This window comes from Platalea leucorodia, assembly GCF_965183815.1.
Source record: "Platalea leucorodia genome assembly, chromosome: 2".
Taxonomy (NCBI): domain Eukaryota; kingdom Metazoa; phylum Chordata; class Aves; order Pelecaniformes; family Threskiornithidae; genus Platalea; species Platalea leucorodia.
Genome location: NC_138824.1, coordinates 19,701,539 through 19,845,717, shown reverse-complemented (window position 1 = coordinate 19,845,717; position 144,179 = coordinate 19,701,539). Strand labels below are relative to the sequence as shown.

General features: G+C 40.1%; 2 protein-coding genes across 2 annotated transcripts; one reads left to right on the top strand and one right to left on the bottom strand.

Annotated features, from left to right (window-relative positions):
- Positions 1-6,799: 6,799 nt before the first annotated feature.
- Positions 6,800-57,978, bottom strand: IFT88 (intraflagellar transport 88). The gene is made up of 26 exons (XM_082330704.1): positions 57,742-57,978; positions 57,035-57,128; positions 55,980-56,042; positions 55,191-55,247; positions 53,419-53,472; positions 51,841-51,904; positions 51,695-51,764; positions 50,589-50,679; positions 45,543-45,647; positions 44,615-44,721; positions 43,839-43,949; positions 43,508-43,739; positions 41,783-41,853; positions 41,229-41,315; positions 38,451-38,550; positions 33,842-33,928; positions 32,998-33,184; positions 32,303-32,411; positions 30,659-30,809; positions 29,373-29,488; positions 26,415-26,467; positions 24,454-24,519; positions 22,518-22,624; positions 16,743-16,803; positions 7,656-7,751; positions 6,800-6,970 (listed from the first exon to the last, which is right to left on the bottom strand). Exons 2-26 carry the CDS (start codon positions 57,122-57,124, stop codon positions 6,849-6,851), a joined length of 2,457 nt encoding a protein of 818 aa, XP_082186830.1. The 5' UTR covers positions 57,125-57,128; positions 57,742-57,978; the 3' UTR covers positions 6,800-6,848.
- An 8,714-nt stretch (positions 57,979-66,692) lies between these two features.
- Positions 66,693-130,658, top strand: CRYL1 (crystallin lambda 1). The gene is made up of 8 exons (XM_082334339.1): positions 66,693-66,801; positions 69,392-69,499; positions 82,147-82,273; positions 95,347-95,508; positions 99,654-99,848; positions 109,664-109,769; positions 126,327-126,433; positions 128,504-130,658. The coding sequence occupies exons 1-8, from the start codon at positions 66,770-66,772 to the stop codon at positions 128,648-128,650; spliced, it is 984 nt and encodes a 327-aa protein (XP_082190465.1). The 5' UTR covers positions 66,693-66,769; the 3' UTR covers positions 128,651-130,658.
- The last annotated feature ends 13,521 nt before the right edge of the window (positions 130,659-144,179 follow it).

The following is a 144,179-nucleotide window of genomic DNA, read 5'->3' as shown; positions in this document are numbered from 1 at the left end:
GGAAGCATGGCCGACATGGAGAGCCCGCTGTCACCCCTGTCTGTGTGGGGACAGCCTCTTGCCCAGGGCTGTGGTCACCTCACCACCCCGTCCCATCCCACCCCACCTCCCCTTGGCCACCTCCTCGCTGTCAGGACCAGATGGAAGGAGGTAGAGCTCAGCATGAGGGTGCAGACAAATAAATGTGGTGTCTAAACACCAGGGAGCAATTCAGGTGTTTAACATACTGACCTAGTGCCCCTTTGGCTGTCTTAAAGCCTAATATCCTGTGAGCATGCAGGAAACTGGCAGATAGGACACTGACTTGGGATCAGCCATGTGGGATACACTAGGGCATCTCAAATTGCACTAAATCACAATGCCTAGAAGTCCACTGGCTCCATCGATGGACAGTTGGCTCACACCTGGCTGCACAGGGCAGGATTCAGTCGCCTGGGAACAGGCTTGCAGTGTCACTTTGAGTAGCGTGAGGAGCCTCACCTGGCCCGGAGCTGCTACACCAGGACAGGGCAGGGCTGGCGTGAATGCAGCACCGTGCTGGTCTGCTCTGCCTGGGGCGGGTCTCAGGCACTCCACAACCTCCCAAATGCCACTGCATATTTGTCTGTTAGGAACTGAACACTCTCTGCACAGAATAATTCAAGTGCTTGAAGTTGGGTCTCAAGTACATTTCAGATACCCTACCTAGGGTATCTGGCCTGATCCCCAGAGGCCACTTCAGAGACCCCCCCATAGATCCTGTGTCATATGTGGCAGCTCTACATGCATGTCTTGGGGAGTCTGAGATATGGCTCTACATAAATATGTTTTAGGCATTTAAAATGTATTCCTACATTTAGACTTCTAAATTTGGTTGTAAACAATGTGTTGCTGACAGATACCATGAGAGACTTGATTCAGTGCTCTGGTGGTTGTGATCATCTGAACTGTTTCAGAACTGTTTCAGAATGGGATGAACCCACTCCTAGAAATGCTGGTTTTCTTGTGTGCTTTACCACTAAAGATGACACTTTTTATTTTGCTAAATAGAGCATTCATCTTACAGGTTATAATTATGTGAATGTGTGTTGAATTGCTTATTGCAGAATTTCTGTCTTTTAGTAAATCCTGAAAACATAATGACCGCAGAAATATGTGGCACAGCACTGTAGCAACAACATAACTTGATGTGGTATCTCCTAGGAAGGAAATACTAATTTATGTTAAAACACAACTGATTTCAGCCCCTAACACTCACACTTTCATACATACGAACACCAAGATGCATGTAGATAGTCCACCAAGCAGTCAGGCACTGCCACCTGTATCCAGGGGGTCTGTCCAGGGTTGCCTGCAATGACATGGAGGACAAGAGGCACTGATTTTCAAGCCTATTCCCTGCACTTACTGCATCCTTCTTAGGAGGGTGCCGGTTTTGGATGCGTTTCTTACGTTGTTACTAACAGTTGGAGAAAACATATGTCGTAGCAGGAGAAACAATCCTGTTCAAATACTTTATCATCAGACCATTAAGAGAACTTGGAAAGTTGTTTCAGAACCATTAGAATGATCATGAAAACCTGCCAGTAGGTGTAAGAATGGAGCCCTTCCCAGACACATCAAATCACCACGGAGCAACCTCATCAGGAGTTTTTCTTGGTTGGGATTGTTGTCTTCCATAGCCACCCTGGCATGACAGCCAGTTCCAGGTACTTTGGTTCACACATAAATAAAGCACGTTATTGTAACAAGCATTATTAACGATGCCACAGTAATCTACTTGTCACAACAATGATACAATTGCCCTAAACTGGCATATTCCACATGCACATCCCCATCCAGCTACAGCAGCGTGTACATTAATGAGATCCCATCTCTAGCTCAAATAATGACGTGAAAAACATTTTAAAAAATCATCATACAGATCTTCCAGTTGAACAACTCATATTGTTGTATGGAACAAACATTCAGCTGGCATCACCAGCAGGTATAAATCTTCAGACAGAGAATTAAATTACTCCCCAAAGATGTCCTTCTCCCTCACATTCTGTTTGCAGGTAACCTGTCGCCCAGACTGCTGATTCTCTTCCCATTCCCTCTTCCCTGCATTTGTAAGCATTATAACACCACTTTGCGGCTTCCATGGCATCGCATCTTCTATAGCAGGATCTCAGCATACTTTACAGTTGTTAGGCAATTTAGCTTTGCAAAACTGAATTCCTGCAAAGTGGCGAATCCTTAACGGCCTTCATTTTGCAAAGGTGGGAACTGAGGTGCAAACAGGTTAACCGTAGCCTTTCTATTGAAAAGCTGAGCATCTGTGCCTTTGAAATCAAGAGCAATCAAAGCTTAGCAAATTAGATTAGTTTCTTACGGTCTCATACTACACTTGCAAAGGAACCAAGAAGAGAAACAGCCCTTCTTCATAAGAGTTGCAGAACTATTTATCCTTTTTTCTGTACAGTATTCATTGCCCATGTTACTCTAGAATAACTTTGTTTTAAAAGTAATGAGTTACACAGTCTGTAGTGAAGGATATTCAGGGTGAAACATGAAATAAGTGAATAAGAATGTTTTGATATTGTGGAGTTAGGCTTGTTTAGAAACAAATAAAGAAAATACTGCCCAAGTCATCATTTATATTTGGCTATTTATGCTGCCAAGATACTCACCACCAAGGTAACCAACTGGAGTGTCCACAGCCTATGCTCCGAGAGGCTATTCTCAAAGGATTTTTTCCCCATCCACTTCTGAAGCAGTAATTCACATAGAAGACTCTAGAGAGAATCAAGATGATGAATGTCTTTTTCAGGGGATGGAATTGCTGCGATTACTTTCAACCTTTATCCAAGGAAACTGAATTTCTGTATATGTTTTGTAAAATGACAGTGACTCATAGGGTCATTACCAGAGAGCCTACTGTACAGAGAGACATTTTTCATACATGTAAAGAGAAAGGTGACTTTGTACCTAACTGAATGCAGCACATCCTGAAGAACACTTAAAGAATATCTCAGGTCTGAGAGGTCAACTGAGGATTGTTTAATATTGTGACCAATACATTTTTCATGAGAATACAAGCTAAGATAGCTCATGAGTCAGTTCCTCAAGAGGATTAGCATTTTCCTAAGTTTAATACTGCTGCCTTACTAAGATTAAAAAAAAACCCAACTAATATAATAGCAGTCCTATTGCATTTACCAAAACTTTATTCAGCAATTTTAAGTGATCTGCTAATTCCAAAATGATAAACACAAAATCAGGGCTTAAATGGTGCTGGAAGCACATACCTGCAGCATGGCTTCTGGAGATGGAGTCCGTTTTGCACAACCAAACCTGACTAAATGTTTCTGCTTGATTTCTGGGATCAAAGTAGAATTATTTAGCTCATGCAGTGTTTCCACTCCTGTGGTTTCTGAGACCTGCCTCCGGAGTGAGGGCATCCTGCATGGCAGCAGGGAACACAACTTGCATTGCACCTGAGCTAAATGCCCACCAGGATGGCTCCAGGACAGGGGCAGGGTCATCACATCACCATAGCACAATAATCACGTATCACCCAGGTAATTATTTTAGACAGCACCCTGCTAGCATGGCTGTGCTTCCTTCAAGACCTGAGCTGCCTGAATGTTGCAGGTATGTTCATCTACCAGTGGCTTGAGGCCTTCCAACAACATGCTGACATAGCTCTTTGGACACGTGCATGACTGCTTTCTCCTGAACGCGTTCCAGTTATATGAGTCCCCCCCAGGGATCACCCTCCAGCCTTGAGTCCAGGTGGGATGCCACATCTTGTGCTCCCTCGCACAGAATGTCTCACACAGCAGGAGGAGGAGGCTGCACCTAAGCTGCTTACGAAGAATGGTTCCTGGCCCAGGCTAACCTTTGGGTCATGCAAGGGGATTGTCTGGGAGATTGCTAATAGTCACGGGCCAAAACTGTACCGGGGAGCGTGCTACTGGTCTTACAGTACGAATGGTTACACAAATGGTTACACCGCCTCCTGCTCTGGGCCTGCCCTGGCAATACTGCAATTCTAGTAGAGACGTAGCCATAGTTAACATCATTTTGAAGGAGCTGAACCTGGGCTAAATCATTTTGACTGTGAGCAGGACTTATTATTCCATGGATCACATGGCTTTCTGTCAGTTCAGAACAAGCTCAGCTGTGCTTGCAAAATAACGTGCAAATACATCGTAACCCAGAGCATTATATAATCAGATCCTCCTGCTATAGGAAACAACATATTCCAGAAGTTCCTGGGAGTTTGTGCAGGAGTGGAACAAAAGCGCAACTCTTCATAAAACACAGACTTTTATATAATGTACAGTTAGGCATCTGGGCAAACCGAACCAAGAAACTGTTGATCAAAATCTCTCTGATGTCCCTAGGAGTGTTTCTACAGGCTAAGTCTGCCTGTAAACCATATTCCAAATTATTAGTGATTCATGCCACTTTATCATGGACATGTCTAATGCGATTGCAGTGTTTGATTAGATGCTCTACTCAAATGGTTTTGTGTTAGAAGACCATGACAGTATCTTGCCTGTCTTCTCCTTTGCCCTGTTTCACAGCTTTATTCTCCCTGCCATGGTCCCAAATACTTTCTCCCACTGTGATTAGTCAGATAGATACCTCATTCCACTGCAGTCTGTAGCTGAAAATGCTCCCTCCTGCCTGGCACGTTGCATCCTGGAGATCCACGTCTTCCAAGACTGTAAGCCTGACAGGAAAGAACTACCATGATATCCAAGAATATGTCATCCCATGACCAGAGCAGTAGATACCGCAGCACTGAATAACGGGCAAGAGAAAGCTGGGTCCCAAGCGTGACAGTAAGGTTAAGTCATCTGCCTGAGCCCTTCTCCAAGAATTGTTCAGCTCAATTGCCTTTCCGTCTCCCCTCCTTTGTCTTTCTGACTGACACTTCACTGACAATATTAAAAACATACGCTGTTGTATTGGGTGTCAGCGCCAAGGTTTTGGCAGTGGTGGGGCTGCAGGGGTAGCCTCCGTGAAGAGAGGTCAGGGCTGCCCAGTGCCAGAGACGCCAAGTTCCTGCCACGCTACAACGGACCCAGGGTACACCCAGCTGACAACCGTACGGACTCTGCGTTCACAGGTGTGCACCGCCTTTGGGCTACTGCTAAGGAGTGGCAAAAAGTAAAATGGTAAAGAGACAGAGACAAAAGAGGCAACATATTTCTGTATTTCTCATTCTAAAAGACACAGAAGGTTTCCTCAGCTGAGCTGAACAGTCAAAAAGCCAGACTGCTCTGGCGTGGCATGTTAGTGCTGCAGTGTGGTATCCAAGCTCTTTAGCCACATAAGCCATCCCTTCTTTCCTGTTCTGTCCCCACCTGCAGCAAAGGTCATCTTTTTTTCTTTTCTGTCCTGCTGCTAAGAGAGAACTGCAGCACAGGAGAGACTTGCAGAAATAATATGGGTGGCATCTACTTCCTTCTCACGCTCTTCCACCCTCTAGAAGGATCAGGCCCCAGAGCTTACCGTGTCTTTCTTCTTTGGGGAGTTCCTCAGGGTGTGCCATAGACCACACTGAATGGGCTCTGCTTATGCCACCAAGCGGAAGCTGTTGCAGCCCTAGACCGAGTGCTGCACCAGTGTCATGGGAAACACATTACGTGTAAAGCAGTTCATTAACTGTACCATAAACCCCACATTCCTGCAACTGTGTCATTAAAGAAGTATTTCTGACCACTTGCAGAGGCATCTTATGAGACCGGGCAGATGTTTTTAAAACCTAAAAAGAACACTTCATGAAGATACGAAGAGAACTTTCCAGTGCCACTAGTCAGGAAACAGTCTAAGCACCAACACTGAGAATGAGCACTGCAAATTTTAGAAGACTGAATCCTTGCATTTCAAAGTGTAATAACCGAAGTCTAACTATTAAACCAAACTCACACCAATGTTTTAAAAACAAGTCCCTGCCACCCCAGTGTACTGGTTGTGCAAGTATTTATTAGGAAATTCTGAACACCTGACTAATATTTGTGTCTCTGAAAAGTCATATAAATCAGGAACCCCATGTTCCGACTTAACATGTCTCAATGACTTCAGATCAAACTTGCTCAGTTCATAAGAAAATGATTTCTGTAACTAGCATCTTTGCACGTACTCAGCCTCGTCTGTAGAAAGCTACCTCTGCGTAGCCAGTGCCACAATCCCCAAGATAAGACTCAAAAGCTGAAATCTAATTAGCAATTCTGAACAAAGTAGATTGGAATCCTGCCCACTGACCATTCCAAATAAAAAAAGCCCTCATCTTTGTAATTGCAAAAATACCTAGGAGATTGCCTAGAGACTGAAAAATCACCCTAGCTCAGCTAAGCATAGACTAAAATTAAGATGCTTTCTTCAGCATCAGTATTAAGTGCTTTGCTGAACTGGGGCCTTAAAGATGACCAAGGTCATATCCAACATTTTTAGAAAGTCAATTCACAGGCCTTAACTAAGTTCTGGCTTTGGACGAAGGACATGGGACTTTCAACCTTATAAAATTGCTTTGAGGTATTTTGCACTGAAAGGTGAAATTTTGGAGACTGCTGCGCTTCCTATTATCATCAGACGTATCTCTGAAGGCAAAAGCTTTATGCACGTGATATAGTTTGCAATGAGTTTGAATAGCTGTGCAGTTTTTATGCATGAGTAAAATAACCTCAGCATTATTTTTTAAAAATCAATTGTAGAAGACACTGCAACTTCAAATCCACGTTTTTAATATAAGATACCATATATGCAAAGTATTTCACAAATATTTTATCAAAATCCACTACAAAAATCATCATGGATGAATGTTTTTCTGCTAAAACTTTTAAAAAGAGAAAAAGTTATGAGCGGACCATATGCTATTCTGGAAGCAAATCCTCTCCTAGTTCTTCATCAGCAAAGTCATCTTCCTCAGTTCTTTTTCTTGCTGCAGTTTTTGGTCTTTCTGCTTGTGGGCCAAGTGGATCTACATAGGAGGCATCTAGGGTTTAAATAAATACATTGAGAACAGTTACCTGCAAGTAATTTTAGCTTTGTTTCAAACATATACAATCAAACACAAGAGTGGGTTTTTGCACTACACATCTGCAAGGTATCTTTCAAATGCAGACCAGAAAGAGCATGTGAACCCTGGAGGAGAACAAGATACCACATTCGGGAAGCGAGGCATGGCGCAAGAGCAAAGTACCTGAGTGCTAGTAATAGCAGCTTTTTTTTTTTTCCTTCTTTTTTTTAAAATAAATTTCTCTTTATTTTATTACAGTCATTAAGTGAGAAAAAGACTTTGGAAAAGTGCATGGAACAGGAAGACTGATGAGTTGGTTAAAGGAAGTACCACATTGCACATGGATTTGGGATTTTAAACCCCTTTGGAAATTCAATCTTAGTGAGAACTTATGACTGCAGAACCACAAGAACTGAGTAAAGGATGGAGCAGACAGATATTGAAAGTAATAAATATTTACATGGGCCACATCTCTTAATATTTACAATTACTTTATAGTGAGCTCTGAACAATGAAGCTAAAGCCATTCTTCACATTTATTTAATGGGGAAAATGTTTTCTTAATTGCCTAATTATATATGCTCTTCCAAGAACTTATTTTTTCCCATCTCCTCTCTCTTTGAGGGCGAGGAAAGCAAGAAGGTATAAGATGCCCACTTGCCTATTTCTTTGCTGCCGCTACTTTCATAGGGTTCACTTGCTCCAGGCAAAGCTTTTAGTTTGGCACTCAGTCTTTCCCCTTTGGTACCACCAGTATCTGGGGAGAAAAAAAAAGAAAAAGTTGAAAACAAACAACATGCTGCTATGTTCTGTGAAATCATGTTAAGAGAACAACATAAATTCAGCTACTATCTGTCAAACAAGATTTGGATGAAACCATCTTTTCATGATGGATACAGTACTCATTTGTAATAGTGGTCATTAAAACACAATGGACACTGTGTCCACACGTGTGTGTGTTAATTTATTTTTAAAAAATATATACAGCCTTATTTACTTTTGAGTAAACACATTAAAATATTTCTGCTTCAAATGCTGACATTTCAGTTGCTTATAAATTACAGTCACATTTTGGAGTTAAAATAAGCATGATAAATATAAACACTGTCACAACATATAGGGACATTTCATATGTCTGTGTGCTTACTAATATATTAGTGTGATCCACCTGTTGAACGCTCTCAAGGTTAAATACAACACTAACTTTGCTTTTAATTAGAAGAGTATATTTGGCATGTGCTGCCTGCATGGCAGGCAGGCACAGTTCACGTATGCTATACAGACCATCCTGGCCCTGCATCTTGCTGTAAACACTGTGCTGGCAGCTCAGTTTGCAGCGGGGCCCCAAGGAATGTGTCAGCTCCGAGGGCTGCCTCGTGCCCAGACAACGTCAGATTAACATTCTCTTGCCACAGCAGTATTCCAGACACTTTAAATATTCTGTTCACCTCTGAATCTCTTTTTCACATTCATGGCAAGCTTTCAATCTCGTCTGCTACAACAAATTTTTATGCATTTTTTTTTTCTCCTAGGAGAAAACGTTTCATGTTTGGCTTGGTATATTTACAAGGCAGGACATGCCATGCTGCCAAATACAAACACACTCGTTTACAACACTAAGCAATGCTGTTATTAAAAGTCCTCCATCTGTAAGGACGAAAAATGCGTTTCATTCAGCAAACATTCATTACAAAGTCTGGACTTGGCGACACATTTCCATTGTCTTATTTACTATAAATGTTCTTTTTTATAAATATTGTTACTATTAAAAAAAAGAAATCTTCCACAAAGACGACAAACCTTTATTTCTTTATAAATACTACTGCAGAGCCCAGTTTACTCAGCCCTGAATTGGAAGACAATGTCTCTGCTCCAAGAAAGATCTAATACATACAGTCACATGTCAAACAGTTAATATATTTACAAGACACAGATTACCGCTGAAACTTCAAAGCAAGGAAAATTTATTTTAATGTACATTGACCTCCCTTGGATCAATTCTCATTGACAGGTTCCATGGAAGAAACGAATGCTTAACGAAGGATTTGAAGAAACTGAAAGAAATCAATGTGATTGATTGGGGGTGCTCAACCAAAGGGCTGTGAAATTACCAAAGGGTCGCCTCTGGATTTCAGTGGGCTTTGGGCAGGCCTGCGCAACAAGGAGGTGAGTGCTGAGCTTCAAAAATGGTGTGGATGAAAACATTTTGAGGACAGTTTAGAGGAGAACACGAAATGTTTAACAGGGAGAGAAAGAGTAGGATAGGAGTAGTCTTGTGCAATGGAAAACAAGTAATTTATAAAATAACGAATAAAATTGGAACAAGCAGTAAGGCGATGCAAAGGCAGGAACGATACAGCAGAAACTACACTAGGGGAAAACTGAACTAGTCAAAGAAACTCCATAGGTTTAATTGGTTGGTTCCAGAAAGGAAGAACTGGGTGCAATGAAAATAAAAGAGGAAGATGGCATATCAAAGGTTTTCAACTGCAAAGGAGGAAAACACATGGGTTTTAGTGATACTACCAGAGGAAGGTAAAAGATCTTATATTAACTAAAAGAAGAAAAAAAAGGATGGTATACAACCCAAAACGGGCAGGATAAACATAATGTCCACAAGTTACCTGTACATCTTACTGCCCTAAATCAAACAATTGAAAACAGAAGCTTTCTTGGACATCCTAGGACCCTTAAGTTTTATTAGGACTACATCCAAGAAGGGAATGAAGCAGTAAGCCCAAAATTTGAAGCCAAATTTTCCCCCCTTTTCTCTCCCTATCTAGTGGACGTCCAACCCTTGAAGTATCTAAACCTCACCAACTGCCCCCCTCCCCGCACAGCTTTGAAGTTCCTTAGCCACTTATTGCTATGACTGAGTTGCCCGAGATGGCCATCCTGAGCAGCAGGATGCCTGCAGGATGTTCAGCGTGCAACCCTGCTGCCTAAGCTCCCCTTTCTGTTTATGAACCAATACAGTAAATGGAACTGTGAGTGGTCACAGTGAGCAAATGTAGCTGTTCAGGCAAATGTAGCTTTTTAGGCTTCAGACTTGACTCAGTTGCCCAAACACATTATTTATTGCGTTTAATGAACTGAACCAACTCACCAAAGAGTCAGATTAATGCTAGATGTAGTGCAAGGGAAGCAGCAAGAACATATGACCAGGAATGGGAAAGAAAAGAAGTGCTGAGGGGGGCTGGACCGTTCTTTCCAGAAGCAGCAAGTTAATTGATCAGTACATCCCACCTTGACTAAACACACCCTGGAAAAAAACTATAAAGAGTAAGTGTCTATAGGCACAGTGTCCTCTTAACAGGTAAGCAGTAAGAACATATAGATGCGTTACTAGATTAGATTAAAGATCTATCTAAACTGGCTTATTGTCCATACAAAAGAACAACAAGATGCTTACGGAAGAGCATCATAAGAAGAGCAAGCATATACAGTAGCTCTCCAAGAATAATTTCCTAGCCTCCAAGAATTTGTAAATCAAGCATGTGTTTGGCGGAAAGGGGTGGCTCTTCATATTTAGTAATGGATTGATTGATTTATTCTCCAGTAACTTGTTCAGTCTTCCCTGGAGCCCCTGTGAAATTTTTGCATCCGTATCAACCTGAGGTAAGGAGTTCCACCTTTCATTTACTCTGAACCTACCAATCTAGCCCCACCTCGCCACAGAACGGAGCAGCCTGCCCTTCCTGCCGTGCATCGCATCCCCCTCCACATGCCATTACGTGGTAGCAGGCTGTGCTGGAGCAGGTTACTGATACGTTTAAAGCTAACCTAATGAAAACTTTTTCTCAAGTGGATCAGCAAAGTAATGCAGCTCACCTTACCTCTACATGACCATTATATCTACAGCAAGAGTGAAGGGAAGGTTAACATCTCTTCTGATAGCAGCCCACAGTTAGTTCAACTTAAGCTAATACACAAAACCACATCAAGTCTCCATGGACTCCACTATGCTCTGAGCATACCTAAAAATGTGGAAGAAGAGCATCTTTCATTTTAATGTACATCTGGAAGAGAATAAGAGGTGGTTGACACCATCTACCTTACATGGAGATGTCAGACAGCAGCTCAGGAAGCAAGAAGTCTGTGGCTTCAATGCCTTCCTTCACCTGAGGGAGTTCAAACCCACAGCTCCATCTTTCCGGAGGAATGTCCTAGTTGTTGAGCCATTTGGGGTAAGGCTTTTCTTGACACTCTGCCATGGGATACAGGATTTGGCTGCCAATATGGCAGCTATTAAAAATTCTGCTGACCATATAACATGATCTGCCAGAAGCTTAAATCTCAAATTGAAATTACCTTTTGTAGTTCTATTTGCAGGTAAATCATCTATATGTTTTTATTCAGTATACATACATATTTTGGCCAAAGATTTTATACACATTCCAGCTTTTGGATTATGGGAATGAAACTAACTTTCACTAAAGTAATACACAGGAATAAAAATGAAGGTAACATTGGGACAAAGGATAGTAATAAAAACTCTGGATGAAAGGCTTTTTTGTAGAGTTTTTCTCTACTAATAGTACAGCTTTGAGTATTAATATCTGTCTGATTACACTTGCAATCAAAGGACTACAAGCAGACATTTCTCAAACTGCAAATGAGTTATATCTGCATTACTCTCAACTTCCATACAAAAACTAATTTGAACTAATTCCTCCACATACAATTTAAAAAAAGAATCAAAGTATAAAACTTATTTTTTAAAAAATTGTTAACTTTATATGGCAGAATAATGAATAAAGCAACATTCTGCAAAATTAATCCTATTTTGGAATAATCCTGTTTTAAGCAGTGATATCTAGCAAAAAGATTCTAAATGTTTGTAAGTGTTTCTGTACTTCCTACTTAGCAAGATACCTGTGTGTATATCACTTCAACCCATAGAATCCATGATTTTGTATTTATTTTTAAAGGACTCTCACTAGTTGCAATTACAGTGATGAGACTACTGCATCAGAATTTCCTTCAGTATCACAAAGGACGTAAAACAGAATTTTTAGTACCATTTTACTCATCAGGAAAAGATATCAAAGGGTAAGGTTGTTTGGTAATCTACCTCCTCTGTAAAATGTTTACGTAACGAAGTGCATAGTGAGCTAATGCTTTTAAAGACTACAGATGCTTCACTAAATCCAGAATGTGTTTAAATGCGGCTCTGTATATCTTTCATATTTGGGATGAAGACACCATTATTGGAGAAGAGAGGGCTTTGGTTTGGTTTGACCAAAGAGAACAGTAAATTCAGCGTAGCAGGCAGAATATTATATTGAAATTGAGAAATGGCATGGGAACCAGATGCAATTTTTAACTCCACTGCAGTTAATTTTAATTTGAAATTCTGTAGAATGAAAATTGTTTATGGTGTGTCAGTTCAGCTAACTCCTTAGGTGAGTTCAGATGCAGAAAACAGATTAAGATGTTCTCTTCACTCGGGTATTTTCCCTGTCTGCTTATAAAAAAAAATTTTATTTTTTTTTTCACACATAGCCCATGGAACCATCCCACGATGATTTCTAATTAATAAGGCATCAACAGGCAAAATATAAGTGAAAATATAGTGATTATGAAGTCCTGGCTGCAGGGTAACATGAGAATCTCTTGCTTCTATCACAGTCAAGATTATTTGGGATGCTTATAGCCCTAACATCTATAATGTACTTCCATATTATATGAGGAGATTCCTATGGGCTGGTAAAGGATGTTTGGTTATGGGATGTTTGTTTGGGATGGACAAAACCATTTCTCCACTGACAGTGTCACAGGTGAAATGAAAAAGGGAAAAGACACCTAAATTATTCTCACGTGGTTTCCTTCCCAAATTTATCTGGACAGGCTTAGGTAACAAGGAGAATGAAAAGTGCTCAGCCTTTCATCTTCTGAATTCAACACTGCTTCTTTGGGCTCCTGTCCGAGACTGCATGGCTCCTCTCATCCAGTACAAAACTCCCCTCTCATCCAGTACAAAACTCCCCTCTCATCCAGTACAAAACTCCCCATTCAGAGAGCAGGGCAACTGCAGAGACCAAGCAAACACTGCAGTGGTAATCTATTCCTTAAAGTCATACTTTCCCTTATCTATGAAAGGCCTTATGCTATTGAACAGTAAAAATCTCTTAGGGTAGTCAAAACCACCGTGTCCTAACTTCCAAATTCTAGATGTTACTATCACATCTCTGCAAAACACAAAAAAAGTGAGTATGAAAACATGAAAAGACTATTGGAAAGGAAATTTGAGAACTGCCTAAACTCAGATGTACTCTGAGTTTAGTTTAGCTCCCTTCAGTTTTTTTTGTTTGGTTGGTTGGTTTTTTTTCCTCCCTTTTAAATTAAAAAAAAAACTTAAGGGAGTGTACCAATGTCATCTGCTTCCAACATGAATCAAAAAGATTGACAATCATAAATCTGATATTTGTGGGGAGAAGAAGATTTCACATTTTATAATAAGAGTGAACAAATGTGTTCAATTTTGGGTAGGCATTTTAGATTTAATGCTTATTCTTCTCACAAGACAAGAGCAGACTTTAACTGACACCGATATAGATGTCAGTTTTCTTGGTCTCCTTTTTTCCATTCTGTCTACCATTCATGCATACACTAATCATATTCTTCAAATTATGCTTTGGTGCATCTCATGCACCTTCTGTTTTAATTTATATTAGCAAAGTAGTAGGTGTCCTATTAAGTACAAACCCTGCTGACTTAGTTCTCTTTCCTCTTAGCTTCCTCTTTAAAAGCAATTTTATATCACATTTCCTAAAACAAGAAGGCCTGAATTATTAGTACTGCTAATATAAATAACTATATAGGGACAAAATACTTGGGGGAAAAAAAAAAGAACCTGTTAGGAATGCCAGCAAGTATGGGGACAGTAAGCTGGTAAGAGGAAAGAAATAAAACATGCATCATACCTAAAATATTTGGAATGCATACACACTTCATTTAGCTAGTAAGTACTTTAATTTAGCTAGTAAGTACTAAACTAAGGAGGATTCCATGCTTCACTGGGTTCAGTAATGATGGCAAATCCTTCATACAGTGTAGGAAAATGATCGCTTTTGGTCTTGGCAACACCACTGGAAAAGATTAATCTTAAAATATATAAAAATGTTTCTTTTTTTTAATTTTGAAGCCATTAATTTATCAAAAGTGTACTAAGATTCTGAAATAAAATAACCCATGTTTATATTTCATATGTGTCTTCACACAGGCCATGTACAGAAATTTCCTACACTGCAAAATACAGACTCATAACTCAGGTGAACAATGCCAAACATTGGACAAAATAATGTTTGGGTCTTCAGGTTTCTCTCAGTCATCCTCAGTAAAAGGCAGACAAACTACAACACAGTTCTTACCTGTTGCTGTGAGCGTGCAGCTTCTTCACTGATAAGGTTCCCCCAGAGTCAACATTACTAGTTAAAAAATGCGTAATGCCTTTGACTCCTTCTAAAAATATATATAAGTAGTACATCTCACCACAACTTTTAATTAGGAATCCCAGCAGAAAGTTAACTTCAAGCTCAAAACAGGACCTTCTTTGTACCTCTGCTTGTTTGCTGAGTCATTTCCAGAAAGGTTGGATCTTTGGCACTGAATTTGTATAATGGAGACTTCTCAAACATGCTCTTCTACAGACTTGTTCCCAAACTCTGTTTTTTTTCCATCCTTTCATGAATTTGACATAGTATCTTGAGCAACAATCTAAGAATTATTGATAGGACAAATTCTAGGTCAATTCTGACCCTGCTTACCCTCTCATTCTCTTCATGTTAGCATCCCAAATGTTTGCATTTGCTCTTCTCTTATTACTCTGGTTATGGGGGAAAGAGTAATGCCTTGGAATTACTAGAGCTTGCAGTCAAAGTTCCTCATGTGTTCCAACTTTGGAGGGGAGGGGAAGGGATTTTTTTTTATTTTAAAATTTTTAAAAAGAGACAACTTTGCATAGATATTTCTGTCTGTAAAAGAAGTACTGACAAACTGGTAGTTTGGGGGATTAATGTTGTCTTAGCATCTTTCCAACTTGGTCATTATTTATATCCTCTTTTGCTAAATTACTGACTCTCTCTCTCCCGATAACATCCCCCTTTTTCACTAATGAGGGTAGGGATAATTACAAAATATAGCTCTAAGAAAAGAGACCCTCTGTGCCATTTGGCTGTATGCCTGATGCAATGTTTTGCACAGCTGTAAATACCCTTGCCTGCTACCAATGCTGCTCTTCATTTCTATTTATTATAAGCCAAAGCGGATCTCCACTTCATGACAGAAAACAGGTCCGCACGCTGTCTCAGGCTGCTGTTTTGCTGGCACCTCTAGCTGGCTGCCTGATCGTAGGGCTTATGTAACAAAGGAGAGTCCAGAAACGTTTCCATCCCTCTCTGTTACCAAAATAAGGAATTTCACCCCAAGAATTACTTTGGCCTGAGGCCCAGAACAGGTAAAATTCAATCCTAGGTGAATGGTGTTTTTTCTACATATCAAGAAATGATTTAAAAGCTTCCCTAGTGAAACTACTGAGCTGAAAAAGGAATGAGATCTCTCTGAAGCATCCAACGCTCGTTCTTAACCCTTAGAGAACCCCGGAGAGCATTCTTCTTGTAACAGCATTCTAAGGTCATCTTAAGATTACACTAGTAATATCCATGGCTTTTCATGACCCTACAGAATTGGATAAATGTAGTAAAGCATCTGCTATGTAGGTGGAGAAATAAAATTACCAAATAAGAAAAAAAAAAATCCATAAATTATTTCTCTGTAAAAGGAAGGGAAGAGAGGCAAGAATTTATAGGGGATATCTTTTTATGAGACCCACTAATATTAAGATAAACCAAACACAGAATACAAAGAAACCATTTCCTATTTGGGTCAAAATGGATTTTTTTCCAGGTGGCTGAAGTAGCCTGAAGTCTGCTAGTTTCCTTAGAGCAGCAGTGGGGAACAGTTAGGTTTAACATTACTAACATTTCATGGATTTAATAATGGGAGGGAAAAATCATTAGCTCTGTAATATGTAGACTACCTAGTGCAGAAAAGACAAAGCAGGCCAGTTTCCAGACTTATATTGCTAGAGTTTTACATTTATGAAAGTCAGCATTGTAAATCTATAGGAGCAGAGAGACTTATTTTTCAGAGAGCAAGCTTTCCTCTATGGAAGACTCTAGTACTTCAACTCTGCTATAATAGGAAAAGGGGAAGAAGCAGCTCAAAGATAGTACGGGTGTCCTCTTATTACAGAGGTGGTTGCACAAAATAGCCTCTTGAACTTGTAATGAACACATAATGTAACAGGCTAGACGGTGGGCACAAAATTCCCTTTTTTCCATGTTAAATAAAGACACAATGAATTCCCGTCTTTCATGGCTTACACTTTCTGTTTCGTTATAATACATGATTCCTTATAGTGCATATTTTAAAGTTAATGGGATAAAAATGTTCAAGTCCACAGTATTGAAAACCAGTAGAAATTTAGCTTTAGGAATACACTGAGATCTGTATATAAAGCACAAATCTTAGACCAAATCCATGCTACTATACCGGTTGAGGTTTCATACAGCTATGAGATAATCAAAAAGTATGGAATGAAATTTGTGAAGTACTTGCATATTACTCAATGTGTATTTGTGTGCATTTCAGAATGTTAAGGAGGTTTTACAAACACTTTAAGAGAAACTATTTTCTTTAGGATCCTGACAAATGTGATATTTAAGCAGAGGCACTAAGTACTTACCGCCACCAGCATTTCCTTCTCTGCGGGTACGTGCACTGCCATCTCTGCCAGATTTAATGCGCTGGAGAACAGTGAAAAAGGTTTGAAAAGAACAGAACAAAAACCGCATTTAGTAATATACATTAGAGATAATTATTGAAAACAGCTTATTAATAAAACAGTAAAAGAACATTAAACTAGGCTTACTATACTGAAACTAATAAACCTTGTTTTTTCAATGCACAAAATTGTCCTTAAAATCAGTGTTAAATCCAATGTTTACATAAAACAAGAGTTCTATGAAATTCAAACAAACTATCTAAATAAATTATTTTTCTTCAGATAAAATTTATACAAGGAATATGCATAAAAATAGTTCAGATGTACCTTTGTAAAGTACAGCTGAAAAAACACGCAACATAGCCCTCCTTGCACGAGTTCAAAGTAGCCTCTGCCTATTAACGTCTTGTAAATCCCACAAGCGTTTTATTATTGTAAAGATTCAAGGGGGGGAAGTAGGGAAATCTATAAAAAGAACTATTCACTCCATAGATCTTAAATTTTGAATACTTGGCACAGCACTGTAGTTTACAGCAAAATTTAATTTGCTGTTGAGTGTTAAATGCAAGATAAAGGTGAAGGTAAATACTTTAAAAGCTGTGTTTAAAAAGTCAGCTCTCTTGCACTGAGGAAGGTACCATAAACATCTTCCAGCTGTGTTTTTTTTTTTAGTGTTATTTGAAAACTTTAACAGTTTATCAAAGCAATACCTCTATATCACATGGCAGACTTGGCTTCTCCTGGCAAAACATCAAATTTCTCATGCATATATCTTGTCAATTACAAGAAGGTACATCTCAGTGAGGGACTTTTTGATGGGTAGGTACAAAAACTTGGTGTCCAAAGCACTCTGCTGTTAATAAAGTAACCTCTGCATCTTATTTCAAAATATGAATTCAGGATCTGATTAAAACACATGTGCACACTACCTAACCATGTATTCAGGTCAATTACTGTAGCTTCTTCATTCATATTTCACCAGAAAAACATCACAGAGACTGGCAAAGTTGGAATACACAGAAGAAGTGAAAGAACTTTGAAGATTCGTGCCAACAGAAAAAGGAAGAACCCTTAAATCAAAACTCACAGGAGTCAGACAGGAAAGCAGTGAGCCTAGCGTGAAACCAAAAATGGTCTTGGAGCGATCCAGTGTGGGACCAGAATTTCTCATACTTTTTATTTATTTTGGGAAATCCTCAAGTCTTAAATATATTCTCTGAATTCTGGATTAAATATCCAATTCACAGTCCAGTGAAGTAGCATACATCAGTCCTCCAGGAAGCATGTTCAGACTCTCCAAATGTTGAATGACCGACAAGTCTGCCAGTGGAAGCTCAGCTTCTGTCTGCCAGAGGAAAGTGGTCCCTATACGATAGTGCCCTCATGGCATTTCCATCCTAGGACTTTACTCCTAAAATACTATAGAAGTACTATAGTTTAAGCATATGACTAATTCCTGTAAAGTTCCAAGCGAGTAGTTTATAAGTCATCCCATACTAAAAGCAGACATTTAAAATAAGTCCAATGATTTCCACCCTAAAAATGCCTATTTCTCTCCCATGACTGCAAAAGAAATTTAAGATGATTAGTCCAGATGTAGATGCCTGAAGGTAAAAGCAGTAAGTCCCCCCAGTGTTTGCACCTATCATCACGGCTTCACACCACACCCAATCAGTCCCTCATTTTCAGTCATTAAGCTCGCTTAACAGAAATAAGTAGTAATGTGTGTATACATCAGTGCCAAGAAGGTTGTGTGAACTTTTACACTATTACCTGTCTTTTTTAAACTGAAACATGAAAAAGGAAGATTAATGCAGTAAAAAAAAAAAACAAAAAACAAAAAACCCAAAAACCAAAACAAAAACCAAAACATATGAAGGTTACAGTAAAAATCCAATCCTGTGAGATGAAGGGAGAAAAATTTCTACAGGGAATGAACCCCACAGATGCTCCCAGATTCTTGGCTGGAAGTATTTAACAACTTGTCTATATTTGAGAACCGAGTGAAATAAGTACTCCAGAATGTTTATTTTGGTATAAACTCCATGTGGATATACTTATTCTGGAAAAACAATGCCAGAATAGCAAATTTTGACAAATTTCTACAGGAAGACAAAGTCTGTGCGCAGACTTTGAAATGTGGGTATATTACACTAGCATTTAAGCATTTATCTATTTTCTCTTTACTGAGTGCAATCGAGAAATCATGGGTTAGTCTGAAATTGGTAGCAGGAATTGAACTATATCTGGCATTGCTAACTGAAACCAGTGTTCCTATTGGAAACTGAGGTGGCGAAACATTAAAATTTTATAATTTTAGAACTTGAAAGTATAGTTTATGACTACACGCTCATGGATGACAGAAGGAATTTCTTAGGACAAAAATACCTAGTAATTTCCAAAGCCAGATGGTAGACATAAGACTAAAAAACCACACACACACACACACACACAAACCAACCAAGCAAACAAAAAAATCCCCCAAGCCAGGGGATGGGAACCCAGATGCAATACCAATAGCAAAAAGGAACTGCAGGGCTATTGTTTGCAAGACAGCATTGATGTGGAGATTCTGTCACAGAAAGATACTCAACTTCTAATACAGGATGGCAGCATACTAAATCGCAGTGTGTTCTGTAACATCTTTTTTTTTCTTAGTGTCTTTGTCCCTTTACATCTACAACGGTGTTGATTTTTAAGAAAACTGGGTTGGTGGGTTCCTTGGTGGGCAGAAAGAGTTGCTCCTTTCCTTGCGGAGACACTGAGCTTGGGAGACTTCAGAGCGTGGCAGACAAGAGAGCCAGAAGAGATGGGAGATGGGAGCATGTTCCCCCACAACGAGGAGCTGCAAGATGGAGCAGAAAGCAACCGACTGGGCTTCAGAGGTTCTGAAGAGAATGTACTAGGAACCACGGGGGAAGGATTCTGCTGCCATTCAGAAGCTCACTGAGCTTACTCAAACAGGCTGGAAGCATGGGCCTGCCTGCAGGGATGAAGCTGACAGAGCTGACTAGAAACCTGGTTTATTTCTATTGGTGGTGGTTTGGGGGGGCAGGGGGCATTGTTTTGTTTTGGGTTTCTTTGGGTTTTTTAAACCTACTGCATTTCAGTTTTCTCTGCTCGAAAGAAAATGGGTTTAGTTTAAATTATAATAGAATCAGGCTTATTTTTATTTAAAAACCTGTCTTCTTTTCTAGGCAACATGCTATATAGGAAAGTATTTAGGCAGATCTACCTTAAAGCTTTGACTAATTAGAAGTGCCATCATAGATACCTTATTCTCCCCTCTACTCCACTCTCATGAGACCCCACCTGGAGTACTGCATCCAGATCTGGGGCCCCCAACACAAGACAGACATGGACCTGTCGGAGCGGGTCCAGAGGAGGGCCACAAAATTGATCCCAGGGCTGGAACACCTCTCCTATGAGGACAGGCTGACAGAGCTGGGGTTGTTCAGCCTGGAGAAGAGAAGGCTCCGGGGAGACCTTATTGCAGCCTTTCAATACTTAAAGGAGGCTTACAAGAGAGATGGGGACAGACTTTTTACCAGGGCCAGTAGTGACAGGACAAGGGGAAATGGTTTGAAACTGAAAGAGGGTAGACTTAGATTGGACATAAGAAAGACATTTTTTACAATGAGGGTGGTGACACTGGAACAGGTTACCCAGAGAAGCTGTGGATGCCCCATCATTAGAAGTGTTCAAGGTCAGGCTGGACGGGGCTTTCAGCAACCGGATCCAGTGAGAGATGTCCCTGCCCATGGCAGGGGGGCGGACTAGATGATCTTCAAAGGTCCCTTCCAACCCAAACCATTCTATGATTCTGCTTTGTAAGGTTATTTTTGCGACAGGATAGAGTCATCAGACTCTTAAACAGGAATACTTAAAATACACAGAGTGAGCTTTCCATGTCATGGCTGAATCATGATCACTATTTAAGTCTGAACAGTCTAAAACAACCATACAATAACTTGTGCTACCATGCATCTGTACTGGATTCCATTGATATCTCTGTCATTCAGGTACTACTTAATGAAGTCCCTTAACACAATGTAGTCAGAATGAAATAAAAAGAAAAAAACACAACGTAATTTAAACAATTTCTGTGTTACTAAAATCTTAAATAACTTAGACGATTTCATCTTTTAAATATTTTACTGGTAACCTTTTCCCCACCAGAAAGTACAGAAATGTGTTTAGGAAAGCTCAGGCTTCCAACATTCCAAACAAGAATAGATGTGACAATTATTTTTTTTTTTTTAACATACGCAAACATTAATTTTCTTAAAGGAAAAACATGTTTTCCTTAGAGTCCTCCAAATTTGCAGATCTGTGGTACATAATTAACACCTTCAGTGTAAAACATGCTGGAATTATATGCAAGGAAATAGATAACCTCTCCATCTCCAGGGACCTCTCTCTTACCAACTGTAAAATAATCCAGTTTTAACTGGTTTAATCTCTGAGCTTTCCTGAGTAAAGCACTGAGGTATTGGAAGTTATTGTAAAGAACTATGTATATCACTGACATTGAACTGATACTCCCTAGAAACTAAGCAAAGCCTGTTTAACCTACTTCAGACAGATCTCTTAATTATGAGTTTTGCAGAATAGGAACATTATATCTGGTCATCCGTTTTGCTTACTGATACCATTATGGGGGAGACATGGAGGAATATCAGCTCCACTACATTTGTGGACTGCTTTCTTTTGTCCATTTTCCCAAGTGCTATAAATTTTACATTTACTGAAAATCCAAACCAATATACTTCAACTAGCCTCCCAAAGTAAGATTGTAGCATAACTTTGATCAGTGTTTCCCTTTGTGAGTTTCGTTTTTAAAATGTCCCAATGTACATGTGCACACTCAGACTCGCTGGAATTGAAGTAAAAGTGAAGTAACTCAGGATGCATTTACACATTATCTGAAACCAAAAGGGAGCCAGTACGTGTTACTAGGAGCAGAGTAAATTAGGTAAGACTTAACGTGTCCTAAAATGTGACTATGTAGCTTTGAGGCAGTTCACTGGATAGGGAGACCAAGCTTGAACACTTTGCAGCTCAACAGCATGGATAATGCTTTCCAAACAAGAAGCTGATTTGAATTTTAAAACCTTACTTTAATCACAGGAATAGCAAGAAAACGATGCACACACGTGCACACGCACACACGCTCACTCGTCTGAATAGAACACAAGTTATGATCTTATAACTTTCACAGCCTGTAGCTTTTCCATGGAATTTTTTTTTCAGTTTAAAAATTGGCACTAACATGAATAATTTACTTCTACCTATGTAATCTGTCAATGTTGCAGCTTTGTATACAGCAAAAAGGAGTTCTAGTACATGGACAAATTCTTAGGCTCCCCTTCTCTCCCTACAGTTGCATTATTACTTGGCTCATAAATACACTTCATACAGTCTGGCAAGTAAGTAGGAAAGACAACATTCCAGAGACATTGAATTATGCGGGTGGCTCCAGCATTCCCATCACATCCACATAACCCATCTTTCACTAGTATTTAAAAATCACAGAAAATCCAGCGCTCAAAAACCATTCAGACAGATATAAGGCTGATCAGTAATTTAAAACTAAAAACCAAAAAAACCACAAAACACAAGCCTCTCTAAACCAGGAAGTTAATATATATTTTATCTTGAAGTATGATAAACTCTATTTTAGCTTCATCTATGTACACAGTGATACTGTATAATCACAGAAAGAAACAAGCTTACCTGCTCTCTTATTTCTTTTAATTTTTCCACTTTCTTGAGCTTTGTCATATATTCCTGGACTTCTTTCAGCCCCATATCTGTGCAGAGACGAACTAAAAATCGGAGGCCTAATTGAAAAGCAAAACATTGTTAAGAAAAGGTTTACAAGCAGGTCAAACTGCAAGTACACCCTAACAGAACTGGACATACAGAATGGCAAACAATGCAAATAACTGGAAATACAAGGTGGCTCTAGTTCAGTATCACTATGCAAGTTGTGATATTTCACAAATAATTCAACATTTTCTGTGATGCAGTGTTTATATCCATGAACAGTACAAATACCATTTATATATGTGGAAGGCATAAGACACTAACTCATCTGGCTCAGAACTCTTGACATTTGCAAAATATTTTGGAAACTGGAAAGCATAATAATGATACTAAATTATTACCAAGGAGCCACCATCAATAGCATTTTGTTGAAAACAATTTTACAAATTCCAAGTGAATCAGAATGGTTTGGTTTTTTCTGTTGCTGTGGTTGATTTTTTAAAGGTTCGTAGTTATAGAATTAAAAAAAAACAAAACAAAAAACCAACAAACCAGACGTGAAGATTGGCTATAACTGTATGATGGAACCAAAAGAACCCCTAAAAACAGTCTCCTGAGACACTATACCAAACTCTGAAAACATTGTTGCTATTCCTATGTTTGTCAACATCCCTTTGAAAGAACTGCCTCTGAAGCAGAAACAAGCATGACATGATCCATTACCCTCCTGACTGCTTTCACAAATATGTTATTTTCTTTTTGTGCTAAGTTAGTTTTCTGCTGGTTTAGGGAGCTGAACTTGTTCACTGAGGGATCATATAAGCATCAGAACGAGCATAAGTAAGATGGTTGGGAGCACGTGGCCAGGGAGGGATGAGTGAAGAACCATTGTTTCAGCAGCAGTAAACTTTTAAATCAGTTCAATTGTCTTGTCTAACTCCTGCCTCTGTTTCATAATTTACAGAAACTACATTCAGAAAAATATTAGCATTCTAAAAAGTTTACTAAATACTCTACCCCTCTGAAACGTGTGACCAATATCAACATGATATTTTGCTTATAACTTTGAGGAGCCATAGTATTGAATTCCTCTTGTACAACAGAGCTGTATGATTTCTCTTGTACAACAGATCTGTATGAGTCCTCTTTAAAAAAGCAGTATGTTTGTTAAAGCAGAACAATACAATTTTATTTTAAAATACAGTGAATGTTCTTCCCACATAGCATTTAAAAGCGTAGGCTTGTTGGCAACAACCTCGTATTTTGGAATTAGAGAGGCAGAGTGTGGGATGTAAGAGGATGTTTGCACAACCAGTGACAACCCCTATTTTCTACAGGGCTTTTTCATTTAGAGTACAGGTGTGACTGATTCTGCAAAATGTCTTCCTCTTCAAAGTTATGTTTCCTGTAGTTTAGTTTGAAATTCTCTATGGATTTTCTAGAGACTGGTTGACCAACTATACTTAAAAACCCAGCAACAACATCTCACCCTCTACATTCTTTTGGAAGGCCTGGCTTTGGTAAAACTTAACAATAATATTTTCTCGTATCTAGAAATTTACAACAGGAGTTTCAACTAGCAGGGACTAGAAGTAAAAATACATAACACTTTATCATAAGAAAGATTAAATAAGTAACATAGTTATAAAATTTAGAAAGTATGTATGAGAAAGAACGCAACCAATCCGCTACAGTTAAAGTTTATTTTCATCTCTCTTCTTCAGCATTACCCTAATATTTCCTAAATCGCGCTTTAGTGTTGTCAAGAAACCATGCATTAGCATGAGTAGTTCATTAACGTATTTTCATAAGAAAAATACTTACATTATACAATTACTAACACACATATTCAATGTAACAAAGTTTCCTTGGATAGTTGTACCACTCAATGAAAAAAACTTACATTCAACATTCTCTGGGAATTTTCTGTGAATTACTTTGTATTTCTCTAGAGCTTTCTGGTAGTTACCTGCAAACAAAACAAACATCTCCTATCCACATATCCAAACATAAAAAAGAATATCTTATGAGAAATTGATACAGTTTAACATCACTTCATCTTTTTAGTTTGAGTACATGATTTAATATAAGATCAAATTTGATAAAACCAAACTTAACATTCTTTAATTACAGACAGTAAAAATTAAGAGCATCTGAAAACAGTACAAATTACTCTGCAAATAACAGAATTAAGAGGAGCTTCCTGATTTTTGCCCTTTTTTGACCTGCATCTAGGACCCCATTGTTCTATGACACATCTACCAGACAAGCTGTATCAAGCATACCAGGGCTTATCTGAGGCTGCAAATGTATGGACGGCTCAAACAGAAATGTGTAAGAGCTGAGCTCTGCCTACCCTTCCTTCCATCAGAATACTGTGTGTCTCTCCTTTGCCCAGATCTGGTAGCAAAGTAATTATTCTTTAAGACTTTTGCCTTCAATTTTGGCTCAGCTTGATTATTACGGAAAGGACCGATAGACCCTGTGAATCTAAAACCTCATATCCATAATATATCTTAAAAAAAAGTTTGTTGAGATCACTATTTTTATTTTCCTAGTGTTAGGTAGAGATCTAACTGACCTGCTATGTGTTAACATGATAAGCTGTGAATTTTGCTAATGAATCATAAATGATCTATAAAGCAGTCAAAACCATTTTGTTTCTTTGCTGGGAAAACAGTTAAATCTGTCTAGTTTTGGGTGGTGCTGACTGTTCTTAATTCACTGACTTTCCTAGGTCCTGTTCCTTTTCTCACTGTTGTATTAAATAACTGAGCAGAGTGAGAAAATGCGCTTATTTATAATGGAAGGCTGTTCTGCAAAATTCTAAAGAAACATGAAGGAAAGTGACAAAATGGGACAGCAAGAAAGAAGAGTATCATTTACATCATCAAGTGCCTTGAATTTTAGGTGATAAAAAACCCAGAAAGATTAGTCCTGTCCATCTTGCTTATTGGCATATTATATTCCCAGTAAGAAAATACAGCACATTAAGACTCTCTTGTTTGTGTAATGCAAATACTATTTTAATATCAAAAAATTATACCTGCTGTAGAAAAGGAATGGGAATTAAGCAACTTTAAAATCTAATTACTTATGTTAGATCAGATGGTAGTATAATTACATAAAAACCCCCTTCTATTAGATCATTTATGCTGTAGTATCATCTTTATTTTACTTATTTAACAGCATAAGGAGTGTTTCATGCATAAGTCAGTGCAGGCACACTTCCTGGACTTAAAAGAAAAGTCATGTTTTATTATATATACACACAGAAAATTCATAACAAAATAATATGTAACTGAATTTTCAAGAAAACTTGACGAGTTTCAAGGTTTGGGTTTTTTTTTTCAAGTGAACTTTCAGTTCAAGCGAACTAGGACGAGTATTCACATGAGGTAGAAAAGATCAAAAGAAAAAAAATCAAAACACCAATCAAAATAAAACAAATCATAGAATGGTTTGGGTTGGAAGGGACCTTTAAAGATCATCTAGTCCGCCCCCCTGCCATGGGCAGGGACATCTCTCACTGGATCCGGTTGCTGAAAGCCCCGTCCAGCCTGACCTTGAACACTTCTAATGATGGGGCATCCACAGCTTCTCTGGACAACCTGTTCCAGTGTCACCACCCTCATTGTAAAAAATGTCTTTCTTATGTCCAATCCAAGTCTACCCTCTTTCAGTTTCAAACCATTTCCCCTTGTCCTGTCACTACTGGCCCTGGTAAAAAGTCTGTCCCCATCTTTCTTATAAGCCCCCTTTATATACTCTCCAGGCTTCTCTTCTCCAGGCTGAACAACCCCAACTAGTTACAAAAAACGTTACAAACCTCCAACCAATTACAAAAAAAGTTACAGAACTTACCGCTTCTCCTGTAGCAACTGGCAACCATCAGCTGCCACTTCACTTGTGTCGGTCTGCATATAAATAAAGTAAAATTATGCACACTGCCAAACAATGAATAAGCAAAATAATCTGCATAGCATTGGTAAGCACCTACTATTAAACTACTCTTAAAATTTTTCACCTGGCGTATTGCCTTCCTAGGAAGAATTTAGCCTGTTCAGTTCACACACAGTTTACCCCTGCGTCATGCTCCTGTGTTCAGGCCTTGATGTCACTCACTTGTAGTCCTATATTATAGTCTTTCTCCTGCTCGTGATTCCGTGCACCAGACACAATTGGTAGACCTGACATGTGAACCACTAATCTTTGTCTGAGGTACAGAACCACGCAATGGGGGAGAACAAAATGCTAAACTGTATTCCAAGGAAGTCCCACCAGCAGGGTCCCACGCGTGCCAAGGGATCCCTGCCAGGAGGCACACTCCCCGCTTACAGCTTCAAACTCTAGCTTCTCCTCTGTGTCATCACCTCGATGCCCTAGCTGCTACCTGTCCTTCTCTTTTTACCACATAATGGTGATAGATATGGTCAGGGAAAATATTTGAGATGTTTGAGCATGTACAACAAACCTCTTGGACTCTTTCCTCATTCTTATCAAGATAGTGTGGAAATCAGGAAATTTTCATGGCAACAGCGTATGGATGCTCTATAAGCCAAAGCACTTTTCACATGTGGCTTACAATTCAACAGTAGCATATCCCAAAGGCACTGTATGCTAACATTTTCAGAATAGTTTTGTACTTATTCCTCTTCAGTTTTTCCCTCCAGTCACAGCACAGGCCATTTTTAACTCTAAATAATCTGTTTGCCTGGTAGTTGCCAAACAAGCTTATGAAAGACAGCTGCTTCACCTTTTTTAGTTTCAGCTGAACACATCTCCTGCAAACAATAAAGGTAGCCAAGCAGACACCATAATAAAGTTTATTACGCAGTTCAGTATGAAAATTCTAGAGAGAATAAATTGTCAGCAGCCAGCATTAGCTGCACAACTCCTTTTATTAATGATATATTTGTGCATGCTAGTAAAATGTAAAATAATGAAAAACTGTTTCTCAATTCACTGTCTAAACATGTTATCTTAGAATGCAATTTAAAACGTAATTATTGTGATTAAAACACTGAATACACTAAACAATGTTCAACTAAAAAATGCTGATCACAGTTAAAATAAAGCTATAACTTTAAAATGTAACTTTATTTACAATTAGTAGCAATATATAACCCAACATTCATATTAATTAATTAGCATATCTAGACTCTATTTTCAATACTAAATAAACACCAAAACATGTATGTTCTGTTATCTACTATTAACAATTTCATCCCACAGAAATAGTTTCTCTGTATTACAGATAGATTACAATTGCAAATAATACTGAATAATTTCATATGCCAATTATTGAAAAGTACTTTACAATCCACGTACTTCATGTTTTATGCATGGACTGAGTGCAACATGAAGCATAAAATATTTAGATTTTTGCCAAAACAAGATTATGAAATAATTCTTTTTAGTTTCAGCTGTTTCTTTCCAAGTTTCTAAGAAGGCCGTGAGTGCCAGCACATGCGATCTCATAGCTTGACTAAAATACAATTTTTTAAGGTGGCCAGTATTTATATTGAAAAGAATACTGGAAAACCTGTGAACTGTGATTTATGTGAACTGTCTCCTGTGTATTTTCATCTAATCTACATCTCTATTTCTTTATGATTATACCACAATTTGGGTGAAGTCTAAGTTTTTTTTTATTTATTTTGTTTCAATCTTTAATCCTTATTTAAACCTCTGATTTTCTCTTCTATAATTAACGTCTCCTCTAACTCAAGCCCTTTCAAAAACAGTTAGTATTTTTTACTGAACTTCTAACAACCTATTCACAGTATAATCTTTCCTTGAATAATATTGTACAAAATTTTGTTCACATGCTGTCTTGTTCATGCACATCATTCAGATTCACAGAACAAAAAGAATGTCAAATTTTAATCATCACAAGACAAGCAATAACTGAGTTTTGCTTAGCCTGATTTTTGATAGGTTTCCCCAAACACAAAATAGAGAAATTCACGCTGGTTGGTGTGAATTTTAGTTGGTCTATTAACACAAAATTCTTCATGAACATATAAACAAATATTTGTTTCGAAATAAAAAGACCAGATGCATGTTTTTTTAGAATTCTGTTTGAACTCTGGAATACAGATTTAAATTTTACCAAATTTTTGTTTATTAACCATTTGTCTGGTAAGCTCCCTTTCTGATCTAAAATAAAATATATGGCCTATATACTTTAAGTGCATCATATTCTGCTAAAGGACAATTTCAGCAATTAAGTTGCTGAACTAAACTCAATATATTTCAAATATCTCTATCAGGATCAATTTGATCTGTCAACTTATTTTCACTAACCATTGGTAATTCTGCACTGCATGTTTTTGCTTACTTCTACATTTTATTTGTAATAGACTTTTTATGGGAGTTGAAGTTATGTGAGAAGTGGAAATGCAGCAAGAACTGATAAAAGATGCATTTATGTAAACCATCAAATCCACACCGCATGAAAATATAACAGAAATGATGTATTTCACATAAAGCCATAGAGAAAGAGGTCTTGGTGGCTTAGGAGAGCTGTTCCCCGCTTCACAGCTCTGTTTAATACCAGAGGACAGAGAAAAGAGATTCTAATACCTAATACTATCTTAGGCCCAATGGAGGATCTTACTTAACACTGAAATTGCACAGTACGAGCAAAAACACACTGTAAACAAACAGAAAGTTGATAAAATTAAATAATACCCCAAATATTAACAACTCTTATATTTGCTTATAGTATTAAAGTCATCCAACTAATTTATCTCTAGGTATACTTATGGATGTCCAATCACAAAATATTTGAGTAGGCATAAAATAATAATTACTTACAGGATAAGTGCTGCTCTTTCAAAGTACTCAATGGCTTTTTCACAAAACTGAGTGTCAATGTAATAGGCTCCAAGCCATTCAATGACCTCAATGTTTGAAGGGAAATACCGGTATGACTGACAAAACAGGAAAGGTGACAGAAACACAATTTTAGTGATAAACAACATCTTTATGTTACTTCTGGAATATCTTACTCAAGTGTTTAATTCTCCAGATGCCAAAAACGTGTAATATATGAATGGAGGTAGTGTGCTATACCAAGTAATCCTGAGGGGGGAAAAAAAAAAAAAAAAAGGCATGCCAAGTTTTCTAATTACAGAATGCTTTTTAGAAGTTCCCCGAGATGAGTCTGTCACATTTTCCACCTAGCCTTATTCAAAATATTATTTTAAATAGTTTGCAACAGCAAAAATGTTTACTTAGATCATGTCCACATGTGAATAAGGTACCTAAAACGTTAAACAATGCTAACTAATACATGTACAACTCCACACTCAAATCAGTCTGCTGGAAAACTCACCTAAAAGCATTCTTTTCTATGAAATACATATGTACATAAATAAAATTTTTGGCTTTTTAGAAATTCCCACTGAAATAGGCAGCACAATTATCATCCAGCACAGCTCCGCTAGTATTCAGATTGCAACACAGCCTTTGATCATCCTCGCTTTACACAGAGAAAAAAAACTCTCAGATTGCAGCAAAGCAACTTCCTGTCTTATTCCTGTTTCTAAAACAGAGGAATCTCTACAAACCACAGGCAGTACTATACCTGGTTTGAAATGAGAGGATGCCTATCTTTAGACAACTGTGTATACATAATGTGTAGCTGTATCATTAAAATACATATATAAACTTAAATAAACGCAAACACATTATATATATTTGTCCATATCCATTATACAGATATAGCTTCCAATCAATGCAGTCATGTTACACATCTTTAAAATTACATTTATTATATCCATTTTTTATTTCATCTCAGACTATACTTTAAATTAAAATTGTTAGGGGTCAATGTAAACGACGACCATATGAAAAATGAAAGTCTGAGGTCAAATACCCTGTGGAAAGACAGGCTATGTGTTTCCTTTGGATCTGACTAAAAAAAAAAAAAAAAAACAAAAAAACAGATTTTGTCAACTCTCTCTCCCCCCAATTTTTTTTTTTTTTTTTACTTCTTAAAAAGTTTAAGTGAATCAATTGTTAATTTGATATAGGAACCTATGACAAAATTTTCTTTAATTATGACAAAGTGCATTGGAAAAGCAATAAAGAGCAAGTACCTCATAGTAATAATGAAAAGCCTGGGATTTATCACCTTCATTATCATATAATTTCCCTAGCTTTGAAAGTACATGTGGATCAGTGGGTACTACACTGATCAACTGCAGGAGCCACTCTATGGCTTGATTGGGATCTTCCATGATCTCATATCTGCATTTTCTTCAGTCAAGGACTGACGCTGATGATATTTTGATTTCCTCAGAATTCCTACTATATTACATAATGTAATCCATATGCTGGACAGATATGCCAGTCACTGCAGTGCGGAGATACACTGGGATTTTTTACACATTGTTTTCATAATTTCATTTAGTATCAGAAAGTATTTTTGTTAAGCTGAAGAATGAGAAATATTCAGAGGCTTTGGCTGCTCATTTACCATAAAAACACTTTGGGCTCAACAGAACTTTGGGCTCGCTTCTCCTCTCTCTCTGTCACTTATTTTACTTTGACTTCCTCATTTATAGGAATGAAATGTTAGAACCAGGCGATTTATTTGTAGCCTTTACAACTTGGTTAGTTTTTTGTAATACATCATTTTGTGCTAAAGTAAGTAAGTAAGTAAAACTGCTATCCTCAAGAACAGACTTTTGCTTGCAGTGAGATTTTCTGCTGAATGTCTAAGAAGCGCAGCACAGACAGCATATGATTATGGTCCAGAGACCAGAGGCAGCTTTAGCTGTAATTAGGCCTGTAGTGTGCTCTCCCCTCCCCAGTCACCCCCTGAGCAGCACAACAGCTCAGACCTCTGCAGCAATGTGAGCTGAAGCTACTGCCCAACATGTTTTTTCAGTTTCTGCTGCACCCTACCCTTCATGGAAAAAGCTTGTGAGTGTTGGTGGCAAGCAGTATTACATAGCAGTGGAGCAGAGAAATTCTCCCCCAAATGAGAACTGGGAGTTGTAGGGCCATTTATGCTGTTGTAAAGAGGCTACGCAAGGAATAGAGATCACAGCCCTTTTGTATTTTTGGAGGTTACTTATTTTACTGACTAAAATATATTTTTATTACCTTCACTATTCTTAAAAGTCTAGTACAGCAACTGGAATCTGTTCTGCCTTGGGGAGGATTTTACTACAGTTTGCACATCCTCAGAAGCATTGTTAAAGAAATCCTAGTGTAGAACATCACTGGTGATGTGCAAAGCCAACCCTTCCCCTCCTCAGCTTTTCAATCTCTTGAGTTTTTGCAGGGCTGGGAGACAATTATTTTCTTACACACACACACACTAACTTATCTGAAAACAGCTTTCAGAACACAACTTCCTTTTCATTAGCTATATTATTTTTTTCTTAAAGGTTTTACTCAATTGTGCTTACATCTGCCACACTATTTTCATAATAAAATCAGCAGCATTTTAAATATTCCAGGACACACTTCAATACTGAGTGTAAATGTATTCCCTGCAACATGAACAGTCTTAATGTATTTCTTCATTTGCTTCACTGGAAATGTCCAAGAAGGTTGTAAGTTCTGTTCTCGTTTTTAAAAATGTCAGAGAATGAATCTATGCATGACCATCCTAATTATAATGGACACTACAGTAAACTTCTAAGTCATCATGTCATGACTGAAACACATCTTTCAGATTAAATGAGTTTACTAAAAGCACCATCCCTTATCATAATCCAGAAAAAAGATACATGTTTGCTATCTGGTGAAGGACTTGGGCACTATTTCGAAGGATTGCATGGAGTTTCAGAAAACAATCCAAAGCTTCATCTATTCTGTTTAACTTCTTGTATGTTAAACCTAAAAAATAAAGGTTACAGTATTAATGCAATGAGAAAAAGATGACTTCAGCATATTAACTGACAGAATAACCAAGAAAAATGAAATAGGAACACGGTACTCAGAGCAGTGTAATTGCCTTGACATTGAGGGACTCTATTCTTGAGAGCCATGGTTATAATTCTTAGCAGCTAGTATGACTTACCAAACTGATAAACACAAGGAACATGAACATAATCAAAGACCAAGAACATATGTAATCTCACTTTTTGAACAAGATGAATGAGGGAAAGGGAGGGCTTTTAGAGGGGAATGACTCTGATGGTTTAATAATGCTAAATCTGGTGTATTTTTAGTAGATAGTAGAAATTTTTATCTTCAAAGTGACTTAATCATCTGCAATTACTAGTTGATGTTGTTAACACTGATTTTTTTTGCAGAACAGATAGGACATACAAATTAATACCTTGCTATAACATAAATTACTGAATAAAGTAATAATAATTAGTATATATTTCTATACAAGAAACCTTTGAAAGCTGGATTCTCAGAAACACTAGTGTTACCTTTAGACAAAAGCTAAATCACAAAAGCACCTTTGGCTTACCAAGATTATAAAGTGCTTCAGTGCATGAGGAATCATTCCTGAGAGCTTCCTTATAAAACTCAGCTGCTTTTTCATAGTCTCCATTTGCAAAAACAGTATTTCCTTTGTTAGTTAGAGCTGCTGGATTGTACCTATCAGAATTTACAGCTAAATCTGCATAATTAGTTGCTTGTGTCAATTCATTCTCCTACAGGAACAAAACAAACATTGTATTAGTCATTTGTCAGTCAATTTTCTTGCAACTGTGGCTTCTTACAGTTGATATAGTGGAATTTTGAAAGATTGAGGATGAAAAAAAATAACACATTCTTTAGTCCTAAAATATTCATTATGTATTTGCATAAGACAGATCATCTCTTTCAAGTTTCAGAGAACTTAACACTTGAGACGTCTTTTGCCACTCTGTCCCGTTCAGTCTGGAAGTTTTCTGTGTTGCAACAAAGCAGTATTTCTTTAAAAAACAAAAATAAATCCCCGTACCCTACAAACTTCATGCACAAACACACCTGCCTAAGCTGCATACTTCACATGTTCCTGAAGTTCAGCCAGGGTCTTCAGGACCTGAGTTTTAAATGCAGCTGCTGAGCTTCTGCACAGATCACACTGCAGGCATACTTCTGTGGCTGGGGCTCAATCTCACTCTTCCTCCCAGCAACAGGATACAAAGGACACGCTCCAAACTTCAACTACAGCCAAGAATGCGTGTTCCAGATTAACTCCTCTAACGCGCAGTTTCTTGTTGTTTACAGAGATTATTTAGACAGACACAAAAACTGCTACAAAGACGCAGAAGTTGCTACATAAACTGAAGTTCTTAACTGGTTTTGTTGAAGCAAACACTTACCAAATAATAAAGGAATGAAAGGTTTGTTGCAGCTGCACTCTTTACTCTGCTATCCTTTTTTTCAAACATTTTTAAAGTCTCCAGTGCCTAGAAGTAATTTGGAAACAACTTATTTCCCACGGAAACAAACTTATACCAAACTTCTTTCAGAAAGCATTGATAAACTTCACAGTAACAAACAGCCAAAATTATCAACTCATATACATGATAATTACTAGAGCGTGTAACACACACTTGTAAGCATGTACACAGAGAAATAGATCTATATTATATATAATATTAATCTTGGTCATGAAATTTCAATAGTATTGGCTATTTATTACTTCTCCAAAATTTAGATGAGATATGGCTACCTTGAAGTACACAGGTATCTGATAATTCTATCCATACAAAACACAAGTTTATATTATTTGTTTTTAATCTAGTCAACTAATTAAAATTCTCATACCTATTTTTCCAGTTCTTTAAGTGAACACAAAAGGACTGACATGAAAACTTTTATTAAAAAGCTAAAAAAGTACACACTATATTAAAAAATATGCAAGACAGTGTAGGATTGGATTTCAACTTGCAGTTGTTTTGTGTAATAAGAAGATGACACCTGTCTAAGTTTAGGAAGTACTCAAGAGTGAAGACTGAGGCTAGAAGATTTTTTCTTTTAATCTTTTACATAAAAACTAAATTTCATAAACTTCAAAATAAGGAAGTTCATGGACAAAAAGTAAACAAGTTTATAGCTAATAAACTATCAAAGAAACTTTGAAATAAAAGGCAGGTTTTTTTTTTTCCATTGACTATATGATAACATTTGTAACTGCAGACTAAATTATTAAGAAAATCTGGCTTCTTTACACTAAATATTTATATTAACTACACAAACTGTTAGAGTATCACAGTGAGCCCAGTTCCATCATCTATTACAAGAGAGATCTGGCAACCTCAATTTAGCCATCAACATTAGCAATTCAAAAGTTTCCTTCTTCCTTTACGTGAAACCTACAAGCTGCTGTTTACGTATCAAAGTGAATGCATGATACTGTATGTGGAATGCCAAAACAAACAAAAAGGAAACAAGTTTTAATTGACTGTCATACATACTGTTTTTACAGTTACTTTACACAAAAAAACATAACTGTACTAATGATGCATAAATGACAAAGTATGTACAGCTAGATGTAGTACACTGATTTAGTCAACTACATTCCACCCAAGAACTATCAACTACTAAAGACTGTAATATTCTCCTAATAATAGAAAATTCTCTAAAGAAATACACCAATTTCGATCAAGAAAAGCACTTTAAAGGTCAGGATTTAGATTTTGTGGTCTCTGACATGTAAGACTTCAACTATGATAATTTTAAACTTTTACATATATTTGTGATTTTCTCCAAAAATGGAATGGTCCCAAATATTATATATAGAGATATATATATAGATAGATATATATATAGATGTAACACTACTATATCTGAGGTAATCTACTCTTAAGCAAAGACTTGCTTCTTCAAGTAAAAGCTGTGCATTACTTACAATGGAACTAATTTTTAGTGAACTTAAAGCTGTATAGTTCAAAGTCACTTTGTGAAAAGCCATTTTCCATTGTAGCTGATTTGTTTACCTTTGCTTTTACTGCCAAATGGTACTTTTGACGATAAAAATTAGAGTCGAAGTAATCTCTTTTTCATGTATCATGAAAAGTTCATATGACTCAACTCTATGAATTTACTGGCAAATTATGTTGCAAGTCTCTTGAACCATTTCAGCCATTATGAGCCCTAGGATGAAAATGCATAGCAATGCTCCTTTTGTCCTTGCAAAGTAGAAATGCTCTCACTGTATCATCAGCTAAATTTATATATTTCTAAATAACTTCTAACTTTTTAATCCCAACACTAATGATTACTTAAATTCAACAGTCAAAACACAGATTGTCCAAATTATTCTTTGTGACATGTTTCCAATGTGCCCAAATTATTTGCTTACAGAAGTTAAACTTCAAAGCAGCTTGCCTGACCCAAACAGGGTCTGCCAGAGATGTTAAGGAGCTGTATGGCTAATCTGCAGAATTTTCTTTTTAAATTAATTTTTCAAAGTTTTTCTTTGAAATTAAGAAAACATTCAAAATATGTAATACACAAAACCCCTTACTAAGAAAATACAGTCTAAACACATTATGGTAATTTCCACCCTGAATTTATAATTTTTTTTTTTTCCTAGGACTGTTTTTAAATAACATATTCATTATCATGAGTACATAGTTAAGCCCATTATAGTTACAGCAGAAATCTATTTCAGTTCTTTTTTGAAACACAATAAAACTTGCAGCCTTGAAACTGAATATTTCAAAAAGTTTCCATTCTTGTCCTTCAGCCAAAGGTGTGTTGAGCAGGTGGTGAGTTAGTAAGTATATGACGAACAGACAGACAGGATGAATATAAGTGGCAGCTGCAGTTTTATTAGGAAAAAAAAAAAAAAAAAAAAAAAGACTCTGCAATCACCATTCTGCAGTCCCACTCTACTAAAGTAGTTCCAGTGCAGGTTAAAGGTCTGCTATCACATAATCAAAATAAAAAGAGCATCTTCTCCACTTACTCCTAACGTCCAACACCCTCCCTCTCCCTCCACTGGAGTACTCCACAGAAACATCACCTGTATCTCATTTTACCTCTGAGAACGGACTTTTTTTTTTTTTAACATACACTGAATACTAACTGGAAATGCAAAAAATTACCATCAAAATAGTAAATTCTTGAGATCATATGACTGTTTACCTACCTGTAAGACTTTCACCCTCCAAAAGCTATAATCAATAAATCTACTAGATTTGCCCAAAATTTTCCAAACTCTCAAACTGTTTCCTGACCTCAGAAAGGCTATCAGTCAGACATGCAGTATAATAAAGGATAACTCTCCTGCTGTATCTACAGGGAAGAAGAGGACAGGACAGACAGGAGGAGCAAGAGCTGCTCAGGAAACCAGAGAAGCTTAAATATGAGAATGAAAAGTGGGCTAGAGTTAAGCACATGGCCCTGTGTGCATCCCCCCAAGCTATGGGAAGGTGAAGGACCTTGGAAGATCACAGAGGTATTCAGCTTCAGCTGTAATTTTGCTGTATATGATCTCTCATACTTCTTGCCACTCATGCAAACCCAGGGGTTGCTATATTCCTTCTTATTTATTCAGCATTCCTATCATTGAATGTACTGAATAGTGCATGTTAGAAGGAAATTAAGCAAATCCTGTCAGATAGCCGAGTTTCTTTTTGTTCAGATGAAGCTGTTTTCCAACTGCTCACATTTCAAACCAAGCCTTTTTTCACAGGCAAGGAAAAGATCACATGACAATTTTGACAAAAAAATGGTATATTGTCCCATGATGTATAAAAAATTAATTAAGACAAAAAAAAATGCATTTGTCTTAAAATAAAACATTATTAAAAAGCTGCACATTCACTTAGATAATACCAAAAACTTAAACATGGTAAGTTGTGGTATTAATTTATACACCTACATTGGCAATTTATATGCATAGAAAAGGAAAGCTACAATTAACAGCCTGCTGTACTTATTAGCAAGAGATTGGTGACGATTTTTACCATGAAGGCAATTCAGCATAAAATTCATTGGCAGAAATTTGTCTAACTAGAGATTGGACAGCCAGTTGCAAAAAGAGATCTTACCTACATAAACACACATAAATAATTTCAACATAGTCAAAAGTTACTTCACATGTATATTTAAAAATGTAACAGAACAATGAAAAAGGAACATGTAATAATATGCATGATAAAAACCTGTAAAATCACAAAGATTTTGGTAGTTCTATATTCTGAAATTCTGCCAGTTAATGACTTTTGAGCAACAAGCTATACTTTTACTTGGAAGTACCAATACTGTATCTTGTCTACGACCTTTCTCATTTGCTAATATACTCTGTGGCTTAAACTGCTATAATATCTTTTCCGTAACGGTGATTCACCCTAGCCCTCTGTGCCCTCCAGGCGGGCAATCTTTTGTAAGAGATGCAGAACTGTCCAAGCTCCCGAGCAGATGCTTAATTTAATTCCAGTTTGTATTTCAATGGAAGGATAGGAGGGCTAACTAAAGTTCAAGGTCAGATTATAGTATTTCAGGGAATGCTGTAGTGCATAGGGAACAGCGAGAATACCATAACATAAACAACAATGATACATATGCAGTGCATCTGCATATTTTGGTACTATCATCAACCTAACTGAGAGAAAGATTCAGCTCATACTAATGAAAACACCTCCACGTTGATTAGCAACATGGTTTCTAGGCTCTATTGACTGTACTGACTACAGTTCCATTAACTGTAATGACAGTTTGGACACCCAGTGAAGATAACTAAATTTAGGTAAATTTTGAAATGAACTGCATTCACTGTAACTTCTGTGGCAGAAATTTCATTTAGATAAGAATCATCTCTTATTAGTGTTTTTATAAAGTTATTTTACAGAGCAGCATCAATATAATTATAATGTTTGCATAAATCATTCTTTCCCTTGCTGAAAAACATGCTGTGGCTAAGAAAGAGATCTTTGCCAATACAGTATTAAAAAGCAATAATGTGAAAAGTTACTATACCTGGTTAAATTCCTGCTGCCTCAAATAAGTAGTGGCTTTATTTATTTCCAGGTCATTGGCTAACTCTACATAGTGCGAAGCTTTTACTACTTCAACACACCTGCAACAGAAAGCAAGCCATAAAGATAAACAAAATGCATCTGTGCAAATGCCACTAAGTTATATACTTTTGTGGCCAATTCGCTTTCCTAAATGAGTTGTTCTTTCTTTACAAAGGCAAAGAGCACTTTGATTAAAAATATTTGAAAAAACATTTTATTCCCATAACCTAGCTTAATAATACTATCTCTGCTGCCTTTTTTTTTTTTTTTTTTTTTTTTTTTTTTTTGAGTCAGCTGCCTAAATATCACATTATTTTCCATCACTGAGTGGTACTTGATGTCAAATATTGACTAAGATAATTTTTCAAACCATTTTCTTTGGATACATTCTATCAGCTGATTTTTCAAACCTGATCTCCTGTTGCATATACTACCAAACCCATAAACCAGCTTAGTGAACAAAGCCAGAGGTTGCAGATTGTGTCACTGAGCTACATAATAAAGTCATAATAATAAACCTCTTTCTGATCGTCCCCCAGTTACTTTTGGCTTAGGGTCTTCTGCAAAATGAGGGCAGAACAGAACACAGCAGACAGTTCAGATGTTCATTACAGACACCATCTTCCAGGGTTTGATGTGATGTACTTTAAAATTGCCTAATCATTTGAAGCAAGACCTTTATTTACTGCATGCATATACTGTTCTCTCAAACTGTTTGGAATTCAGCACATTAAATGAACAACTTTGTGGGATACTTCCACTTTTTTTTTTTTTTATCTGGTGGGAAGCCTTTTTCTTTTCTTCTAATACTTAGCTAATTTCCCCAAAAAAGTTTAATTTAACAAACTGACTGCTGCTATAATTGCGTTGGTATATGGACAGTCTCTATACAAAGTATACAGATGCCTTTTCATGTGGGAGCAAAAATTATATTGGAAAAAAAAGCAATTTCTGCAAAGACATCTGTAATAAAAGAAGGGTCAAAAACCCGTTTTCAACTGCTACTGTTAACATCTTTTAACCATAAAATGCAATGAGATCTAAGTATCCAACTGTTCCTTATGGAATATGACAGAATAGTCCCAAGATGATGTCACATTTTAAGTAAGAAGTTATGAAATCTGAAGATTATTTGTCCTCACTTTATTTCTGTAAATAAAATTAATCTCCTTAAAAGCACATTTAATACTCAAAGGACTCGTAACAAAGTGTAGTATTTGGAAAACCAGGCTCAAACTGCTGGTTAAACTTCTTCACTGGGCTTGAATACCTCAGCCTAGAAGAACAGAGAGTAAATCTGTCCTGATATACACAAAACAATCCCACACATCTCACCAGAAGTTGTTTAATTAGCCAGAACAGATATGAAGGAGTGTTTTACTTCATGGCAAGTATTTTGTGGATAGCACTAAGGCAACTGAATATCTCACAACCTTTTCCGGTTTTCTTGAACAAAACCACAAGACACAGAGCAAACAAATCTGACTTACTCAAGCTAACAATTTATAAAGCAGCAAGCTAATTTTCATAAGACATACTGTTTAAGTTCTAATAAGTCAGAATGGCAAAAGTAGGGAAATTATAAGATTATAATGATTATTAAACCATCAAACACCACCTTGTGGACTCTAGCAGACTAAACATGTCTGTGTGAGAGATTATTTCATGTCAGTACAAACAGCTTTATTAGTAAATTATAATATAGGACCTCCAAAACTTGAAAATAATCCTAACTGGCAAAAAAACCAAAAACCAAACCAAAACAAAAAACCCAAAAAAAACAGATAAAGGAAAGTTCTCTTTTCCCATCAAACTTCCTTTACTTTCCAAACACTGAACATATCAGTTAGTAATGTTGCTGCTGCAGATATGCAACCTTCATTTGCGTACATGTTATTTTCCAATAACATTATTAAAAATTCTAAAAATATCAAAGTCCTTATAATAGAAAACTGAGAACTAGTTAAAAATGCATCTTGAAAAGTTATACTAATAATTTTTAAACTGTCCTTAAAGGAAGTGTGTCTATTTTATTTTGTTCTAAAGAGAAGAGTGTTCTGCTGTAGAAAATACCACAGAAAGCAAAAACTAAGCTGTAAATTGAAAAATAAAGTGGATACAAAAATCAAAATGGTAAACTGTATCAGCAGCCTATCACTGTATACACTTGTATAAATGTTTAAGAAACAGTAAATTAAGTTTACATTTATAAACACTAAGTTTATAAATGAAATGCATATAAACCTTTCTAATAATATTTAGATTCCAGTGTTTTATATAATGATGCTATGGAGTAATGAAAGCTTCTCAGGCACCCCAATTCTTCATTACGCTACCTTCAAACTTACAGTAAAGAGTAGTGATCATTGCCTTCTGTATAGCATTTCTCTATCAAGACTTTTAAACCTTCTTGAATTTTCAAATTGAATTTTCAAATTCAGTTAAACTTTAAGAAACTGTGTTTGTGCTAATGCAGAACAGTTCAAAATGTGTAATTTGACAGCTGAGTTTCAATGATACAATGAAATCGATTTTTAACACAGAATAGACTCTAATGCTTTCTTTTGTTCTTCTCCAGAGCATTACAGAGGCAAACTGAAAATAGTCTGGATGCTATGTTTGAGATGTGCAACAAACTCTGTTTCCCAGGCTGTTTATATTCGCGAATCTGGTTTCATAACTAGCACAAGAGATTGGCATATAGTTCAGACAAAAAGAAGCCCTGCTTGACTCTTACCAGTCATAGCCCACTGCAAAAGATGTCTCAATTACTGGTGCAATGAGTTTAGCAGCTGTCATGATGTATTCCTCTGCCATAGATTTCCTAATAAACAACAAAAAAAACAACAGAAAAAACAACACACAAGCATGTCACCATTTCAAAAACATGTATACAAAAAATAACCAAATCTTGTTCTTGCTTCCTCCTGCACTCAGGACAATCTTAGAAGTCAATCTAACCAGTCCCCTGCTACTGCTACTGCCCGGTATCTTGATAAAGCTCTCAATTTTTTCTGTTTTCCTTTCCCTGCGCACTGTAGTTGTATTTTTTAAAAAACCCAATGCTGCAAATTTTAAGCAGTGTAACCTATAGCATTTGGGGTAGATATTCTACTTCAGTGCAGTACACTAAACTGAGTGATCCAACTGGTTCTTCCAAGCGTATTCTTTCCTAAGAATTATGAGGACACTTTTATAACAAGAGCTGCGGACACGTGAGAAGACTGATAAAACTTTCAGGAGCTAGAATCCATGGCACCACGGTCAAGAAAGAATAGACTCCACCATTACCTCTCACGTTCTATTTGTCTTAAGCTGTCATTTTTAATGGCTTCAATCAGTAGATTTGTATGTGGATCATCCTGGAGGGGGACAAAACAGCTACAAATTATGCCAGTATACATGCATTTTAATTATTTTATAGACAATATGACTGTAAACATAAATGGATGCAAATTACGTAGTCTATAATGTCAGTTATTTATTTTTCTCATTTTAAAAATCTAGCTTCAGTTTAAAGTAGTTTTCTAACCACAAAATCTGACATTTGGCATTACAACTACTTTAATCCTGTTTTTCTGCTCACGTATGTGGTCATAGCTCACATTAGGATTGTTAATAGGCGTAGTTAATGTCACATGTATCAGACTGGGAAGGCTGCAAATCACAGTGAGAATACTCACATGCTTAAAAATAAGAACATGCTTAAGCATTTGCTGAACTGCAGTGGTATTCAGCAGATGAGGACTCGTGCTACCTTCTCATTACAATAACTCACACGATCATCTTGTGCTTCCTATCACAGCTCTCTCTTAGTTCTAAAAGAACTAATGCAGGTATGCTGGGTAGCCACCCCTTCCTCATTTATTGGGGCTAGATCACAGATTTATACAAAATAAAGACCAGAAGGAAACTTTGTGATCTTTTCTCTGACCTCCTCATAACAAAATACAGAGCTTGGAATGTCAGTTAAAACTGTAGCTTGCCTCTGCTTAGAAAGAACTTCTACAGTTTAAAGCTTTTCTTCCAATGAATGATCTTACATAGTCTTCAATTAATTCAAGTGCTAAATGACCATTATGGTTACATAATTTCTAATATGAGAAATTATATATATATATATAATATATATATATATATAATTTTGTATAAAAGATACATAAGAAATTATATATATATGTATATATATGTATATATACATATATATGTATTTATCAATAAATATAAATATATATGCTTCATATATTAAATTTTATTTGCTTACGCTAGGATAATAGGAAGCAACAGCTACTCTTAAGCTGCAAATAGTTTGAAAACTAATTATATCGATCTTTAGGACTGAAAATGGAAGCTTTGCATCACTGAAAAAAGGACTGCTAAGAGAATATAAAGGGCTTGCCTTGATCTCTCTATAGAGGACCTTTCTAAGAGGGACCCTAAGCCTATCAATCACTTTTTCCTGTCTTTAACATCATGAGCTGCTGGTTTCATTGTACAAAGGAAGTCCAGTTTCCAACAAAGTCTAATAAACTAAAATAAGCATCTGTAAACTTTACTAAAATTTTCTTCTGTAAAATAACACTACAGTATTACAAGTTTTATTAGCACTCATTTGAGATAACTTGCACTAAGTCACTTATTGCTTTGCTCCCTTTCTTTTAGCTTATAAATATTTTATTAAAATTTTATATAAATAAAGGAGGCAAAGCAGTAAGTGAGCTATGTAAGTCAGCCCAGATGAATTTCAACAAAATTGTTATGAAGACAATCATGTGGTGTGGATTTTATGTACATTGTATTGTTTGAGGAAAAAAAAATTTTGAATGTTCTCGACATTATTTTATACTTCTGAGCAGTACTGCTACACTAAGTTAATGCTGGTAAAAAAAAAAAAGTTATTTTAGATACGTAAATACACATGGATTTACATATTCAGTATAGTCCAAGCATTCAATGTCTCTCCCCCTTTCTCCTGATTTACCATAAAAAGATACAGTTTATCTTGTTCAAACTTACATTTGGTGAAATGTATTTGTCATCATAATCCATTTCCAAGGGAACTGCAATCAGTTTTTGGAAGGCTTTTTTCATTTGCTCACTGTTTCCAATAGCAAAATAACATAGGATCAAGTTGAAGCCTGCCTTCAGGTTTGGAGATGTCCTCATTATATGTTCAAATGAAGAAATGGCATCAACGTATTGGCCAGTTTTAATAAATGCAATTCCGATATTTTGCATTATTTTAATCCTAAATAAAGAAATCAGGATTAGGTTATATTTTTAACTGTCAAATCATGCTGTATCCAAAACTTCAATTTCAGAACCATGCCTACTAGCAGAAACTCACCTCATCTCTTCGTGGACACTAGGAATCTGGTCTAGAGCCATACGGTAGAATTTGATAGCTTTGGAATAGTTCCGTTGTTTTAAATATATATTTCCCATATTCACCTTCAGTCTACCTATCAAAAGAAGTCAATGAGCCTTTTAAAGCATAGTTATAGCATTTTACAATTGTTTCAAAGTGACAGAGTAGAACAACTTCTTAATAAATTTGTCTTCATTATAGGGTACCAGCAGCCCTTTAAAGAAGCACTGCACAAAACAGCCTTCTGTGAATTTTCACTCAGAAAGAGATGAAGTAGTAATGAAACCTAGAAAAGAACTATCAATGTAAGATGTATTCTGATTTTGATTGTGAATTAAGGGATGAGGTAGAGATTATTTATAGTCCTCTCCAGGAAGACAGCTGCAAATAAGCATCTCTGATAAAAGTGCACTGTAGGAGTCTCAAAGATGTACAAAATACTAAAAGAAGCCTTCAGAAGGGGAAAGCTGAGTCAAAAGAAAAAAAAAATAGTATTAGAGCAGACAATATAGTGTGTGCTGCATGAGAAAATTATATATTTGGCTTTGTGTTTAGCTTAGCCTATGGAAAGAAAAGACTTCATGAGTTGGAGAGCCAAACCATATTAAGTTATACCAAGTCGGAGATTATGAGTATCTGCCATCCACTCTGACTGGCAGACATGAAGGCTGAGATCTCTGTCAGTCAACACCATGCAGATGAAGTCCTTATTTTGAAAGCCTGACTACCAATTTTAATCCACTTTGGAATGTAACCTACCTCCATTGCTGAACATCTTATTCTTCACTATAACTTGGTAAGTATTCAGTGCTTCAGCATACATTTCGTTAGCAGCATACTGACTGGCCAGATTAAAAAGGACCTATAGAAAAATGGAATTATAGGTACAAGAAAGCAACGTTGTTCTCTCAACAGTAATAAACTTGAATTCATGATAGATAATTTCTAATTAATTTACCTTGGAAGCATTGTTTTTACCAGTTTTAAGCTTCCCATCTTTAATGGGAATCTTTAATCTTTGTTCTTGTACACTGATATAGGGAAAACAAGTTTCAAATCTACTTGTTCTAGGTAATTCTTTTATTTTTGTACTTAAATAACTACCATTAAAAGTCATGCTAAGTGGGCCTTAAACCTAAGTAAACACAATGTTATAATTCAAGAGTATTAACAAACATTCATACAAGATAATTCTCAGAAACTGTGCATAATTTATGACTCCCAACATGTGGAAAATGGTCCTACTATCCGTGGTCACTCAGTTTATGAAGAGAAAATTTTCCAAACTGCTCTTTCAAAACAGGAGTTCTGTTGGTGTCAGGTAAAATACCTCCACATTTTCCCCCCAGCTTTACTCTGACCTTCACTGTAAAGTAAATTACTAGGTCTGCTTAACTCAATGTATTCATTGTTAATAACTTTCTCTACAGCACTACCAGGAGTACAACTTTAAATTCCCCCTAAGTATTATTACATATGTTGCATCCTTTTTTTTTTTTAAAAAAAAAAAAAAAGTCTACTATTAATTTGAAAAGCAGAATGTAAATCTAGATACCTACCATATCTGATCTGGTACACTGCTAGGAACATTACAACACACACACACTCAGCAAACACTGAAACATCTCTTTAGGAGGTTTGCTACCAACACCTTTCACTCACTGAAGATTTCTAAGCACTTACTGAGTAAGTGAGGTCTAAGTTGATGTTTTCTGGAGTAGCAATTTGTTCACGTTGTCTCACCAATACTCTCTCCTTTCTTCCAGCCTCTTTTGCTTTTTCCAGAGCCTTAAATAAATTACTAGAATTTAGCAATGCCTTGAATCTTACTAACCCAAGATGGCAAAAATACATTCAAAACAAGTATGAAAAGAATAGACTCATGTCCATTTTCTTCAGATGCACACTGTACCCAATGCCTGAAAAGCAGCAATATAACCCACAGAATGGTGTTAGTTAGCAAGAAGCAGACATACAGTTAGTCTAAGTCTGCTTAGCTGTATAATTTTAGAGAAGTATAGTCACACACATATATACACCATAATCACTTAAAATCCTAGAAGATTATTCCACTTGTATTAATCACAGAAAGTGCACATAAATGTTTAAAAAAAAAGAAAAAAGAGGGAGTGTTTAGGCTTGGCACGTTTCCTTAGTTGCAGAATCCCAGTGCAGGAATAACATGAAGGCAGGAAGTAAACGCACACGTTACACAAATGTATACTGTACATACACCTTGACTAATTCTGGATGCTGGTAAATTGCTTCCCTTTTTTATCTATCCACAAGCGGTATTTCACATGTATGTTTGCAATTAGAGTAACTCCAAAATTATTATTTTATCCGGTGATAATCTTCTGCAGATTGGTGTCAAGACCCTTCGTGCAAGTAATGCTACAGGTCTACAAGTGCCGCTAACGGTCCTGTGTGCCTCTGCAAGGGTGCAATGGTTAAAAAAGTAATGGCTAGCACTCAAGGTAGCTATTTGGCAGCTAGCAGTGAAGGAAGTACTTCTCAAGACATAGCTTGATTCTTAGTCCTTATGATAGAAGGCAAATCCCACTTGGCTGTTTTATAGATAATGAATTGGCAACTCTGATGATTTCTGCGGGAAAATGGATAATTCTGCTGGACTCGTCAGAAACTAATACGAACATCCTGAAGGACCCTCAGAATGGTCTGGTATAATCTACATAAGAAACAACCCTTTGACATCAAGAAACAAAGAACGTTCTTGGCCATACATACAAGAGGCTCAAGAAAAATTAACAAAACAGGTTGGCTTATCTCCTAGTGAAGGTGAAATTCAGACATTGTATCAGAAATAAATTAGCATAGGTCTGTAAGGATACCTAACCTAATAAATGGATAAACTTCTTTCATACTTTCTGATCAGAAGTTAGCAGCAGCAGAAAAGAAAATGTTTTATTACAAAAGTGTAACATAAGAGGATCTTTGTCAGCTTGAAGGGTGGACGCATCCAGTCTAAACACCAGACTTAAGTCCCAAGGACTTAGAGTTTCACTGTTAGAAGCCTTCTTGTTAACTCCCCAAGGAAGTAAAGTCCCTACAGTGTGGACTGCTAGGTGAAGATATGCTAAGTGAAATCCTTCTCTCCAAAGGAGCTATCAGGCTATTAGCTCAACAAATAATCCAAAAATCATTGGAAAGGAGTATGACTGAGGTAGACCAGGATTCCGGATGATTGTCCTAGTAGGTGCAAGCATAAAGGCAGTCCTCACACAGTACAGTATCATCCTGATATCAGAACTATCTAGGCTGACCTACAACAATCAAGGCAATCAATGTTCGATCTTGTCTTAATTTGATCAGGACCACTGGAATTGCTGCAAAAACTGAAGAAAGGCATATACCAGGCCTTTTGACCAGACAAACAAGAATGCATTCAGAGAGCTGGGACACCTTTTTTTCTCAAAAGCGATACATACAATGCTTCCTTGGAGTAGGCAAAAATATGTAAGACGTTACCCATCCTGAAAGACAGTCCTCAAGACAACTGAAATCTTCCAGTCATAGTCTAATAGGGTAAATGTCCTATTCTGTATTTGAAAATATTCACACTACAGGAGACATAAAATCATTGACAAAAGTACATTCTTGCTGTACTAGTTCCAAAGGTAAACTGCTGTCTTAAAGAGAGCAGAAAAACCTCAAACGAAGTATGCTTCTTAATGAAACACTGGACATTTCTCTACAAACAAAGGGCAGATCCCGCCACTGTAACATGGAATATCTCACCTACAGGAGGCCTAAAACATGCAAATAACGGACTACTACTTAAAAATATTGCCAAATATAGATAAGATTGTAAGGATAACATATGTAGTCTGATAAGAAGCATCACATAGGCACACAATATCACCTTTCATAAAAGGGCTAAGGAGGTCTTCACTGTGTGTGGAGAGCACTGGACAATATAAAGTCCCTTCAAGATAAGAAAGCCCTCACTGTCACTGGGTCCAGTGTGACTCCCAAGAGCAGAATCAATTCTAGACCTCAAAGCAAAGACAAAGACTTCTGAACAAAGAAGATCTATCAAAAGGTGGACTGCATGCTTTTTAACAGATCCAAACTGCAGCTAAGACTGCCCCTGCATTAAGACAGCTGAAGTAAGATCAAATGATGCTGTACCCACCATGTTTCACAAGACATAAAGAGATATTTGAAATTGTCTGAATCAGAGTGCGGACAGAAAAATATTCCTTTGTGTCAGACAAAAAGACAACATTTATGAAAAGTACTAACTTGTCCAAACAGCTTGAACTCACTAATTACATCTATACTAGGTGTAAATCAAATGGGCTAGAGCCTGTTATTTAACCACTACTAACTGACACGACATTGCTCCAGTACCCTCTACAACAGATCAAATACATTCAACCTGCCAACTGGAAATAGTTCCTTATCCATAGTAAACTTCAATCATGTCTAGGAACTGTTTAGAAAAATGCTAGTTAGTCTGGGACAAAACTCTGCCAGTAACCATGCTAACAATTTACAAACCTATTGATTGACTCACAAATATAGACATTGTGTACAGTGGACAAACAATGCCATTTTCCACATTTGTAGCAAGGCTCAGACCATTACAGACCATTTGCAATCTTTGTAATGAATTCTGGAGCTCTTAGTCTCCAAAACATGAGAATTTGATCAAACCAAAGGCCATGTAGCCTAGGATCTGTATCGGACAGTATTAAGCAGCTCAGGAAAGATGCTTTACCCATTCTTGTATTCTAACAATACCTCCTCAGAATACACTCCTAGATTAAAAATTCTGCAGCTCAGATGACTGAGCAAGAAACATCCTCTCTCATAGCTCTAGTTAATTTTTTTCCCTTATGGATCAGATGCCATCAACTTGAGAGAGCAACAGATGAGCACAAAGGAAGTCTACATTCCTAAGAACCCCATGTATCTCATTAATTCTAACAGTTGAGCCTGCTCTGCCTCCAGTAGTTTAGGAGCTGGAGCTAGCCAGTCCAAAGCATATGGAACAGAACACAAGCCTGGTCCTAAGAAGGAAGAGTTAGAGGCTATTTTGATACACTGGAACCCAAGGCTAATGTGTTTTATTGCCACTGTGCTATGAATCATAGAATCGTTAAGGTTGGAAAAGACCCTTAAGATCATCAAGTCCCATCTTTAACCTATCACTGCCAAGTCCACCACTAAACCATGTCCTCAAGCACCACATCTACCCTTCTTTTAAATACCTCCAGGGACTGAGACTCAACCACTTCCCTGGGCAGCCTGGTCCAACGCCTGATTACCCTTTCGGTGAAGAAGTTTTTCCTAATATCCAACCTAAACCTCCCCTGGCGCAGCTTGAGGCCGTTTCCTCTCGTCCTATCCCTTGTTACTAGGGAGAAGAGACCGACCCCCACCTCACTACAACCTCCTTTCAGGTAGCTGTAAAGAGCAATAAGGTCTCCCCTCAGCCTCCTCTTCTCCAGGCTAAACAACCCCAGCTCCCTCAGCCACTCCTCATAACACTTGTGCTCCAGACCCTTCACCAGCTTCATTGCCCTTCTCTGGACACGCTCCAGCACCTCGATGTCCTTCTTGTAGTGAGGGGCCCAAAACTGAACACAGCACTCGAGGTGTGTCCTCACCAATGCCCAGTACAGGGGCACTATCACCTCCCTGGTCCTGCTGGCCACACTATTCCTGATAAAAGCCAGAATGCCATTGGCCTTCTTGGCCACCTGAGCACACTGCTGGCTCATGTTCAGACGGCTGTCAGCCAACACCCCCAGGTCCTTTTCCACCAAGCAGCTCTCCAGCCACTCCTCCCCAAGCCTGTAGCGTTGCATGGGGTTGTTGTGACCCAAGTGCAGGACCCGGCACTGAGCCTTGTTGAACCTCATACAGTTGGCCCTGGCCCATCGATCCAGCCTGTCCAGGTCCCTCTGTAGGGCCTTCCTACCCTCCAACAGATGGACACTTCCACCCAACTTGGTGTCATCTGCAAACTTATTGAGGGTGCACTCAATGCCCTCATCCAGATCATCAATGAAGGATACTGGTGTTTGCACTTTTGGGTTTGCTTAGCTTGGAAGGTCCCCTTGTCAGAAGGTCTGAAAGAAGATGAAATAGTTCATCTTGATGCTGACCCCTTATGGTGCAACAAAAGCAATATCGTGTCTACCATATGCTATAGGACCAAACAGCCCCTGACATGGAAGGGTGCTGTGGAGGTGGCTTAAGTGAGATTGATCCTGGTGCTGAGCACCAGACCTGGATGAAAATTACATTAACCAAAAAGCCCAAGCAACATCAAGGAAACGGAATGTCACTCGTACAAGATCCTTACACATCTGAGGATCAAATGCTGCAAAGATGCCAGTTACAAGCCTGGTATTGAAGAAGGGTCACCCACTTCCATAGAGTCCATAGCTTAGACTGGGCAAATCAGTGCCAGTGTGACTAATTGATCAGACCCGTTTGAAGAGGCCAATGGAGATATGGGGAAGGGATTTTTTGTAACACTGAAATCTTAACAAATATATACACAAGAAATACAGCTTCTACTTTTTTTTTTTTTGGCAATACAAGGTATCACTGGATTAGAAGAGTCATAACAAAGTTAGAATTAAGATGATTTTAATAATTTGAAATGTTTGAACCCAAGGCAGTCTGAAACATCTATCTATACAAATTGTTCTTCACATAAAAGCAAAAGTGAAGTGAAATCCATAAAATTACCAATTTCAAGTCTCCACAGCTGTTGGCAATGCAGCTTTCTTCAACCAGTTCATTCACTTTTTTTTCCAACTGCCTAATCTTCTCTTCTGAACTAAAATAAACAACAAAAGGATTAACACTAGTAACATAGCTGCAACCACTAAGCTTTTATACAGGATATTTTCAATAAAACAACACAGCGATGCATCACATGTCACAACTAAATGGTTTTCCCATCGAAGAAAATATAATGTAAAACTATGCCCAGAGAAGGTCCTCCAAAGATAACATATTCACACTTCTAATTTGAGAACAGAGACCTAAGAAAACGTAAATCCTCTTCCAAGAACAAGACAGACATGCAAATTTCATGGGCTCAATTTGTTCAGGAGAAGTAATGACAGAACAGATGGGCTGCTAAAACTTTCAAATCAAACACCTAGTGAAATGAAATATTGTATTAAGAGCAATTAATTGAACCTTTATTTGCATAGATAACTTCAAAGTATAGCTTGCAAATGCAGATTTTAATAAAAAGTTGTTATCCATCTAGATTTTTTCCTCAGTTAAATAATCAAATGTTTCAGTAGGATTCCCTATTCCTACATAGCTATATTTGAGGAATACAACTTTTGTATTGAAAAGCTCAATGACTTGTTCTGAGTGAACTCCCCAACATTCACACGAGCCTGCAAAACTTTCACAACCTCAGTTTTACCTCAAATGCTAAGGTCAGAGTGAACAGGGAGAAACAGCAGGCAAATTCCCTCAAGTTCTTCCCAGAGAGCTGCATGAATCATGGTGTTCCTTGCCTGTCACACACTCTTCCATAATCCTCCACAATTCTATGTAAGTATCACAGCATTTGTGTGGCAACAACTACGTCCAGGCTGCTGAGCTACAGTCAGAACCAGAAATCACTGAAAGCAGACGTTCCTGGAAGTCAGTGCAACTGCTCTGGAGAATCAGCTAACCATATGCATAAATGTTTGTGGCATTATTCCACAAAGTTAAGAGTTTGGTCCCTCAAGGTTTTGTAACTGCCTCGTTGCTTTTAAACTCTACCCACAGTTGTTCTTTTGTTGCTGTTAATGCTTTGAAATAATTTAATACAAAACTGAACAAACCTGTCTGAATTTTTTATTTCCAGAGGTGGAGCAGGACCTCTTGCTTGGCCAAGAGGATCAAATGAAGAACCTGCAAAATTAACAGAGTTCTGAAAATTGTAAAATAACATCTCCCTCTGGCAGCTGGTGATTTCTACAAACTGTACCTCTCATAGCTGCCTTAGTGTAACCTGCAGCATGCACTGCTGTCATTGGTCGAGCAATCCCATCCTTAAATAAAAAAGAAGACATATTAAAATAATGTTCCTAAAAATAAGACTGTGGACAGTATGGACATCAGTTACACATTACAAAACCTTTAAATACAAAAATCAGTTGTTACCACCTCAGTAAACTGAATATTTTTTAAAAAGTTTTTATTTCTCAAATACTATACATCATAACTGTCTACAGAGTAGAGGAGCAAACACTATTGGGAAACTGTAACTGACACAAAGGAACACTTACTACTTTGTGTAAATTTTCTATGTATTCAGAATACTTAATTTCAAAAATCTTTTATTTTTAGAAAATTCTCAATAATTATTTCTCTTGAGATCTGTAACATACTCGAGCTTACTGTCACACTGTTTCAGAACTCAGTTGCTTTTTTAATTTTTCTTGACAATAAAGAGAATCCTATGGGATTATGGATCAGAATATTTTGCTTGATCTAAACCAAGAGAGGCACAAACAAACTACAACTCTTTTGTATTTGTAACTTACTACCAGATGATGCCTCCCAACACAAGAATGTCTTGACCCCAGCCAGCTTATTAAACTTTCCTGTCAGGACACTAAGTGCCCTAATAAACCTTAATGGACCTGACCAGACTCACCTGGGGTCTGCAGCCACACACCCTACCCATGGACCCAGGAGCTTTACTGAAGCTCAACCCTGGTCCCTCAGCCCCTGCCTGAGCTTTGTTGGAGGACTACTGGTTTCCACGTCAGACACAGCTATGCCTTCCCACAAAGTCTCTTGATCCGGATTTCGACCTGTGGACTGACCTCCTGGATTGCTCTTAGCCTTGCCTTGTCACTATGGTCCTGGCCAGTGATCACTGGTCCTAACCCTGGCTTATGCATTGACTTTTTGGCTTGACCTTGGACCTGCCTCATTGCCACGATATTGTTCTGGACTTTTAGTTGGACATGGCCACCATTTCTGCGTGGATCCTACTTGCCTCGCTCAGGTGTTGTGGGACTGGGTCCCGTCTGGTGAGGCCCCTGCACTGCTGGCCATGCAATTTCCCTCTAGAGTCCTGGCTTGCCTTCCCTTAGGGAGTAGCCCTACTCTTGATGCTCCCTGATAATTCCTGTTTCCCACCTGGCCTGATGCAAAAGAATATAGTGGCTATAGATACATTTAACATTAAGTCAATATACTTAAGGGTGGCAGTGGGAAAGTGGAAAATTGCAGCAGATTCTTATTAGAGTATAAGTACATAAGAAAAACATGAAAACCAGAATCTACCTTTCTCCTATTTCAATGAAAAATTATTCATTGCACGTCAGTAAGTGTTAAAAAGCATTACACTGGTATTGCTTCCAACCCTATGCTCAAACAAAATACTCATCACAATCCTCAGGCTTTCTGACAGTAGTCTTTTCAAAAAAGGACAAATTAAAACAGTAATAATTTGTATTATTTCAATGAACTTTTAAATACTTGTATCAAAACCAAACACCAGAAAACTTCAGTGTTCCAAATCAATATCAAATGTAAATATTGAAACTTTTACCTGTATAGCTCCTGTCATTGGTCTTCCCATAGATGAAGTTAAAGTTGCCTTTGACTACAAAAATAAGTAAATTGTTTGAAACTAGCATCCACAAAGCATTAGAAGCCTGTAAAGGCTATGTAGTCTCCTCAACACTGAGTTTTAAGAGTCGATGTAACTCTCACATAAGGTCATAGCAAAATTCCCATTTATGTTATTCATATGTAATATACTGCCAGTGCCTGGCAGACTTAAAGATGTTGAACACTTCAGTTAGCAGAAATTCACAATATTGTTTTTTATGTATTTGGATATTTCTGTCAGACCTTTTAAAAAAAAATGTATAGAAATTCATCTGAGGCAGCAGTACTTTCCATTATTAAATAACTGAAATTACTACCTTTAAATTGAACAAGTAATTTACAAAAAATACTTCACTAAGATTCTGAGTACAGCTGATAAGAGATTAATATAGGGGCAGATTTTCAGTCATACTTTCTTCAAGATTTATTTTATAATAAATACAGATATACTTTGAAACTGCCAATGGATATCTTTTCCATTAGCTGACATGCCGCATACTGTCCTTCTGTAGTAGTGTTAAAAATGTAAAGAAATAAATGTGAAATAGTCAGTAGTAAGTGCTAAAGGTTGCTACAAATATACAATACAAACAGGCAAAAATAAAGGGCTTCAGGCCATGAAAAAGTGTTCCCCTAATTCCCACTCAGAGGCCTCTGTTTTACTATTTTACCCACTATCCATCACATATCATGACTGGTTTTTGTTTTTTCTGCTAAGGCTGCATCTACATTAACAAGGACTGTAGTGTAGGAGAAGCAAATCTGCAGAGTGAAACAGGTAGTACTGTGGGCTGGACAATGCTTTGATGGCTTCTAGCTCTACTAATGCAGGTACACACCTCAGCCTTTATTATCCTTAAGAAGTGCTTTTTTGTGCACTCCTTTAACAAGATAGCTTTTCCCGTCACAGCGTGGTACTACATTAAACATCTGCAAATACAACGCAGTCTGAAAAGGAATATATCCAGGGCAGGGAACAGAAGGTTCAGAGTAAAGTTGTATTTCAATGACTTATAATAGAATTTAGGTGTTCTTGAAATTGTTACCCAGCTAACTTGCATAAGAGATCTAAAGCAATGTGATCTCCCTTCTTTATTTGTCATAAAATTTACAGTAATTTTATATCTAAAAGCACTGTCTTTTCAAATTTGACTGAGACAGCCTAACAAGTTGAAAATTTATTGGGATAAGGGGACAGTGGATATATCACTAGTGCGTAACTTCTGTTTCCATAGCAAAACAGCTTAAAGTGTTAGTTATTTAAGAGTTACAATGGGTTAAGTATACCAAAGAATATAACCAACTTTTTCTGATTAAACTAGAGGCCATTCAAAAGCCCATATTTTTTTAAGACTTTTAAGACCTTAACTTTCAGAAAACTTTCCCAAGCCCAAATAACAACCCATCCAGTTCCCCCTGCAAGAAAATCAGGTTAATACCTTGGAATCTACTGCCTTGTGCAGTACAGACGTCAATTTGCAGTATGGTTTGGGAGAAAAATTTAAAAAAAAAAAAAAAAAAAAAAAATCAGTAACCATGCCTTGACCAAGTGCGGAGTTGTGAATTAATTAAAATTAACGAATAGATGTAGTTCACTGGAAGGAAATACTTAGATATAAAGAGATCACTCTGTGCAAGGCATTAAATGGTAAATTTATTTTTTGGTAAATACCTCATTTTCATTAAGAATACAACAGAACAAAAACCTACCCCAAATCCAGTAGCTAAAGGTCTTGAAGCTGATGTACCAGGAATTTTGTCTGCCACCTGGGTGGAAAAACAAAAAAAACCACCACCCCACCAATTAACAACCATACGTGTTAATTATTAGTCTTTCCATATAGTTTCTATAGTGAATTCATAGAAATAATGCTTCAGTTGTTATAGAAAGAATTCTCATTGTAGAACCAAATTATTCTGGCAAAGAAATAGCATTAATCAGACAGTTCCAGCTCTTCTTTAGACATACAGTACGTACTTCTAAAGTGCAGGTGCCAACTTTATATTTAATTTTGAAAGCTGATATAAGTCACAGCTAAATGAAAGTAAGAAAATTAATGTAAATTACATGAACATGGAGAAAAAAATGATCAGAACAATAACACATGGTTTTCTAAATCCCACTGTCTAGTATGCATCTCAACCTTGTAACTGTATGTCAGAGCCAGTAATTCCATGAATAGAATATTAAACTAAGTCCTTTCAGAATGTATCATTTTTCTCTTATCAAGGTTTTATTTCATTTTATCAAACAAGAATACACATTTCCAACTGAAGTTCGTTGTTTCCTCTAGCTTGGCTCCAGAACTTAAGGGAGCTCATGCTCTGCTAATTTTTTACTTATTTTTCATATAAATAACTGAAGTCTGTATCTTCATGTTAGTAGTACACAAAAAAAAGATAAGAGATTCCCAAGATAAGTTTGTACCAGTGCCAAAATTACAGCTAGGGCTCTAGAGAAGGTCTACACTATTGCAATGTATTTTAAAAGGTACTTACAGTGGGTCTTCTACCATGACTTGTTCTTGCTGCCTGTTGAAAAGCTACATCATTTTCTAAATCCTAGAAAAGATAAAATAAAAATATCAACCCTTTTAAAACCATAACACCCAAAGCCACAATTTCAGAACCTTATGACTACTGAAAGCAGATAGGTGGAAAAACAATTCTTCTTCCAAAAATACTTGACTTGAAGATAACTGAATGGCAGGTTTTACTGACAATTAATTATTATATTATTTGGTCTATCTTTTTTGGCATTTTAGATTAGGAAATGTAAAAAGTCATTATTCTCTGAAAAATAAAAACACACTGAGGAAGCAGAGTGATAAAATAATACGTGACATTTTATTTCCCTCCAAAAGCTTACTACTAGCACTGTTTCTAAATTTTAACATTAATGCCTGTCATGCTACTACATTAAGATATCTCATGTCTCTCAGGTCACACTGCAACTCCCATGAATTTGGCATTGGAATTTCACACAAGATGCCAAGGTAGTGGATTTGGACCAAATAACCACCCTGTTGTTCCAATTCCACTACACCAGCAGCTACCAGAAAGTGGTCTGCAGGGTTACTGTAAGTCATCCCAGACACTCTACCTATTGCACAGAGACCTGCAGGACTCCACTCTACTGTTATCTCCTTCAGCTGCAGCATAGCAACAGATCAATGACCTATTGACCAATAAGCAGCCTCTTTCGTCAGAAAGCTTGCTGCTGCACACTGTCTGGGAAACAACACATTGAATGTGCCTGAATGTGAATTACGGCCTTCAAATAACTATGATTTTATACTTCATAAATTCTAACCATTAAGGCATATTAGATCTGCTGTGAGATGCACACAAGTATTTTGTTGGAATAGAAAACTATCAAAAAAATAACTATTCAAAAAGATCCTGGCGAAACTTTATGTATTTCTTGCTAAATAAAGAAAATTTCACTTCAAAGCAGTAGTACACTTGTGCATTACTGTACCCACGTTCTCATCTTGTACTTAGAAGTTAAAAACCTACGCATGGGAAAGGTGGGAAACAGCAAATATTTTTACCTCTGTGTCAAATGTGGGATTATAATCATTGTAGCCAGAATAAAGATCATCTTCATCAGCCTCAGGAGCCAGATGCACATTTTGCATCATTTTTCTGTGAAACATTTAACATGCCAAATATTAACTCTGTGGTTTTATATGTATCTTTAAAAATGTAAAATATAAACAGTAATAAGGTTTATAAGTTCAAAAGAGCTCCAATTTAATTTTAGTTTTTAATTGCTGCCTTTGAAATTAAAAATAAGCTATGACCAGTCATAAAAACTAGGGTTCACCTATAAACAAAATGCACCATTTCATAGAATTAGATTTTGTTAGGTATTTATACCACTGTCATGAAAACTGTTTTAAAGATATTTATCATTAAAACTAAATGATCATAATAAGTAACTGTATTACCTTTAGAATGGTAGCTTTATATTCTCAGATAATTCAGTTTTAAGATAATTCTCTCATATTCTAAAGTTTGCCTTTTTTATTAGGCCAAACCATAGTAATCAGTCTACTCAGACATCTCTTCTAGCTTCAAATCTTTTGTTCACCTGCGTCCTAATATCAACATAGACACAGCTATTCTCTATATGCAACATTCTTCATATAATTTTGCCATTCCAATTCAAGCAGTTTTTAAAAACTAGAAATAAAGAAGAAGGGGTTCAAATGTTTTTCTTCACAAATACTTTAGTCTCTAATACGGCTGCATTCACCTTGTGGTCTTTCCGTCACTGAGGACACTAAGGAGGTCTCTCTGCCTGGCTACCTATTTTCATAAAAACCTTAAGGAAGACAGCCTCTGATTTCAGCTGTAATAGGAAACGCATGCACTTCAGCAAGTCATCCTCAGCCAGGACGAAGCGCCGCACGCCCCACCGAGGGCCGGTTCCCCTCCGGCGGGAGGACGACCCCGCCGCCTCCCGCTGGGCCGGGGCCTCCTCTGAGCCGTTCGCGGTGCCACCGCGGCCCGAAGCCGAGTCGCTCCTTTTTGCGGGTTTCCTCAGCCGGCGCCCGAAGCGGGGCGGGGGAGGGGGGCGGCGGCGATGCGCCCCGCGGCGCCTCCGCCTTCTCGAGGACGGCGGGAAGGCTCCCGGGCAGGTCGGCGGCAGGCTCAGGGAACCACCGCGGCGGTGCCAAGCCCGCCGACACGGCGCCCAGGGCCGGCGCTCCGGTCGCCCACGGCCCGCTCCCCCTGCCCGGAGCGCGGCGGAGGCCGGCGGGCCGGCCCCGGGCCGCGTTGCTAAGGGGGAGGCGGGCGGACGCGCTCCCCTGATGCCCCGCGCCCGGCGGGTGACAGGCGCGAGCGGAGCAGGGCGCAGGCCCGGCGCGTGCGCAGAGCCGCTGCCGAGGCCTGCGCGCCGCTGTGGGCGCCGCCTGCCGCGAGGAGGCCGCCCCGCGGCAAATGGCGGCCCGGAGCGGCGGGGCGGCCGGGGTAACGCAGCCCCGGGGGCTCGCAAAATCCATCCCCTCGGCTGTCCCAGCTGCCGGCTGGCCCGCCGCCCCTCCCGACCCCCTCCGATTCCTGCCAGGATCGGCTTGGGCGTGCTTAGTCTCGGGGTTAAAAAAAGAAAGCGGACCCTCATCTCGTTTCTGCAAATTAAACAGCGAGAAAATTCTGTCCTCCAAAATGCGTAACTGCAGCGAGGAACCCACACAAATCCAAAAATTTCCATGACCAGCTTTTACATGGGAAACTACTGCTCTGAACTCTTCTGGACAGATTTCTCAAGTGGATTAGTGTTGATCACTAAGCTAGAGCTAAATACAAACTAAATTTTACTTTTTGCTTGTTCTAGGACTTACTCTGAATTGATGCTGCAAACATTTAAATATACACTGAATTTCCCCAGTTAGGTTATGCATATTTCCAAGATGAGAGCCTGTGTGCTAAGGAATAAAGGTGGTGTCATATGATGGACGTAGAAACAAATTTTGTTTCCCCGTATGCTGTCGCTCATCTTCTGGAAGAGGAACACAGAACGACTGTGAAGAACGGCAGACTCATCAGACTGCCTACCATGGGATAAGGAAAACATAAATGGATACAAGACCTGTTGTCTGCCAGACATTGCTTTGCTATGTGCAAATAAAAGTCTGCAACGTGGATAATATTTACTGACTTTAAAGGGAAAATTATTAGGATATATGAGTTAGTGTTTCCAAAACACTGAAATTCAGAATGGGGGAAAAATTCTAGACTTCTCCGTAACAGTGAATTTAGGATTACAGGATCACAGAATAATTCAGGCTGGAAGGGACCTCGGGACATCTCTCCCATCCTTATACCTAGTTTAAATTTCTATGTGTCTCTTCCCAAGAGTAAAGCCAACCTGCTGTCATTTTATGGTGCAAATCGGTATTTTATGCTATAGATTTACTATCGTGAGAGAAAAATGGCTTCTTCCATAGGTGTCACACCTTGCGCTCGAGCATGTGTCCCACACCTGAGAGTACCTCATCACAGTGCATGCCTTCAGCATGTTTCTCAAGCTCCAGACTATTGCTGGCCCATGCCCTCCGGACGCGGCAGGGCTCCGCTGGCAGGCACGGCTCTCGGGCAGCAGCCGGCACCTCTGGGGAGAGACCTCATCACAGTCACCGCTCACTCTCAGGGCGCTCAGCCGCACCATTTCTTCCAGTGAGCTGAGAAATCTGCCCTCAAAAGTGAAAGGCTCAATAAAAAAGTCAGTAAAGCTTCCCATCTGCCATAGTCTCTGAAACTAAATAAAAAATTAAAGGCCTGAATGTCTTAGAAAAAGACGATGCCTACTACCATTTTTACTACTTTCTTTTAGTTGATATTTTTGAAACCATCACAAGTGTCAGCTGATTTGCCCACAGCAAATCATTGCATTGAGGAAAGTTTTGCATGCCTAAACAGGAAACAGAATAGAGCAGGAATCTCTGAACATGCCTACAGTATTTTTGAGAGAGAAAATATTTCACGAGGCGAATGGCAACTTCCCCCTACTGCCTTATGCTAATGGCATAAGAACGCTGCAGAGACAATATACAGCGCAGAGTCAGTCAGAACACCCTTTTTACGGTCAGGGTTTGTGAGCATTAGGGAATGTCAGGGCTTTCTGCTGCTCACCTTCTTTCAGCCTCAAAGTCCTTTCTGAAGAGATAAGGCACGGAGGATATGAGTGAAAGGTCTTTCTATTCAGGCTCCCAACAGGAGAAACAAAGATAACATAAAGAAGTATTAAAACATTATCACTTCTTGCATTAGCCTGTTCACGTTCCATGCATGAACCACTTTCACACAGAAACTTCAGACTTGAGACCTTTGGACATAAGAATCTTTACACCTGAAGTTTCTGGAATACAAGTATTTTGCAGAATAACAGACTTAAGGTGGGAAAAACTTTCAGGTGAGTTACTTGCCACAAATTATGAACTTCAGCATAAGAAATATATATACATTTCCAGCCACCCTTTTCTGCCTGTGACTCCTCATATGTAATTGAGCATGTGGTTTTTAGATTTTTCTGATTGTCCCCAGACACATTCATAGGCACCTGAGCAGCAGGTACATTCTGTGGCAAGAGCCCTAGCTCTGCTACCCAGCTTGTCCGTATCGGAGACCTGGGCATACTGGTGCCCAGCATATTCTGATGTTTCAGCCCAGTTATCTAGGGCAGTGGAAAAAAGGCATCATGATAAGGAGGCAATGCATCTATCTTGTAAATGAAATGGTGCCGAAGCACCACTGGAATCTGACCATGTTCATATCATCAAACTTTCTTACCCTCCAAAATTGGGTGTATACATTCAAACCAGCTATTGGAAGTGATCCCTGACCTGTACGGTCCCTGACCATACTGGGAATTGTTTGGGAGAATGATAACTAGCTAACACTGTAATGGGCTATTTTAACCCCAAAGACAGTCAACTCCAGCACCTGGTCCAGCCCCTGGCAATGCTGCAGGTTGCCCACGCTGCCGGATCGTGCACCCGCGGCCAGGAGCTTGGGAACACTCCCTGGCCCAGGTCATTAGGCCTCTCAGTCCAGCCTCTCTTCTGATGCCCTCACAACAACATGAGAGTCTCAACAGACTTTATTTATTTATGTTTCTAAAAGCTGTGTCAATCTACAATTATTTTTTATGAAGTATAAATAGACCTTAATGCATGAAGATTTAACACAAACCCCCAAAATCTCAGGATCCTCTGCAGCAACACGAGGACATGGTTTAGTGGTGGACTTGGCAGTGATAGGTTAACAGTTGGACTCGATGATCTTAAGGGTCTTTTCCAACCTTAACGATTCTATGATTCTAACATGAGACCTTACTCATGGGTTGTGATTATAAAATACCTTCTAACAAGATCATGCTACAGGGAGAAACCCATATGATGTAATTGTCCTTACTGGTTTTGGCTAAATCCAGACGGCAACCTGCAATGTGAAGCTGCCAAAAAAACTGTAGTAAATTTAGTATACAGCCCAAGCGACGTTGTATGCTTTGAATTCCTAGGTTGGATTAAGCCAGCACTGTCACTAAATGAAGTTGTCCCATTCTTTTCCCACCTTCTGATTTTCATTCCTGCCCTGGATCAGTCCTCTAACTGGCATCGAGTTAGATGCTTGTGCACCTGAAGCAAACGGCAGATCTGATCAGGTTTTTGTTTCAGTTACGTTTCAAGACATCAAGTACCTGATCCAGTAAATTCAGTGAAAACTTACGGCAGATTAAGGAGATCGTGAAGCTATATACTCTTAAACAGTATGAATTTCTTTGCCTTGCAATGCATGGTGTATCTGTCTTTTTGCAGTGGTAACATTGCAAATAAGGACTCTGACAAACTGTTCCAGACCTGCTAACTTGGGTTCAGGGGTTACTGGCCATCGTCTGCCTGTTACAGTCACTGTTAGTGTGTACCTTATCCTTGCTCTGGCAGTTTCACTGTGCATCTGATCAGCCACTAACTGACGTTTTTAGAAACTGGTCTGAATTGAAAAAGTAGTTCTCCCACTATAATCTTTATAATCTTTAAAAAAAGTTCTCCCATTATAATCTTGATAATCTTTAAAAAGTAATTTTCTAGCACTGGATTCTGGACTGACCAGGTGTTCAGAATTTTCTGCTGTCACGTGGAGACCCTTCAGCTAGCTTGACTGCCACAAACAGTGAAGCTGCGTTCAACTACTTCTCTGGTAACTAATGGATCTTGTCAGCATACCTCTAGAAATTACTGAAGGGAAAGAAAATATGGAATGTGTTTAAAATTAAAGCCTTTCTAATACTTAACCTTTCAAAACATTTTCTTTTTTTTAGTTGAAAATTTACATTGACTGGTAATTGAACTTAATGGCAATTAAATTTATTTTAAAGACAATTAAACATTAAAATATTAAAGCCTTAGATCATGCTCTTCCGATTTGAAAACTCAAACTTCAACTGTTTAGTATTTTGCTGACTGGTCTAGGTTACAGCCTTGATACTCTGAGCTCAATTATCTCATCAACAGATACATATTGCATGTTACTTTCCTCTGTGATCAAGTGTATGAACAGTACAGGTGTTAGAATCTTTATATATTAGCTCATTATTTCTGTGCTGTTAGAAACACACCTCTATAGCACTTTTTAACATAAAGTTCTTCCAGTTAATGTTTCCTAACATAGAAACAATAAGTGAAAGAAGCCTTTTGTCTCTTGTAGGAGATTTGAAAATCAATTTTATATTTGTAAGCTCTGAGTTGGTGTGCATAAATGTATATAAATTACATTAAGGGAATTCAAGTTAAAAAATAAAGTTTCTGGAGCTACTCTTGATGCAAGGATCAGAATATTTTCAGGATTAGATTCTTAATGAGGAATTAATTACGTAAAAATATTTTATGGATTTATATTGAAAGTTTTTAAAAGCTATTTCAGAAGAGTTCTAACGGTGGAAAATATTCAGTGTAGTTCTGCTGTAAACATCAATTTACTGTATAGTCTGAATTTAGTAAAGCAAGTAAATAAATCAATTCGAAAACAAACAAAATGAATGGAAGAACCTCATTATGAATAATACATATGTTATGAATAATGTGTATGTTGTAGTTTGGGTTTAAAAGACATTTGCAACACGAAAATTATCTTGTTAACAGGTATTTTTACTATTAAAGGATATAATTCCATCTAGTTTTGCTGAATCATCTTTTTGTAATATCTATTTTGCTACTATTTACTTTCTGATTCCTACAGATAGCTTCTTTAAAAGTCAGCATTTCAGCAATGTTGGTAGTATTTGCATCAGACCATTTGCACTGTGAAAGGCCACCTAAATTAACTGTACACACTACTAGCCATAATTAAAATTATAGTTTTAATTGTAGCATAATTTTAACATAATCACTAGTTACAATTACAGTATGCAAACCATTAGTTAGAACTCTACCAAATAGGAATAAAGTTATTAAATTAAAGCTATCATTTTAAGGCATTATGTTTTCTGAACCATTAGGGTCATAGTAGCAACGTACCATAGTCCATTACAAAAGAAACAGACTTTCTGGCTGCTCTAGTGAGCAAGTAACGTATTAAACCGATCTAATACTTAACAGACGTGAACTATGCCTCTGTTTTCATCCCATGCCAAAAGCTCAGGCTAGGACACTCTGTATTTCAGAAGCATGCAATTCCTTTATTTTCTGCAAGGGGGAATTCACATCTCCTTCATGTTCCACCTCCCTGTGGCTCACAGCTAATGCTAGTTATTTCCCCTTGTTCGTTACATGACTCTTTTATACCGTCCTGCTCCTCCCCTGCAGTAAATCCGCCTCCTCTCCGCAGCCAGTAGCAGATTTCAGCTCCTCACGTGGGGCAGCAGAGGAGCATGCTCAACAGAAAGAGACTAAAAACATGGAGGGGTCAACTTTGCAGCTCCCAACATAAGTCAAGTCTGCTCCTACTGCTGTTGGACTTAGAAGAAAGAATATATACGCTGGTAAGTGCATATTTGCTCCACTTGGGCCTCTCCTGCTGCCAGTACAAGCCCTACTTTTCATTTCCTAATGGAGCCCAGGAACTTTCACCATGTTATTTGGCATAGGTTTTTGATATTTCTGGGCTTAGGTTACCTTCTGTCCTTCCCATCTGAATTGCAGAAGAGGGAGGCGAATTGCTGTCCCTTATTCATGGACGCTGCAAGTACTGGGCCTAAAACTGCTTATGCTATTACACAGAAATGAACATTTGCTCTTTTTTTTTTAAATAATATTTTCTTCCCTTGACTTACACTTCTGAGAATTTAGTTCTTTATATTTTCCTTTCTTTTTGCAAACTGCTCTCTTGATCCACTTTGGATCTATTCAAGTTTGGACTCACCAATGTGTCTGATCACCACAAACAATGGGGAATATGGCTGCTGCTATACTGTAATTGAATAACTAATGCAGAGCTATGTGGCTTTGTCACTAATATATGGATGATAATAATATAGTTCAGATTTCATTGCCACAGACCTCGTTTTGTTCACCAACAGAACTTAAAGGCACTGTCATTGCTATTATCACAACTGTGATTAGCTCTCAAACCCCTGTAGTAACACCTCCTGAACAGTTTAACTGAGCTTTTAATTCTGCTGAATCCATTTGTCTATCTGTAATGGCTTTTGTCTCTAATAGTCTATTACTTAAGACAACTTAAGGTGTAAATCTCAGGAGGTCAAAGAATATTAAAATAACTGATAAGTACTTCCAAATGGGAGTAGTGGTGAACTTGTTCTGAAAACCACATTTCCAGAGCCCAAGAGACATTAGTTTTATGTTCTAGAAACTTTTTTTTTTTCTTTGAAGTAAAAACTTGAGGACACAAAGTAAGTATGCATTGATTGCTTCTGTTACGTTTGGCTAGACAAAGGTCTTAGTGTTTGTAACACGTCCCAAGTCATGCCATTTTAAATTAGTCTTCCAAGGAGCAAAACCGGTACTTGCTAAAATCATAGAACAATGCTTTCTATGCCGGCCTACACAAGCTATGAGCAGCAGAACTGGCACGCCATCCTGCGCCCTGCTGTCCTGCTTTGTTAAACCTTCCTGTGGCCCAGTTACGGCCACTTTGCTCCACCTACATTTCCCAGCTCCTGCGAGGCCTCAGGTTACGTGGGCAGCGTTAAGGTCGGGAAGTCAAGGAGATACAGAGTTTGGTTTTCCACCTGCTGTCCGTCGAGTGGTCTTCGTGATGCCTTTAGGAATTTATACTCTTGACACCTCTGTCTCCTTGTTGAATGTGGTGGGAATTAGCAAAGTGCTAGTGAGAGAGATGGATGTGCAAAATTATTAGGTAGGTCTTTTATTTTATTTTTTTCTTGGAAACTAGAAGAAATGATAGCCAAACAAAGGTTCACTGAACTTCGTCAGTCAATATGAAACGTTTAGTCTGGGAACAAATGTTTTAATTTTCAACATAATTTTTTTTCAGAAAGCCAGAACCACAAGAAAACTTGCCAGTATTTCTCAGCTATATTGAGAGTACAGTAATAGAATCTTTGATAACAAGTAAGTGTTTGAAATGTTAACTTCTGTTTCTTTTCAGGAACATCCAGCATGATTACAGAGCAATATGCAGATGAGTAGGAACTACGCAGAATTAGAAAAAATGAGTAATGCAGCCTGCCAACAGGAACAGTAGATGTTGTAGAGCAGCTTAAAGAATTATGTTTTGTAATGTCACATTTTTGCACAATTTAAAATAGTTTTTGTACAAAAACATCCAGCATGATTACAGAGCAATATGCAGATGAGCAGGAACTACACAGCATTAGAAAAAATGAGTAATGCAGCCTGCCGACAGGAACAGTAGATGTTGTAGAGCAGCTTAAAGAATTATGTTGACATTGTAATGTCACACTTTTGCACAATTTTAAAAAGTTTTTGTACAAAAACCAAGGTCAGCAAATTTATATTTTTAATTCAGAATTTAAGAAGAAAGTATTTTTTAAAACAGTTAAGGCCTTACTTAATGTGAAAAAAGTATGGAATTATTTCAAATTTGAGCTTTACTTTGGAATTCATTTGTGCCCGTGTCAAGAAACGGAGAGCCACAAGGCTTGATGTATTCTAGTACTGTCTCTGGCCAACGCGTGATGGGGTCTGCGTCCTCCAAGGCGGCAGTGAATCCCGTGGCCCAGCCCCTCACAGGGAGCTCACCTGGGGGCACCTGAACACCTGTAATTACGTGGCCATTGGGGTCTACCCTTTTTCGTGGTAGGGTAGAACCTTGGCCTTCACCCAGAGCTTGGCCTTGTCCCTCCCCTCGTCCCAGCGCCCTGGTAAAGGCCACCTGCAGGGCAAGGGGCGGCAGGTGGCCACCCTCGCCTGCTGCCTCTTGGCGCAGCCTGAGGGCGGACGTGCAGGGCCCGCCTTTCCGCGGGGGCCAAAGCAGCGCTGCCAGCACATCGAGTTCGCGGGGAGGGCTGCGCCGGCACCGTGACCGAGGGCCCCGCGGCCGGGCCCCGCGGCCGGCGGCAGCGGAGGGAGGCGAGCGCGGCCCCGGCCCGGGCGGCGGCCGCCGGTAGGCGCGGGGGGCGGGGAGGCCCCGCCGCCTCCCTGCAGGCCGCTGGAGGAGCGGCCGCTGAGGGGCGCGCCGCGGAGCCAATCGGAGCGCTCGTAGCAGGAGCCAATGGGGGTGGCCGTGACATGGCGGGAGCGGTGGGTGGGGGGCGGGCGCGCAGGCAGGCGGAGGTGGCGCTGGCCCCGCGGTGCTGCTGCCCTGTCGCCCATCTCCCGGTGCCGGCCCCCGCAGCCATGGAGCCCTCGCAGGTGGCGATCATCGGCAGGTAAAGTCTCTCCTGTCCCGCGGGTAGGTGCAGCGCCCCGGGGAGGAGGTGCCAGCCCGGCTCGGCCCCCGGGGGCGCCGGGAGCGGGTGCCCGAGGACGTGCGAAGGGGCTCGGGCGCCGTCCCGGCGAGGTCCGGCCTGCGGGGCGGTGGCTTTGCCGCCTCGGCGTGGCGGGCGAGGCGCTGCCTCAGCCGTCCCTGCCGTTGCCGGCGTCGGACGCCGCAGCGAGGTGCTAACTCGGGGCAGTGGGCGGGTTTCGGCATGTGGAGTCCGGGCTGGGGCGAGCAGGGCTGGGGCAGGGGAGCGGTGCCGGGGGGGTCGGGGCCGCGGCCGGTTGGCGCCGCCGCCGGAGCGCGGGAACCCGGCGGGGAGCGCGCCCGCTCGGCTGGCTCCGGAGGGCGCCTCTGCCGAAGGCCCTGACAGCTCCGTGCTACTTTAAATAAAGCAACCCCAAACAAACAACGGACAAACATCCGCAGGACCTCTGCTCGAAGTAACTCATCCTTTAGGTCCGAAAGACCGCAGCCCTTTTCCATTGCGGTGTTTTGTGTCTGCGTGCAAGTGCAAGAGGAGTGGAGAAATCTCAGCCCAGCTTTAAGATCCTGTTTGTCAACTACGTCAAGAAACTCCTGCAGTAATACTTTCTTGCTGCAAGATACAGTGGTATTTCTGACTTCTGTGGGAATGCATCATTTCATCCTCTTCTTGAGCTAAAACTGGAATTCTCTATTTGAACAATCATCTGGTGGGGAGAGAAAAAACCTGCCAGACGGTAACAGCCCCCTACTCACTGCTGTAACTGTACTAAAAGTGTGGGCTGCAACAAACTTTATCAGCGAGACTGCTTGAGGTCTCGGGACACGTGTCTCGGCACTGCCATGTGACGGTGACAAAGCTGGCTCTTACCAGTGCCGCTTGGGGAGCTTTTATTCGCTGTAGGTGCGCAAAGGGTCGGCAGAGCTGGACTTGTTTTGTACGCTCTGTGGTTTGAAAGAAAAACAAACCCCACAATCCTAAAAACCTGTATTGAAATACAAGAAAAAAAATTTTTTTGGTCAAACACTGATTTAAGGAAGCTTAATTTAAAAGTGCAATTTGAAAGAGGTGATGCTAATTTATAAAGATACTGGTAGCTCAGATATGCTTGTTTAAGTGATCCAAATGCTTTTATTTTAGAAATACTTGTTACCCAGAAGGCTACAGTAGCTAAGAAACCTTGACCCATACCTTACCATTTCCATAAGTTCTGTAGTTTCTTCTGAGGTCTGGGCTTACTATAGTGAAGTTGTGTGTGCATTTTTTGTTTTAAATGGTAAGTTTTGAGTGAGAACTTACTGTCTACTTAACAACACTAAATGTAAAGTTTCACTTTTTTTTTTTGGTCCTGGTTATTTCCACTGATTCCTGCTGTTTACTGAAACTTCCTGTTTTGTTCCTTTTTTTTTTTTATATATTTAAACCAAAGGCTGAACATGTTCCTGTTTTCTCTTCCTTCTTTCCTCATCTGTCCTGTTGCTTTTCTCTGACTTTTATTCCCCTTTTAATCCTTCATTGATGCCCTAGTGGCCTTGCATTTTCCAGTTGCCACAGGTTGCTTAAATTTAATGCTAAAGATACGGTGGTCTCAGAAATGACAGGAAATGCATGTAATTATCAAAACCCCCACTGTAACAAGTCATGGGTATGGAGTTCTGCTCTTGTCTTTGTTAAGGAGTTTGGGTTTTTTGATCTCAGGTTATTTAAGCTTACTACACTGTTCTTCAGTGCTTCTGTTTGAGGAGGCTGATGCCTGCTATAAACCTAATTAAGTTAAAACCAGCATTGCTTTAAGAGATTTGACAAAATTGTCAGTTACTGCAAGTTTCCTCTATGTATTTCTGAGTAATGTGACTTTACCAAAAGATGTAGACAGACTGTTCCTGCATGCCTCCAGCATGGTAGGGTGTTTCATCTAAAAATAAGGTTAGTGCTGGAGGTCAGTAGGTGGAAAAGCAGTATCAAACCCATAGTTTTTTTTCATTTTGTTGTTTGTTTGTGGGGTTTTTTTGTTTGTTTTTTCCTTTTCACATGCTTATGGTACTTCCTGAATTGTAGAGGACCTGTGACTTTGGTAGCTGGGCCTTAGGTTTTCTGATCATCTCTGCAGCAGGGTCCTGAACTCTTGGACCAATGGGCTGCTGTCTGTCTTTAGACTATGAACTGAACAAATGAGTTTTAAAAAAAAAAAAAAAATCTCTTTAATGTAATTCCAAGCATCAACTCCAGATTAAGACTGCAGCTGACAAAACTATTGATACTTGAGTCCAGTGTCCCAAAGTAGTTGCTCCTACTGTTTTGAATTCTGCTGTCCTTTTTCTGTTTTGTCTTTTTCTTCCTCATTGTCTTTCTTGCAGCTCTCAGAGAAGCTGCTACACAGCTAGCAAAGGATATTTCTCTGTTAGAGATTTATTTCTTATCAGTATGTAACCGATCTTTTCATCAAATATTGAAGAGTCCAAGCTCTGTTTTCCTTCTTGCAATGCTTGTCAGATCCCCTTCCCCAAAATAAATGCTTCTTTATTAATTGGCTGATATTTATTTTTCTTTTCAGTGGACTCATTGGTCGTAGCTGGGCCATGGTGTTTGCTGCTGGAGGCTTCAAAGTGAAACTTTATGATATTGCAGAACAACAGCTAACAAGTGCACTGGAAAACATTCGGTAGGTCACCTGACTTGAAATGACTGGGACTGTAATGAAACTGTGGAATTTCTGTAATTATGAATGAACAGCCACATCTTACTATTTAAGGGGACATAGATTTTAAGCTTGGAAGAAGGCTTTAACTTAGAAGTACAGGTCCTGTTAAAATCAGAAGAACTGTGCTCCCGGATCTCTCAATGACACTTCTGAAGAGCACTTTAATTCTTAAGTAATGATTTAAGAGCTTAAGTTCAAATCCAAATTCTTGAAATGATGTTTACTGTGATTATGTTATCTATAGGCTAAGCTTAAAATGAACATAAGAGTTTTTGCATAGAAAGACAACAAAGGCTTGCAAAGTGGAAGTAGGTTAGTATGGATTGCTGAGGAGCCCTGCTACAATTATTAGTATTTTATAACTAGAATTTTTAAAATTCTTAAACTAATATTTTTTGAGTCTTAAAAGAACAAATTGCTAGTTCCACTAACAATGCAACTACTGATCAGTTACAGTAGCGGCTGGGAAGCATCTTTAGAAGGAGCAAATTTGAGAGCGTGAACACAGGAACAGTCGCACTGGTTCAGACTAACAATCCTCCAGCCCTTTACTCTGTTGCCCTGTGGCACTACGGCTAAAGCCACATGCTTTTGGTATACAACAGAGCTGCAAGTTCAAGTCCTGCCTGTCTGTTCCCCTCCCCCAACCTTCAGTGCCTAGAAGTTGCTTATGTATTCAGTAACTCTAACTAGATTTCTTCCAAGTATTTCTCTAACCTTCCCTTGAACCTGTGTAAATCCTTTTTTGGCCTCCTTGCCAAAGGACTTTGTGTTCTGCGGGTTTACTGCTCACTGTGCGAAGGGCTGTTCCCTTTTGTTTGTTTTCAGCTTGGCTCCTCAGTTGCTTTGTTTGGGCCCTACGTCTTATGTTAGAAGGGACAGTGGCTGGTTGGTTCTATTCACCCTCTTCTTGCTGGACCTGAAATACAGCTTTTTCTATGCCTTTGAGAGCGAGAGTGCTTTTATAGAGTGGTTCTGTACACAATCTTATGTTGCTGTATCAGCATTTAATTGTAAAGTTCAGGTTGCTTCATGATCAGCATCAACCTAATGCGTCAGCCCTCCCTTCATAATGTCTTGAGTGAAATAACGTCAGCTGCTGCGTGTCAGCTGGTGTGGGGATTAAGCTGCACCTAAAAAAGGGTTGTGGTGTGTTGCATCCTGATTGCTTTCTGTAACAAGGCTTACAGCATGGAGGAGTGACTTCAGGATCCCCTTGTAGGTCAGTTTAGTTGTTGGAGTTTAGAAGTTAACCAGTATGTGATATCTAGTGAGATTTGCTTAAAAAGGCTTGATAATGAAAGAGGGGGAAAATCTATCTCCTAGAATTTTTTTTCTTTCCCCAAACCTCTCTTTCCAGGTAGGTCTTAGTCAGACTGAACAGCACTGTTGCTACACCTAGATGACAGACACTTTTGTTTTTTGCAGAATTGCTGTCATAGCGGTAGCCACGATGAGATTCTGGATTATTGCAGAGGGGGCAGTTTTGCAGTCTGTGTTACTAAAGACAGCACTCGCCTCTAATTCTTTCTTTTTCTAATAGCAAAATGAGGACTCTAGCCTTCTAAGGTTTTTGGCTTGGAAAAGTGAAGCATAAAATATCATGTGTAATAGGGTAGAGTGCTATTTGCGTGTGTCTTTACTGTCCTGTGCCTGCATGTGCTGTCCCATAGGAGTTCAAGGCAGGTTTTGCCTTTTACATAAGGTGTTCTTGACTCAACTTTTAACTAATTTGTGTATCTTGGCTGTTGTAACATCCTAGTTAAAAAGCCTAGTTTCAGGACAACATAGTTTTTGTGACAAGAATACAAGCTATGCACTTTCTTCAACCAGTATTTTAATGATTATATCTATCAAAATACGGTCAAGCTTGAATTTCCTTGCACTGATTTCATAGCACACGACCTGCAGTAAATCCCTTTTAATTACTGATAAGATACCTGTGTAAGAGCTGGAGCTTGAGTAGGTAATGAGGGCTCACAACTGACAAAGCTGGTTGGTGGCTACTTCTCTGGACTTGCTGGGATTTGCTTTCCTTTTTCTCTCCAAATAGCTAGTACTTTTAGGGAAGTTTTTAGGCTTAGGGGTTTTGTGGGTTTTTTTGGTTTAGTACTGAGAAGTATTTGTTCCACTCTAGTCTGCAGTCAAACTTTTAGTGTATGGAGGTACTCTACATATTAAGGAAAAACTGGAGTGTAGAGAGGACTGCTTGTAGTTTCCCTTTTCTAAACAAAAGAAAAGCGGGATCTGAGTAGTAAACAACATTCACTTTACTTCTAAAAGGAAATTACACTCCTTTGACGGAAATGATACTTAAGTATTTCTTAACTATTTTACGTGATGGACTTTTAGTATATTGACTTGTAACTCATTGTTCTGAATTTATAGAAAGGGCATCTCAGGGTTCATTAACGTAATAAATTCAACTCTCACACAACAGTAGGTAGACAGCAGCAGTGTGTAGTCCTGCAAGAGGACTGGAATGAGTCTGGGATGGACCTACAATGATCATGAGAGCCTGCATGTATCTGTGTAGAAAATCTGAAATATACTCTGTAAATTTATTCAAAACACTTGGTTTTATGGGTAAAAAATAGGATTAAAGCATGGAATTTGGATTTACTGAAACTAGAAATAGGTATCATGTTGCCACAATGTCAGTAGACCAGGTGCAGAAAGTAAGGGAGGTTGTGTTTACTAAGGCTTACCATGGTGTGATGGATTTACTACCTATCTACCTGTTGCCAGACACGTGGCAGTCGGTGCCCTGACACGCAAAATGACCACGCGTTGGATTGAGCTGGGTGTACCAGTGGCATTATTAACCAGGGTCTGCTCTAATGGAACAACCTTTTGTTCTGCTGAAGTAACAAACTAATGAAGAGCTTTATGCCACACTTGACCTGCTGAATACACGCTGTAGTAACCTCCCTTGGAAAATGTATGCTTTCCTCTGAGTCAGTGTGATTCTGGTTTGAATGCAAGGTTGATAAACTTTAAAATAATGAGAATTAGAAAAACAAGTAGTACCCTGTTCCTGAAAGTAATCCTAAAACCATGCCCCCCCAAAAACCTTTAAGATTCTTGTAATATGTAAACTTTTTTCAAATAGTTACTGTGCTACTGTTCTAAACATAATTATGCTGCTGATAAAGACTGATTAATTAAAGTGGAAGCGCTGTATTTTTTCCTGTATGTAACTGGTTCATGTATAGAACAGTTTTTGCATATAAAATCAAAGACTATTGCAAGGGCAAAAAGTTTAGTTGACTCTGAAGAGGACAGTAAGACTTGGATATTTGTACATGCATTCTGTGATTTCTTTCTAGAAGTAGATGCTGGTTAAATATAGTATTTACTTAGATACAAAACTTATCTCCTCCAGGACACAGGAGCAGGCAACTGGTTTTAATATATAAAAACCAAACAGTTGCATGCATGAAGGCTATAGCTAACTTAAAAAAAATCGTAGATCTTGGGAAGCAGCCTGTGCTAAAATATAAAGACAAGGTTATTTTTAAAACTACGTTATTATACTCAACTGCACTAAACAGTAAATTTATACTAGAAGCTCTTTTCTATCTTCTGGTCCTTCCTTTCTTCTCTTAGCCCAAGTAGAAAAGATTTTCTGTGACAGAATGAAGTTGACTTTGTGAAGCGGTAGTTGCATCTAGGGATATGGTCACATAAAATTAATATTGCTACTTGTATCACATAGATACAAGTGAAATGCAATAGTAGTATCAAAACATGGAAATATTTCGTTGGAAGGGAAGCAACTTTGACCTTCTCTTTATTAAATAATAGGGACCCTCTCCCTTAAATTTAATTTAAATTGAATTCATTAAAATGAAAAGAAATTATTAGGGAGTTCTGTTCTTCCAGAACGGACTTCTACAGAGCTCTGCCTTCTGAAAACTGATATATTGTCCTAAGGTTGCGTGGTACTAAGTCTAAACTCAAAAGTGAGGCTGTTCAGTGAGAATTACTCGTATGTCAGCTTTATCTGACTATAGGTTGCCCTTCTGCATGGCTCAAAGATGTGAGGCCTTTAAAGAGTTGGAGCCCAGCAGTCTTGAGATCAGAATATCACACTTCCTCTCTTCATTAAGTATTAATTTAACCATAAATTTTATTGGACTTGATATATAGTAAAGTGCAGTATTGCACTAAGCAACCTTAACTTTTTCCGTGCACAATTGCTATGAAAAACAAACAAGATGCAGGGGCTAGAAAAAAGCAGCGTTTTTCTGCCCACCCCTGGCCAAGCGGAGAGAAGTACTTCAAGAGTTCTGTACTGTTGTGAATGGGGATCTAGAACTAGTAATGAAGTGCCCGATGTATGGCAGGTTGCAAGGCTGAGGAAGTAAACCATATCTATGCCTATGACTTCATTATAGCCAGTTTTGAAAGACTCTTCCCCCGTAACTCAAGCTCATAGTCTTTCTTGTTCCAGGAGGAGACTAGTCTCTAGAAAAGACATTTGAATGTACATTACCTCTTGCTGTCTGGTGCCCTCTTATGCTTGCTTTGTATAGAAAGGGGAACCGGTTACTGAATTGGTTTTGTAGCTCGAGGAGTACACTGATACAGGCTTTGCTCTCTTTTCCTAGCTCATGGCATGTTGCGTGGCTGTGTGGTTAGATACTTTTCCCAAGCTGGCTTCCTCTTCCAGTCTCTGGTCTGTATTGCTGTATTGTATTGACACTGTATTTATATCAGGGTCAAAATGCAGCTTGGCTTAGGTCTTTCTTGATAGTTTTATGTATCTCCTTTGAGGGGACACCTCCTAAGTAGACAATTCTTATCAAAGTATATTTTAGTCTTGAGTGCCTGACACTGGCACATCAAGCTTGTGCTAAATCGTAGGCTTGGTTCTACCTTTCCATTTTATCCACAACTGCCCACCCTGCTCCCCCCCCCCCAAAAAAAGTGCAGTTAACTAGCTAGGGGAAATTGCTTAGTTTGCAGAACTAACTAGAGAATGTGTTAATAGGCTTTGGAAGGGGATAGATTCCATCTTTCCAAAGGTTCTATCTGGCCGTTCTGTAGTCAAACACACCTCCAAAGGGAAATGCCTTCTCACCTCATTCCTGTGTGGCAGCCAGTCCCCTTGGCAGCTGGAATATATGATTTAAATAAGACTGCTTTTTGCAATTACAAAGGCTGTGTTTTGAGAACGGTTACGGTGTTGGCATTTACCTGATATGCAGAAGTAATATGTCCAAAAAGCTGGTGAAATCTCCACCCCTGAAGGCTTTGAAGGCTTGGCTGCACCAAACCAAGGCTAACCTCATCTCGTGTCAGCAATTGTTGTGCTGCAGTTGGGCTGGACTGGAGACTTCCCGGGCCCCTTTCAGCCAGTGTATCTGTGACTGTGTGGGAGACCCAGGTTTCAGGCTGGGTCTGCATGGTCAGAAGCAGGGATGTGAACTGTGGGTCTCTATTTTAGCTAGGCCAACTTTGCTTTTGGTGAGAATTTCCATCTTGAACCTAAACTTAAAACAAATAAACAAAATATTAAGAACCATAGAAAATGCTTCCTAGCTAGAAGGTTTCCCAGCATAAACTTGTCAGTTCTGATGCCAAGATGCCAAAAGAATCTTGACAAACTTAACGAGTGAACTTGCTTAGCTCACTAGATCTGGAGACAGCATTGGAATTGATCTTCTAAGGGTAAGAAGTGATATAATGAGTGAGTGAAGTAATGAGTTGCAGACCCTGCTCAGACTTGGCAATATTGGCGACTCTGTGTTTACCAGGGAAGAACTTAATGACTGTAACTGCGATTTCCTGTTACAAAATCTTTGCTCTTGTTGCAGCATCCAGTTTGTGTAATGCCGGTATAGACACCCTGAGAGTGCCATGGCTGGAAAACAGTTTGTGTGTGTGGTAACTTTAGCAGATCTCAGAACTTTGATTGGCTTTTGTGCATCGCCATGCTTTTATGCTATGTTCTGGCTCCTCTGTAGTCCTTTGCTTTGTGCCTTTTCAGAACTGTGTTAAAGGCAGATGTGTAACTGTCCGTCTTTAATATACTGCCATTGCGATGGATGAAGTGTGTTTGACAGCGCTAGATCTCTCTTGTCTGGACAGAAACATACATACCTTTGTGGTCCAGATTGTACTGCTGTTTCAAGAAGACGTAATGTGTAATAACTTTTCCATGGTGATATGTTGTGTGCTTACCTTTAGTCTGGGGAAAGCAGGAAGAGGGAAGGTGGTTGCTAATGCATTCATATGGCCAACTGCAACTCAATGTTAGCCGCTTACTATTTGGCTATTGCACGTGTGGACAGTGAGCTGGTCCCAGTGTCAGGAGCTTTCAGTTGCCTACTTGGTCTGTTGTGTCTCAGGGTAGGTATATGGGGCTGATGATGGTTTCTTGTTTTGTTGGGGTTTTTTTTGCCATGCCAGCTACCCTCTCATTTATCAGACAGCACTAGATAGCAGTCTGGTGCCATGACTGGTTAATGGCCCTAGTCTTTGGGCAATGGTGGCTGGCTGAACTTGTGAAGAATAATATGGGTGCTGTCTTCTCTTCTTCGGTCCTTTCTCCTTGCTGGTTTGGGCAGTAAGTTTGTGATTAAGTGGTCTTTAACCTTGCAAATATTGGCTTGTTGCAACAATGTGTGCTGAATAGCATGACTGCCCAACAGTAGCTGTGGATAAAGGTGAGGCGATGGGATGTGAACAAGATGGATTAAGTATTAGCATCACTTGCAAGGTCCTTCTGTAAAAACTTTTAGAATAGGATTTGTAACCGTGGGCATCCCAGGCAGTTTATGTGATAAGGAGTGTTTTTATAGATTGGGTGCCTCACCTTGAAGCAAATACAGCTCAGTTCCCAGAGTATCGTAGAATTATAGAATACCAGGTTGGAAGGGACCTCGAGGATCATCTGGTCCAACCTTTCTAGCACAATCTAGATGGGATAGCCCAGCACCATGTCCAGCTGAGTCTTTAACATGTTCAGCGTAGCAGAGTCAACCACTTCCCTGGGGAGATTATTCCAATGATTGACTGTTCTCATTATGAAAAATTTACCTCTTGTGTCCAATCGGAATCTCATCGGGAGTAACTTGTACACGTTACCCCTTGTCCTCACTCCTTGTAAAAAGGGAGTCTCCATCTTCTTTGTAGCTCCTCTTTAAGTACTGGTACATGGTGATGAGATCACCTCTAAGCCTCCTTTTCTCAAGGCTGAACAAACCCAGCTCTCTCAGCCTATCCTCATACGGCAGGCTTCCCAGACCCCTGATCATCTTGGTGGCCCTTCTCTGGACCCCCTCCAGCCTGTCCACATCTTTTTTGTATAACAGGGACCAGAACTGTACACAGTATTCCAGGTGTGGCCTGACAAGCGCTGAGTAGAGTGGGATAATGACTTCTTTATCTCTGCTGGTGATACCCTTTTTGATGCAACCCAGCATCCTATTGGCCTCCTTGGCCGCAGCAGCGCACTGCTCACTCATGTTGAGCTTCCTGTCCACCAGGACCCCCAGGTCCCTTTCCACGGAGCTGCTCTCCAGCCAGGTGGATCCCAGTCTGAGCTGCACTCCTGGATTATGTTTTCCCAGGTGCAAGACCTTACACTTGTCTTTGTCAAACCTCATAAGGTAGTGTTGACATGGGCAGTCAGGTACAACAGTAAAACTCTGTAGATAAACATGTGGGCTCTAAAAGGAAGTAGTATTTTCTTATGGATGTGAATTCTTCAAATACCTTACGGGTATCAATCAAACTCTTCAAACTGTGCACACAGTACAATTGCAAAACGAAGTCCTGTGGTGTGTTCTATGGACATGGCTGCAATGACCTCAGTCTGTGGGCAGCTTCAGGGGTGATCACCCTGAAGTCTAGGCTGCTTTGAATAAAAAGTCATCCAGTAGAGGTCAGTGGTGCACTGCTGTATGTACAAACCAGCCTTAATGTATGATAAATACCAGGGGAAGCTCCCTTCCTTTGCTGCAAAAGTGTGGGCAATCTAATACCCCAGGGGAATATAAAGAGGATTTAGCATTTGGAAGACTTAAAATTAATTTGTGGAACAAAACAGCCAGAATGTCAATAAATATATTGGTGAAGGTGAGGAAAAAAAAATCCTGGGAGGGAAGGCCAAAATTCAAGTAATACACAAATTGTATTTCCTATTCCATGCTTTAAATAACTATACTAATTTAAATAAATGGCTAGCATGAAGATTGGTGATGTTAACAGGAAGATTTTTGTTTAGGAGGAAAAATCAGTCTGGCCTGAAGTTCCAAAGTATGATGATGGTGGGTTTGTGGGTTGATTAAGAAATGGTGTTCTTGGTGCACAGTGTAGTGTGTAATGGCTTTTGACAGAGAAGCAGAAACGATAGGATGGTCATCGCTGGCAGAGAAGAAAAGGTATGGAACAGGAGACAGGTGCTGCAATCTTCTGTAAAAACTAGTGGAAGAAAAATAAGAGTCAGTTCTCTTAGTCTGTCACTCTAGCCTTTTTGAATCCCTCAGTTACCAGTCACGGAGTGGAGTTCCAGAGGAGCAGGGAGGATGAGGCTAGTGTCATGTTGTATAGAAAGTGAACAAGAACTTCACCCTCTTCTTCAAAGAAAGAAATAATTCTGTGTGGTCTCTTCAAACTTAAATTTTGGTTTTGTTTTTTAAAAGCAATATACAGCCTATGAGCAAGAGGAGGATGCTGGATTTAGGCAAGTGCACCTGGGAAATGAACTTCTGATGAATGGATAATTAAGACCTTTTGAATTAAGAGGAAATGGCCTCAAGTTGTGCCAGAGGGGATTTAGATTGGACATTAGGAAAAATTGCTTCACCAAAAGGGCTGTCAAGCATTGGAACAGGCTGCCCAGGGAAGTGGTTGAGTCTCCATCCCTGGAGGTATTTAAAAGACATGTAATGTAGTGCTTAGGGACGTGGTTTTGTGGTGGAGTTGGCAGTGTTAGGTTTATGGTTGGACTTGATGATCATAATGGTATTTTCCAACCTAAATGATTCTATGATTGGTTCCTTACCATCTCACCTCACAAGGTGTGAAGGAGCCAGAAGTTTGGATACTCTAGTTTAGGTGTACCTGTTTCTTTACAGAAGAAGCACTGGCACCTTTAGTGTGCTGGAAGCCTTAAGTCTCAGATGGAACTCCTGCCTAACAAGCTGTGGTGTACCCTGGCAGCTTGGAAAATGGAGCTGAAGCATCCCGTTTCCTATTCTTTACCATGCAGATTGCTCAAAGGCGTGAGTCTGTACTTTCCAGCCATCCATTTGCTGTGTTGTTAATAAACCAAATGGGGAACTCATCCAGAAACTTGATGGATTTCCTGCTTATTTCTGTGATGCTGCCTGGAGGGGTGTGGTTTTGAGCACTTTTTTTTCTTTTTTTCTTCCCCCCCCCCGTCTTTTTTTCTTGAACTGCTTTTAAACAAAACTTACCAGAAGAGAATTTCTGACTAGTTTCGCTTTGGGTAGGAAAGGTCTGGGTTTTTAAGCCTAAGTCCATATTTGAGAAAAGAGGCAGAAAGCTATTAATGGAACTCTTTTCATCAGTTTCGGACTGCATAAACTGGTAGGAATACTAATTTTGGTGCCAAGTCTAAGGAACTCCAGGGAAGCAAACAGGACAGACTTGAGCAGTGTCTAAAAAGCGTATGACTCTTGGCTTCGTTTTCCAGCTAAGAATGAACTGAACCTTTTCAAAGCTCTTGTCCAGTGTAAACAGAATGCCATGCCTAGCTGTTTACCCAGACGTGCTCTGCCTAAGAGTCAAAAATCATTGTCCATGATCAGCTTAGACAAAAATAAAGAGGAAGTGTTAGAACTTGCAGTACAGAAATGATTATCTGGAGTTAATTGCTGAAGCAGTTCACTGAAGAGGAGAAAGTTAATGCTTGTAGGAGTTAGCTCTGTGTGTGCACATGAATGTGGATTGTTGTTGTTGTTGGTTTTGTTCTTCCCAATTCAAAATACGCTTGCATATTCTGGTTTAGAAGGTTCACTGTCACCTTTACCAGCTTCAAACAGAGCCTCTGTTGATATCTTACCTACTCCCAAGTTATTGGAAATCCTTTGATTTAATGTACAAAGTCCACGGTGATCTGAAGGTATTTGTTTCTTCTGACTGTTGTGCTAAACCGGGAGCAGAACTGCTCTATGCGTTTTTTGGCTACTGCTAAGTGGCCACTGAGTGCTTCTTAACTTGATTCTTTTAGTGGGGTTGCTCACAGGATAAGGTACTGCTGCTCTGGGTTGGTGTCAGAAAGATGTACTGGGAAGCTGTTTTGTTTGCTGGGAAACAAATGTTCTCTTTTCCACTACTTTGAGTGGAAGAAAGGACATCAAAGTAACTTGCAGCGCAGCAGATGTTTATGACCTCTTAATAAAGCCACGATAAAAGTGGTAGAGCTTATATTTGCTGTATTTTCTTGGACACAACTACATGGATGCTGAAGTAAAATTCTGATTCTTTGTAAGTTAATGGTAGATTTAGTAAGCCAGTTCAAGCTAAAGATCTGAGGGCCTGGTGAATCTCTGCTGAGGTTTGACTTGTTTCTGTACAGTTAAGTAGGAACTGGGTTGTCTTGAAATAAATCCCTGCAAACTTTCATCTTTGATTTCAGAATACCATGGTCTAAACGTCTCATTCTGAGCTATTTTCTTTGGGGAGAAACAGGTACGGTACTTCCATCATAAGACAAGATGGATTGCATACTTGGATGCCTAAAAAAGATTGGACAAATGCACCTGAAATGCTTAGTTCTCTCCTCTTTAAAAGAGAGCTGAAGATGATTGTCTCAGATGTGCATGTTGACAGAGTAGGTGAGATGAATCCCACTCATTTGGTTTAGGAAATTTGGAGGAGGAAGCTTAATATTTTTATTTGATCTATGGACTCAATCCTTGTTGACAGGAATGAGCTCTAAATAAAAGGATGGTTTGACAAAGTGAGAGTGCATTATCACACGTTGCTCAGCAGATGGCCTGGAAAGAGGAAAGAGAGAGAAAAAAGGCCGAGGCAATGATCTACATCCCCTTTTCAATCAATTTAAAATGCAGCTTGAAAAATATACGTGACACCTCCTGCCACTTCATAAAGCAACTGAGAGCTGAGGTCCGGTTGCTCCCTGTCTGGTTTGTTTAGGATTGCTGATGTAAAGGTGGCTGCAGAGGGTGAGGAAATGCTGCTGCAGGGTGTAAGTGCTGGAGCTGGTCTGGGGCTGACATCCCGGTCTAGTGGCTGGCTGGCTGCCCTGCTTCGTAAGGACTGAGGATGGTGTCTGTCTCTGGCTGCTGTAGATTGTGACAAGCATATGGGGTCCCATCTCCTTTGAGGCCTCTAGATGCAAAAATAAATCCAGTGTTGCTGTCTGTATGCATGAAGGGGCCTGGGCAGGTATATTAAAGACTGAGGTGTGGCTGGGAGTGGAGATCATCTGGGCCTGTATAAATAAGTTCTGCCCATTTAACATGTACTGTCCTGTAAAACCCCTAATGAAGACTGTCATGTGTTCCCCAGTCACTTAGGAAACACATGATGGATCACTGGTTATTTCTATATGCAGTTATATGATTTGTGAAATACAAAAATACACTAACTTTTTGCAGGCTGTACAGCTTCTCTGTTTGCTACGGCTTTGCCACCCTCCAACTGGGTGGCAAGTGTGATTTCTTCATCATGTAAAAAGGCATCCAAAAAGAAGCCAAAGCTTCAGAAGTAGGTTGGCAGGGAGAAGAAAGGATTTTTTGTTTTGTTTTGTTTCCTGCTGGTAATCATTAGCTCAGTTTCCTCCTCTCTTCAGGATGAGCAATTTTTGCTGAATAATAACCAAAGGCTCAGAGGAGCTCTGGCTTGAGGTAACTAACAGATTTAACCATGATAATGGGTACATCAAATAGCTTTAGGTTGATCATGATCAGGTAGTTTAATCCCACTTAATTTCTGTGGAAATTGCTCCTCTAAGTGACTTTTAACAGTTTTGAAAATGGCTTGCTTACTCTGGACTTTCAAGGGTTTCAAACTGTAGAGACTTTTTCTGAGAAGGTCGCATGTCCAGCCCCAGCAATGGTGTGTACCTGAACGTTCATTTCAAGCTCTGGTCACTCAATTTAGTAACTACTTGAATTTTCTGACATTTGCTCTGTAGTCATTACCTATGTAGGGGTACGGGTTTTTTAGGAAGGACTCCTGGCTGTATGGAATGTATTTATTTATTTCTATACAGTTAAACAGTGTTCCTGCGGTGAGGCTTCATAACAAAAGAGCTGTTGTTTGTAAAACTGGATGAAATATATTAAAGTGACCTCTCTTCCCAGTAAATATGAGTATAGAAACTCTTGCTGATCCTGCACCAGTGAAAATAGGTTTGAAGTCGTGACAAGCTTGCGTCTAGGAGTAGATCTTAGAGATGTCCAAGCTTGAAGAGAAGAAAAATGTTGTAAGATGGAGGGACTAAAGAGAAATGACTGAAATTAACCTTTATATTTTTTGAGTATAAATATATGCAGTGGCATGGCAAAAAGCATAATAGTACTGGGCTGTTAAGAAGCTTTTTAAAAAATTAATGGTGTTTTAACAATGATAAAGTACTTAAATGTGTATGTTGTTTCTGTCAGCAAACAAATGAAAGAGCTGGAGGAGTCGGGATTCCTGAAAGGAGCTTTGAGTGCGGAGCAGCAGTTGGCTCTCATTAGCATCTGTACAGACCTAAAGGCAGCAGTAGAGGGTGCTACTTTCATTCAGGTAAGCAAAGATTTGACAACTCCTAGCAAACAGTTTAGAAAGATGATCAAGAGCTGTGCTGTGCAATCGATGGCCAATGGAGAGTTCAACATCCGGACCACATAAGGATGGTTGTGCTTGTTAAAACTGAAGTTCTTTCTAGCCTAGTAACCTGACATGGGAGATGATGCCTCTTTGCAGGATTTCCCTACTCGAGAGTCCTTGCAAGTTTCTTTTGGGTTATGTAGGAAGAGGCTGGTGGCTGGCTAAGCCAAGAGGGAATTGCTGACCTCCATGTGTAACAAAGACGGTACATGTTAGAAAGACGAATGTGGGGCAGTAGGGGGCAGGAGATTCTTGCAGGAGAGATTGTCTCTTAGGGAACACCACACATTCTAGTGCTGGGACTAAAACGTGTTTCTTCCTCTCCAGGTACCTCGGGAAGGCAGGGAGTATGGCTATGCCCAGGGGTGACTTCTATTCTGACTTGGGGGAGCACTGTAGCCAAAAACAGCTATCGGACAGTGTTAGAGTATTAAAAACAGGGTTGATATATAGGGCTGGAATCTGTGCTGCTAAGTAAAATTGGAATGGGGAACAATCTCTATTACTGAACCTGATAGTCTGTGGCTGCTTAACTATTAGTATGCTCACTGGCATGGGCATAGTTCAGGGAATAGGTGCATTGGGGGCAGCACACATACATGTAGGGACATTTAATGGTACAACATGTCCATATGGTGTCTTTGCTTTCCCTGTATGCTACCTGTAAGGATCTTTATACTGTTTCAGGATGTAAATCCCACAGTCTGCTTAGCTGCAACGTGTCCCTAATAATAAATTGAATTAAAAGGGGGCAGATTTCCAGACCTTTTCTTCCTCCCAAGTGGGTGAGGTGGAGGGGGAGAAAAGGGGAGGCAGAGCAAAGCCTCACACAGGAGTCAAGGTGTGAATGCACTATAGATTTTTACAGTGGTATACTATTTTGCATTCACTTCCTTTTCTCCAGATCATGAAACTATATACTGTTACACCAATATCTTACTCCTCCATCAATAACTAGCTCAGACCTTGTCAGTTCATATTATTGTTTTCACGTATGTATCGCCTACCTCTACTGAGTTTAATCTGCAAATTTATTGTCTAGTCATTCAGTCCTGTAAAGTCCTTCTACAAATGTTTGCGGTTGTAATGATGACAACAGACTTAATTTTATGAGCTAACTTTCAAGTAATTTATGAATGGATATAACAAAGGGCACAGATCTGTGAAATGGCACTGGTCAGCATCTTCCACTGAGTAAGAACTGACTGTTTTTCCTACCATCTGCTTACTAGCTCTTTACCAGTTACTGTCCATTTTATCTCACATTATGACCAGTTAACTTCCTTGAAAGCTTTTATTATTTTTCATTGCAAGACTTCTGGGCATTCACCCCAGCTGTATCAGCTACATGACTCCTGTGCCTGTGCTTGCTGCTTCCTTTAGAGAATTCTACTAGGTCTGTGAATCAGGACTTCCCTCTGAAAAAGCTGTTTTGATTCTTCCTCATTTATGTAATACAGTGCTACCCTTTTCTCTTAACTCGCTTAACAGAGACATAAGGCTTACAGGCTTATTGCTGGGATCTTTCCTGAAGTTCCCTTAAAAGTTGTATCGTGCTTGCCACTCATCTGCTCTTTGGTACCAAAATAGTGTACATTCAGTTTTGTTTCCAGTGAGCAGTTGTATATCACTGTTAATGGGCTGGGTATTCAAACCATATCAAAACATGTCCTAGTACCTTGGTTCTGGTTCCCCCCTCCTCTGTTCTATGACTTGAGACAGACTCTGGGAGTCCCTGAGACTAAGGCTTCTGATTTCTTCAAGGATTAGAAGGAGAAACGGAACTGTTCCAAAAAAAATCACTGTTCTGTGCGTGTTTTCCAGATGATCATCCTTCTGTGCTCTGATCATCTTTTGGTCCTATGGGTTCTTCTTCTCCACGCATTTTGAAGAAAGGGAATTTTTTTTTTAATTACTCCTTGTGTAGATTGCTGAGGGAGGGTGCTTGCTGCATCATCCATCCCTTCCACCATTAGCTGATCTATGAAACAGGCATCAGGTGCATGTTGCAGAATCAAAGTAATTTTGAGTTGGAAGGGACTTGTGGAAGTCATCTGGTCCAACCTGTTGCAGGACCAACTTACATCAGCTTGCTCAGGATTTGTGCAGTTGAGTTTTGAGTATCTCTAAGGATGAACGCTTCTGGTCTCTTTGAGTAATTTGTTACAACATTTGACTACCTTCATTGTTAAACTTCTTTCCTAATATCTAAATGGAATTTCCCTTCTTGCAACTTCAGGCTCTTGTCCTTTATCCTACCGTCATGGACCTCTGAGAAGAATCTGGCTTCTCTGTGTGTTCCCTTCAGGTAGTTGAAGACAGCAGTGTTGTGTTGATAGTCTCTGAATAGCAACAACTTACCTGGGATAACTCAAGCTTTCTGGTACTATTTTACATTCCCTTAACCCTTTTGATGTCTCTTAACATGTAGTCATTAAGCATATTAAAAAAAAAAAAAAAAAAAAAGTAGCTGTAGTATGCCTGTGGGTAATAAATCGTATGTATGAAACATTCTTGGTGGTATTCATATCAGCTCATCAGTTTCAAACCATAGCATCAAATTTTGGTTTGATACGAAGTGTTAACAAATACACAATGTAAGTGGGCAAATTTATTTGAACTAGGCTTTAATTTGCTCTTGGAAGGGGAGTGGAATAAGTATAAAAGAATCTTAATTCTAGGCTCACAGCCTTATTTCAGCAGTGAACAGATTGCTTTCTGGCTGAACCTTATTAAACTTCAGAAACGTTGCCTAGTGCAGCTTTGAACCTGGAAGGACAAAGTGGACTAATTGTAACTTATGAGTGCAAGTGTTCTGACTTTTACTTAAAAAATAAAATATCAGTTGCATTAAAACATCAGTTGTATTCATGTTAGTTGAATATAGAGGACTCTATTTTCTTGCTTAATGACATAACCTACTGATTAACTTGTTAGAAGCTTCCATGAGAACTGTATTTCTTTACCCTAGATTTCAGTTGGTTGAATCTTAACTTCTTCTCAAATTTGGTCTTTGTAGAGTAAGTCCACTTCAAGCTTTAAAAATTTCCTTGATGTTTGCACTCCTTGAATTCTGCAGACAGTTGCCTTCCAAGTTGTTTTCATGGGACTTAACTTAAAACAAATGGGATGAAGTAGTAAAAAGTGGAACTTCTTGAATGACATTAGTGAAGATATAAAAGTGAAAAAGATGCAAGAAATAATTGGAAGGACTAAGAAGAAAATTTATAACAGTAATGTGATGAACCTTTAAAAACAAGATAAGCATTGATGCATATTATTTTCTGTATTCTCTCTCCTGAGCATTTTTATGAAGTAACTTGTCTTGATTAGTGTTTTTGTATCAACTTCAGAAGGAAATCAGTCTTGTTTTTTGCTCTCAAACTGAATATTCACCCAGTTTCACTCCTCAGAGCTTTTCTATGCTATTTAGAGTAAGTGCGTAACCTATAGCATTTAGGTGAATGTGCACTGCAAGCTTCTTGCATCACTAAAAGCTTTAATTCTGAAATAACTTTTCCATTAGCTGAAAACTCCATGAAGACAAATTAATGGATACATTTGTACTATAATGTCCCTGGCATGAGACTATGATGGGTGAGGTAAATGTTTCCTAATATTGTGCTGTTAACTTTCCTGCATAAATATATGATGACTTTTGTCTTTTGTCCTTATGTAACTGTTGGGTACTGAACTTAATACTCCTTTCGCTATTAAAACCAGATTTGAGTGGATGTGCGTCTAGTTCCTAAATAACATAAGCTGATTAGAAATCAGCATAGCACTTGTATGATCTCTTACCACAACGCCAGTAAAATTAAATCATATCTTTTTGAATGCTTTGCTTTGGAATAATTTACTAACAGAATAATAAAGTTTACTATCTCTCAGAGGAGGATAAGGTGACTAACTATTGGTAAGATCTTACTCTTGACAGTTGAGCTACCGTGTACGCTGGTGAGTTGTGAGGCCTGGCCGGGCTGGTTGAAGCCAGGCATGGAGGGTGGCTGAGAGGTGATCTCTGAACCCATCAGTCATGCTGTGGCATGGGACAAAGCAGGCTGGCAAGGGGATGAAATTAAGCTTGTAACACACCTTATGGTCTGAGGTATTTATCCTTTTTTGTTTTAAAGGAACGCTGCCTAAAAGCCTTAGAACAGTATCTTCCCCCTGCCCTCTTTAAAAAGAGAGGTTGTGCCCCCCATTACACCTGCAAACTCTTTTGAACTGGTGATAACAACACTAATGGATCTTCAGCCTGGTCCATTTTAGATCTTGCTGGCTCTTCTATCTCTCCCAGTTAGGCGTATTTAGAAAAACAGTGTTACCAGCTTAAAAACAGGTTTCAAAAAGCCTGGTGGTGCCTCAGAAGGGGAAACCAGCATTGACTTGGGAGCCTTGACAGTAGGTGTCTCATGTCTCCTGTCATAAAAATTTGTCTCTGATTGTCTGGTACCAGTTTCTGCCACTAGCTTTTGTTTTACTTTCCTGATGGCTTTCAAGAACCCTTTTACTTCTGGGGATGAGGGAATATCTGCAGACAGCAATGGGTGAAGATGTCTTTAGCTGCCCTGAGCTCGTAGGATATTCGACCGTCCTGGTTTGGAAGCTGCATTAATGATGTCCTTCTGTAAATACAAAGCTGCTGGAAGGCACAGTGTGCAAGCATTGCAGTAACATGGCTTCTTCTGGACTGGTCACTGGTCAGCTCTGAGCACTGGACAGACGAACATGGGTCTGTTAGCTCTCAGCTGAGTAAACGTAACCTTAGGCCCGGTGTTACCCTACTTATCTTAAACACTGACCTGAGGCACCAGAAGTTATGTTTTGGCCTCTGAGGGAGCTGGTTTTAAGCATGTGACGTGACTCACCATCTTTGTAGAGGTCTTGAGAAAACTCTCTTCCTGATTTTTAGGGTTTGAAACAGTCTGATCGCAAAGGCTTGCTGTAAAGTACTTTATCCAGTCAGTGTTTGAGTTGAACTGAAAGACGATGTTTGGGTAAACAGCTCGCCGGTGTCACTGCTGTGGTGCTGTTGCTGAATGGACTCTTGTCCTTCCAAACTTTCTAATATTCACTCCCCATCTGTCCTGCACATAAAACAAATGGCCTTGTCTACCATTACAGACTTGAATATGGTTTTGGTCCCTGTTACAGGAGATGGTCATTGCCATAACTGTCATCCTGACCAGCAGTTAATCTTGCTCTTCAAGTTCGCTTTCAGTGCTGCCTGGTCCCCTTTCTAGGGCTGTATTGTATTTCCATTGCCTTTCCTAGATCACTTCCCCTATTTTTCAGGGTGGATGGGATCACAGTAGAAGAAAACAGAGATGATGTGATCCTTTGAGAAAGGATGTGGGGAGGAGGATGTCAATCAGCCTGTTTGAGATCTTATTGCTCTTCCCTAAGGGAACAAAAAGGATCTTCGTCTTGTCTGTAGCAGCTACATCAGCTTGCCTGTCTGTCTTTTGAAAGTTTTGTAGGACACGTGAACATCATGGCAAAAGATGGGTCTCTTCATGGCATGATACTGACACTAGATGAAGCAAAACTTGCCTTCATTTGTTGTGTTTTAAACAAAACAAAAAAACCCATGCAATCCCCCCAAACCCTCCCAAATCTGCAAGTTTGACTCTGATTTAGAAAATATAGTTCTGAAAACCTGTTTTGTATTTTGTACTGAAGGTTGAACAGACATTTGTAATTCAGTCATTTATTCTGAGCAGTATAAAATGGCAGTAACTTGATATTTTTATTGCTCAGGTTCCTTAACAGGGCATGTTTCTGAACTGTAGGGAAGTACAAAATGTTTCCATCTAAATGCTGGATTTCACCTCACCAAAGTATTATTTACTTGGAACAGTATCATGTGGTAGACAGTCTTTCATGTCACTCAAGAGGTAGTGATTTAAGAAGCATCAGATTTCGCACTGGTATGAGCTCACAAATTTGAGACAACTAAGAAGTTATCACTTCTTTAGCTTTGAAGTGAGTTATAGCCCTAAATTAATTTTTTTTTTTTAAATATTAGATAGTGTTTTAACTGATGCTTTTATAACTGCTCCGTAATAAGCTTACTCATCTACTGTCCTTTAGTGGATGGTTTTGAATTCTATTAAAGGTTTTGTGAATATGAACTTAACACTGTTCTAAAAGCCAGGCACTTGTAGATTTGCTGTAAGACACTTTTATGACTATATTTTGAATGGAAATTTAAACAAGTTCAGATCCTATGAATCAGAGTTAAACTTGTACGGGATTTCCCCACCGCCTTGAGTCCTCTGCTCCGCAGCAGAACAGCATATGAGAGGGCCCCACCTTTATCAGAGGATTCACATTTACCTTTGCTGCCCTACCAACTACACAGTTATCCAAAATCAGGCTGGAAGGGACTTCAGAGGTTACTTAGTCCAACCCCTGCCCCAAGGCAGGATCAGTCATACCTAGACAACTGTCTGTCAAAAATTGGTTAACCTGTTCTTAAAATCCTCATGTGATGTGATTCCTTCTCCTCCCGTGTTAAGCGTTTTACTTCAGTGCATACCTACCCTGTAGAAAGTCTGTAACTGGAGCCCCAGGACATGGGCATACGTGACCATGCCTTTCTATTTTATTTATATTTTTTTATAATTGTGTTAAATGATCAAAATGTGGCCCTGTCTTTAAAAAAAATTGCCAGTATGCTTTTCAGTTAAAGGAGCTGCTGTGCTTATCCTGCTTTCTTACCCTTGGCTTAGAGGATACCAGTTTTTGTTCAGGTTCAAAATAAAGTCTTGGTTGCCAAGGTTGTGTGCCTTGGTTTGGGCTAACTAGAGTTGTTTTACATCTAAGGAGTCTTTTGTCGCCAAACATATTTTTGTTAATGATCTGGTATTTGGACGTGCTTGAAACCATCTTGGAGGAAGTTGTGTACCCAGGTATGTGGAATGAATATCTGCAGGGGTAAAAGGGGCAAACAGCCTGATGAGCTTCTGTTCCCTTGTGATACCGTATGGTTTGGGTTCCTGTATCACCTCCAAGTGTTTCAGGGTCAGTCCCACTTAACCTTACCTCCCTGCTGTGGTGCACAGCCAGGTTGCTCCCTCTGCTTTCCCCATGACCCTAGCTGCTGGGGGCTCGAGGTCTAGTCATGCTCTAACATAATCATGTCAGTTAGCAGGGGCTATGCTGTTGGTTGTTTTTGTGGGGGTTTTTTTGTTTGTTTGTTTCTTTCTTTCTTTTAATCTTCCTCATTTTAACTGATCAAAATGCTGACAGCACACTGAAAGGTGTGCAATAGCCTGGGGACTCCATCAGTAACAGCTGTGTGTGCATGTCTCATGTTTCTGTGCTGCATCCCAAACCCGTACAGTGGTGAGCAAGAGCGTGTGTCTCCTGCCTGGCTCCTGTCCCTGCCTTTACCCTCAGGTGAGAGTATTAACACTTTCTAAAAGGAGACTGAAGTAAATATGTTTTCCTCCCACCGTCTTTGCAGTTTGAAATTATGCATTTTTATTTGGCACCTTGTCTTAATGAATATCCTGGCATACTGGTATGTCAACATACTATCCATCTTTGAAGTGTCTCAGAATAAGCATCTAAAACTACTTCACCATTTTGGAGGGGAGCATGATGGAAAAGTCCAAAATACTTGCAGTCAAGTATTTGCATTTGAAATATGTAGTAATTTTGAATTTTGTGAAATTACCAAACCTATTTAACGCATGAAAAATTTTAGATAGTTGAGCTAAATCAAAATGGTTAACAATAATATCGGAAGCAAAATTGATATTCTGATGTAATAATTTTTTCTGATATTAAAAATACCATTTTATTTGTCTGCTTGTTTCACTAGCTGAGCTCCCAAACTCTGCAGTTGAAATGTCACATTTTTTAATTGCAGGTGGTATAGTTCCCCAGGTGCATGTGCGTGGCTCTTGTTTACTGAGTAGAATGCACATCAGTGTCTGACATAGAATACAAAAGAAATAAGCTCTGGTTTCCTTAATAGAAGGTGCATATTCAGTCTTCCTGAACAGAAATATAGACCTAAACCCTGCAGGAGAAGACCAAACTAGCATGTCAATACAAAAGCCTTAGTAGAAATAATAGTAGTTAGCACTGAAATACTAATGATAGTAGTGAGCATTTTAAATGTTGTTTTGCTTAAAATATAATTTGACTTTGATATGGATTCTATAAAATGGTGGTAGTGACAGAAACACAGCAGTCCGTATGCATCCGCACATGGAGCAAGTAGATGCAATCTTGCTTTGATAACTTCAGTAACCTCAACTTTGCCAGTAGTGTTGGGGGGAACACAACTGGTTGTAAAATTGCAGGGTTTAATTTGCAGAGAGGTTATTTTAGCATATGTACTTTTACTTTCTGAAGTAAACTAGGTTTTTACAAGAATCTTTTCATTATTATCCTTATTATTTAGATGTGGTAAAATTATATGGAATAGCTGTATTTGACTGTGCAGTTGCTAGCTATAGTGATAGTGCTTTGAAATCTGTTTCATTTAATTAAATTCCCAAGTCTCCTTTTCAGATATTTTTAATGTCTGTCCTTATGCAGATAACCTGAATGCTGTTTAAAATCCACAGGTCCCTGCTTTATATAGGTTTATGTTAATCAGGCTTTGTTTTAGAAATATGACATTCTGAAGTGACTTGGTAGATTGAAAATAAAACAACTATGCCTGAAGTCTTTTCTGGGAAGTTCTTCTTCTAGTGGATTATAACTACAGAAGGTAATAAAAGTATTTGCATAAATGGATTAGGCACCAAAACCTTCAGAAAAGCTGCTTTTCTGAGATCCAGAACTCTTTGTCTCTTAATCCTATGAGATCTTCATATTCCCACAAAAAGCAGGTAACCATAATGCGGTTCCTGTTGCAGGAGTGCTGACAGTCTGGGTCCAGCTTGTGAGATGGTTCGGAGCTCTGAAAGCTGCTGCTATGTCTTCATTCTACGAGAGGAGAGGATTGCTGTCACTCGACTCTGGGAACTGTTCTACAGAAGTGCCTCAAAATTGTCAGCTAAATCACAGCACTGAAAAGCTGAGACCACTTAAAATGCTGTAAATTATATGTGTACAAATAGAGGGACAGAGTCAGGGGTTGTGACATGTTTGGAGATCCTCACTTAACTGCAGAAGATGAAGAGCTCCTTGTAGCAATCAAAGTGGTTATGGCTTCTAGGCAGTTTACCTGCTACCTGAAGCCCTATTGAATTTACTGGGAAGAGGGAAGTCATGGAACTTTTGAAAATAATTTTCTACCTCAGTTATGGTTAGGGCAAGGCTACAGGGCACTCTTGCTGTAGCAGCTGCAGCATGGCAGTGAATTACAGCTTTTGGGGGTGAGGTGGTGCAAAATGAAGGTAGGAGAGGAATAGCTGCCTAGGGTATTTATTGCGTGCTGTGAGCTAGCATGCGCAGAGCTATGCCTTGGTTTGAATGAGGAGCCAGTTGAGAGCTTATGGGTCAGGATTAACAGGATCACCAATGCAGAAGACATTATGGTAGGTGTTTGCTGCAGACCACCTGATCAGGAAGAAAAGGCTTTCTTCAGACAACTAGAAGAAGCCTCACGTTTGCAGGCCCTTGTCTTCATGGCAGGGCTTCAACCATGTCAATATCTGCTGGAGGGACAGCACAGGAGAGCACAGACAATTCAGGAGGATTCTGAAATGCCTTCATGGTAACTTCCTGACACACAGGTGGTTGAGGAGCAGAAGAGGGGACGTGCTGTGCTGGACCTCATACTTGCAAGCAAGAAAGAACTGGTTGGAGATGTGAAGGTTGCAGAAGGAAGTCTTGGCTACAGTGACCATGAGAAAGTGGAGTTGAGGATACTGAGAGGAGAAGCAAGACAGAAAGTGGGATCACACCCCTGGACTTCAAGGGAGACAACTTTGGTCTGTTCAGGCCAAAATCTGCTTGGAATAACCCCATGGCATGGGATACAGTCCTGGAATGAAGAGGGGTCTAGGAGAGCTCAAGATTGACCTGTCTTCACTTGCAGGAATTTACATTAACATAAATCTTCATATTAAGATTGCCAGGGAAGAAATGTTTTCTTAATTATGTTTTGAATATGCAGCAGCCAGAATCTAGTCAGGAGGTGGGAACTCATTGTGCAGCTGTGGCTTTCAAAGTTCTTTATTCAGCAGTTCCTTATGCTTGGTGACTACCATCAGACTCCATACTTGCTATTGAGAGGGCTCGATGCCACTCCCTGTGATAGCATCTCCAGATGCTCTTACAGAAAGTGGCTTGCTCGTTGCTGAATGGTTGCTAATCTTTGACCTTCTCCATGCCAGTTTAAATCTTTGGCTTTCATCTTATACTGCCATGTTTGTATAGGACAATACTACTTATTTTAGGACCATACCACTGTGCTGCAGTGCTTTACTTCAGGCCATGTCTTGTTTCTTTCATCTCTCAGTGCTGATAAATCCACAGCCTTGGCAGCAACTCCCGTTGCTAGTGTTCTTTTGCAAGGTTTTGGGGAGTGTTTTCCTAGAAGGTGGTGCAGGTGAGTTGCTACCTTGGCATATCTGAGAATGGATAGGAAGAACCTGGGTAGATGCCAGCATTTAAATATAGGCAAATGAAGTTGTGCGCCTAGAGCATGGACGTGTGTGGGAGCACAGGTGGTAGATAGCATGGTGGGAAAGGCCTGTACAAAACCACAGAGACACTGGATTTAAACAGATAAAACTCCCCGGCTTTCCATGTACTGGCATTCAACAGGTTGTGTCATATGAGTGCAACTTTTTAACCAGGGGCAACTGGACCTCAATCACCTTGTCTGCGTATCATCAGTGTTGTCTTCTAGGGAGAGAGTCTATACATGTTTGTCTTTGTGTAGTTCTTTAAGAGGTCATAGGCTGGGCAAGTAGCTGCTATGTGTTCTCTGAACATGTATTTGAATAGTGTAATACCTTTAAGCCTTTAATTCAATACAACTCTTCCAGGAGGTGGGTTTTAAAAATTAACAACTGTCCTGTTCTGATCAGGCTGTTAAAAAACATGTCTAATAAAGTTTAAATTGGAAGTCAGATTAGTAGCAACCTTGTTCAGGTGTTCAGGCCTTGGAATAAAGGTGTACTGTTCGCTGCAAATGAGAAGTGCGACCTTCTCTACAAAAAGGGCACAGAAATATACAGTGTCACTTAAAATGCGTAGAGGTGTATGCTAACCTTTTTGCACTGGTTCTTTGAGAGAGACTGTGGTAGCTTTAAAACGGTATCTTACCTGCTCACTGTTTGATCTTCTCTTTCTCAGGGTAAACAGAATAGCTTCAGACCTCTCCAGGCTCCATAACTGACAGCAAGTGAGGTTCCCGTTTAATGGATTGTTTAGGGCTTAATTTTCCCCCTGTTCTTCAGGGAATTGGTGTCTCTGAGAAAATAATTGCATGCTTGATAAGGACAGAAACTTTATTGCAGTGGTCCAACAATCTGAATACAATTGTGACACTATATGAGAAACTTGAAGCAAATGGCCCATTCAGAAACCTTACGTAACCATGGCAGGTTTGAGTTTCCAGCAGATTTGAGTTTGCCTTTTTGATTATCATCTGATGTGAGAGGAGGCTTAGAGTTTCAAGTTCACAATAAACCTATTCATAGCAACTCTTTTATTAGCTTGAACAGTATCTGCAGAGTTCTCTTCATCTTTGGCTTTACTAAAAGAAACTATTTAAACTTAACCAACAAGCAGGATCCTGGAATTATAAGCAGAGTATCATTTTGTTTTGATAAGGCTGTCTATTACTTTGGGCTCTATCTGGAGTTCTTAAATGACCCTGTTTATCTCTTCTGCATCCTGGAACTTTTAGTTCTGTTCCATGCAACTTGCTTATTTTTTTAAGACTTCAAATTACTTTTAACCCATTTACTTAAAAACTCTGGCCCTGGGCATTCCTGCCACAGAGTCTGTCTGAAGCTGCAGGTATTAAATGTAAATTTTGGATTATATTAAAGGTATAGCCTTTTTCCCTACCCTCATGTGCAGTTCAGCATAAAAGGAAGGATGGAATGAAGTACTGACAGGTGGGGGAAGGTTAGAGTTGGAAAAGAGCGGGTATTTTCTGTGTGTTTTAAGGGGAAAGCTGAGGTTTTACAAGTTTGGAATCCTGTTTGGATTTTTTTAAACCCTTCCAAAAAACCCAGAAAACAAGCTGGCTTTGTTCCCCTGTTTTCTTCTTGTAGACTGAAGTCTTTTCTGTTGATTGTGGGATCCACTGTAGTTACTCTCCCATGTCCTCGTTGCTCCCAATCTGGTGGACTCCTGCATGCTCTCCTTCAGGCAGCTCCTGGGGTTAATGTTGAAATTCTAGTGACTGTAGATGAGCTCTTGGCTCATACATGTGAAATTTCACACAATACTGCAGAGCTGAACATGCTCAGTAGCTTTGGGAGAAGTTCTGATAGCATGCATTCTACTTCAGATATATTTCTCAGAGTTGAAATGAATGGAGATGTTTAAGCTTTTTAAATGTGAAGGTCACTGAGAGGTGTTTCAGTGCAGGTTCCAGAACTGTGCCTTGGAATCTCCTGCCATAGTTCTGGAGATTGTAAGTTTGTCTTCTTTTGAGATACAGCTGTTCATTTCCATTTTGTCTGAAAGAGAATACTGACTTCTGTCATGTGAGATTCTCTTAAGAAAAAAAAAAAAAAAAAAATGGAGACCAGGTCTTATTCCTCCATACTGTGTTATCCCTGTGCGTGAGTAAAAGTCTGTATTTTTGACAAAGCAGAATCATTTGTTTTGTGTTAAATCTCCTGAGGTGTGTGGTGGTCCATCTTCTGCTCTAGAGAAACTCTTAGGCTTTCCATTTCTTTATATGCAGGAAGGCATTTTTGTGTTATGGCTCACTGGTATATTTAGGCTGATTGAAATAGATGGTTTGTGCTGAGTTCCTAGGTGTCTGAAATATATGGATAAATACTATTGAACTAGAAGACTTCTAATACTGATTTTTGTTTTTATTCCAGGAATGTACTCCGGAAAACCTGGAGCTGAAAAAGAAGATTTTCAGTCAGTTAGATCTTCTTGTTGGGGACAATGTTATCTTGAGCAGCTCGACCTCTTGTCTCTTACCCAGCAAATTGTTCACTGGCCTTAAACATGTTAAGCAGTGTATTGTGTCACATCCTGTAAGTATGATGGCATGTTTTGGTTTTGTAGTAGTAGTAGTACAGGTGTTTAACTAAACTGCATCCCAAACTCTTCCCTGCAGACTGAGAGAGAGAGAAGGATATTTGGTGTGCTTGTGTGCCATCATTAGTGTGCAGGGGCCTGACTTACAAGAAGAGTTTTAGTTTGGTCATTCTGTGAGCAGCAGCATCTACTAAATTGAGAGGATGTATGCATGTTTTGTACCATTGGCTCAAGATGCGTTCTGTTTGAGCTGTTGTGCTCATATTGTTGTGTGTTACTCCAAACTACTGGCTCTCAAAATGTAGGAACTCTGTGTTTTGAAGACAAACCTATAAAATTCCCTACTTTCTTCTTGTGGCATCATTAGTCTTTGCTAGTATCCTTTGTCAGCTGCTGTTGGGTAACAGTAAGGATCCAAACAGTGAGCTGCACGTGCTTGTCAGGTAATGTCAATGAAAGATGGAAGCGATTGACTCTGGTTTCTTCTGACTTCTGATGCAGAGGCAGTGTACCTGAAGAGGAAAAGCAGGTAGATGAAATGGAATAAATTGTTTTTGGAGCTGAATTTGTGTGCTTTGTGACCAGCTGGGACAGGACAGTGATGCAGAAATGGCATGACTAGAGGTGGCAGCAGAACCTCAAAATCCTGAAGGGCACCTGTGAGCCTCTCTGTAGAGGTCTGTGGGGCTACCAGACAGCAGTTTATCACATCTCTCCTCAGCATGGAAAAGCATTTTGTCTTGATCGCTGGGATTCTTACTGCTTCTGTTTTCCACTACTAAATAGCTAATTAGTGTATTAGCCTAATGTTAGTCTGGTGTTTGACAGATCAGTTAAGAGGACTGTTGGTTTGGTTTTGGTTTGGTTTTTTTTTTTTTTTCTTTTTTTTTTTTTTTTTTTTTTTGTCATATACTGCTCTGCTGTCTGCAACTTGATAACTATACGTTCTCTCTCCAGGGCATCCCTCAGGGTGTAAAGTAAATGTCAGTTCCCTGGGCATGCTCAAGAGTGGCAGTGTGAATGCAAAAATACAGCACTGCTTTACTGTAATATCTCTACAGCTACCTGTAGCCTAATGCTACAGCGCCAAAGCATTTGGTCAGTCCCTTTCTGACACCCTATTATGCCTTGGAGTGACTGGGAAGCAAAAGGAACAAAAAGATAGGTTTCTTTCTGTACAATTAGTTTTCATCCTCTTTTAAGTAAAAAAAAGTCAAACTTCAAAGTATGTATCTTTGCCTAGGTTTAGCCTTTCTCCAGTCTAAAATTCAGTAGTTCCTTATCTCATTTCCAGGGTTGTAACTTCCTGTAGTGCAAGAGAAGAGATTAAGTCTCTTCTAGACTTCTTTATCAAGTAACTATAGCTATGACTTTTTTTTTTTTAACCAATTCCTGGGCTTCCGCCCATTCTCTGACTGTTTGTCAGTCTTCGATTTTGCATTACTCTTTCTTACTGTTTTCCCAAGTTGGTCTGTACCAGTTGACTTGTTTAGTCTAAGGTGCAGTCTTTATAGGAGCCACTTCTGAGACCAGGTTTTACCAGATCTCAAAGGTAGCTTAGTCCCTGCATAAACATTTTCTAGGTTGCTGTTTTAAGGATATATGTATTTTCCAAAGCAAATACTCTGGAGTGCCTTAAAATGCCTAATTGTTCTGAAATGGCTTTGCAATCCAACTGAGACTATTTTCTTAGTAATCTCAGCTTCACTCAAAGAGGAGTGTGCTGGAGAAACTGAGCCAGTGTACTCTTCCAGGGGCTTTTCTGCATCTGTTATGTCAGGAAACATGCTTGCTTTGTAGTAGTTGTTGGCTTTCGGTGTTTTTTGCTTTAACCATGTCCTTACTAACGTCTTGAACACGACAGTAGGATGTGGGGAATGGTGGCTGCAGGGGGCAAGCAGCTCTGGAAGACACTGTGAAAACAAGTGTGGAATTTGATATACTAGAAAAATTAAAAGCTAGACTTGTAAAGCCCCGGCATAGGTGAGTGTGTTGAGGAGAAATGAAATGCCCAAAGGGCAGAAGGAACTCATCCCTTTGCTTAACATAGCAATAGGTTCAGTAATTAGAAAAAATAAATCGGTAGCACAGCTGTATGATAGAAATGCACGCAGTACTTGTAGGTACAGCTGTTCTCTGCAAGCAGTTTCAGGCAGTGTTTCGGTAAAGGTCTTCTGCCGAGTGGTTTATTTCTCACGTACTATATACGCCTGCTAGGTCACACAGCTAGAAATAGAGAGCTAGAGGAGACCATGTGCCATTGAGTGAAGTTCCTTGCTGTACAGGAAACCATGTAATCAAATCATCTTAAAAATGTATTAAGCTCTGTCTGTTAGATTTTATTTTTTTTTTTAACTCCACTGCTCCTGTTGGAAGTTGTTTGTGTCTTCTAATTTTTGTTCCAATGTTATTAACAGTCCATTAAAATTAATTTGATGTTTGTTGGCAGCTTTTGTGTAGCTTAATTCTTTCCCTGTGTTTACTTTGTCATATCCTTTCTTAGCTTTCATTTTGTTAGGCTGAGTAAGGTAAGCTCTTCTGCTCCCTGAAGAAAGGCTTTGCATTCCCCTTCTCATTTTTAGAAATCTTCCTCCACCCCCAATTTCATCCATGTTTTACCACTTTTAGTTTTTACCAACATCTATTATCTCACTCCTAAAAAAATTGTCTTCCTAAGTCTCCTCAGTGTGCTCATGAACACACCCGTATACTCCCCGTGCCAAGTTCATGAAATAGAATATTTCAATGAGATGACTGTCAACACTAATCTTGGAAGAAATTTATAATAGCCTCAGTCTCTCTCAACAATTAACTTGTCCTCTTCCTGATTGGAACCTGTGATATACGTAAGGGTTAGAAAAGCCTTCAGAGAACTTCTTGGTGCTTGCAGTCGTTTGGGTCTCGCTAAATTGCCTGGCACCACACCTGCGATGGTGTCCATCATGCCATTCTCAGCACTGGTGGTGGCACTGCCAAAGAGACCAATGTGAGAAAGGTTATGTTGGAACACAAAGCACTTTAAAGGGGATGAAGTAAGTGTGTTACATCAGTAGTTAGAGCAGGCGTAGCCTACAACAGGTTATGCGTTGGTCAGACCTTATAGTAAAAGGAACGATGTAACTACTGAAAAGAAAGAACATACAGAGAAGAGAGGAAATGCTGCTTGCACTGCTGTGACTAAATCCTGTACTTGCACTTACATGAGCACAGTTAAGAGCAGTTGACTATGAGGGAGGATGGTGAAAGAATCAGTACTTAATTACTATCCTTTAAATGTCAATGTTGTTTCTGGTAGTAATTTGATATGTTAGCCCCTTCTATTGCCTGGAAACTAGACCAAGAACTGAGTTTAACACCTTAAGAATACGGCTGAAGGACTGCTGCTTTTGGGAAGAGCATGCAGGCAGTGTTACTGTGTGTAATGCTGTGACCTGAAGAACTTTTAGCTGTTTCTAGGATGTTCTTTAGAATTTTTTTGTTTATTACTTCAAAAATACATTACATGAAGGTCGTGACTTGATGAGAAATTACATTTGGGAAGAGTCAGGGAGAATTAATTTTTGTTTTTCTTTAAAGTAGGTACAGTGTTTGAAGGTAACCTGTTCTACAACTTTTTCAAAGTATGTTTTATGTGGTATCTGTTACTGTGTTTAGCATGTTTACAGGCTTGGGCCAGTAGCAGCTTATCTATTAAGTGTTGCATCTTACAGGTGGTGTTTAGCAATCATTTTGTTATAAAGTTCCTGACTATCTAAAAGGAAATGCCTTGCTTCATTTGGAAAGACAGGTGGTGGCCACATGTCTTAAGACAACAAACAGCCTGAGAAGACATCGGTTACTCAAGTCAGTAGAAAGTCTTCCAGTACTGTTTGAGTGCTGTCATCTTTAGTGTAGCTCCATGAACTTTGCTGGGATTAACCAGAGTTAGATTTAATTATTTTTTTTTATTAATTATTTTTTTCATTTGAATTAATACACCAGCTTTTATTGGATTGGTGAAGTCGTTCAGGGTCTGAAGATCAGGCTTACTGTGTTCACTGGAAAATATCCATGCTAGTAGCAAGCTAAAAAGGTGCTTTATATTAACTTGTTCTGCTAATCTGTTGATAATTGACATTCTTCTTTTGTGTTTCTTCTTGAGGTAAATCCACCTTACTTTGTGCCGTTGGTTGAAATTGTTCCTCATCCAGAAACAGATCCTTCTACTACAGAGAGAACGTATGCTCTGATGAAGAAGATTGGTCAATCTCCTGTCAAACTAAACAGAGAAATTGAGGGGTTTGTTCTGAATCGGCTCCAGTATGCAGTGATAAGTGAAGCCTGGAGACTTGTGGGTGTATGTATATTTTTTTTTTTTTTTTCCAGTTTCTACACACATATACTGCTGGTTTTGTAGATGTGACAAGCAAGATTGTATATTTAAATGTTCTATAAATTTGTGTCATCTTTGTTAAACTGTCCCTTATGAACATGAAATATATATTAACATGTAAATTAAAAACAGTAAGAAGTGATGTCAGTTATAAGTAGCAAAGACTGAGCAAAACAAAGTGATATGATCATAACAACTATCCTTTATTGTGCTTTCTTTTCAGAATACTGTCATTTTTCAGGATAATCCAAAGAACAATCTTAAAATCACAGAAAACAAAATACTGATTTTTCTTTTTTCTAGGTTGTCTCATCATTTCCCATTATTTTCTGAATGTTGCCAGCCTACTGTACAGTGGTTATGAAAATAATATTTTAAATTATTTTCTCTTTGGCCTTTCAGGAATTGCACTCATATGTTCAACAGTTATTTGATACTTTTAGTTAAAGACAGATTTCTCCTCCTCCTGCCCGTTCAGACTTCTAGCTGAGAATCACTTGTTTGTGTCCCTTCAGCTTTTCCCACAGTCACCTGTTCTGTGCTGCAAAGTCTGATCTTTCATCAGGAAGAGCTGAATTATGAGTCTATTGCTATTCTGTTGAGAAGAGATTCAGTTGGCCTTGAGTAGGGCTTACTTTTTTGTCATGGAGAGTGTTTTGATTTTTCAAGCTGTTTAAAACAACCATGCACGCAAATATAGGTAAAGATCTTAAAACTAAGGTAATATTAACATATCGTAAACAAAGCAACTCTTTTTCCAAAGCGCAGTTGCTGAACTGATTTTGCTTACCTCTAGTTAGCTTCCATAGCAAGACAATACAACAATATAAAAGAGATGGTGAATAATAATAAATAAACAAATATTGTTAGGAAGGAACTGATTTTCTACTGGAGATGTTTCTTTGAACTAAAAAAAAAGGTTTCTGTTATTTAAGAAGTTAATACAAAGTCTTAAGTATATGATAAGAAAAACACCTTCAGAAAGCTGTAATCATGTTGAAAGACACAGGATAGAAAGGACAGTAATCTCTTAAATTGTTTTTTAAACCCTAATAACTCCAGATGAAAAAAAATTTTGAGAATAAAAATGTAAAAATGACTACTAAAAAACGTGAACAAGGAAGGTAAGTTCATGGTGAAAAAGCTAACTGAACTGCAATGTTCCTTGTTAAGGAGGTTCCTACAATGTAAACTTTCCTTGGAAGGAAGGGATCTGACGTAGAAGTAGAACAAGTCATGCTAAAAACAAGATTTTTGGAGCAGGAAAGAGTAAATGAGTAATGGCAGACTGTGAAGGAGAAATTGAACTTACCCGAGAATCCCAAAACTCAAATACGAAGTTGGTGAAATACTGATTGAAGCACCTTTTTACACACCAACAGCATAATACTGCGGAAATGGAAGTTAGTACTTACATCTAAACTCTCTTAAAAGAGTTCAAAGCATTGTTGGGAAGCTGTGGACCAGTAAGTCTGATAATGTGTAGGCATACTGATACAATATCCTTGGTCAGCACAGGCATCTGAGGAAGTAATGCCTCAGAAATCTAGTACGATTCTTTCATGTCTGAGAGGCATAAACTGAATTGTGGAAGTCGCTGCCATAGAAACCTAGGATGCTAAAAATATGAATGGGTTCAGGGAACATTTAGACACGTTCATGTTAGAGGAAGACCATGCAGAAGCAACCTCCAGCTGTTGAAGTCTCAAAGACAGGACTGCTGGGAGCTGAGGCAGTACATATCATTGAAAGTATCACTATGTATTTGCTCTTCGGTTAGGGGAAGAGTGTAAGAACACTTCATGGGCTACTGTTGGAAAAGAGGTATTAATTTGAGGTGAACCTTTAGTATGAACCTGTATGGATGCTTTTTGTGGTGGTGGTATATGAATAGTAACAAAATAGTACTTGAAGCACTGACAGATAATGAAAGTTGCTTTCCTTATGCATCATCAGTTTCCAGGTTGTTCTGTTTTTGTATAATTTTACTGCGTTTCAGACAAATACACATTTAAACTGTAATAACTTTGGCTGTATTTCCATTCCAAAAGCCTGGACAAATACCAGCCATCAAAGGTGTATAGTTTCAGCTGTGTGACTTCAGGCTACACACTGCCTTTGATGGGAGGAGAATCACTGCAGATAGGTGAGAGCTGCAGGCCTGGGGCAGTTTCTGTTTCTACTGTTGTGCTGCCAACTTAGTAATTTTTATTGCAAGTCATGTTCTTTTAGTGTTTCCACTTTCAAAGTGGGGAAAAATACTTCTTGCTTCTGATTGTTAAGTCACTTTTCAGTCCTTATTGTTGAAAACATCAGCCTCCCCAGCCCTCAGTCTTTGAGAGGCTCCTGAAAATCAAGTCTTACCCACCTTGATTCCTTCTGGTAACAAAAGTTTTCCTTACCCTAGGAAGCACTGGGGGTGGAAGATAAACTATGAATATTAGCAGGAGAGACATATTAATAAAGCATTCTTGTCCAAAATGACCACACTATTAATCCTTTTGTGGTTAGATATGTAAATTGTGTGTATTGGATGAGGCAATCCAAGTCAGCTTGGATGCAGAACACCGACACTCTTATGAAATTACTTATGAACACGGTGGTGTTTTGATGCTAATAATTGTATATTGCTTTTGACTATTGTAAAAGAACAATGAGACAGAACCATAGAACATAATTGCAAGCTTACATGTTTTAGTAGTGGTTGTAAAGGTCTGAACAAGTATCTTTGTATGCCTACAGTTACACATCATAAACTGATCAGTGCTCCTATTTCTGTTACAAGTTTTCTTTAATTTTAACATGGCGAGTGCTTGAGAAAAATCTGTGTTGTTGCTGGAGGACTGTTGTATTTGCACTGTAGTGTATCAGTTCTTTGCCACATAACAAGGACACCAGTATTCCAGATATAAATGTTATGTGTGAACCAGGAGAGAAACATAGCAGCAGTCTCCAGGTGTTTTGAAGCCACTTGAAATGATCTTAAATCAGCCCCTTTATGTAAACAGCTATCTGGGTTTTTTTGAGGACTTTGCTGAGATGCAAACTCAAAAGTTCTCATCTGTGTCCTCACCTCAAAAATATTTATAGTAATGGCAGGGGAGTGATCTTATACATGGACACGTGTGCACATACACTTTTATCAAAGTCCCAAGTTCAGACACCTTTCATAGAATCATAGAATCGTCAAGGTTGGAAAAGACCCTTAAGATCATCTAGTCCAACCGTTAACCTAGCACTGCCAAGTCTGTCTATACCATGTCTTCAAGCACCACGTCTACCCATCTTTCAAATACCTCCAGGGATGGAGACTCAACCACTTCCCTGGGCAGCCTGTTCCAATGCCTGACCACCCTCTTGGTGAAGAAGTTTTTCCTAATATCTAACCTAAACCTCCCCTGGTGCAGCTTGAGGCCGTTTCCTCTCGTTCTATCACTCGTTACTAGGGAGAAGAGACCGACCCCCACCTCGCTTTGCATGGACAGTCTTTTTTTTTTTTTTTTTGTCTTTTTTTTTTTTTTTGGCAGTTGAGCTTATTTCATTCAAGAAACTAGTGGAAGCTTCTCTGGTAGAAGTATTAATGTACTCCTAAAAAAGGCATCGGTGGTAGGACAGACTTGCAGGTACAGCTGTAGTAACAACATTTATCTGGAAAACTTTATCACAAATGGACTGAGCAGCTTGCAGGATATATTTTAGTTCCCAAATGTAGATCGGCAACACATCAACCTGCCAGTCTCTCTCTTTTCTGTAGCAGTACTGTGTTGGGATGTGTGATGGGTGAGGCATAGGACAGGGATCATACAGTGGGAGAAGGGCTCTGATACAGAGCATGAAGATGAACATGGGGCTGTATAGAAAGCAATGTGGTAAATATAGCTGCTTGCTATATGTGTGGGGCTCACCAACTTCTGCCATGTGGGTCCAAGAGTAGGAGAGGCTACAACACAGCCAGAAATCTGCGGTAAGGCCCTGCCAGCAGGTTGGGTTCAGGCTCAGATTCCACATGGTGCTCAAATTGCATGTGGGCATGGATGCTGGAGCAGAGAGAGAAGCATAATTCAGGGCAAAGTGATGAAAGTAGCAATGAGAAACCCAGGTATTGAGATACAATTTGTCTTTGCTAAAAGTGCTGGAGTCCCCAGGAGCATACACAGGGAGCCTGGGATTTTGAAGCTGGGCACAAAATGAGTGCTGTGAATTCAGGACTGAGCCAAATGTGGGAGTGGGAAGTATGGAGTTAAGGTGGTGAAAAATTAGGAGGCCTGAAGGTTGAGATCCTGATTTGTAGGAAAGTAGGAGAATGAAAGCTCATTTGGAGACATACAGATGGGTGCTGAGAACTTTGGCCACATGCATAATTAGGAACATGTCTTTAAGGATGCAGAAGTTTGACTTTACAAGAATTTAGAAGCGAAGGCCATAGGTTCATTTATGGGCTTAAAAGAAGGCATTCAAGCAAGTGCTCCCCTTTGAGGCAGGAGTGCTACAATGAGATGTTTTATTTTGGATCAGAGTTAGTCTTTTGTGTGACAAGATGTCTTTTTGAGCATTGTTTTGACTTGCAAGTCACGAGCACGTGGGCAGTGCAGGTGTTTGTGGCAGGAACTTTTTGCATCAGTTATCTCTGTCTCCCCATGCTCCACATGTATTCCATGAAAATGCAGATACTGGGAACACACTAGTATGTCTCTTTAAGGTCATGTATCTGAGAACTTCCTGTGGAACCACATAGTATGTGTGAGAATGACAGTGTAGGTTTCTTATTTATGTTTTCAATTCTTAGGTCTCTGGTAGAAATGTTGCAAAGCTGATTATGATGAGAGTAAAAGATGTACTGTGAGATGTTGAGGTTGAAGATCCTTATTCCTCTCTTCTCAACCCTAAATTTTGATATTAAAAGTTTGGAACCATTAGAATAATCTGTAGCCAGTAATAAGAAAAATATCTCAAACAGCTTTCTCTGTTATTCCCTGTTACCAATTATTTACTTTCTCATGCCTCCATTGACAGTGGTCACTGGTATATCTGATTTTGTTCATAACTCCTTGGAGCAGAGACTTATTGCCTTTATTTGCCTGGGAAGCATGCTGTGCACTGCTGACACTATGACTTTTGTGCTTTTACCAGTACCAATACATTCTATAGTAGCTTGGGATTATGTTGCAAAAGAGTTAGTTGAATAGCTTGACTTTGTTTTGTTCTGAAAGTAAAGTTTTGGTTGACTTCATCCGGAAAATAAAAATCAGTACCGATGCTTTAGATCAGAAGTCTCAAACCTCACTGTGAACATTTAGGACTGTCCTTTTACTGTGGATTACTGAGCAGAAGCTTATGTTGGTAAAATACTTTTCTAAGCATAACCTGGAATTTCCAAGGAGGTCATGAAACACAGCAGCAGAGATAGTGAGGAGAACGTGGCAGTTTTTCAGCCCTGATCTAATTTGGGAGTTTCAGCTGCTTTTAAGAACCTGCTAAAACTATTTTGCCTGATGGATCATATAAGTGTCTTTAGAGTCTGTATTTTCCTCTGTATAAGCTTTTGACACTGTCTTAATGTATTTTTTCTTTAAAAGTGGGTTTTCTTTTAGGTTATAGTCATTGTAAGAGACAAGAAGAATGGGCAGTCCTGCCATCTTTTGGAAAATAAACAGTCATGGTTTGGCTGTGTGTCCGTTTTAGTTCATTTTCACAGCAATCAGCTGCATTGGCTTCAGTCCCTAATTTATGTACCTCTCTCTTCTCTGGTGACTAGCTTGGCAGTCCTTAAATGCTGGCAAGACTTTCTTAATTCCAAATTCCTTATTATTAGTAATTGTATTATAATGTTACCCAGAGGACCTTTCCAAAAGATCAAAGATAAGGTAGAGGGTTAAACATCTGGTTACAGTGCCCCATAAAAGGGGGATATCATAAATGGAAGTTTAAAAGGCCGGGGGAAAAAAAAGTGTTGATACTAAGTGTTTCTTACAGGGTGAGGTGAGAAAGGGTGCCGTGGCAGAAGGACGATAAAGGCCAGCAAAATAAGGAGCTGTGAAGTGTGTAGGACAAGAAGTTTCTCAAACATGATGAAATGGAAAGAGATGGAGCTGGTAGAGGGATCTAGGAGAATAGTCATATGCTCAAAATGACAGGACTGGAAAAAGATCTCATCAGGGCGTGGATCGAAGTGATTTGATTAAAGTGATAGTGAAGAGAAGGGTGTAACAAATGCTGCTGAGAGAGAATGCATATATTAGTGACAATCAGAAAAAAACCACTGGATTTTGGAGATACAGAGGATGAAGGGGCAAATTTGGAGACAGAAAGTATGTGGCCCGGGAGGGAGTGGAGTCCAAAATAACTCTGTAGACAGACTGGAGTGAGTAGGAGAACATAATAAATTGGTAGTATCAGAAAAAGTTTTTTTTGGCCATGTCACATTTAATATGATTACAAACCAAGTCAGTGATAGAAGTTGTGATGTGGGTGTGACTCACAGATGTAAAGACTATTGATTAAAACCAAGCAGGTTGGGTCAGGGCCTAAAGGTGGAGACTGCAGAACCGCCACAGGTTTTTGGAGAGGAGAAAAGGACCCCTGCATAGTGAGAAGCACTAATAAAATACCAAAGGAGCATTAGGATAATACTGTGGCATCACAGGAGATTAAAATCTCCAGAAAGATGAAATTGTGGTATATAAATGGTGTCATAAGAAATGTGGAGGATCCTGAGCTAGTCTAGATCTTGAAGTTTGACTGGCTGTTGGGGTCACTGAGGATTTTGGTGGAATTTATTTTAAATTTAAGATTTTAATTCTGTAGCTGTGAAAGCTTCTGGTGAACTCTAACACACTTCCTCTTCCCTCTGACAAGTGCTCAAGGGGAAGGCTTACAAGAAGGATTACCCAGGATGAAGAGGATGAAAAATCCTCTGGGGAAGATTGTTTCACACCTAGACTTAATGAAACAGGGTTGGAACTCTTTCTTGTTTACTTCTTAGCATAAACGCTGATCCTTGTGGCAGACTCCTTTCTGACCTTGCACCCACCCTGCTGAATCATTCCACCAACTTATGATCTCCTTAACATAAGTGGGAGTAGGGTTATTCTCTAGGGGAAGACAGTCTAACTTGTTTCTCATTTATGTGTTTTTTCATTTCTGAAGAGAAAAAGTAAAAGGCTTTTCTTTAAGAGGGTCTGTGTGACAAGAAGAAACTGAGCTCACGTGTACAGAATAATATATCCTCAACTGGAGGGATCTGTCATGTTTTCCTTCTGGTAGCAGCAATTTTTGCCTTTTAGCAGCTGTAACCATAAAATGACAGCTATAGTTAAAAGGCCAAGAGCAAAGCACTCATCTCATGATTCTGAGGGCACTTAGTCTTCAAATGTCAGTACCGAAGCTGAGGACTATGGTATTAAAAGAAATAAATCCGTTTTTAATTTGAAAATTAATTTGCAATGATTCTGAAGTGTTTCAAGAGCTTGTTAACTCTTTAACATTATGTTTACAGTTTTTAACTGCTGCTGTGGCTCAAATGCTTGTCTGGAACCTGTGGTTAATCTTTTGTCCACAAATCCATGTCAACCAGGAAAAAAAAAAAAGAAATCACTCATCAACCACAGCTTTACCAGCATAACTCATTGTTTGGATGAAGCACTCCCAACAGAAGAGTGCTTTTGTTGACTTTGCTGATGTCGTTCAGAGAAGTTGTGTTGCCACATCAGGCGAAAAAACTTTCACAGAACGTATGGTGCCTGTGTTAGTTACACCGGTGCTGGTTCTGTAATCTGAATGCTGCCTGAGGTTTGCGTTTAGTCCTGCCTTTATGCAGACCTTCCTGTCTGCATCTCGATGAGTTACTTTGCCATGCCTGTGCCTTACCTTTAAGTTGAAGAAAATAACGCTTCCTTATCCGTGCCATTTTATGTCTAATTAAATTGTTACCAGAGCTGCGTGTTCCATATATGGCGGGTAGATCTTAATAATTACGTTATCGTTTCCTTTTCAAGATAGAGTTCAAAAGCCACCTGCAACAGATTCAGCCAGGCTTAGTTTTGATAGGAGCAATGCCTACTAACAGATCAAAACGCAAGGTTGAGTCTTATAAAAGGCTCTATTTAAGCCTGAGATAATGAAACTTGATGTCTGTGGCCAGCTGTAGAAGTTATGTTGGTCCTTGGCTTATCATTTTCTTTTAAAGTAACAGCAGATGATGTAGTTGAACACAGAGAAGACACTGTGGGTGGGATTCAGCTCACTTAAGATGGGACTTCTACAATGTAGACATTGACATCCAAGCTCCTTAGTCATCTTTCAGTCAGTGAGGAGAATTAGGACACAACTCATCTTACCTATTCTCGATGCCTGCTTTAGGATGCTGATTTCTCTTTTCTCCCTAGTGATTACAAAGAGACTCTAGATGTCTAGCTCAGATGTCAATGTCTACAACAAGTCAGGAGAGCTGTCCTGCACACCCGTAACACTAGCTGATCACTGTGATACGAAGGAGCATTCAGACAGGGCCCTGCGAGAGGGGAAGTTAACAGAAAAAGACCTGCCTGTGGCCAAGCAGGTGAACGTACATCCTTGTATTCTACAGCTCAAAGGGGCTTGTGGAGAAAGAGGCACTGAGTAGGGAGAGCACCTCAAGGTAGGGTGAGAAGACAAATTAGAAGCGGTTCAGCATCTCTTCTACCTTCTTAACCAGAAGAAAATGTTTTTTTATGTTTCTGGGAATAAAGAGGACAAGTTCCTGAAACCAAGCTTTATCTGATGGAAGTAGTTAGAACAGGTCTCAGTTCATTCGTATTTTTCTGGTAGGTGGAAAACAACCTCATATAATAAATATTATTCTTCTCAAGTAAATCTGTAAGGTAATGAAGCATAACTCTTTCTTCACAAGCCGTGGTGTGCTTGCCCTAACCTGATGGGGGTGTTGGCTTTCTTGTAAGTGCTACCACGTGGGTGGAACAGCAGTGCTCAGTTTTTAACAGGAGAAATACTTCATTTTGCATGCTCCATATCCTGCCAGCTCTGAGATGTGAGGCTGGCAATGAACTTGAGAACCTGGGCAGGTTGAGGCTGGGGAGGTTGAATGTTCAGTGAGTTTTGTGGGAGGGAGTGGCAGCTGCATTGCCTACGTGTTTGGTCCCAGCCTTGTTTGCAGGTGGCCTCAGGGGTAGTACCCACTGCTGCACCCCCGTTCTTCCAGTTGTGACTGTGCCCCCAAGTCCAGAACTAAAAGAATATGAAGGGAGGTGTCAGATTTAGCCAAAACTCCTGTATTTAAAAGAGCTGGTATAATACTTGGATTTGATATAAACTCTTTTGGTCACGTGCTATTGAGTGTCACATTTCCTCTGTATTCTCCGATTCTCACTTTCTGAGAAAAAAGAATATTGGTTAGCATAAACAGCTCAATTTAGTTTTAGTACATGAAGTATTTTAAGTATCAGGCAAACTAGTGTGTACAAATAGTACACATTGTATGACAACATGTATTAATTTATAAATTTAAAAATAAGATACAGTCAAACTGTATCAAAGTGTATTTGGATTATGAAGTACAGAAATCTTAGAGATGTGAATGAGTGTTTATACCGAACCACAGGAAGGCTCACATAATAGATGGACATTTCTGGCAAACAGTTGTGTTTCTGCTTGCAAGCTAACCGCTACTTCTAGCCTTAATTTTTATTACTTCTTTAATTTTTAATTATATACAAAAAGCGAGCAATTTTGCATTAAAACCGAACATTCACAATCTTCCTTCCTGGTCTATTTTTGCTACTTAGGAAGGAGTAGTATCTCCTACTGATCTAGACCTTGTGATGTCTGATGGATTGGGAATGCGGTACGCATTTATTGGACCTCTGGAAACCATGCATCTTAATGCAGAAGGTAGGTAGTTTAAAATGATGTGAATATGAAGGGAAGGCTTACATTGCACAAGACTCCGGAAACGTTATATAACAAACCAAGTTAGGATTGCTGCAACTATAACTCGTCTCTCTCTTTACTGTAATGATAAGTGAAAGAAAATTTATCTATAACTTGAGGTTGGATGGAAGGAAATGGATATGGACTATCCTACTGTAAGTGATCAGATGAAAGATGGCAAATCATTGAAACACTAGCTGTGCCCTTCATTTTTTTCCAAGATTTGTCCCAGTCCTTTGCAAACATTGCCATATGCATAGTTCGGGACTATCTGAGTGTCAGGAAAAAGTATTGAAAAAATTCATCTGATAATCCAGTGTCAACAGAATCTCACTTTCTGTAGATGAGTGCTCCCTCCCCCCGCCCTCCAAAATTTGTAGCAAAGGCTCAGTGTAAATATCACTGGAACTGACTTGCTTCAAGCTGGCGTAGACCCTGACTGAAGTAAAATTGCTTCTGTCCACAAAAATACCATGCATACAAAGTTGATTGACAAATCAGTCAAGTAACAGTTCAACATCTGTCTTGCATAATCAAGACAGATTTTTAGATGATTTTGGATTAATATACATGAATCCCAGCTAAATAAAAAGTTAATTGCGTAAAAGGAAATAAAAATTATGGATCAGGGTTACAAAGGTTTGAGCAATGAATTTAACAAAACATGAAAACTTGAAGAAGTGAAGATCAACTAAATACATTTTTAGCTCTTTATATTATGGGCTGTGTCTTTATTCTGGTTTTGTACGGTCCCTGACATGGTAGGCCCCTGCTCCATTACTGGGTCTTTTAGGCACTGCTGCAATGCCTAATAATACAATAATAAAATAAAAATAAGAAACAAAGATCATAAAATATCAGTGCACAATTAGAAGGGGTATTTTATGTCTACTTGTTGGTTAGTTACTTGGCAGAAACTGATGTCTCTTAAGGCTGACTAAGCAATTTTGACATGAATGTGGAATTATGGATCCTCCACCAGAGTCTTTCATCTTGTCAGTTTAGTTGTATATCTGTAAATTAAGTGTTACAAAGTGTTTGCTTTTGTGGATTGTTAGGTAAACAACATCCATCCTCTAAACAGAGGCATCTTCCTAAAATTTTCCCTCTTCTGATCTATTAATGTCTGGCAGTTTCCAGTCCTCTCTAGTGATTTTAGACATACTCAATATAAACCATATACATTCTTTACATACAACATAACAGATGCATGTAGTAGTAGCCTTAAGCACAGCAATCTACCTGGAGTCTTCCAGGCCAGGGTTGTCCAGTCCTGCCCCCACCACTCCGCTAAGCTGCCGTGCCATCCTCTGCAGGAGCCGTCCATGCACAGGGTCTTCTGTCAGAGTAACTTAATGAACTGCCTCTACTAAAACATAAAACCAAGACAAAATGTTTGTTAATACCAAAAAACAATCCGTTTTAGAGATCAAATCTTGCTTGCGAACCCTTTTTTTTCATCCATGTTTTAGACTCCTTAATTCTAAAACAGTGTTCACTTGAGGTGAATAGAATCATATAAGTCATCTGAGTTGGTTTTGATGCTCTTCCTAGAGTGCCCTTTGGCATTTGATGTTCCATCATGATCCAGCTTACCTTCTTTCCTCCCATCAGGAAGTAGTCATTGTTACAAAAACACTTCTGAAATTTCCCATCTCAAACCAGTTTTGGGTAACATATGCAATTGGTGGGTAGCTTGATTATGGCAGAGATTATCCAGCTTCTAGATTTAATGCTGTTAATTCTGTTAGGAATTTTAGTATCCAGATCAGAGGAAGAAAAATTATGAAATATAATCCCAGAGACTGATAAACTGGAAGAGTAGTCTTGTAGTGGGCTTGCAAAATACAAACTCAAAATATACTTGTAGAGTTATTTTAACATTATACAGTATTCTCAATTAAAAATAACCCTAAAATAACATAATTAGTACACTTGTGGACTGGTCGACTTATGCAAGAGCACCTTGTTGGCTTGTTCAGTAACTTGGATCATGAGAAGTATTGCTTCACTCCCAGCCTTGCAGATGCATTGTCTCTGAGTCTAGGGCTGCGCCTGTTTATGTGCTGGCAGGCTGACTCAGGCTGTTGCTCTCATCAGAGGCAGTTTAAATCAAAATTGCTGATGTCAGGACATACGATGGTTTATGGTCATAGTTCCATACCAGTGCCAACTTCTCTTTGGTTGCCCAGTATTACTTCACATAATATGGGATAGTACGGACCTCCTCTTGATTGCCCAGGACAACCTGCTCTGATGCATTGTACTAATAGTGTCTATTTTTTATCAGTGGAGGGAAATGGAGGTAGAGATAAGAAACCCCCTCTATTCTGTTCATTAGCCTGTCTAGCAGCTTCAGCAACTTCACAGCAGCTGCCGTTCTTTACAACCATAAGATATTAATTACCCACAATCTTAAACTCTCTGCTAATCAGTGAGGAAGGATGTTGGGGATGCAGGAAGCATGTGAGAGAAAAATAGTGTTATTTGTGGGAGAACCTGGAAGATGGAAAAATCTTTTTTTTTTTTTTTTTTTAAAGGGTGATATGATATTTTTGTTTGGTTTTGAATAAAGGATATTATTCCAGTGATTTTTTTTTTTTTTTTTCCTGAGATCAGTGTTATTTCTTTCCCTGTGGGATGTGTACATCAAGATCCTCCCATGAACTTCCTATATGCTAATGCCAGGTTTCCCCTGTGTTAGTTCTTACGTCCTCTCCTCCATATTCATAAATGGTCCTATCAAAAGCTATTATCCAGGCCACTTTGGATTACCCGTTAATCCATGCATGAATATTAGGAATTTTGAATATATGGCCGTGAGCCAACAGCCTTGAATAAAATGGGACAGCCTATGGAATAAACAACAGCCTATGGAATAAAATGGGACAGCGTCAAGTCACTAAAAGGAGCAGAAGCAGCAACAGCAATTTGAGAACTGAATTACAACAGACAGGAAGGAAACCCCTTGGGGGGGGACATGACACACATACAAATTACATAATATTATAATGTTGATTTTTTGTTTTAGTAAGTAAAATTAATGTTGATTTCAGTTTCACTAAGCTCTGTCTTTTGAGTCTGTCATCATGACAAATGCTGTTAAGTCTTTTACAAGGAACATCAATAGACTTCACTAGAGTCATTTTACCCATTTACTTACTGTGGGATTATGTTAGCAGACACAATGTCCCTCCTGTATATGTACCCGCTATCTGTGAATATACTGAAGATGATCCAGCCTCTGTAAGATTGTATCTCCTAAATCTCTTGTTTCTTGAACTGTCAGCTCCTTTTAAGCCCTTGCAAAAAATTATCTGTAAAACCAGAGGCTAGACTATCATATACTGTGTTTTACATGTTTGCAGCAAAAGTTCTTCATATATATTTCATGATTGGCTGTCTTAGATCAGTTACTTTATTAGTGGGTTATTTAGTGAGCTATAATTGGAATTTAATCTTGATCTAAACTGCTAATATTAGCAGAAAAGCTGGATGGGGGAGGTTGAAGGATCTTTGTTGCTATTTTTCTCTCCTGCATTTATAAAAACACCATTCCAGGATCATATTCTACCTATAACTCACTGTGGTATTTGTACAGGTGGCTACAGGAGCTGTGTGGAAATTGGGGCTGATATATGGTCCCTATAATATAAGTGCAAATACCTGGTAAGCTAGGAATGAGTCTTCATGGTCAAAATTGTGTTTCTCTCACTGGAAGTGGGGATGCTTGCTCGTTTTAGAAGCACCTGCCAGATGAACTGGTTTTGGATAATAGGAGCAGAATGGTTGTGCTGTATGAAAAGGAAAGAGGGGGGCAATCATAAGCCACATTTCAAAAGAAGGAATTTTTTCTTGTCTGGCTGGGCAAAACAGAGCCAAGTACTCAGCACTGGTGAGGCTGCACCTCAAGTACTGTGTTCAGTTTTGGCCTCCTAAGTACAAGAAGGCATCGAGGTGCTGGAGTGTGTCCAAAGAAGGGCAGCGAAGCTGGTGAAGGGTCTGGAGCACAAGTCTTATGAGGAGTGGCTGAGGGAGCTGAGGTGGTTTAGTTTGGAGAAGAGGAGGCTGAGGGGAGACCTTGTTGCTCTCTACAACTGCCTGAAAGGAGGTTGTAACAAGGTGGGGGTCGGTCTCTTCTCCCAAGTAACAAGGGACAGGACGAGAGGAAATGGGCTCAAGTTGTACCAGGGAAGATGTAGATTGGATATTAGGAAAAATTTCTTCACAGAGAGAGTGGTTAGGCATTGGACCAGGCTGCCCAGGGAAGTGGTACAATCACAGTCCCTGGAAGTATTCAAAAAAACGTGTGGATGTGGTGCTTAGGGACATGGTTTAGAGGTGGACCAGGCAGTTAAGTAGGACAGGTTGGACTTGATGATCTCAGAGGTCCTTTCCAACCTTAACGATTCTATGATTCTGTGTTTTTTAACAATTACTTTAGACAGGCATGCTGGCTCGTTCAAAAGCAGAGATTACTTCCATTGCTATGGCCCCTGCTTTAATGCTGCCATACAGGGAGCAAACCAAGCTTTCACCCAGTTCAGGAGCTTTTGTACCACAAGCTAGTAAGCAGAAGGTGTGAGAATCTCTAAGTTAGGGTAGTAAAATCTAAGAAAAGGAAGACTGCCTCTGTTTTTGTCCAACCCACGTGTTATGTTTTAGGATAATAAAACATCTCAGCTTAATTCAGGAATGCTTGTAAGAGGGTACTACTGAGATGAAATATCACAGTGGTACATAATCATACAAAAACCTCTTCTTTCATGAACCCACCAGTTATTTCATACATGTTTACATACATTCAATTCACTTCCCAATAGGCTGAATAAAGCAGTTTATAGTCCTTCTAGAACTGGTGTTTGCCTCTATGCAGCTGCAGGGCATTTCTCTATGAAAGTTTGTGTGCAGTAAGCAAAGGTGTGAATTTTTCAGCATACTGGCTGCTGTGCACCAGTTTTCTTCCATGGACTCTTAGGTGTAAAGTGGTTCCCTTGACCTTCTGAAAGGAGCACATGACTTTGCACAAGAATTCCTAATGCTTTATTGCTCAAGTCATTATGGATGTGTCCTAAAGAACACAACTTGGTGCATCCTTCTCCCTTGTGCTAACAAAAGAAAGTGTATGGTCACCAAGTGACTCAGACTGGGGAATTCATCCCATATTTGAAACTGATGTAACAAAAGAAGTGGTTTGTATTAACTCAGTTTAATTCCTTGATCCAGCTGACAGCAGTCCCGCACAAATATTTGTGCGTTGCTGTTGAGATGGTAACACAGGGACAGTGAGAATAAAACTTGTTTTGGTGCTACTGCTGTCTTAGCGTAGTTGAAGGTATTCATGCAACTACAGTCTAAGTGAACTCTCATGGGGATTAATGTAGAGTAGCAAGTGTCCTGTCAATTCACGCCATAACTAAGAGCATGCATCTGTGTTCAGACACACCCTTGATGAAGACAGGATTACATTTAGAATGTTTTCCTTGGAGCTGTAATGCCTAGAAATGTAATCCCTCTATCAGCGAAACAAAGAGGTTGGGACTTTCTTTTCTCTGAACATAACCTAACCATGACAGATTCCTCCATGATGTTCCTGAAATACAACCCTTCTTTTCTGTTCGCATCCATACTCATCTTGAGTCTTATGAAGTACAGCCTCTTCTTAGATTTTACCTGCTAAAATTAACCCCACCCCAATCTTTTTAAATTGTTGATGCTATTACATCAGTGGCTTGACCATCTCGCCTACTCTTTTTGAGTCATTACAGTATCTTATTATGCTGCTCATCAGGTTCGAAGTCATCAAGTTGATACTCAGTATCGTGAGGCACCCTCTGTCTTTGGCATGTTCCCTGTCCTTGCCAGTAACACTTGCTCCTGTCTCTTGTTTTCTCTCACAAATATCTCATGCCTTCCTTGTTTCACCCCATGTGTAGTGTCCTTGCCAGACTGGTTTACCAAGTTTGCTTGCTTGCATCCTTCAGCCCTCATGTCTGTTGTCTTTCTTATGAAGAGGAAGGAATGAAACTTAGCTAAGATACTTGAAGATGCTTACATACTATAATGCATGAACATATTACATTTTATGCTGTCATGTTTTCCCTTCTTTTTTCCTACTGCTCCCATCACCTTTATGTTTATGAACCTCACTTGTGAAGAGGTCTTCTCAGGGCAGTGAAGCATTTTATGCATGCTTCTAAGCTAAATATTTGTCCTGAGTTTCTTTTCCTTTATCAATGCCCTGTTCATCCTGATGATGCAACTAGAGGCATTTTGCTGATACCCGTATTTGCATTACACCAGTGCAAGTCCTTCAAGTAAGGACCCGCAAACCCAAAGTGTAGTTATGTGAACAAATTCTCGTGGGACAGTTCATTAGCTGTTTTGGAAAATGCCTGGACTCTCATTGAAGCTAAATAAGCAGCAGTTTATTCTTCCTTTGTTGGTGGTATAAAGAGCCTTGGATTTCCAAGATACATACATATAGGCAGCTGAAGAGCCTTGAATCAGTACCCGCATCTAGCTTGTGATAACATGTTCCTATAACTATACTCTAGAAGTCAGAAATGCTGGGGGGGTTTGGGACTTCCAACGAAGACAGAATATTCCCCTTTTCATCTCTATAATCCTGTATCCACTACTCCCTTAGAACATTTTGTTACTCATTCCTCTTCCACTCTCTGCCATAGTTGTAAACACATGGTGGAAGGAAGATTCGGGGAACTCCTGCCTTCCCTGGAGGTATTTCTGTTCTGTGTTCATGGTTCTCAGGTGCCTGCTGCAACATCTGCCTTCTCCCACAGCCCCCTCCTTCCAACACTGATGAGTGTGCAAGGAAGATAGAGGTTTAGACAGGGAGCCAACAAACCACATAGACAAGAGGAAACTATCGTCATTCCTGTGCTGTGAGTTGATTCCCCTCTTTCTCTGTGCCAGGTGCATCTCTTGCATCATTCTTTTTCTCCAGTTGGAGATAGTGGGGCACAGTGTGGACATGGCAACTGGATGCAAGGAGAGATGTTGATTGTTTTTAAGAGTCCCATTTGCCATCTTCCTGTCTCTCCAGCTCCCAGGTGCTGCCCTGTCTGTCTCACACTGTTTACAGATGGTAATTCTTCCAGCTTAAGCTGCTCCCTGGGCAGTATCAACAAGGATTAAAGTTAAAGGGATTCTGTCATTTGTTTTCCATCTTCTTGTCCCTATGCTTCAGTCAAGTGCTCTTCTCATCCACTTCTGCAATAACCCTGACCTTTGAACCAAAGGGCTCCTTAAGGCCTCAAGTCAAATATTTGCCAGTTTTGAGTTTGCAGTTGAAAAGCAAAGTGATTTTTCCAGCAATATTCCCCATTGCTCAAGTGCCTTTTTGAAGCTGGCAGCATAGGATTGATTTTGATTACTTAAACCAAGTTAAAGATTGCACTAGTCTCCACTGACATTTCACATTGGAAGTGCTAGCTGGAGTTAGCTACTTTGAAATTATTTTTTTTAATCTTTGAGTGAGACCATGCGTATATTCTGACTTTTGGTGTATTTCCTTCCATGCAGCATACATGCCTGCATGTTGCCATTTCAGCCACAATATTGAGATCAACTATACTAATGCTGCTGCTCTTCTCTAGACCTGTAACTTTTTTTTTTATCTTTATCTATTCTGCTGACTTTGCATAAAGCTTCTTTTCATTCATACGTTGCATGCAGTGAGTGAATTGTAGTACCCAGCCTGCATTTGGCATGTCTCTCTTGCATTGGTGAGCTACACCCACCCAGAAATTGTTCAGATTCCTTCAAGCTGTAGGTGAGCTGCCAGTAGGAGCTCAATTTCCAGGACTAGCTGGCTGAGTGGGCTTTGAAGGCCACCTCCAGCTCAGGTAAATGGATCAGCCACGTCCAGGCATTCATCTTTTCCAAGATACTAATGTTATCTCTTTAGATTGAGGCTCATGAAAAAGATTTCTGGCACACAGTCTTCTCTTCTGCCTTCTTCTGACTGTACCAGAATCAAAACTGCTCAGATCTCTGGTATTAGTACACAAGCTTACCAGGTCGTTGAGAGGTTCCCCCTGACTTTTGGAAAAGTACCAAACCCAAACTATTCAGCACTGGTGCAAGTGTCATAGACCTGTGTCAGCTGGATAAGCACCAGAATAACTGGTAACTGACATTGCTCTGTTTACCATTCCTTCTATCACCAGTTGCTCATGTGGATTTGCTTGAATTGCCGTATTTGACCAAACTGCCATTTTTTATTTTGTGATTGTCCAGCTGGCAACAGCTGCTGCCAGCAGCTGTGAGTTAGCAAGGTGTACCCAAGTCCACATAGTTCTGCACTCTTCAGCCTCAGTCATTTCTACTTCTGCATCTGGGAACTTTCTATGATGTTGCATGCTGTGGGGGCAAACTTTTTGCTCAAACTCCTCACTGTAAGAAGAAAAATCTCACGTGATCAAGGTGAAATGTAAATATCATTGTCTTGTGGTTGGTGCATGAGTCTCATCCAGAATTGTCTTGGGTTCCCAAGATTGCTCATCTGGATAGCATATTCCCTGTAGGTTGATCTGAGTTGGCTTCAGGTGCCAAAGTCTGTGAGCCCAGCTGTTAAGACGTAACAGGCAAGCACTTATGCTAATGACAGGTTATGGTCAGTAAACTCTGATAACCAGTGATCGTTACCAGAGTGTCTGTGGAGGAGGATGGTCTCTGCTTATTCCCTCAGTGAAGAGATGGAATCGTATCACAGCCTGTTCCCCATCCCACAGTAATGCTTCTCTTCCTGAATCTCACTTCCTGCCAGTCATGTTTTGGAGTCCGCTCCAAGGTTTCTGGCTGTGTGTCAATGAAGAAAACGGAGCAAAATATTAAATTTCCTTATAATTAGAGCACAAATATACCTGTATGACCAGCTGACCTCCCTTTTTGTGCTGGAGAAGGCCAGAACATGCCAGAGTGTGTTCTAGGAGCACATGCGCTCCATGGGTAGATAACACAAAGAAACAAGCTGACTAAAGGCTGATTGGCACACTCTTGGCACCAGATATAGGTTCATGCTACTTAACAAGGCTGCTGTTTTTCTCAGAGCCTCCTTCCTTCTGATACTGGAGAATGTTTCTAGTCCATTTTTTAAGAGTTGAATACTCTCAAATCTCTCCATGTTACTCTCATGCAGTAGACATGTTCTCTCATTCTGTCTTTTCAGTTGTTTATCTCATGGTCATCGTGACTTCACAGGGCTAATTTCTTAAAGGAAATTTAATACTTCCTTGAGCATCTGCCCATTGAAAGTTCTTTTGTCTTTGGTCCAGAAACAAGAGTGTTCTCCATACTCTTATGGACCTCAGAGGCCTTTTGGAAAACCTGTACTTCAGCGATTTCAGGTATGTTGAGCAGTATAAGCTTTGTAGTTTATGATTCATAGATACCCGTAGTCAGAGGTTTCCGTTCCTTCATCCACCTTTCAACATCAAACATTTAGGGTTAGACAGGTGTGACTTCTATGGTATTGATATCACACAGCATTGCATTCCAGGGAACCGTCTACAAGTTGTTCAGGAAAGAGAATGCTTAATGGCTCTTGACCTGAGTTGCATTCTTTTGTGTGGTAGTCAGGCCACCCCACTTATATTTCCTGCATTTTGTGGTTGGATAAGACCATGGGCAGTTCAGGTTCATGCTTCTCGGCCTATACGATCTTCTGAGTCTTTGTGAAAGAGTTGGTGACTGTAACAAACTGTAAGCTTTCTCCTCTTTGCTTTGATAATTAGCTAGTAAAAAGAGAGTTAAGGATGCAAATTCTTCAGTCTCCATGGTTCTCAGAAAAGGGAGATTGTCACAAGCTTTGAGTGGCTATCCAGAACTTCCCTTCCCAGATCTAGGGTGTTCATCAAGATAATCACATTCTTACTTGTGTTGGCTTGCTTACTGCCAGAGAAGCGTTGCTCATTTACTGCTGTGATGCAGCTCATGACTTCTTGATTGAGGTACAGTGGGAAAGTCTGCCTTATACTTTCTTGATTATGTGGTAGTTAATAGCACTAAAAAGTCTACTAGATGTATATGTCTGGCTAAATGACCAATTTCTCTTTTTGGTGCATTTATCATTCCAGTTCCTTTCTAGTGCCCCAACAGTATTTTTTTGAGATTCCTATGGGAGATGATGGAAGCTGGACCTTCCCCTAATTCAGCCAAGGACTGCTTGACTGCCATTTTACCCATTATTACCAGTTAGCTGGTTCTCAGTTTCTCTGACCACATGTTTTTTAAGATGTTCACAGCAGGGTCAGCTCTGAGGTCAGACCAAGCCGCTCAGGCTTCCATCCAGTCTTGAAAACCCCCAGAGATGGAGACTGCACAACCTCTGTGGGCAACCTGTGCCAGGGCTTGAGTATCCAGTCTGAACCTCTCGTTTCAGATTGTGCCTATTGTCTCTTGTCTTCCTGCCATGCAACAACTGTAAAGAGCCCATCTCCATCTGCTTAGTGACCTCCCCATAGACACTGGGGAGATGCCCCCAAAGCCATCTCTGCTCCAGGCTGAACAAGCCCAGCTCCCCCAGCCTCTCCTCACAGGGCAAGTGCTCCAGCCCCCACCATTTTGGTGGCCTCTGCTGGAGTTGCTCCAGTTTGTCTTTCAGACCCCAAACTGAATGCAGTAATCTGGATGCAGTCTAATGAGTGCTGAGTAAAGGGGTGTAATCACCTCCTTCAGTCTACTGGCTGTGCTGTTAACACAGCCCAGGATGCTGTTAGCCCTCTTTGCTGTGTCGCAAATCCTGATTTAGGATCCTGCTGACTACGCCAATTTGTCGCGAATGGATGATTTAGAACGCTTGAGGAATCACCAACAAAGGTATCAGCAAAAGTGGCTTTAATATGATGTTGTAAAAATGCGACTTAACGTAGTTCAATGGCAAGGTTCACTCTATTAATTACTGCATGGAAGAATCATACAAAGGAAAACCGAGTTAGAATGATTCACAGAGAGACCAAAGATGCAAAGAATAAGGGAGACCCTCCCACTGAGTAACAAGGTTCAGAGTAGAGCCCTTTGCTTTCTAAACTTGTTAGGTGCAGCTGGGTCCACTCTTAGTCTCAGACTTGGTCAACGGGTTATATCTAATGGACTGAGGAAGACCCTCCTGTTGAGTCATGAGGTTCAGAAAGGACTCCATTGGTTTCTAAACTCCTTCCTCATAGAGGAGTCTAGGTGCAGCTGGATCCAGTCCTAGTCTCAGACTTGGTCAACAGTTTATATCTAAGGGATTGTACGTGCAAAATTCATAAAATGTTTCATTAGTATCAATTCAGCATGCAATGAAAGTTACCAAGACAAAATCAAAGTTACCATACTACAAAGTTATGTGTGATATCGGTCGCTTACCAAAGATCTGTCATTGGTAAAAGGTCTCTCTGCCTCGAGGAGCAACCTTGAGAGGTATCCCAGCTCAAGGGGAGATCACTGCCATGCAGCCACGCTGCCTAGCAGGGAGAGCTCAAAGAAGGCTCACTTAGGCTGTCATATTTATAGGATAAAGTGGTTGGCTTGTAGTCAAATTACATGTGATAGAAAAGTTATGCAGGAGACTCCTCGTACCCACAACTTGCTTTGTTCCTTGATAAATGGAGTATTGGAAAAGCCACTTGGTACTCATGTGTCAACCGTATGATCAGTGTTCCAAGCTCATACACATCGACGCTCACTGTGTCACTCTGCTCCTTTGTGGGTTTTCAGAGAACGGATTGAAACTAGAGGAGTTCATGGCCCAGCTATGGCTCAGGCCTTTACATCTTCTGGAGCCTGCACCAAACCACCGCCAGTCTGGTCAAGGGGTCGAATGCATCTGCCACGCTCCAGCATGTGACTACAGTCAATCCACTACGACTCATAGAGTGGTAGTACAGTTAGTCACCTCTTGCCTCTATGTTATAAATATGTGGCATGTTGTAGATCAGTGGTAAGAGTCCAGTTAACTTAAAGTGTTCTAATTAATGTTAGTTATATACCAGCTTACATACAGGATCAGTTGATTGTATACATTTTACATGCTGGATTGATATAATTTGTTTCGTTTTTTGCCAAACTCTTATATACAGAATGATTATAAGCAATAAACACAATGAGGTCAAAATCAACAGAACTGCAATTGGATGCAGTATCAAATTAAAAATTCCAGTTGCTGTTGGGGACTGTCCAAAAAGAGTTTCCCACCAGTGATGTTCTCCGTCTTTCTTCACTCTTTCCAGGACATGGTGTATCTCCTCTGCATCGTGATGGACAGTAATTAGGGTTTTTTTGTCCGTTTTTCCGAATTCGTTTTAGCAATTGACTCAGGTCATCACGTTGCAACAGTTTTCTCACCAAGGTGAGATTCATTCCAATGGGAGTAGGCAATAAATCTTAATACAATGTATAGTTAGATGGTAACAATTGGTGAGTTGTGACAGGAGCTGAATAGTTAAAAGTCGCATCCTATGATTTTGGTGAAATTACAAATAGAGATATTTGAGTGATTGTGTATACCTACAGTGGTATTGCCTATAAATATAGAATCACAAAGGGTTCTCATACAAACACATCTGTTTCCAACGTATACAAGTACAGTTTCAGGGGTGTCATCAGGATGTATTTCAAAGTGACAAACATTTTGTTCAGTGTCAAGACAAATGTCTTGGGCCTTAATGGTATTACTTTCACAAATAAATCCCTCTTGTTCTTGTACTACACATGCATCAACATCAACAGTTTGCCATTTGTTCCTATTTTGTTGGGCCCATACTCTGTGTTCTAACAGATAGAGGATAGTTCCATTGTGATTTAATCCCAATGCAATGGTTGGGTATATGGTGTATACCAAAGCATTGCGTATTGTCAAAACAAAAGTTGTGGCTTTACTATCAGTAAGGTTATAGGTAAAATTGACGAGATGCCACCAGGATTGGAATTCCCTTTCAAATTGAGGCGCATTATCCCAAATTACTTCTCTAATTTCAGTGGGCAAGGTGCCCTCATCGCCTTCCCTTATAATTGCTGTTACAGTAAATTGCACCCACAACCGAGAAACATGTATGGTGCAGAATGTACTATAGTTACCGTATTGATTAGCATAAATAAAGGAAGTGAGGGTCTTCACCCCATGCATTGGGCTTGTTGGCATATAAGGCAAATTTGGTCCATGCTGACAATGATTGCTCCTGCAAGAAGGATAAGCAATCCTTCAATGGTTAACTCGATTTCCAGGGGGAGGTGTGCTGGCATCATTCCCGGTATCGTTCCTGGAAAGGGAAAACAATATAAGTCTCAGCAGGGTTTTTCCGGATGGGTTACCTGTTAGTGGCTCAACTTGTTTCACTGCTCGGACTAAAGAAAAGGTCCTTTTTTCCCATTTGGAATATCTCTGTTCTGTCTCTTTAAATGCAGTTGAGCTAAACGTTAAAGATCTTTTTGGCCTGCTCAGCTCAGTCTGGAATAGATTGCAATAAGTACCATGTTCTCCAAAACCCCATTCTGCTGTAATAGGGTCATGGGGGTGTACTGGCCCCAGTGACTGATATGTCTTTAATTTCTTTATTAGAGTTTTGACTGCTGCTTCATGCTCTGGGTTCCACTCCCACGGTTTTCCCTTTCGTAAAAGTGAATACAGTGGGCGAGCAATAATAGAAAACCCAGGTACATGTTTTCTCCAGTATCTTAAAGTATCCGTAAGTTGTAATTCTTTCCTAGATTGGGGCATCTGCAATTGTTCTATTTTACTTAGGGTGTCTGGTGGGATTGCTGCACTACCTGCAATTCACCAAGTACCTAAACATTTTACTTGTCTACTCAGTCCTTGACAATTTTTGGGTGGAATTTCAACTTCTGCTTTACGTAGTGTTTGCCACACTGCTGCTGCCGCTTCCCCCACCTTTTCAGGGGAGGTCCCTCTGATTAGGATAGCATCTATATATTGGTATGGTTTCACATCTTGAGGGAGTGAGACTGTCTGTAAGAGTTCAGCAAGCACAGCATGAGCAATTGTAGGTGAATGTTTATAACCAGGGCACACTGTTGGTTCACGTTCAGCTTGCTGCCTTCCAGGACCAGGAGTTCTTGGGGTTCACAAGCCTGTGTTGTTGCAAGGAGCTCTTCCTTCTGAGGTGCAGGACCTTGCATTTGTCCTTGTTAAATTTTTTAAGGTTTTGTATTGGCTCATTCCTGCAGCCTGTCTAAGGGCAGCCATGCCCTCCAATGTATCAGCTGGTCCATCTCCCTCCCACCCCCACCCAATTTGCTATCATTCACAAACTTCCTGAGCAAGTGCTGTTAAGCAGTACAGGTCTCAGGATAAATTTCTGCAATACTCCACTTTTACTGGCCTCCAGGTAGAGTACAACCCGTTAACCATTACCCCTTAGCCTGAGTATCCAACCCATTTTTTGTCCATCTAGTTGTCTAAGCATGCAGACCTTAATGTCCTGACTTTGATACAAGAATACCATGGGAGACAGTGTCAAATGCCGTTCTGAAGTTGAGGTAAATGATATCCACTACTTTCCTATTTTCCACAAATCCAGTGATTTTATCACAGATGGGAACAAGGTCAATCAAACATGATTTACACCATGGTGTACCCATTGGTGACTACATGCTAACTGTCACAATCACTTTCTTCTTATTTGTGTGCCCAGGAATTTGTTTCAAGAGGACTTGCTCTTTGATTTTTGGAGGGACAGAAGTGAGATTGATTGGCCTGTAGTACCTTGGATTGTTCTTTTGACCTTTTCTGAAGATGGGTGCAGTATTTGCCTTCAGTCATCTGGGAATCTCAAATGATGACATTGATGGATTGACTAGCATGATTTTTAAAATACGATAGAAAGCGGCCTTGCAAGGGCATGGGACATTTCTCTCATATCCTTGGATACAGTCTGTCTTGTCCCATGGTCTCAGGTGGGTGATGAACTCATCTGAGTTCTTGCAGATAGTCACTGACTGGATCGTCATCTACTGCTGATAACTCTTCTTCTCCTTGAACCCTGCCTCTAAGCACAGAAGGCGTAGGACACCTTGTCAATGAAGACTGAAGCAAAGAAAGCAATGAGTAACTCTGCTCTACCTGTTTCTCCTGTCGCTAAATCACCCACCCATTCAGCAACAGGCCCACACTTCCCTTGTTCAGCCCTCTCTTACTAATGTAACAGTAGAAGTCCTTCTTGCCCTTGACATCCGTGCAAGTCTCAACTGAACCTGAATTTTGGCTTTGCTGACACCATCCCTACATGCCTAGGCAGTGTTTTTAAATTTCTCATTTACAGCCTGTCCCTGCTTCCTCCTCCTGTATGCTGCCTTTTTGCACTGGAGCTCATCGAAAACAATCTCTTGATACGTTCACGTGTCTTCATGAATATCAAGATGGACTGTTCTTGCCCTTGGCGGATGCTGTCCTTTATTGGCCTCTCCACTGATGCTGACCCACAGGCTCTCACCCAAGCCAGTCGCCTATCCCATAGAATAGCTCCATCCATCTGAGCTGCTCCTTTACAGAGATAGCACACCCCCTCCTTGTCTTTCCTGCTGCGTGTATCTGTCCGCTGCAGCGCTCCAGTTGTGTGAGCCATCCCACCACACCTGAGTTGCTCCAACAATGTTGTAGTTGTGTGACCACACATGGAGCTCTTATTTCCCCTGCTTGTTCCCCAGGCTGCACGCATTTGTGCACATACACTAGAGATGGACTCCTTCTGCCTTTTTTTTATACTTTCTTGAGGTTTCTCTTGTACCTGTTACCCTGCACTCTTTTCTTTCCATCCCTGTACACCCCTTCCTCACTTGACTACAGGTTGTAATCTCACTTTTCCAGTGTTCCTAATATAAAGCTTTTTTCACCAGATTGGCTGGGTTTTTGGCAAGGATGCTTTTTCTCTACTTTGTCAGGTGGATCCCATCTCCCCCATCGGTGCTCAGCTGTCAAAGAGGGTCCTGTGGTCATAAAAGCCAAATCCTTGTTGTTAACCCCAGTTGCAATACAAGGTATTGATCTGCAAGATCCATCTCGTCCTCATTCACTGGAGGCCACCGGGGTCTCCATGCCTGTGACCCTTTTCCCCTGAGCCATGTTGCTCTTGATACACTCCAGGTCAATAAATAACAACGGGAATGCTTCAACTGATATGACACATATCAAACAGGAGGAGAGGAGAGGTGAGAGCACTCTCCTCCTGGGCACTGGTTGGGGAAACTTTCTGGTCTCAGGTAACAAAGCACGAGTACATCCATGGTTGTGTACTGCACCCCTCACATAGCATTGCCTGTTGGTATGTAACATTAACTGGTTTGGCAATGAAGGCATATCCTAAATGATTTTTCCATGAACGTTAATGGAAATGTGGTGGATAGAATCTGTTTTTCCTTGATGACAATTAGGTGTCTTAAGCATAAGAGCACACCTTTTTTTGGACTCTGATTTAAGACAGTGCTTAAGCACGGGCAGCCTTACTGAACTGAAGTAGGAATTTCTGTTGAAATGCAATTTTTCACTCTTGTTTTTAGGTATTTCAAATTATTGCGAAAGATACCGTGACGGTATGAGACGTGTTCTGAACACCTTTGGACCAGTTCCAGAATTTTCCGGTGAAATTGAGCAGAAAATCAATCAGGTAAATATGGAGGCGATAAATGCAGTGACATTCAGAACAAAGAATGTTAGCTTTTATTTTAACATTTGTACCGTTTCAGTTTACTGTTAGAGGTGTCTGTAGTCTGTATTTCTTGTGTGAAGGTGTACTTTGAACAAAAAGATCAGTACAGAATGCGTGTAAGTCCCTTTTCAAATCACTTTGACATACATCAAGGGAAAGTGATTCAGCAGCTGAGCAACATCATTACTGGACAGAGGAGTCAACTGCTAACAGCTATGGGTTACTGACATTAAATCCTCCATGCTATTTCATACCATTTCTGTCCTGTATTCTCTACCATAATATGCACAGCTCCAAGCTTCCTTTCCTACATGACTTTTCTCCCCGTATCTTCCTCCTACTCCATCTTCCTGCATAAACCCTGTAGCTTTTTTCTTCTAGGTGTTCTTTTTCTTGCTTTTGTATACGTTACAAACTAGAGCTCCAGTCTGTAATGTGTGCAAATACACGTTTAAGTTAAGCATATGAGCAGTCCGGTAGGGTTACTTGCATGTTTAAAGATAAGATGTGTTTAAGTGCTATGCTGGATTGGGACCCAGTTTGTCTATGAACATTTCTAAGCCCAGAATTTGTTTATACTCACTATATAGGCTGTTTTGTGTGATCATAGGAATTAACTGAAGTAGCGTTATTCCCTAACTCTGCCTTTTCATAGTTGCCTTTTTAATGGTTTGCTAAAGAACACGTGTATGTGTTGAATCGTTCTTGATTAGCAGTCAGATTAGTTCCATATATGGAATCTCTCTGTCTGGAAGACTGCATTTTTGTTCCTTTTTTGTTGTTGTTCCTATTTATACAATTTCAACATCAGCTATGTTAAAAAGGAAAAAGGTTCTTTTATGCTTAAACAACATAGACTGCTTATAATAACAATCAATAATAATTGTGGAGTTATTCACAATTAGAAGCTTTTGATTAGTATGAAACAGTTTGGGTTTCTTTATGGAAAGCTGGATTGCACTTCAACATCTGTTTCTGTGTCTTTTTATCATCTTTGGTCTTCAATGCCAGAGAGGGGTTTGCAAGAATCCTCTTAAGAGTAAAACATTAAACATTTCTTATCTTAATCCTCTGTCCCTCCCCCTGACTTTTTTCTGGAGTGACTGCAACTTGCCAGTCATTGGTAGCAGGTCCAGGTTTTACCCAGTTTCTCAACACTTGCCTTTAAACCTAAGACCTCAGGTGCTATTTTGGCAAAGATGACCTCGTGATCTCTACCTGCACTCTCAAAACAGCTTTTTTTTCTTTGAAAGAAAATCTGTTACAGTGTACTAGCTGGCCAGAGCTTACTACCTCTTGTTGTCCTGAGGCAGAGAGAACATTTAACTGGCACTTCTAAGACAACTTTGATTGATTATGCACTCAGAAATACTTTTTTTTTTTCCATTTTGTTTTAAATATCATTTTTGTGTGCTAACTTGTTCAGACTTCTACCTTGTGTTCTCAAATAGTGCTGTACTTTTCCACCATATTCTAATAAGCAACAAAAATACTTCTGGGTTTGTTATGTGTCTTCCCCTGTCATTTCAATTATAACTGGCACTCCTAAGACAAAATGTTTTTAATAAACATGGTATCCCTCATTACATTTATTAGGAGTCAGAAGAGAGATCACAGCTTTAAACACACACGCACAGGAATTTGGTTTAGAGCACATTTTTAGCCACATAAATGGCCAAGTTGCCTCCTTCCTCTTTAATAAAAGGTTATTATCAAAGACACTAGACAGTGGCTGCATGGGGCAAACCGAGAGAAAAGGCTGATGCTTTGATGTTTCTGGAGGCACCTTCATTGCCACACTCAGGCCAAGTCTCCATTCTCCAAGTGGGAGCACTTTTCTTCCCGTACAGGTTAGCTCATTTCCAGTCACCCATGTAAAGAATTAGTGGCCTATTGCTTGTGATATACTAAATGACAGTTTGTGTGGATGGTTACTTGGTCTAACGTAGGGAAAGCAGGAAAACAATGCTGGTGAGAAACTTTTTACTCAGAACATGAGATATAATCATCTTAAATTTTCTGTTCCAGGCAATGTCTGAAAAAATTCCAGTTGTTCCAAAAGTCCTCGATGCTAGGAGAAAATGGAGAGATGAATGTCTCACTGGTCTTTCCAAACTGAAAAAACAAATGAAATCTGACTGGAGTGCACCTTCTCTAACAGGAGAAACCAAATGAAGAGCAGATCTTCATAAAAAGTGGAAATTTTTGGTGCTGCAGAAGAGGAGACTGAATGTGCAACCAATGATACGCACAAATGTAGAGACCAATGAAACATTTGGTCCAAATTTGTCATGACATAATTCATGAATAACTGGAAACAGTTATTAAAAAGTTCAGTTAAAATTTATCAAATTATTATATATATGCATTAGATGTGCAAGCATTAAGTAGCTTTAGCAATATTAATATTGTGCAATGCTGGAACACAATCATGTTTTAAATAATGCATTTTTCAGCTTGCTTAGGAATTCAGCACTTGAACAATATTTGCTTATGCAGGGATCCGAAATAAGCAAACATCAGCTGTTTGTCACTGGAGAAAATAAGCCCTCACCCGCCAATCACTGTGACAGCGAGGTTAATTTGTAAAGCACTGACTGTAGATAGGAGAAGGTTGTGTTGAGCAAAGAGTAGATTGAGTGGCTCGTGAGCTGAGACCTCAACAGCAGTAAGGGTCACTTCAACTTAGCTCTGTAACTGTTCCACAATGTAGGGGAGAGAAATACTCCTCCTTTCCCTCACTTTGGCACTTCTGTACCTGTATGATGCTCTAAGTGTGAGTAAATAGAGCAGACTTTCCCCCTCATCCCCTACCTCTGGTTCTGTAAGACTTACCAGAGACGTATTCGGTCTTTAAGACCACGCACTTGATACCCCATGGCTTTGCCTCTGGCTTAAGACAGATCGTTGATGCTGGCCATTGGCATTGCTGCATATTTATGTGCCCCATTTTAAGACCTGTCTATGAGAAATAATATATTTTGATTTAATAGCTAGTTTGGGAGACAGTATGGTGTAGTGGATTGGCCTGGACTTTCTCCCAGACTACTCCTTGACTGACTGAGTGATCTTGAGAAGCCAGTTCACCTCTCTGTTGCCATGCCTATCTGAAGCAAGGAGCGCTTCTTTAGGACTTGGCTGTACTGAATTTAACAGCTGTAGCTGAAGGGATCTGCTATTTTGCTCCTCCACAGAGGGAAAGATGCAGTGGCTTAGATGTAGCATTTATGCTTTACTGCTGCCCTTCTTACAGGAGACACAACATCTCCTCCACATACAAGGACACTGTCTACGCCTGGAAATAGTAATATCCTCAGCTACTGCCACGGTGTGTTTTGGTCCACAGCAGACAAAGTGTTACTATTAATGTATGTACCCTGTAATATAGTTGGACTTTGATCTTAGCTGGAACCTCGGGGCAGTATTGTTATGCAGATAGTAAGAATAACTTGAAACAGTGCATCGCACCCACACTGCTTGAGTTAAGCTTCTGAATTTGTGCTAACTGGTCATGTAGCTTCAGTCACAGCACAGATGCAGAAGTGTTAAGCTGTCATTTTGCTAATGCTTAGCTCAGGGGCATTTCAAATCTTGTTTTTTACAGAGGGTGCAGCACACAAACAAGTTACTGAAACTTAGTTAGTTGCCATTTTGAGCTGAGCAGCAGAAATGTCTGCGTGAACGTACCAATACCACTTATTTCTGCTTAGGTCACAGTAGAAGAGACTTAAGATGAAGTGTATCGCTTGACATAAGTGGTGGGCCAAGAACACATCTCTGGATGTGGGGGGTGGGAGGCATAATGCTGAGGTTGTCCTGTGCTCCTTTATAATTGGTGGAGAGAAAGGAAAAATTGTAAGCTCAATTTATTTTATCCCAACATAGACTTAAAATTGTCAGGTTTCTTCTATTGCTTTTTATTGCCATAGCGACTGGCTTAACCTGCATTTAGACATCTGAAGTTGGGGAGGTCAGTCCTCACTCCTGATGCCTTATTAAGCAATAGTAAATTAATTATGGGGCTGATTTCCTCATGTTATGTATGTTTTTGTATTTCAGACAAGGCCGTAGAAGGTTCCAATTACTTTCAAGATTAGACCTGTTTTTCTGTGAGCATATGACATTGTCATAGCTAATTAGCTTGCATTGCTTCTGTTTATTCTGAGATATTTTAAAACTCGATCATGTCATCAAATATTTGTCTCTATCTTTATTATTTGCTTATGAATAAAATATTTTAATGAGGAAGGTATTAACTTCTGTGCTCCAGTGTGATACTGTAGTGGTAGCACTACATAATATGTCTTTAGAAACCAGTGCCCTGGTAGAATAATTTGTGGAAGTCAGTGGGAGTAAACAGACAAGAAATAATGTGCACTCTCCTATAGTTCCTGTGTTGGCGATCCGTTCCCGCAGACGTGGGGCCCTGCCGTTAGGGAATGGCTTTCTGTGGGGGGAAAAGCACTCTGGAGAGTGCCAGAGCACTGCTGGGCGGCGAGCAGCTCCGCCGCAGGGTCTGGCGTACAGGAAAGCTCGCCTGGGAGCAGCAGTTCCCACCCAGGGTCACAGCTACAAGTTGGGGGGGAGATGCTTGACAAAAAATGTATTTTAGCTGACATTCGCTTAGGATTTGAAGCACACAAAATTATTAGTTGGTAAATGCAACAACTGGAAAGCATTAGGAAAAGGTAGCTAAAGGAATGAGACGGGCAGTCCTCATCCCGGGGCCCTGTTCACAGTTAATACCCTTTACTAATCCATCGTTAGGCTGTGTCTGAATCCAGTGCCCAGCCTGGGGCTCCCAGTACAAGACAGACGTGGGACAAATGGTAGGGGAGGCCCCCAAGATGGCGAGGCTGGAGCACTGGTCCTGCGAGGAGAGGCTGGGGAAGCTGGGCTTGTCCAGCCTGGAGCAGAGGCAGCTTCAGGGGGACCTACCAGCAGCTCCCAGTGCCTGCGGGGAGGTCATCGAGGAGACAGAGCCAGGCTCTCTGAAGTGGGGCTGGGTGAGAGGATAGAGACAATGCACAGAAGCTGAAACACGAGAGTTTCAGCCGGGATGTACGGAGACATTTTTTCCCCCATGAGGACAGTCGGGCAGAGGCACGGGTTGTCCACAGAGGTGGTGCAGTCTCCGTCCTTGGAGGTTTTCAAGTCCCGACTGGATGAGGCCCTGAGTGGCCTGGTCTGACCTCAGAGCTGAGCCTGCTGTGAGCAGGAGGTTCCACCAGAGACCTCCTGTGCTCCCTCCCGGCCTGCATTAGCCTGATTCTAAGTTTTACTTGATTTTGGCCTATTTTGTATCAGAAATGTTGCTCTGGCTTAAGTCAATTAACTCCAAAGAATGTATACAGATTAGTTCAAATCATCACATACATTCAGAGGACTTTTTAACCTAAATCATAAATGAAATTTAGGATGGTGTGAATGGATGTAAATAAATCCGCATCCAGGCTTTTCCATGCATTTTCCTGGGCAGATTAACATAATATCATTAAATTGTCACAACATTTCACATATAAATAATTCCTTGAAGAAAAGTCTGAGCCACCACAAATCCCGTGCTGTTGGTCCCCAGGGGCCACCCCTCCTGGTGATGGATAAGTGCTGCATTCACCTTGCCCAGCATCTCCACTGCTCGGGGCTGCGGGCAGGAGCGGGGTTTGCCAGGAGGGGAGGGTTCCCCTACCTCTCTCTCTCCCTTTTCACTTTTTTCCTTTACTTCTCCCTCTTAGTTCTTGGCTTCTTGTAATGGTCCATCACTAATTTAGCTGACGATTTGGACAGAACTGCTAATAGGTCTGCTGACTGGACAGTGAAGAATCCCTTCTGGGGAGCAACTTGTCAGAGCCGAACTGCTTGTAAGATACAAATCCCAGTTCTCTTGAATTAATTGTTTTAATTATTTTCTTCAAATGTGTCTTACTCCTTTTATCCCATTACTTTTTTTCCTCAAATGCAATAGACTTCTTGTGATAGATTGCACCTGCTATTTTATGGGGACGCTTTCGGAATTAACGCCAGCAGTCCTACAAAGTTGCAGAACTCCCACAGGTACGGTCAAATATGTATTTTGTTTGCTTGTCAGCAGAAGAAGCAATAGTTGCTTCAATGTTCAAGCAACTGTTTTATGGTAAACTACGAGATATTTTGGAAAAATTTCTCTTGTGGTTTCCTTTTTACACAATTGCATATTTTAAAATCCTGTATTCTTTTTAATCAAGTTACACCTATAGAATTTTCTAAATCCCTCTCTTTGTTGCACTGTTTTTCTCTGTTTTACCAATTTGATATTTATTGTTTTACTTATTATATGTACTTTACTATTAGTTACTGCTGCTTATTGGAAGCAGAGTCCAATGTGTTCATACCAAAGCCTTTGATTTAATGCTATTGGAAATCAAACCGCCTAGTATGTCTAAGATAAGGAAGAAAGGGCAGGTGGAGGGAAATACTCACCTGCTTCACTGAGGGACGTCCAGAATCTCTGTTTCCTAAATCTCTGAGTGTAATGGAAGTAGTTTGCAGCTTGCAAAGCAGTTGTGTGAATTTACCTTCCCTATTCTGTAGTTATTCTTTTGCTGAGTCATGATAATAGTTTGAAAGTTAGAATGTGAGTATTTTCTGGTTGCCATATTATCTGATTGGAATGGTATTAAGAAACTGCGTTATCCTATCTATACCATCTTTTAGGCAAAAATCAACTGTGCTTCATTAGGGAAGCAGGATAGCGCTTGTGGTGCTTGTTATAAAGACAAGAAAAATAATTTTGAGACAAAATGATGTCATTGTCAGACTCAGTTTTTCAAAAGAACACTGAGATACGCTGGCAGTGCCTGTATGGTTACATGACAGGATTGCATTGCCATAGCACGGAGTTACAAAAAGGTCTTTGAGAACACGTAACTGAGGTACCCTTGCAGGGATGGAGGTACAGAGGACGGGAGCCCTCCGTGAGAAGAGGAGCCTGGCAGATGTGAGCCTAGCACTTAGTGTCACGAAGAAAAACAAATGGTCTTTTTATTTCAACAGCCTACCAGGCCCAAAGGGCATGTTTCACAAATTAATTTGGATCTATTTAGGGTAAACAAGTGTAAATGAATACATTTGCTCTAGCTGCCCGCTGATCTGCTCCCATTCCCCCAAGCTCCAGTCGTGCCGGCACGGTAGCCCTCTGCTCGCCCTGCGCCTTCCATTTTTTATGTGTATGTGTGTGTGTGCGTGCATGTGTACGTGCTATTGCAAATCAGTCACAGCGAGTGGAAAGACAAAAACTGACCCCAGGGGAAAGCTCGCATTTGATTTCGTAAGGCTTTGTATCAAGCCAACGGCCAAGGATTTCTTTCCATTCTTTTCCGTGATTTCAAAAAGAGAAAGGAATTCCTCCCTTCAGCGTGTTATTCAGAGTTAAGTAGAGATGCAGCTTAAGAGCATGCTGCTTAGAGAGAGTTACCCATTGACTGGTATTTCTTACAGTTCATTTTTCAGGTAAAACTTTCTTCTCCCTTCTGAGTTTTTCCTTTTATTGTACAACTTTAATTTGGAAGAGTCACTTGACCATCGAATACAAGCTAATATTCATATGTGAATACTGATACTGATTTTTATAATGCGGAATAGAGAGACGGGAGCTTAAAGCTGGTGTCTTCATTTAAATGTGTGCCCTTAATCATGCAAGAGCAATATTCAGATGGCAAGATTTTGCTGCATATCTTAATATTCGTAAAGGCTTAAATATTACTTACAGCACATGTTGGGAGCAGACCAGTAGCAAAGCTTGATTCCTCACCGTGACGTCTGTACAAAGCTGTCTGTCGGGAAGAGTCAGTACCCCCATCCTCCACTGCTGCGCGCGATGCCGTAAGGCGCAGAGCCGTGGCTACACAGGCCTCTCGCTTCTTTTATAAACGGGAGGTCAGAAAAGAACCTAGCAATTGAAATAGCAAATACTGTCATATCAATAGTTTCCTAAGAATTGGGGGGGAAAAGATGCTAGAGTGCCCTAACTTGGAGCTTCTTCGAGGCAAAACAGGACAACCTTGAATGTTTGACCCCCAGAATTTGCTTTGAAGCTCCAGTTTGCACATGCTGATATGTTGTGAAATGCTCCAAGGGTCGTTTCAGCTGCCTCCGACTGCAAGCCAGCCGCGAGTGAAGCCGTGAACAAAGGCAGCTGGACTGGCAGTTTTTTGTATACAGCTCATCAAAAATTGTCCCAGTACCCTCCTGGCTCTGAGGAAAAGCCTGCACCACTCCTGCGGGAGCGGAGCGAATTTCAAGCAGAGCTGTTGGTAAGGGCACTGTTTCCACAAAATTCAGTGGACTTTTGAAATACATCAAACCGCTTTGTTTTCTAGTTTGCTGGAAAACAGCATGACTTACTTTCTTAACGTATATTCAAAGAAATGCTCTGTTGGGTTGCACATCCCTCAGCATTTTCCCTTCTCTGCCTGATGTTTTTTGTTCCTTCAGCGAGGATGCCCTTCACCAAACACTGAAATGAAGGGATGCTTGGAATAAAATGGCACGTAGCGTGTGTGAGATTTCTTCCTGAACCCCAGTGTGAAATGGAGATTTTAATGCGTGGCTTGGTAGACTTCTTCCAGCTACTGGGATTTCAGACCTGTATTCACAAGAAGTGGAGATGCAGAAGATGCAGAATCATCCGGAAACTTGTTTTCCTTTTTCTATGAGTAAAATGTGGTCTAACATGGAAAGGACAAGAGCCTATACTTGCACGTGAATATAGGAAAGTTTTGTGCAGAAGTTGAACTTACTGGTTTTTTTAAAGATTCTGTAAAATAGAGCTGTAAATTTGGCCCAAATTGGATGTTTGTTCTGTTTCGCTTAAGCCTAGATGATGACCACCGTTACAGTACGAATGTACCGCCCAAGGCCTCTGTAAGGGTCCAACACCTCTGTGTTGGCACAACAAAAGGACACGTTTTCCAACAGAAAACATTAAAAAGCATCTGTCATTTAAAACATTGTGAAAACCTTCCTTTGCATTTGTGATGTGTTTAAACTTTAACAGCAGGTCTTGCACTAATTTTTCCAATATTGTAACAATACATACTTTCCTTATGAAGCCACGGTTGCTTGTTCTTGGTTTGCTTTAAAGAGATAACACACCTAAGGAATACAATAGAGGCATTTTTTTTCAGCCCAGTGAGAAAGCGATAAAGCTGGAAAATCCTTGCTGTCACTCTGATATTACTGAAGAAATAAGGTTGTCATTTAGCCAGGAGTTCCTGGGAACTGCCTCAATGCAACTGGTTCTTCTGAAAGATAAATAATTTTGGGGTGGTTTTTTTTTCCTTGTCTTGCCCAATAATCATTTATACATAAATTAAAACTGGCATTACCAGTGGCAATGATTTACCATTGCCTCGTGCTTCACTACAGCCTCTGCCTCATCGAAAACCTTGGTAATTTCCACGTAGCCCAGCCGAGTTCTTAATGCGCGCGTTGCTCCTGCACACGCAGCAGCAGCACTTGGACAGCAAAATTACCAGTCAGCTTCACGCCCAGCTGTGTTGCTGTGGAGCTTGTATTTTCTTTTTAAGCTCTACTTAAAAACTTAATGAGGTGCAATCTGTCTACTGGGTTCTTAGTAGTAATATAGAAAGTATTTCTGTGCATTTAAAAACAAATTATTGGAATGACCGCTATAATACAAAGGCAGCAGACCAAGAAGTGCGGAGCTTTCCACATTCCAGAGCACCTTACGACCACAAAACCAGATTTTCTGATATTACTTAGCAGTCTCATTTCAAAGCCATGCAGTCATGGAAAGATGTAATTGTGCCATTTCAAACATATGGGGCAGTGGAAATAGGGAATTGCGTAACCAGGCAATTTAACCCAATGGGCAGTGCCTGTGCCCGATCCGTGTCGTACAAAATTTATGAAGTAGCATGAAGTTGCATTGTGCAAGTCTGTAAACCAGAAACATTTCTTGCATTTATCTTTGGTCTTCCTTTTTTAGGAAGAAAAATTAATTACAAACATCATCTCCCCCCATCAAAATCTGTATCCGTGCATAGTAAAGGGTGATTACAGAAGTCTGCTTGATTTTTAAAGTTTGAATATAGCTTCAATTGCTGAAAGAGACAATATCATACTTCTCTAGCATGTCATTTACAAAACAAAAGCTATTCAAACTAAGGATATGAGAACAAAGAAAAATATAAAATACAAATTTTCTAACAAGATGCAGGTATTATTTATATTACTACAAATAAAAACATATTTCATTAAGTTATAACCTGAGCTTATGTTCTAATCTGATCTTAGTATCTGAATAGTTTATTATAAGGAAAACCATTAGATAGGGATTAATGCAATCTTATTTAATCATCAGTAAAAGTGAGGTACGTGTTTGCTAGTATTGCCCCAGTACACTGTATGAACAATGCTTACTGTGTCTGCCTATAGCAGCCTCTTCTTATAAAGCAAGTCTCTTCTTATAAAGCAGATCTCTTATTATAAAAATTACAGTCCAGACTCCTCTCTAGCGTGCTACCTCGGGAGAGCGCTGCCCTACCAACTCATCACGCTTACTGCTGTAAAACTTGCTGTGACAACTGTCCAGACGGTGGTCACTGACTGTATCCTCGGGTAATTACTGCCACGTCCACCCTGTTAGCAATTCTGTCCACGTGTATGGAGAGCAAAAGAAAGTAATTTCCAGCTGCCAGCTCTCCTGTAGCCTGCGGATGAGTTTTTTGAATGGCCCTTCCTCTGATGCCCAGCTCCTGGCCGTGCTGGTGCAGGTCAGTAAATGGGCAATGTGGGTAGCCTTGCCCACAGTCCCGGGTTTTGCTCCGTTTCTTAGGCCCGGTGGGTCTGCATCGGCATCCTGCCTGGCTTGCTGCCCTGCTTCTGTAGCAAAGGAGTTTTGGTTGTAATGTTTAAATAGGCCAGTCTGCCCGGTCCAGCTCATGGGAAGCCCAGCCGCAGCCCTGTTGCAGAGCTAGAAACAGATGTTAATGGTTCATCCCTGTTCACCTGTCTTCCAGGCTAACAAGCTTGGACTATTCACCTGTAAAATCAATTTTTTCCTTCCAAGATAATTTACCTGCAAAAGCTAAGTGAGGTCCCCCTGCCCTAGCACTGTGCTGGTCCAGGCTCTCTGTTCCATGATCCCTGATGCAGCTTTTCTGATTTCCCCTAATGCAGGTTACTGCCAGCTGCCACCCATCTGATGGCATTACTTCAGTGTGAGGAAAGCTTGGGAACTTGCCATGAGACGAATAGTCATCGTATCAGCAGCATGTGGCTCTTCTGCCAAGATGTGTGTACTTGTACAACCTTCTTCAGGTGGACATATCAAAGGCTCAGAAACCTATATTATCATAATTAAAAGGCAGAGGTGATCATCACTGGATGCTAGAGCCTACAAGAAGGGCTTGAATATGACCATGGTCACGATTTATGAGTAATATGGCGTAAACAACAGAGATAATTTGGAAGCTGCCTAATTAAGGCAGTGTTGAGAGACTTCTAGAACAATACATGATCACCTTGTTTACAAAGACCAGAACTGAAAAAAGCTCAGCTACTATGGGAAGACTGTTTCACTCTGTTTTATTTAGCATTAAGTCCATAGCTGTCTCTTACTTTTGGTAACTCAGTAACTTACTGGTGCAGCTTCTCTGAGCCCCTGTTCCCTCCAGCTCTCACTTCATATTAATTCTTTATATTCTCCAGCCATGAGATATATTTTTGCTCGTTTCAAGGCCTGTCTGGCAAATACCGTCCTTCCAGACATGGTTTTCTCAGGGAGTCCTTACTCTTTTTGTTACTTGAACTATTATTTTTGCATGTTTTTTGTGGTATACCCTACAGTTTCCCTGGGAGAAAAATATTTTTAGCAAATCTGCAACACCTGTTCCTCTTTTCTATTCCTTTTGTGGGGAAATTATGAAATGCTTAATGCATGCGTCTACTCTTGTGAGTCTTTTTCTTGGATTGTATATGGGACCAGCTACAGTCACACAAACTTGGTAGTATCCTCCATCCTTGGTCAAAATCCCCAGCTCGCATACCTGGGAAAACCACAGTAGCTGGGTGGAGAAAGTACAGTCTCCACAACTAAATTGCAAGCTGACTTAATTAAGACAGATTTATTAGGGAGATTTTTATGACAGTATGTTTTCACCTTTGGCAATAATCTAATAGGCAGCACAGCAGACAGCGCAGGGCTCAATAGCACCCCAAGCGCAGCCCGGGACAGAGCGGGGCTGCACTTGGTCATCCTCAGGTCTGTGCCAGCATCTCCCTTCACTGCCCAGGACGATGGGCAATGGTCCTGGGCCACTCTCTGTTTCTCTCTGCCAGTTATTCATACACAGTGTGCTTTCTCCTAGCAGCCCTTCTTTTTTCATTTGTGGCTTCACCTAGTTCCTGCCCTAATACCCCATCTTTTTTTTTTTTTAAATCCGTGCCTGTTTGGGGTCCTCACAGTTTCCCCCTTCTTTCAGCCACCCACGCACTGCTCAACAGCACCTTTGCATTGCTGTTTTTCCCACCCACCCCCCGGTGCGGCGGTGGGGCGCGCGGCCGTCTGGGTGATCCGCCCTCCCAGGGGAAGGGGGCTGGAGACAGCAGAGGGAACCGCTGCGAGGGCTGCACAGGAGCCGATCTGGGGGTGACGCCTCGGCAGAGGTTGTTTACTCCAGCCACAATCTCAGCCCTGAGTGGGGCAAGGTAGAAAACCCTGAATGGGGACCGAACCCCTGTCACCCTAAGACAGCGATAAACCAAGCAGATTTATCACCTGCTGCTCGTATTTCTGCATCTCCTCCTTCTAATGTCCCTGATTTTGGCTGACAGTTATTTTAACTGTCCACTTGGTCATGAGTTTTGTTCCTTTTTAGGGGCATGGAGACCATCTTCACACACTTATCTACACTCTTGGGCTCACTGCTTATGAAATAGATTAAAAAATATTTTTCAAGCTTTTACAAGATTGTACAAAGTTCATCCTAGGTGAAAACACAAGCATCAAGAAAGTTTGATCCACGGCTTAGATTTTTTTTAAAAAGTTTTCCTAAGTGTAAGTTAAGCAACTGAACAGGCTATTTAGAGCAGTTGCAAAGGTCTTTGAGTTCTTTTAGGGACGTTGAGATACACATCTCTTTGAAATGATGCAGATAGAGTTAGTACAAATCAGAAATCCTTCATCCCTATAAACATGCAAATTAAAAACAATTAAAATACACAACATTGCCTAATGCTTACTATAAGCATACACCCAATGATCACGCAGCCAACAATTAGTTTATCTAACAAAGAGACCAAGAGGAAGACCAAGAAAAAGGTGGGGTGACACTTGATCACAATAAGTAAAGGCTAGCTCGGAGAAGGTGGTTTCCAAAGAGGTATTTTGGGAGCATTTCAGGTGATTATAAGAAGAAAAAAAAAACTCACTGTAAACCACAAGATAAATATTCAGGGAAGCAATCCAAGATAGTGTGGTGGTGGGCATCGCAGAAAGGTGTAAGCAAACATGGTAAAGCTATGCAAGCAAAACAATAAAATCATTCCCGGAAAGGTATGAATAAGCCAGGGCTGCTGAGACATCACCATTGCACAAAGTAATGAAGAAATCACCAAGAGTGGGTACTCATATTTTTAGAAAGGGGAAGTCATGAAGGAAATGGGAAATAAAGTCAAGATACAAGAATGTGGGCCAGTAACACCCGTCATAAGGGAACAGACGCTGTGACGGTGCAGGGAGTGTGGAAGGAGCACTCGGCTGAAGGACTGAACAGTACAGTCCATCCCAACGTAAGCCCTGGCGTGCTGGATTAACCAGGCAGCCTGTCAGGAGGGATTGGTGTCAACACCGAGGCTGTGACAGACGAGGGAACAGAAAAGGGAAACAGCTCCAGAGCAGGACGTGCAGTACAACTGGTGGGGAAAGGCCACTGAAACATCAGAAAAGGTCTCCAAAACCAGGCAGAGTGCAAAGAGGCACCGACTGGCAGGGCTGACTGCACTTTCCTGATTTTTGTGGAGGATCACCTCAGTGCTTCCCTAGGGATACAATGGGAGTCAGTATTGAAAGAAGCCTTGGTGAAAGTAGTGGATTCACATCAGTTTAAAGGCAGCAGTGAGCAAGGAAGAGCCAGACAACCCCAACAGCCAGGGAGGGAGCTGGGGGACACCGTGGGCCGGTCGCGCTCATTCCTTGCAGGAGGCATCTGCTTCAGGATGCAGCACCTTACAGGGAAAGTAATAAATCATGCAGACACTCAAATGACAATATTGTCATTTAAAAAAATGATGTTATTGCAGTTTTCCAAGAATTGGCAAACGTTTAGGCCACTGTTTGACGTCAAGCGCTAATGGCAGCCAAGGAGTTGTGGAGCTCCTGTGCTTGTCCTTTTCATGAGCAAAGATTTGGCATTTTGGGGCTGGGAGAGGTATTCCCATGGAAGATCTGAATGCTGTTCCTTGGTCACTGCCCTTAACACAGTATAAACAGCAGTCATATTTAAATTAGTGACAACACTCTCCATTGCCCTGCAAACATCATTTTTGCCAGCTTGGATTTACAGCCTCTCGTCTCCAAGGTCTTCATCTACGGCAAAGGGCAAAATGTTGCCATGCCGCAGCAGGAGTTAATAAAGAGCCATGTTTGCAGGAGCTGGACTCTGCACCGCTCATTCCCCAATGGATGATGGCAAATGGAGATGGGGCTCAGCCACCAATGCTGAACAGACAGTGGTACGTGGAACCGTTCTTTGAAACCTATCTTTGGCGTCAAATGTGTCCGATCCTGTGTGCAACCGGTCTGTGGGTGTTATCCCACAGAGAGGATGGCTGCAGCAGGCAGAAGGCTGAGAAGGCTGAGAATTAAGTTTGAAAAAGCCCCGCAGATTAAAAGAATTGGTTGTAAGATAAATAGAGTATGCTGTGAGATAAAGGTACGTAATGGGCTACAGCTGAAAAGATTATAGAGATGATATGTAAAGAATGTCCTGAATTAATCACTTCTTTTGTGTAAGTATTTATGTTTTGCAAAACATTATCACTTAGCAACCTAGACTGTCCTTTTTATCTTTTGCAAACTTAAACTGTTTCCTGGGGGTATTATCTCTGTCTGGCTCAGCAAAATTAAACACTATCATCTCATTTAACATTGTCTATAACTAGATGGAAATAGTTGGCTCCAGATGTGTTATGATTTGCGCTTAGAGAATTAACATGGTTTAGATCATAGAAAGTGGGGCATACTTGGTGTTCAACACTTTCTTATAGAGCAGTAATCCTTGTTTAGCTTTATGGATCTTATCAAATGCTTGTTCGGGCCAAGCTATGACTCTTGCCAAGAATACTTAAAGCCACATTTCAGGCAACGAAATGTAAACCTCTGCACTGAGGCAGCCCCTGCCTGCCAGGGAGCCCCGCCGGACCCCCGCCCGCAGGCACCCTCGGGAAACATCACGGGGAGTTTTGTCTAAGGGATCCTGAAAAATCTCTCTGGACAGGGATTCTCCAGCCTCTCCCCACACTCCACGCCTTGTACATCTTGGAAATGTTCCCTAGTAGCCAGTCAAAACACTCTTTGTTGCAGAAGGAAAACTGATTTCTTCACGTCTTTGTCTCCACAGATAATATAAAATGATCATCTCCTTAAGAAGGTTTTATGTGTTAGAGGATTGTTTCCATCTTTGTTCTTAATATTCCTTTTTTGGACTAAATGAACCAAGTTCCTCAGTTTTTCCTTTTGAATCCCTTGGTCTATATTTCTCCTGACTCTTGTACTCCTTGAATGCTCCTCACTTTGTCCAGGTCTGCCCAGACCAGGACTCAGCACTTCAGTTAATTCATTCAAAGACCTTAGCATATACTAAATCACACCAAATTGATGCTCACTTCTGTGTTAGAGGAATGAAGACAACGCTGGTCTTCTCCCAGTCCTTCTCGGACCTATTTGCTGCCATGCCAGGGCAACCCACACTGGGCTTGGCGGTGATCCCGGCCGAACTCCGGCATGCGTGGACCTCCTGCCCGGGCTGCCTGCACCTATTGCCCTTGCTCTTGCACACAGTTATTTTCAGCCCTGTCTAGATGAGCAGGGAGCGAATAGGTGGAGGGCAGGGAGTGGATGATAAGTGTCTTTGTCCTCCTCCTCCTCCCTGAAATCTGCTGCCCGGCACTTGTGGCCGGCACAGAGGGAAGCCTGGGCTGGGCTGTGAGTCACCCTCCGCTCCCGCTCCCTCCCCGAGCCGGGAGCTGCACGTTCCACGCTGGCTGCAAGCTACGGCCAAGGCCTTGGCCCCACACTTTGTGGCAAAAATGTCTTCCCTCCCTGCACATCTCCACCGCCATTGCACAACCATGGCCCCGTTTGGAGCAACGCTGTCTTCCCATTTTTCTGGCAGATGAGCCCCAGACTCCTCCATGTCACTGCTGTCAGCAGACGCCTGCTGCAACCCTGCTGCACAGCCCCAGCAACGGCCTCGCCGTGAAGAATTTCAGCATTAAAAATGAGTCAAAAAGTCTGAAGAAAAACAGCAATTGTCTCATAACGTTGTAATACCTGATGGAGAGCTGAGATAGTACAGGTCTGTGGTGTGGGCACTTACAAACCCGCAGAAAGCTACCGTTCCTGCCCTGATTAATAGCAAGGAAAGCTTAAACATGCTATGTCATTTTACTGGCAGCTGCATTAATGCCAGAGGTACAGAGTCAAAGGTAGAGGAGAACAGAGGAATTAAGCATTAGACAGCTTTTAAGTGTTAAAAACAATATATCTATGGCCGTAGCATTCCACCGGGAGTTCCCTTTAATGCCTGAGCCTCTCAAACCCGCAAGGTGTCCACTGAAGGATGCTCTCCACCAGTGCCTGTCCGCACTCCAGCTGTGCATGGGGCAGGCTGGACGACCAGAAAGCGGGTGCACACACCCTGGCACCGCTCTGGTACTGCCAGCTCAGGGGCATCGATCGATCAGGAGCCTGGTGTAGAAATCATGTGAGTTTTTTATTGTCAAGAACACTTTTTATTAGTCGTTATCAGGGTTTTTTTAAAATTAGTTCTTTTTATTAGAGCACTTGGCTACTTTAAGATGACTTTTTGTTTCTTCTATCCACAATCCACAGGATTATAAATGTACTATGGGAGCTGGTTTTGATTTGACCTCTTCTGATTGCTTGTGGTTTTTGCAGAGATTTTCACATACTCCAGGTGACCCAAAGAGCCCTGGCTTTTCAAAGAGGGCATCTATCATCAGCCAACACTTGTAAAATCCTGCAAACCCATGAACAGTGTTGCATGGCCATGCCTTGGGCTTCACTTGGCATTTGTAAATAATTTTGAGATGGTTCTGTATGAAGGTGCTGTGCCAGAAGTGCCAGTTCGTGTGCTGCAGCAGTATTTTCTGGTTATTTCTTTTCTATGCAAAACCTGAGCCCTCCCCATGTGTGAAGGGGAGGGGAGACTCCTGCTCAGCATCTCTGAGGGAGGGGAAGCTTTTCTCACCCTGCCCTCCGCTCCAGCAAGAAGTGGTCCCTCTCTCCTGTCCAGCGGCACTGCTGGAACCCGCTGGGGCGGCACGTAGCGAAGCCGCCCTGGCGCTAACTAGGCCAGTCTGGGGCCATTAGTCATCTGCTCTTCCATGCCTCACTGACTGCGCCCTGAACAGACGTGTTCGACTGCTTTTGTGTAAACCCCCCGAAGGGCCGGCTGGT

Excerpts from the sequence above, each read along its gene's own strand:
- IFT88 (XM_082330704.1), bottom strand. The coding sequence starts at position 57,124 with ATGATGCAAAATGTGCATCTGGCTCCTGAGGCTGATGAAGATGATCTT. Across the intron at positions 29,489-30,658 it reads CTTTTCATTATTACTATGAG|TCATACCGGTATTTCCCTTC; the intron begins GTACTTGCTCTT and ends CTGTTTTGTCAG. Across the intron at positions 22,625-24,453 it reads ATTCCCAGAGAATGTTGAAT|GCCTCCGATTTTTAGTTCGT; the intron begins GTAAGTTTTTTT and ends CTTTTCAATTAG.
- CRYL1 (XM_082334339.1), top strand. The coding sequence starts at position 66,770 with ATGGAGCCCTCGCAGGTGGCGATCATCGGCAG. Across the intron at positions 69,500-82,146 it reads AGTGCACTGGAAAACATTCG|CAAACAAATGAAAGAGCTGG; the intron begins GTAGGTCACCTG and ends TGTTTCTGTCAG. Across the intron at positions 99,849-109,663 it reads AAGCCTGGAGACTTGTGGGT|GAAGGAGTAGTATCTCCTAC; the intron begins GTATGTATATTT and ends TTTGCTACTTAG.